We start from the raw sequence: 105,611 nt of genomic DNA, 5'->3' as shown, positions 1-105,611 counted from the left end.
ATGGGGGAGCATTAAAAATATGGACAGATTCTCTGCTATTACAGATCTTCTCTTGCAAATCACAGCTACAGAGATTTGTTGGGTATGTTCTAGAATGCATTGTCAACATATAAGTGGTCCATGTGAGCTCAAGTGTACTTTAGAACACATGCTCAAATCCCGTGCAACATGCAAGGGTTCCTCAGAAGAGAATTTTATGTGTAACGGGTACTCTGTGGGCAAGGTTAGAAAACTACAGATTAGAGGTGTACACTAAGAAAATTTCCATTTCAGTTTTAGATCTGGGGCTTCCGAATGAACTTCATTCCATTATTGATTTGTTCCTGGTGGGCCATTGGCAGTTTGGATCCAATCCTTTTGTTTTTTCTCATTATCATGAATTTTGGCCCGTTGCATGTACACAAGGCAAGTGTTGGCTGCACATGCAGACATGCATGCTGTTCTTTTCAAGGGGAGTTGGGGAAATAAAGCTGTAGGGCAGCTGTTTTTGCACTTAATGGCACCACAATCACACAGAACACAGTTTCCCCTCTAAACCATTGACCCATTGAGTTTTTCTTCAAGTACCCTTCACACACACAACAGACCCACAAAGAAGGTAACTGCTGGCAGCTGGGCACACACTATGGCAGGAAACTGGCTGGCAAAGCAGTAGAGGAAGAGAGACAGTGCGAGTCCAACCAGCATCATGGAGCGAAAGCATTAAATTTTTAAAATCCCATTTATGTTCTCTTTTTTCCTTGTCCAAGTGATGATAGCTGCCATGTTTTCTTGTGCTTCTTTGTAGTTTCATTCCCAGTCCCACAATGAGGGGTGGCTGCTGGAGAATCCTTCCATTTCAGCATTTAGCTTCAAAATGGAGTTTTGCCTTAATCACTGCCAATCTCTATTGTCCAAGTGCAGGTAAACAGATAGCATCACATACACACCAGTCCAAAGAGACCTCTGTTTTTCCGTAACTTTTCATTTTGCTGTGTGGGCAGGCAGGGGCAAGTAGGCCAATGGCTTGCAGCAGCGGACTAAGTGGAGAATTGGGTTTTTTAAAGTAGTGTTTTGGCAGTTGGATGCTGGATGGAGGGGTGGGAACCTACATTGGTTGATGCATAGGTGGGGATTGTGAACTAGCTGGAGTTTCACTGGGGTACCCGTTTGCCATTTACACAGAAAGACAGAGGAGCAATGAGCCCCAAAAGGCAACAAATGAAGTTTTGATAAAATTTGATTGGTTGACAGACAGCTTATTCCACCCTGCCAAGCAGCAACGTTCCTTACAGTATCCGGCTGTCCAAGTGCCCTGATGGAAGTGGAGGAGACAGACCAGTGCTATGGTGTGGCTGGAATGGTGCGTTTCTCTGGCCAACCAGCATCTTCCCTCCAAGAGACCTTCATTCCAGACCAAACCTTTCCCCGTATTCGAAAGCCAATAGGTGGGGAGAAGTTATGCTTCTAGGACCCAACTGGCAGAGACAATGCTGTTGCACGGGTGGTGCATAAAAAAAGATGCACCTTTCCTTCAACAGAGTTAAAGGATTGCTTCCAAAGCCAGTAGATGGGGGTGAGGGATCAATGCTCCTCTTCCTCTTTCAGTGACCCAATTAGCAGGGAGACAGTGCCATTGCTCAGGAAGAGCTGGACAAAAAATGCCCTATGCACACCGGACAAATTCCCCTTCCTGCCAATGGAGTTAATTGGTATAATGCTAAAGGCTTAGTCTCTCCCCGTGTTCTGATTGGTTTCTTTCACTTGCTGTGAAAGAAAACAAGATGCTGCTGCCATCAGTGCTGGCCCACTGCCTGTCAGGATTGTTTGCACTGCTGCTGTGTAGTAAGAACCAAAACGAAACATACAAACTTTTCAGTGGGGAGGGAGTCGGTACAGCTTCGTTTCCCAGATTGGGTTTACCATTCCAGAAGCCCCTTTAACGAACCAAAACAGCAAGTTCCAGGTGTATATCCAAGCTTGTATGTTTCATTTTGCACATCCCTCCTACAGATACAGAGAGCTGCTGTAGCATATTGGTTAAGTGGTTGGGATGCAAATCAGTACTCTACTCGTTCAAATCCCACTACTGCCATGAGCTCATCAGGTAGCCTTGGGTAAACCACTCCTTTCAGCTCTGGCTCCCCAGCTGTATTGGGAGGATAATAATAACCCTGACCTTGTTTACTGGTCTGAGTGGGGCACGAGTATAGAAGAGTGGTATATATGAGCAGTGATTATTGTTATTGTTGAGATTATTCTGATAAAGCAGGTTCAGATTGCTAGCAGAGATGCCAATCCATTAGGAAAAAAAGATGGCTCCAATTAGTTCTCTTTTCAAGGCATTGGAACTCTCAAGAGGTATCTCTTAAAGCATGCTGCTTCATTTGTCCACATTGAAAATGTTACACAATACAATATTATTTTAGAAACTATCAAAACATTACAAGATATTTGATTACCATTTTAAGCCTGTTGCACCCAGGGCAACAGGTTACAGTGGTATTTCTACTTACACACAGCAGTAGGTAAGCAGGAATAGATGCAGTTCTTATGTGGGCTTGACCTTAAAAAGCTTGCCTATCCAAAGGATTAAGTTGGCAAATAATACGGCACAGAGATGTAGATATTGACCAGTCTTGTATTTCACAATGTACCCCAATCACAAAAAGGACATTGTTATGGTTGCTGACTGACCATTCCTTTCTTAACTTAATGGCCTAGACTGAGCTGCCTAATGTTTTGTCAATCAGAACTAATGGTTAAGAAATGGTCTCCCAACATATCTGTTCAGCAGTCTATTTGAGGCCAAATATTTCAAGTCTGTAAAGAGTATTCCAAAAACAAAAACTCTTGTGGTAAGTGGACCCTTTGGAATAATGTGAGGTGCGTCCTGGGAGTCTGCAATGGAAGGGGGGAAACTAGGAGAAATCTTGAACTAGCAGAACAACCCCCCTGCATGAGCAGAAGGAGGTGTTGGATCCAGTCTGGTATCATTATCACCATCATGGGAACACCATTTTGATTTTCTCCGTCATTGTTGTCATTGGAGCTATCTATACTTAAACACTGTATCCTGTTGAGAGGCTGAAAAATATTCTCAAGTCTCTCAATGAAAACTATTGAATTTTTTAAAATGTTCATCTTCGGCTAACTATCCCCATAATCTACTGTCATTCAGTCAGTGAAAGAGCACAGGAACAAACACACAATCTAATTTGCACACAAATGCAGGTTTGATGGGTGGTTTATTGAAGACTAATTTTAAATACACACACACTGTGCTGAAAAGCAGATTCAATTATAAAACCATTTCAGGCTACATACATTTGTGGAAATATGAGCCTCATCTCTTGATCAGCTTGTTGCTCACATCATACCGTTTTGCAGAAGTCTTGCGGTCATCATCTGTGCTGGCTCAGTGGCAGCCTACATTCGCATGTTCATCCAAAGGTGACGCAAACCAGAACACCTGCATTTTATGAAACACATGCGTTAACCTGGGACCTGCTTAAACTCCCTCTGCCTAGTGACATTGTCTCTGTAGGTCACACACGAAACACTGAGCCATATAAACTGGACAATGCTCATGTTGCATAAATGACAGAGGGATGAAAAGTGGAAAATTCTCTTAATTTTAAATATTGTTTCTTATCTGCATATCGTCAACCAAAAGGGAGAGTGCAACCAGGAAATCAGGAGAATGAGACTTGGAAGGATGGCCATAAAGGAACTAGAAAAGATCCTTAAGGATAAGGAAGTGTCTCTGGGGACCAAGATCAAGCTTAATTCATACTTTGGTATTCTCTATTACTATGTAAGGCTGTGAAAGTTGGACAATGAAGAAAGCTGACAGGAAGAAAATGAATTCATTCAAATGTGGTGTTGAAGGAGAGTTTTACAGATACCATAGACTGCCAAAAAGACAAGTCAATGAGTTCTAGATCAAATCAAGCCTGAATTCTTCCCGGAAGCTAAAATGACTAAATGGAAGCTATCATACTTTGCTTACATCATGAGTATGATCATGAGTACTCCAACATTAATAAGAACAAGCTTTGAATCTAGTTACACCTTAAAGACCAAAAAGATTTCCAGGGTATAAGGTTTCAAAGGAGCTCTGACTCTCAAAAGCTTATATCCTGGAAATCTTGTTGGTCTTTAAGGTGTTATTCAACTTGAATCTTTCTCTTCTATTGAAGACCAACACAGCTACACAACTAAAACCATCTAACATTAATAAGCATTCCAAAGGAATTCAGAACAATTAGACAAGCAATGCAACCACTGTCACAGAAGTTAAAAGTTATCATCCAGTTCATAGTCTTTTACTTGCTGAATTACTACATTGTAAACAAGATTCACAAAGTGTAATTTAAACATAATACTTTGAAAGATGTTATTTTTACTAGTTATATCCCAAAATATTCCTCTTGAAGGTTCTGAGCAGGATTTCCAGAGTATCCCAAAGTCTCACTGCCGGCACATATAGTACTACCTTGTTTTATTCTGGCAGTATGACACGTTCCCCTTGGAATGTCATGTGATTCCCACCCCCTAGAATTACATGGGCTTCTGTTCCCAGAATGAATGGGAGATGCTGAATTGGCCTATGATGGGCCATTAGAAGCCATCAATGACACATCATTTCATCAGTAACTGTCTAGACAAGAATATACAGAATGGTCCATAATGTCTGGCTGACAGCCTAATTCAGAATTTGGCAGTTGCAATAACACTTTGATTCACGGAATGTATCGTCTTTGACAGGGGACCAAGCTTCATCACAGCAACACGGGATGTTAGTAATCCTGCTCTAGACTGGCCAATTCTAGATGGTGGTGCTGGGGGACTGCTGCTGAGACCTATGCAATTTATGCTGTGGGGTCCCACAGGGATTCATCTTCTCCCCCATGCTGTTTAACATCTACAAGAATCTACTGAGAGGGGTCATCAGAGGATTTGGAATGAGGTGCCACCAGTGTGTAAATGACACCAAGTCTATTTCTCCTTAACAGCTGAGATGGGTCCATCTGTGGAAATGCAGAATCTGTGGCTAGAGAAGGATGAGGCTCCTGATGCTCAGTCAAGATAAGACTGGATTGCTAAACTGATGCTCAGTGCAGAAAAGCCTGGGGTGACGTTGATCAATGACAAAACTGCTCATGGACCGAGTCAGCTTGTCCTAGAGGGGGGCTGCACTTCCCTTGAATGAACAGGTTTGTAGCTTACGGTATCGTTGGATCCTGACCTGTGTCTGGAGTCTCAGATCTTCTTGGTGGCATGGAACACCTTTTATCGCCTTTAGCTGGTATGCCAAATACAGCCGTTCCTCAGAAAATGTGATCTGGCCCCAGTGATCCATGCTCTGATCACATCCCATTAGATTACTGTAATGTGCTCTACATGGGGCTGCCTTTAAAAGCTGTCCAGAAAATTTGATTGGCCCACAAAGCAGCATCCAGGCAACTGTTGGGGGCTGGATACAGAGAGCATCATTTCTCTGCTGAGAAAGATCTGTATTGGCTCCCAGCTATTTCTGGGCAGTGGAAAAGCGCAAAAGTCCAGTAGCACCTATAAGACTAATAACATTTGTGGTAGGGTATGAACTTTTGTGAGTCACAGCTCACTTCTTTGGATACAGCTAGAATATGAGTCCATAATGTGAATCTAACCAGGCAACCCTATTAACTTCTCAAACTTTCTTGCCAAAGCCAATTCTGCACACTACTGGAAATTATGATAGGTATGAGAAAGAGGCAGCTGAAATAGGAAATAGCTTAAAATACACCCCCTCCCCCTTAAAGAGTTCCAGTGGGAAGAGGCAGAAGAGACAACTGCTGACACTGCTTTCCTCCCCTACAAACACTGCATTTAATTTACATTCACTTCTATATTATTATTTATCACTATTCATTGACCATTATGATGTATTATTTAACATATCACATTTTCATGCATTTTATACAATTATGATTGCTTAATTATTAGGCCTTATTTATATATAAGTATTTTTCAGTTTTTTTAAATTAATTTGATGCTGTTACTAACCAGTGTGGCAGATCCAACCCTCCTTCAACTTAACAGTTTAACCCTAAACAAATTTACACCCTTCTAAGCCAACTGAAGTCAATGGGTTTTAGAAGGGTGTAATTCTATTTAGGTTTGCAATGTAAGTAGTTCATCTGTTGGAGGAAAACTCTTGAGGCTAGATGAAAAAGTCAAACATTCCTCAATGGAATGGAAGGATAGGGGCAGGATCAACCCCACTGATTATTATTCATTGATTATTCTAAGACAAAGACAAACCATGTTGCCGGTGACTCACTTTTTATCCCTGCACATAGGAAGTAGCTGCGCATGCACAGAGATAAGAAACAAGTGGGGGCAAAACAGTTTGCTTCTCCGCTGCCTCCACAGGCCCGAAAAGGCCCAGCACGGCAGCGGGAAGGCCTCCAAAAGCCCTGAGTCCAATGCCTTGGGGCTTTTGGAGGCCCAGGAAGACCCAGGCCAGCGACGGGAAAACCCAGCACTGTGGTGCCGAGCCTTCCCACTGCTGAGGAGCCCGCCACCTGCCACTGAGGAGGTGGGTGAATTCTTAGGGAGGTGAATTCTTTGTATAAAAAGAAATAGAAATGCATAGCATTTATTTATTTATTCACATTATTTATAGTCCCCGCCTTTCTTATTGAAATTCAGTGGATTCCATAGCATAAGTCAATTCTTACACTGGCTGGGCCATTCAAATACAGTACAATAGGATATGGATAGCAGAAATTTGAAAACAAGAAGAAATCCAATACAGAGCTAAAGGGGAAAAAAGAAAAGCAACACTGAAACAAAACATAAAACAACATGGAACTATCCAGGAGGAGCATACTTACAGAAACCGACAGCACTACAGTCTACAGTCACCAGTGCATCTCTCGGAACCATTTCTTCACAGCACAGCCCTGTCATCTGCGTAAGAAAGCCCTCCTGAATAATTACGTTTTGCACAGGTTGCAGAAAGCTAGAAGAGTGGGAGGGTTTCTACTATGGAAGCCATGGGAAGGGCACAGTGAGTTACTTCCACTATACACTGAAGGGTAAAAATTGTTTATATCCAGAGATATTCAGCCCTGGCCTTGAGGATTCTTCCCCAGTTATGTTTGAAATTAATGGTGCCATCCAGAAATGCTATTCTTACTATGTTCCTTTAATTGCTGGCTGTGACCTGTCGATCTCCATTGTTCAGAAGATCATGTACTTCAACTTGTTTGTTTGTTAGAACTAGCTGTTTGTTTACAGAACTGTATGAGATCTTATGAACTGTAAACAGTATTTTCTATGTTGATTGAAAGGTATAAAATACAGGTGACATTGCTTTTCTGTATGCATTCAGTTACCAAATTGACTGCATCAAGGCTTATTGCAAAATAAACTTTTCTTCTTCTATGAACACCAAGGGGGATTTTTTTGCCTTGAGTTGTTCCTCAGACTGTTGTTGCCAAGTAGGCCCCCTCCCCTGCTTTAAAGCCTGCCATGAACTGTGTTAAAGTTTCCTGCGTTACTGTTTCACTGCTGCACAAAGATTGCTTTGCACGTGTGTGCTCTAATACACGTGTCAGTTTCCTGCCTGCGTGTCAATTACCTTGCTGCTACAATAGACTGTGTAGTTCCCTGACTCCATGTTTGGATAACTGCACAAAGGACTCTTTTCCTGGGCAACTCTGCCCAGACCTGTATCTGGATTTCCAGTGTGTGTTTGGACTGTGTTACAAGTGTGCCCCGTGCCTGCATTGCCATCTGCCACGGACCGTGCCTGTCCCCTGCTTTGGACTGTGTTTTAAAGTGTTGTTCCCCCTGCCTCCATGGAAGCCTGCCTCATATGGGCCCAAGCCGCTGCTAGCAGCCGGGCGCCTGCCGGGGAAACCTCCAGCGAGCCTGGCTAGGCGCTCCCTGGTCAGTTCCCGCCTGGAGCCTCCCGCGGGCCGGTCCCCGAGCTTGCCCTCGCTACCGGGCAGCCTGCTATCCAGCCCCAGCTATGCCCAGCCGGCATCCATGTTCTCAGGCAGCCAGAAGACCCTGGGAAGAAGACTGCTTTGGGAAGCCATTTCGGTGAAGCGGGCACACCACGTCCGCAGCGAGAGCACCTCGCCCCGCTCTGCATATCTTAGGAGCCGCCCCGGAGAAGAACTAAGTGCCGACCATCCCAAGCACTTAGAGAATGCATCTCAAAGAAACCTCCGCATTCCAGAGCTGATGACATCAGGACAAGCCCTGTCCGCTGGAACATCCATTCAGCCCACTTGGATTTCCCCCTCCCTCTTTTGTCCCCTCTTCCTGAGGTGTCACTTATCACGATCTGATTACCAAAGTGGCCCATCTAAGCCATTCAGTAGCCCATTAGAACCTTTGTTTTAAACTGTGAGAACCACCAAGTACAGCACCAGCCCCAGGGTACGTTTTGGGGTATTTAAGCTGGTCTCCCAGACCACTCGGTGCTCAGGCCATTCCCTATCCAGACCTCCTTGCTGTCCGTCTGTGGTCCCAGTGCTGGCATTGGGCCACCCTCGCTGTTGTGTCTCTGCTTCGCTCCAGGATAAGTGAGTATTCCCCCTATCATCGTTGGGAACCAGCTAATGCGAACGTCTCTGTATTTCATACTCTGTATTTCCTAGATCTTGTGTGTTTCTTGTATGCTTGTGCAAGTTTAGGCTTACGCCACACTAAATACACGTGTTTGGAACTTATTTGTAGTCTGCCTCTTTTTCACTAGAGTGTCTGGGATCAGGACCTCCGTATACATAGGTTATGATCCGCGCTTAATTTTAAGTTACAGACTGCTATAGCTAATTCCCCATTATAATAAAGAGCAGTTCTGGTAACAGTTTACTGGTGGAGAATGCGGGCATAACCCAGTTCGTGTGAATACACGTGAGTCGACACGCGTGTTTTCGGCGAACTGACTTAGAGGAAAATTTTCCAGACCTCTGTGTAAAGAGCGCAATTTAGCTCAGGGAATTAAAAGTGTGAGTGTGTGTGGCTCTAGTGAGCATTTCTATCTTGTGGGTTGGCTTTTCCCCCATTTCCTCCTTCAGCCAGCTTTGGACTACTTGCCTTTTGTGGTGCACCGCGAGGCCCTCCAGCCGTTATAACCGGTGTACTGTGGGTGAGGACCTCTGAACTGGTGAAGTTCCTGGCCACCTTCCGGGCCGCCTAAACGCGTCTATGTGGGTGGGATCCCAGAAGTAGGCTATAGATATATATACTTCCTGAAGCAGCACATATAAAACTCTTTTCCACCCTCCCCCGTCTCTCCTAAGTCCGTCCAAACCCCGTTCCTGCCAGCACTTAGGCTTCAATCCCCGCTCCGGAGGAAACGTGAAGGGATCGATAGTCCGTTTGGTCAGTTTAGCTTTGGGAATCTGAAGCCAGGTTCCTGAAGCCCCGCGGCAGCCAGCCGCACCGTGCTTAAGAGTTTTAAGGTAGACTCTTGGGCGCCTTTCCGCTTGCGAGTTTTAAGTCAGACTCGTGGGCGCACCTCGCTTGGGAGTCAGTGGGACTCTTGGGCACACCTTTGCTTGGGAGTTGTTAGAACTCTTGAGCGCACCTCGCTTGGGAGTACAGTAAGTTTTACTCCTGGGCACTTTTGCTTGGGGACTTGCAGAGGCAGTCCTTGAGCGCTTTCAGTCTTTTGGTCGAGGCTTGGAGACAGTTTAACCGTTTGTCTCTGAGCACGAGGCCTGGGGACACTTTGAGTACAGTTCTTGGGCAGAGAGCTTGAGAGCATTTGCAGCTTCTGAGCAGAGGCTTGGGAGCATTTCTGGTTGCCTGAGCAGAGGCTTGGGAGACCCCCTTAGTAGCAGTGCCTGAGCAGAGGCTTGGGAGACCCCCTTAGTAGCAGTTCCTGAGCAGAGGCTTGGGGACACTTTTTGGTTTCCGAGTATAGGCTTGGGAGACCCCTGAGCTTTTGCTTCTGAGCAGAGGCTTGGGAGCACTGAGCGTTTTTGTTCTTGGGCTTAGAGAGCTTGAGAGCACCTTCTGAGCCAGTAAACTTTTCCTGGTCCCGTGGCTTGTAGGCAAGCTTGAAACGGGAATAGGAATTTTCCCTTCTCCCCCGGTGGAGAAGAACCGAGTGTAGTACCATTAAAAATACCCTTGTAGACCTAAAGGTAGGACCTTAAAAACCCCTGGCAAAACCCTGTGTAGTACCCAGTTTAAAAATCCTTGAGAACCGGAGGGAAGGATAAACCTCCCAAAGGAACATAGAGAGGAGAAAGTTGTTAAAAACCCCTAAGAATCCAGTGTAAGAATCCCCGAGGACCCGAAGGGAAATAACCTCTGAACGGCCCCTAGACGGGAAAACTTATAGGGAGCTTGGTGTCGCTGATCCACTCTTTAACCTCCCCCGAGATCAGCCTTAAACTAAAGTAAAATGTACCGGGCAGCCCCCACCGTGCCCCGCCTGGAGAAGTGGCTAGTTAAGAAGGGAGATTGCCCTTGGGAAGCCGGTTCCTTCAAGGGACCTGACCCGCTCCAGATAGTTAGAAGTGCCTTCCAGGATTTCTGTGAGAAGGAGAAACCTAGGTCCAGTAAGAAAGATAGATACGGAGCTTGGGCACTTTTCACCACCCTACAGGACAGCGTGTCCCTAATTAATAAGCTACAGGCAGCTCAAGAAGAGCAGGAACAGGAGATAGAAAAGCTAAGGAAAGAAAAGAAGGAACATGAGGAAAAAGCAGCCGAGTGGCGTTCAGAACGCGTTAACTTCATGCTGGAGAAGCAGGGACTAACCACTGCCCTCCAAGACGCCCAGCACAAGGCTGAAGTAGCCACCGCCCGTGCCGATATGGCTGAGCACGCAGTAATTGAAGGACAGGAGAAAATTGCAAAATTAACCCATGCTGCCCAGTTCATGGCAGAGCAGAAAGTTGCAAAGATAGCCGCAGCAGACCACTCCGCTTGTAAGAGGGAGCTAGAGGCCCTAAAGCAGCACCTGGGAATGCAGCAGGCCGTAATTTCCGCCGTGCATCCCGCAGCCCTCTTGGCCCTCCCCGAAGGTACTACCGACAGTTGGTCACCCCCTTCGTCCCAGCCCGAGGAAGCTCCACAGCCCCTCCATCCGATAGCTACCAAAGAAATTGTCTCCACAGACGAGGATGGCAGGAAGACAGACCGAATAGTTAAAGAGACCCGTAATTGGAGGCCCGATGAGCTCCAAGCCATAGCGGACCGCATGGGACCCCTGAACCGAGACTCAGCTATACAATGGTTCACACACGTGACCATGTCCCAGCCCTCTGCCAGTGGCTCCGATGTAGCTCAGCTGGCCCGCCATTGTGCCAGCCCCGAAATAGTCACCTCTCTTAACGCATATATTTCTAACCGGAGATTAGCCACCCGCAGCCAGTATGGTGCCATGAAGGAGTTGTGCGCCTTCCTCTGGCCTACCAAGAGCCTGAAGGCCTTATACATAGCAGAATCTCAAAAACCCGGAGAGGACCCAGAGGCATATTTAGCCAGAAAGCAGCTCCTAGCCGAACTAGCAGACGAGGTAGACTTAGACTTGAGCGACATGCCTGACTTCGATGACTTAGAGTTTAGGAGAGCTGTTATAGACGGACTCAACAGCACCACTCGCCTGGCCCTGGCAGGAGTCGAACCCGGGAGCATTACATGGGGAGAGCTGGAATCCCGCATCAGGAGCATTGCTGGCCTGTTGCGAGAGACCGGAGCCATCCGTCATGTGAAGTCCCCGGCCTCCCGTAGGAAGGAGAGCGAGCCGATAAGTGCAGTTACTTATGCCAACCATGGCCCCCACTCTCAGTACCGACCGCAGGGACGCAACTTGTACTCGGAGGCAAGGGGAGGAATCCTGAGGGGAAGGAGCAGCAGTTTTAACCGGGGAAGAGGGCCAAGGGACTACCGCCCGGGAGTTTCCTTTGCACCCAACCCGAGTTACGGTTCCTCCTCCCAGCAGGGACCCCACGAGCCCCGATCACAGGATGCGCCCCTAGCCCCTTCTCACTCTCGAGCATCGCACCCGTACAACCATCAGGTCTACCCACCTCCAGATCAGTCTAACGCTTGGGGAGCATCACAAGGCGACCACGAGGGCTACAAGGACCGCGGCAGCACGCCCCAGTCCAGGGACCCCCTCCGTTGGGAACTTTGGATGCGCCTCAAAAACATGGGAGCGAACATGGAGCTATTCGATGGGAAGCCCACGTCCGTTCTGATGAAGGCGATCATGGAGTGGGAAGACCAGCAGCAGCCCCCAGTACCCCCGTCGGCGCCCCCTTTGCCGCCAGACCCTCCCTTCTCGAGTCCCCCGATAGCTGCGGTCCGGGAACGCCCGAGCCCCAACAACCCCTTTAGAGAAAGTGCCTCTTTCACAGACCAGGGCGCAGGATCAGAATAGGGTTGCCCCGAGTCCCAGTCTCCCTCCGTGGGCATAGTTGCCAAACTAAAGCCAGACACATGGGGGAGACCGACAGTGAAGGCAGGGATTGGGACTCCCGGGGAAAAGAAGAAGCCTGCCACCCTCCTCATAGATACCGGAGCTTCACTTAATATACTCCGGCCCACCTTAGTCACAAAGGGAACTCAGACCTCTACTACCATGCAGCTCGCCGGTTTCGGAGGCGGCATGCAAGAATCCCCGGTCTGGCAGGATATCCCCCTCTCCGTTGGGAACCTGGCCACCAGGATTTCGGCATGCGCAAACCGGGGAGAAGATGATGGACTTTTGGGTATGCCGTTCTTCCGAGCCGAGGGACTGACCATTGACTTAGCGAACGGGCTCCTGTGGCGCATCCCGGGAGGCCCAGACTTCGTCAATGCAGTCCATCGATGTGCAGCCCTTAAGGCCCCTTTGCCTCTCGCCCCCATCACAGGAGACCCCTGGGTTCAGGACTTTCCCGAAGTTTGGGTGACAGACAAAGCCGAGTGTGGGATAGTGAAGGGCGCCTGCGTCCTGATTGAAGGAAAGGACCCCCCTCCCCAAAGACAGTACAAGTACCCAGCCGAAGCCGAGGCAGGGATAGCCAAGACTATAGAAGGACTTCTTGAGTGGGACGTCATACTCCCGATGCAGTCCATCTGCAACGCCCCATTGTGGCCAGTTCTGAAAGCAGATGGAGTGACCTGGAGAATGACGGTCGACTTCCGTGCCCTGAATGCCACCACCCCTCCAGTTGCCCCGGTTGTGGCCAAGTACAACGAGATCCTGACGGCCATTGCCGCTGGGTCCCGGTTCTACTCAGTCATAGACCTGGCCAACGCTTTCCACTCCATCCGGTTGCATGAGTCTTGCTGGTACAAGTTCGCGTTCACTTTCCGCGGCCAGAAATACGCATTCAAGCGGACACCCCAGGGATTCCACTCCAGCCCCAGTATTTGTCATGCCCATGTAGTTCAGATGTGGGAACGCCTCCAACCCTCCTCGAGGTCCCACGTACTGAGCTACGTGGATGACATTTTAGTCCACGCCCCTACGGAAGAATTAGCCCGCCAGATCACTAGGGAAGTCCTGGAACTCCTCCGCGATACTGGGTTCAAGGCAAGCCGGGAAAAGGCCCAATTGGTTCAGACCAGTGTTAAGTACCTGGGTCTGACCCTGGGACCCGAGGGTCGCACCCCGGATGCCCAGCGAATGGAGGTCATTTCCAAGCTGCCTGCACCCACCGATGTCCCCTCCCTCAGAGCCCTTCTAGGAACTTTTAACTTTTCCCGAGTCTTCATCGAGTCCTTTGCAGACAAGGCTCGCCCCCTTTATGCTCTCCTCAAGAAGAACACTCCCTGGGAGTGGGGACCGGATCAACAGACAGCCTTAGCCGAACTGAAGCGCAGCCTAGCTGCAGCCCCGGCCCTAGCCCATCCAGATGTTACCCAGCCATTCTTTATTCAGCTAGCCGTGTCAGACAAGAGCATAGGAGCCACGCTCACCCAGCAACAAGCGGGAGCCGCTAGAGTAGTAGCCTACGCCTCTCGTAACCTAACTTCAGTAGAGACCAAGTTCAGCCCATGCGAAAAGACTTGCCTTGCTCTAGTTTGGAGTCTGACCCATTGGGAATTTATTATAGGTGGCTTGCGCACGATAGTCCAGACCACCCACACGCCCCTCAAATATATTCTGTCTGGAAAAATACAAGATGGACAAGTCTCAAACGCCCGCATAGCACAGTGGACCCTGGCCCTGGTCAACCGCGGAGTAGAGTTTAAAAAGGAAACCACTGAGCCACCAGCCCCCTATGGCCTGTTAGTAACCGGGACCGAGCACGAGTGCCCCCTGGACCCGCCACCGCAGGTTGTTTGGCCAGTCACTTGGGGAGTCCCGCTAGAGGAGGCCCGACTGAACGGCTTCACATGCTGGTTCTGCGACGGCTCCTCCTTTCACGTTGGAGGCTCCCCTCGGACAGGCTACGGCGCCGTGCGAGTGAGCGACGCATGCACTCTAAAGGGGCCAGCCCGCCCCCATTCCAGCCAAGCGGCTGAGGTGCAAGCGCTTCTGGCAGTGCTTGAGTTTGAGCCCCCAGAAAGCCCACTTGCCATTTACACAGACTCGGATTGGACGGCCAAAGCCGCCACGGTCTGGCTCCCGGTATGGCAGAATCAGGGGTGGAAAGCTAGTGATGGGAAACCCGTAGCCCACCTACAGCTATGGCAGCAAGTAGCCGCGCTCCTTCAGTCCCGCACAGGCCCAACGCAGGTTTACCCATGTTAAAGGACACCAAAAGACAAACTCAGAGACCGCTTATTGGAATGACCAGGCAGACCTTGCAGCCAAGGCAGCCGCCACCGAAAATGCTCCCTTACCGGAACCAGCCACCGATTGTCCCCTCCACCCTGTCACCACCCGGGCACAAGCCCGCAGCCAAGCTCAGGGAACCGCAGGAACACTGGACCTAGCACAACTGCAGATATCTGACCCAGAAGTAGCTGACCTCCTAGCCGCAGGAAGAGATCAGACAGGAAGACTATTGATCCGAGAAGAAGAAGGCATAGTTTGGGCAGTAGATGCAGCCGGTGAACGCCACTGGGTAGTGCCACTGGAAGTCAGGGCCGACCTGATTCAGTTTGTCCACGAGCAGGGACACCGAGGCAAGGATCTGACTCTGGAGAGGGTCAAAGAGGTTGGTTGGTGGCCTAGCATGCGTACCGAAGTAGCACAATGGGTGGACAACTGTCTGTCTTGTGCTATGGTCAATGCAGACCCAACTGGACCTAGAGCTCCCCTCCAGCATCAGAGAATTGATGGACCCTGGGCTCGTATACAGATTGACTTTATCGGTCCCCTTCCTCCCACTCCCCGCGGCAATCGCTACTGTCTCACTGTCATAGATCCCTTTAGTAAATGGGTCGAGGCATTCCCGTGTAAGCATAACACTGCAGCCACCACGGCTAAACTACTGTTCAATAATGTGTTTTCGAGATGGGGCACTGTACGAGTCATGGATTCCGATTTGGGCTCACATTTTATCGGAGAAGTAACCCAGGAACTTTGCAAGGCGTTAGGCATCCAACAACGCTTCCACATAGCCGGCCATCCCCAGGCTTCCGGCGCCATAGAAAGAACCAACCGGACCCTCAAGGAGGCTCTCCGCAAGATGGTTCACTCCTCCGGGAGAGACTGGGATGAAAAACTCCCCATAATTCTAATGGCCATCAGAGGCACCACCGCAGTTCACGGGCTCACGCCCCATATGGTCATGACAGGACGGAAAATGCAGCTCCCAGAAGCCTTCTGGCTAGACACGCAGCTCCCTTCTGATATGCAACCCGTAGTTATTAATGACGCCTGGGTTCAGGACCTCATCTCATCCATACACGCCGTCCACATGCAAGTGGCCCAGAAGTCAGGCACAGCCCAGAAGGATATGGACCGCAAACTAGGATGGGTCAGGAACCCCAGGCAGTGGGAGGAAGGACAGCTCGTTTTATATAGAAAGTTCTCACAGAAGGCACATTCACTAGCCGCCAAATGGCAAGGCCCCGTCCCAATCACGAAAAGAGTCTCTCCAGCCGTCTATCAGGTAGCTATCCAGAGGAAGACAGGAGGCACTTGGTTAAAATACTTCCATGCCTCTCAATTAAAGGAATGGAAAGGGAAGCCGCTCCAGACCGCCCCACCAGTGTATGACCCTGGGGGAGCCGCCGCCAGCCCAGCCCCCCTCTGCCCAGTGATTCGCCAGACGTCCCTTCACCCTGGGCCAGAGATACCCTGTGTCCCCTTAGACCAGACCTTTGTAGCTCTAGTATAAAAGAAACAGCAGAATATGTAGATGTAGGTGTGAATGTCAAAAGTTTTTCCAGTTCTATTCTTTAACTTTATTAGGCGGGCCCCACAGTTGGGACCCTAGGGGGAAACACGGCAATCAAAGCCAAATAGGACCACCACCGAGAGTGATTCTTAATTGGATTGTAAGCCGCATGTTCGGAAAAAATTGCACAGGCAAAAGAGATTTGCTGTGTGTGAAAGTGTTTGGAGAGGCTTTAGCCCAAAAGTGAATGCAGTCTTCCAACGTTGAAACCACCAAAAAAGGTGATTTCTTTGTTTGAAAACATTTCACCCGCCGTGCTGGTGAAGATCCCGCATCTACGTAGATTCGGGGTCTCACCTGCCAGACCCACGCTTTCGCATGATGGTCGGCTTTGGCTTTGAGGGCCGTGCCTCCCCTGGAAAAGGACCCCCAGGAAGCCCAACATCCCTCTTTTACTAATGTTCATATTCGTCATGGTGAGTTGCTATACGGCGCCACCATCTAGTACGCTTTAGTGCAAAGGTAAAAGACCCGCCAGTATTTTGTAAATATGTTACCTCTGGAATATGTTATTGGGGTGCGTTCGCCACGCACAAGGGGCAGCGTACCTCATTTACATAGCCAGGATCCCCCGCGCCAAGATGACCCCCGAATAACCCAGACCCAGTGGCGCCGGCAGATCTTGGCCGCCTCCGCCGCTTTTCGATAAACGCTGCCGAGCACCTTCGGCTCCACTTCGGCCCTTTCCGCCAGCAGCCGCTCGCCCCACGTACTGATATCTTTTCCCTTGCCCGTACCGTATAAGGGAAAAGAAGGGGGGGAGACAGGTTGAAGTTATAACGAAGCCCTGCCAGGCACCCCAAGTAAGGGCAACCCGAAAGTACCCCACACCCGTATGCTTCTTGCTCCGTGTATTTTTCTTTTTGCTCAGTGCATTTTTCTTTTGCTCAGTATATTTTTCCTTTGCCCGGTGTACCTTTTTTTTTTAACCAGAAAGTGGGGCCTCCCGAGGGAGTCCCTCCAAAAATTGGTTGTCCTGCAAATATATGACGAAGGCCTATTTTTAAAAATTAAAACGAGGGCCCCCGTCTGCAGCAACCCTTATAGTTACTGGACACCGCTCTCTAGTTTTTCTTCCTTTTAAAGCGGCAAGGCCAGGCCGAAGTCGGACCGATAGCTCTCAGCCCGCAAAATAAAAGCAGCCCGCCACCGAGCAAGGGGCACCTGGAGGCCACATAGTCTAGGCACCCAGGGACCCCTGGGGCGAGTTTGCATAATCCCGCCTAACGCACAGCCGACCCTTGCTCGACGCAAAGACGTCCCCCCTGAAATATACATGCTTGAGAAAGAAACCTTCGCACAGGAGTTCCCCAGAGCAACAAGCTGGAAGGCTCGCTTAGTGCCCCTGGGACTTCTCGTTCGAACCCCGCTTAACATACAGTGCTGGCAGAAAAACGCCCTCCCTTTTCCCCCCATTCCGCTTTATTTATTTTGCTGCAAGAAACTCAGGGAACCTGTACTTATATCCGCAGGTCTCCCCAGGATATTTTCACCACAAAAGGAAAAAGAAGGCCAGGAGATGAGGCACCTGGCTACCCTGTGTTTGCTCGTGCTGGCAGGCACCCTAATAGAGGGACGCCCGTCCAAATTAATGCCCTACCCCCACTGGAGATGTATTAATACATTGGCAGGAAACGAAATGATGGTCTGCAAAGTTGTGCAGCAGATTAATATGACCACCCCCACGGATCGCACTAACTTCCGCAGTTGCGAAGAGCAGTGGATCCGACCCCCAGAGCTTGTTATTTTATGTGTAGGAGTCAAAACCATGTCCCAAGAATTAGTATGCTATTCAACTACTGATACGGTTTCACCACTTGCTCCGATTCCATGTATGTTTCTTCCCCGTATCAGGCCAGCCCCCACCGCAGTCCCGGTGGTAGACAAATATACCACCCCTGCCAACTTCGAAACCTCGCCATTTGTCACTGAGGCTTTCGGACCATACTGCGAAGTTATTTTAGTGTCGGCCGCAGTATGGAAGGCAGGAGACCCCTTTAGAATGACCATCCTACTAGGCACCACTACCACTGAGTCTGCATCTGTCACTATCACGCCCCCTTCAGGCGCAGTTCTCTCCTTTGCTATAGAACGCTGGGAGAACCTGACCTGGATTGTAAAGGAGGAAGACCTAGCCAAACATGGCCCGCCCGATTGGATACTGGTTCAACAGACGCCCGAATGCCAAACCAAGCCCCTAGTAGAGAAATTTCACCGGCTTGGGCTGCTCTTTGTAAACTTGACTCACGAACCAGGCAATTATTCCCTGCTGATCCGGACCCAGGAGACCCACACCATCCAAATTGACCCTTTGATTGCTAGCAATGAACGATTAAGCCAAGGCGGCACGCATATAGTGGGCTCCCATGTTTTGAAAACTGACATTCGAGAGAGGGTTCTAGTCCGCCCGCAAATGTCTTTAAAAGAGATCCGCATAGACTTAGCTGAGCTAAATATAACCCAGAGGCTGCCGCAGTGCGCTCCCTATCTGGAGGCCGGTAGCAAGGGTTGGAATGCATGGCTACAACTGTGGATCGATCCCTCCCCCTCTCTCTCGCGTGCCAGACGAAGCATCGCCGACTGGACTGCGCCTGCAGCCAGAGGCTTAGCAATCATGGATTCGGTCAACATTGACACTCTCGCTAATAAGTTTGCCCATGTCACGACTAGCATCTCCGACTTAGGTAAACCGGTGGTGCAGTCCCTAAATTCCATTTCAAATGGGCAACACGAGATCAGCTCCATTTTAGTTAACTGGGAGAGTCAAATTGAAAGAGATTTTTCTCTGCTGCTCAAAGGAACACAGTCTTTTGAACGCAACGTGTCAATAGCCATGGCATGTATGCAAGCCCAACAATTAAACCAGGCTGTGGCCATGGGGCTAATTCGGCAAGCCACGGACGGGCACTTGCCCCTGGAAATTAAAAGATTGATTATGCCCAAATTGTCACCCATAGAACTGGAGCTTGAATCCTGGTGGTCTCTCGTAAATTCCTCATTCTCACCGACCACCCAGGAGCTTAAATTATTTTTATTAACGGCCAGTGCGCACGAGTCATTCCACGTGTATCCAGTCGTGCCTCTGGGACTCCAAGTCAGCGACACCGAAGTCCTCTACGCCAGACACCCCGACCATTGGGCCCGCTTCACCCCGACCGGATGGCAGCTCGTCAGCCTCCAAGGGTGCCAGCATCGAGACCAGACCGGCTTCATTTGCCAAGACCAAGCCTTTGCACCGCATCACCCCTGTGTAGCCCCGCAAGTCGACGCCCTCAACGAATGCCCTTTTGAGGTCGTCCGGGAGAACGGCTCCGCTGTGGTCTATATTGGGAAAGGATGTGCCTGCGTGCGAACGGCCTGCGACTTTGTGATCCTGAACTCGTTCCAGCTCAAGCCCGTGATCCCGGGAGTCAACCGCTGCTTCTGCAACCTGTCTTCGGTAGCAGCCTGCGACTTCACCTACACGGTACCGGTCTGGACCCAAGAAGAGATCCTGGTGGCACCCTCCATCTACCTCTATGTGAAGCCAGTCTCCCTTGGCATCGGTCTGGAACTAATCCATGAGCTCCTGGCCCACCCGCAGCTCCACCGCACCCTCCAGAGCATCCAGAGGGACGGGGACACCACTGCTTTGGTTGTGTCCCACAACGGCAAGGAAATTTTGGATCTTGCCCAACGGATTAAGACCACCGGTGAGCACTCGTGGTGGGAAACCCTCTTTGGCTGGAGCCCCACTGCCACTGGAATTTACAATTTGGCCTTACACCCGATCGTTGTTATTTTGGCTTTCCAAGTTTTGTTGTGTGCCTCACTGCTTTACTTGGGCTGTTGGAGCCGCCGACAGCTCCAGCAACTCCAGCTGTCTTACCGCCTGGATCACTACAATCCAGACCTCCTCTTGCCTTAAGGGTTGTTCTTGGCGCCCTCCTTTAACCCTTGTTTATTTGCTTATGTTGTTATGAACTATGCTTGTATTTTATTATGTGTGCGGATCCTGAACCGGCCCCATGGACGCTCTGCTGCCGGACACCGCTCTGAGGCCCTCTTGTGGACTAGGGGGGGACGTGTTTCTCTGCCTCCCAGCCCACGGCCCGCCTACGAACGACCGCCATCGGCACTACCTCCATGAGGACTAGAACTGTGTGCCCGAAGCCCTTCTCGCCGCCCGCCGGCCCTGCTCTGCGGATTGACGCAGACAGCAAGGGGGGGTGGAAGTGTGTTTTGGAACACATGGACTAAGTTTGCTTGTTCCTGTATATATGCAACCCAGTCTAGCAGCTGTACTGCGGGCTGAGCCGTCTGTGATCTTTGTTGCTCTATGATCTCATGAATTTCTTGCCATTGCTTTTATGAATTTTACTCCCATGAATTTAGCCCCGAACTAGTCCCTCCCTCTATCTACTGCAAGTGCGCCCATGATCCTCCCATGAACTGGGATCCCTTTTATCGCCCCCTATTAACTTTATCCCTATGAATTTGATTTTAACCTTTTGAATTGCCTTTTTAACCTGACTCCCTCCGCCGAGGTAATTCTAGCCTATTTATCATTTTATGAATTTGGTTTTAACTGAGACCCCTCCTGAACGGTCTCTTTTACTGGGTATTTAAACATTGGTTTTAGCCTGTATGAATTTGGTTTTAATTTGACTGTATGAATTGGTCTTTTAATTGCGGAGTTTATTTTTCTGCCCCTATGAGCCCTTCCGCCGCTTACCCCTCATGAATTGTTTCCCCGCACTTGCTTTTACTATTACTGCTTTTATCTATGAAATTGGTTTTAACTTCCTGAATTATTGTTTTAATCCTATATATGTATTTATGGTTTTAATCACCTATGAATTGTTCCACCCTTGATGAATTGATCTATGCCTGACTTGCACTTTCTTATATGGATTATCCCCTCACCTATGAGCTTTGTTTTAACCTCCTATGAAATAGCCTGCTTTTATTCTTACATTCATGAATTGTATCCATGAATTGCCTTTGCTTTTAATCCTATGCCTATGAATTAATCCATGTATATGAATTGCTCCTGGTTTTTAGTGTTTTTAACCACTCATGAATTACGAATGAATTTCCTCCAACTATGAATTGATCTATGTACGCAAAATATGAATTGTTGCTGCTTATATACATGAATTACTCATTGCTGCTTATATCACTATGAATTGCTATTACTTATGAATTATTGCTATTTATTCTGACGGTTGCACTTAGCACACCCCCTGGTGTGAACCCAGAGACCTGCAGCCCATTGGCTGATCTAAATTGCACTTATTCGGTTAGGTGGTTCTCCAAACTAAATTTTTGAGTGACGCCTCCCCCTCCTTCCCTTCCCCCTCCTTCCTCGCTCGAAGCTCGACCACCGGACATGGCCGACCACCTCGCCTTTGAAGTCAAGTTCGGAGACCCACGCGCCTGACGTCACGTGGTCTCCGAGGGGGGGAATTGTTGCCAAGTAGGCCCCCTCCCCTGCTTTAAAGCCTGCCATGAACTGTGTTAAAGTTTCCTGCGTTACTGTTTCACTGCTGCACAAAGATTGCTTTGCACATGTGTGCTCTAATACACGTGTCAGTTTCCTGCCTGCGTGTCAATTACCTTGCTGCTACAATAGACTGTGTAGTTCCCTGACTCCATGTTTGGATAACTGCACAAAGGACTCTTTTCCTGGGCAACTCTGCCCAGACCTGTATCTGGATTTCCAGTGTGTGTTTGGACTGTGTTACAAGTGTGCCCCGTGCCTGCATTGCCATCTGCCACGGACCGTGCCTGTTCCCTGCTTTGGACTGTGTTTTAAAGTGTTGTTCCCGCTGCCTCCATGGAAGCCTGCCTCATATGGGCCCAAGCCGCTGCTAGCAGCCGGGCGCCTGCCGGGGAAACCTCCAGCGAGCCTGGCTAGGCGCTCCCTGGTCAGTTCCCGCCTGGAGCCTCCCGCGGGCCGGTCCCCGAGCTTGCCCTCGCTACCGGGCAGCCTGCTATCCAGCCCCAGCTATGCCCAGCCGGCATCCATGTTCTCAGGCAGCCAGAAGACCCTGGGAAGAAGACTGCTTTGGGAAGCCATTTCGGTGAAGCGGGCACACCACGTCCGCAGCGAGAGCACCTCGCCCCGCTCTGCATATCTTAGGAGCCGCCCCGGAGAAGAACTAAGTGCCGACCATCCCAAGCACTTAGAGAATGCATCTCAAAGAAACCTCCGCATTCCAGAGCTGATGACATCAGGACAAGCCCTGTCCGCTGGAACATCCATTCAGCCCACTTGGATTTCCCCCTCCCTCTTTTGTCCCCTCTTCCTGAGGTGTCACTTATCACGATCTGATTACCAAAGTGGCCCATCTAAGCCATTCAGTAGCCCATTAGAACCTTTGTTTTAAACTGTGAGAACCACCAAGTACAGCACCAGCCCCAGGGTACGTTTTGGGGTATTTAAGCTGGTCTCCCAGACCACTCGGTGCTCAGGCCATTCCCTATCCAGACCTCCTTGCTGTCCGTCTGTGGTCCCAGTGCTGGCATTGGGCCACCCTCGCTGTTGTGTCTCTGCTTTGCTCCAGGATAAGTGAGTATTCCCCCTATCATCGTTGGGAACCAGCTAATGCGAACGTCTCTGTATTTCATACTCTGTATTTCCTAGATCTTGTGTGTTTCTTGTATGCTTGTGCAAGTTTAGGCTTACGCCACACTAAATACACGTGTTTGGAACTTATTTGTAGTCTGCCTCTTTTTCACTAGAGTGTCTGGGATCGGGACCTCCGTATACATAGGTTATGATCCGCGCTTAATTTTAAGTTACAGACTGCTATAGCTAATTCCCCATTATAATAAAGAGCAGTTCTGGTAACACTGTGGTGAACTGTGGAAATCTAAAATTGGCTAAGGGTGTTGGCTTGATTTCCCCAAAACTTCCCTCATAGGATTGTTGTGAGGACAGAATGAGACATGGAGGATCATATATGCTATCCTGAGCTCCTTGGAGGAACGGCTGGATTGAAAATGTGACAGATAAATTCAACAAAGTCACCATTTCAATCAGTTTGAGGAAAAATCATTACAAGGTTTTCTAATAAATATGGTCTCTGACAATATCTGTTTCACTGTTATTTTACTGTGGTACAATTAAGAACATATCATGGGGGAGTATTAGATGTATGTTACTATTGGGCAAAAACTAGAACATGTATTTGTATGAAGCAGACATAGGGAACATCAAAAATATTGGAAAAGGGTACTAGAGAGTAGTGGGCATACAACTCCATATTCCATCCTATACTGAATTTTGTCTTGGGATGATTTGGAGTATAAGGAGTATTGAAAATGGTGAATTCATAATAATAGTAACCTGAACTTAGAGAGGCAGCATCCAACTGGAAAGAAAGTGATGCTGCTATGGAATGATTAGGTTGCAGTTCTAAATGGCTGTCCACCCTTAATTTACAACCATTCCAAGTTGAATGTAAGAGCCCTGAAAAGCAGAAGCATTTCACAGAAAACCAATCAAGGTTGCATCTGGGTTTAACAGTGCAACAGAACTACAGTGCAGATAAAAATCAGTCAGATCCAGATGTTTTCCCTTCCACTAATATTTTGTTACGAAAGGGTAAAAATCTTTCCCGCTAACCCTCTAAGTTTCCTTATATGATGAGTAGGTGAAAAGCAGTTTAAATGGCATTGTGGTGTACAGCCAGTGTGATGTAGTGGTCAAAGTGTCTGACTAGGATCTGGGAGACACAGGTTCAAATCCCCATTCTACCATGAAAACTTGCTGGGTGACCTTGGGCCATCACACACACTCAGCCTAACCTACCTCACAGGGCTGCTGTGAGGGTAAAACAGAGAAGTACTATGTAAGCCACTTCTGGTTCCCTTTGGGGAGAAAATCAGGATATAAATGAAGTAAATAAAAATAGAAGTGGCAAAACCAAGTCAAGAGAAGGAGTGAGCTAATGTGAGAATGGAAATCAGCCTGTCTGGTGCTCCTATGGATTGGACAGGAAAGGAGAAGGAAGAAAAAGTGAAGAGATCTTGGGGCTCTGTTGGGGCCAGACAAGGTAGATATGAACCCTCCCGTCACTGCATCAAGAACCCACTTCCTGATCCTCTTTGAGCGGCTTAAGAGAGCTCCAAATTCCACTCTCCAGCATTAAGAAGCAGGATCTGAGTAAAAAGATTTGGGAAGTCCTGCCAGATATTCCCTCCATCAAACTTTCAACATTTTTTGCTATGAAAACAAGTAAATTAGGCGACATACAAAAATGAACAGGAGTTGTGTCTGGACACAAATAATTCAATAAATATGGATGGGATTAATTTTTTCACCATGGTCTTATTTTATTTTTTAATTTCTATGAATAGTAACTGTGTTGAATATACGGATGGGTAACCTCACTGGATTCATTCATGCTGGTGGGAAAGCATTAGGGTCTGGCCAAGGGATTTTGCTCTGTCACTTGGGGAAAATCCCCAAGGATCACTTTATGAGCGACCAATCACCCTTGCTCTAAGGCAATGGCACTCACTCTGTGGCTTATGGAGCCACATTAGTAAGTATCATCAACCAAAAGAGCGGCATGAACGTTGTACGCCCCGTGCACCATCCTATCAAGCACACACATACAATAATATTACGATACACCTATTATTCTTAAATATATAACTACAACCTTTGTAATTTCTAGAATACTTAGGAGCATGTAGGGTTATCTCTTCCCACCACAGCTGAACCTTAGCCAGACTTGTGCATGTGGACTAAGAGAAGGAGCTACCTTCTCTGCTGCTTTGATCTCTCCTCAACTTGAGGATCAGCTGCTCAGAAAAGGCTCCCGGGGACAGGAAGCTTATCATGGAGAAAGAGGAGTAAAACCCTCACCACCCTATCGTGGCTAACTTGACCTTTTCTTAGACTGTTGCTGTAGTGTCATTTGTACTTCCTCTTCTCTATAGTCAGCTTGCTTCTCTCCCAGTGGTAGGATGAGAGTGCAGGGGCTGAGGAGTGGAAGGCTGTTGGGGAGATGGGGCCTTTACTTCCATCCTTGACAACTTACGGCCTGCACCTTGCAGCTTATCTGTCCTCCACTCCCTGTAGCACAAGCTCTTTCAAGGTCAGGACTAACTGCCAACCACAATACCTACAGGGCAATGACCTTGCTCATTTTCCTGGAACATGAAGGTAGGTGCCTCATCGGGGAACAGTGCCCAGAAGAGCCACAGGGGGCGTGTCCAAGAGTCATTTGTGGCTCCTGAGCCACTGAGGGTGTATCACTGCTCTGTTGCTTTCCAGTAGACATTCAGTAACTCCATGAATTCTTGTGGTCCTTCATAAGGAGTCAATGGATTCCATTCTGTGACTAAGACTGTCTCATCTGGTTTGGAAATGTACTTATTGGGGGGGGGAGGGCATTTGTAATCCTCCTGCCTCTACATTACCTTGTCCCTGATGTGTGTAACCCAACCTGTCCGTCTCTACAACCTGCTCACACTCCTATTACCAGGCCTATGTGCCTCTTGCCTTGAAAGCTATGAGGTCTCCATAAGTTGGCTGCAACTTGACAACACTTCACACGCACAATATGCCTCAGGTCCCTTTTCCTTGCAAGAAATTAAAAGTATATAACATTCTCTGCAGCTTACATACTGCTTGGGGGCACGGAATTTCTTCTGTCACAGGAGCAGCAAAAATGTTAGCAATTTTACCTGGAAAAAAAATGAGAGCGGCTACCTTACTCAAGTAACCGCAGCAAACCCCTCGGCATTGCATTCACATTTTAGGTCGTTGGATCTCGCTTTAACACGTTACATCTATGTGTGATGCGTGAAGAGTCACGCCTGTGATGAACAGGGGTAGGTTGAGCAAGGCAATGCCGTTGAGCGTGGGCATTTGAAAAGCTAGGATCCTTCTGGAAGAAAGGAGGAAGGCCTGCATTGATGCGCGGGGGGGGGGGGGGGAGGTGGACTGAGCGCGTAAGCCGGGGGCGCGCGCCTCACCCTCGTGCCCTAACCTTGTCTCCTCCGATTACCGCAACCAGAAGGGGCACCTCAGGACAAAGGGCGCCTCAGTGAGGCTTGCCCAGCTGACAGTCTCAAGACGTCACCATCTGACCGGGAAAGAGGAGATTGCCATGGCAAAGCGGCGCGATAAATACCAGATGGCTTGGCCAGAAGCTGCCCAGGACCAGCCTTGGCGTCGCAACCACCGCCAGGCTGCAAATCTCCCCTGGCAAGGTGCAAAGGAGAGACGCGCCGAAGGGGCGCTCCATTTGTATGCGCGACCTCCCAATTCCCCCCCAAAGCCAGCCGTCCTACTTCCAGCCACCGCGGAGCAGCAGGGATCGTGCCGCGCGCCCAAGGCAGCTTGCACGCACCGCGCGCTGTAGCGAGGTTCCCTTTGCAAACTGGCCCACAGTTTGGCAAGACGCATCTCTTCTAGTAGTACACATCCTGGACGGGCCAGATCCGGCTAATCCAACCTGCCGAAATCTAGCTTTGCTCCGTAAGAGCTGCCTGCACTTCACACTTGTCCCTTCGCAGCTCATCGCACGTGCTCAGCCATGGAGAACCCGCTGGATTTGCAGCGCTTCCAAAACGGGGACGTGCATTCCCGCCGCCTCAAGGACTTGGGCGAGCTGCCCAGCGGAAAGCCGCTGCATCCCCCTCCCTTGGCCAAGTGCTGCCGCGAGCGAGAAGGCCACGAGGCGGACAAGGACGACTTGCCGGCTCTGGAGGCTGCCTACGCGACCATCCTGCAGGGCCTGGGGGAGAACCCGGCGAGGCAAGGGCTACAGCTGACGCCGCGCAGGGCTGCCAAGGCCATGCAGTTCCTCACCAAAGGTTATCAGGAAACCGTCGCAGGTGAGTCCATCCGATGAGCAGTAAAGAAACGTTAAATAAAGGGACACTCCATGTACTGTAACCAAGAGGCGGCGCGTTAAAGCTGCCTGGAAGCCAGCATCTTTTCCCAGCTGCTTCCAGAATACTCCAGCCAAAGCTAAGCACCCAGGCATCCCAGGGGTTGCAATTGCGCTTCCTGAAAACTCTCCAGTCAAAATCAGTGAGATTTTTAAAAGCCTTACGTGATTAGTTATGGAAGGCTCGTTTGTGACTATTTATTCTTCTAGAGCTCTTGCTATCCAAAGACTATAATGTTCTAATATGCAACTAAACCCACACGCCATCAGGCTACCAAATTATTTCTTTACTGAAGCAGCAATAGAATCCTAGCCCCACCTGAGGCCTGGCTTGCTCTCTGCAGGAACTCTGGCCTTCCTTATGAGGTAAAATTCTCACTGGCATTTTAACCATTAGTTGTAACTATGGCCCATTTCAAACATGCCTAGGGGATTGTGTGCAGTGTGTGTGCCAAACTTTAGTGATCCGAATGGCCTGGAAATACCATTTTGGTGTGCACAATTCATACCCGCATTGTTAGGGAGAAGAACATGAACACTTCTCTTTCAGACTTTTTTCATAATAAGCAGGTCTTGGACTACCAAAACGTTCAAACATTTCTATAACAGTCAAATAAATTGGTCTGTGAATCAGCCACTGCATCAATGAATTTAAGGTCACCAAAGGAGCAGCTGGCAAAGTGCTGAGCAGATGGAGCATTTACAGTGCTGAAGGAAACGAGGTAATGGCTAGGCAGAGACAGAGCAATATTTACAGGAGATGAGATGGCAGCAGACCCATGATTAGATCTTCTGCATTAATTTCAAAACTTAAAAGCAGCCCAAGGAGGGGGAGGGATGGAATTTGGACAGGGATCCATCACTGGAGGAGGGCGAATTTAAACCTTTCCCAGTTTTCCCAATACGACTCACCCTGTGAAGTTGCTGTTTGTCAGATGGACTTTGAAAGCTGCAGAATTGTGGGACTGGGGTGTTAGGCAGAGATGAACCGGCAGAATTTGGAAAGGGTGAAGGGAGGCCACTGCCATTAGCTCTGCTTACCGAACAAGATAGGTGGGAGAAGAGACTTTCAAATGGGAGGGAGGGGGAAGAACCAAATTTTGGCAAGGAATTATGAGAGAAAACATCCATGGAAACTAACTGCTGTCTGTAGAGGGACCTGGAAAAGGGAAAGCCATCACATGAGGTTAAGAATGGGAGCTAGGAGGGCATGATGCTGGAAGCAACTACCAATGAGGGACATAGAAGAGGAACTAAGGAACCATTTCTCTTATGATAAAAATCAGGTTGCAGATGCATAAAAATGCAGATGAACTGGTCCCACCCACATCAGGAAAGAGAGATTCTGTGGACCCCCAGTTGATGAAGTACTCTTGCAGATGTCACTGCTACTAGGACCAGACTCCGCGATATGAAAGTGACATGACAAGCAGTTTTAAAGAACAGAGTTCTAAGTAGCACTTTTGCTCCATTCTGATAATACATAGTTCAAACTTTTTTTAAAAAAAGATGACATTCTCAAAAAAGTTTTAGATTATCCTTTACCATCTCATCTATCAGTGCAAGTCTATAGAACCTCGAAAGTGTGGATGTCTTTCCATTAGAAGTAAGCCTAGCAAGTAAAACCACATTAACTACTTTATTTTTCCTTATTCTTTAGGACTAATCCTGTAGTGACAGAATAAGTATAAATTCTTTTGACAGTCATTCATTAGCTCATTCATCTCTGCTTATAATCAGTCTCTTGTTTCTTTTATTGAATTGATGCCCAAAAGCACATTGACTAGAAATCCTTTTAAATCATCATCTTGTTCCAAGGTTGCTGGATTATTTCTATAATGCATTCATTCAGCAGCAATTGGTACAGATATTTTAATGAAAGAACAGGGCTTAAAGCTCTTGAAAATCTGTTTGTATATAGGCATGTTCTACATCCTTGTGCACTCACAACAGATATAATCCTTGTTTCCAGGACTTGTTTTGAGGGTGACTGAGAAACCTGAAATGAGGAAATAAGAGCCCCTCCCCACATGCAGGTGATCCAGTGACATTCGGAATAGTCCTATCATGTCTAGAATAGTCCCTGCCCCTAAACAAGCATGCCAAACCTCAGACATCACAGTTCCTGAAATTTTGATAGTGACACTTAAAAAATGTAAGAATTTTCTTAGCTCCCTACAGGATCTGGTACCTGGAAATTTTAAATGTTTTTCGAGGCTTGACCCTTTCTTACCTTTCCTACTCCAAATAGCCTGTCATTGTATTGTCGATGTATTGTCGAAATAGCCTGTCATTGGTTATTCTGTAGTCAAGGTTTGAATTTAATACAGAAAGTTCATAAATAGCCTTTTTCTCTTCCCAGATATGCTCAATGATGCAGTTTTTGATGAGGACCATGACGAGATGGTGATTGTGAAGGACATTGATATGTTCTCTCTTTGTGAACATCACTTGGTGCCTTTCTTTGGCAAGGTATTGTTCCTTTGACATATATGACGGTCATTTTCTGTTGGGGGGGGAAGGGTCTTTCACCTACTGCCACTGGATTCAGTGCTCAAGCTAAGGTACTAAGGAAGCAGGATTCAGAGGAGAATAGTGTGTGCAATTTGGGCTCCTTCCATCCATAGTAGATCAGAACAAGGGTAGCGGCCACTACCACCAAAGAAATTCCCAAAGAGGGAATTTTCCCAGTATAAATCTGGAAGAGTTAGTCTTGGGTCCATCTCAGCTAGGTGTGCATGAGCTTGCGAGATGAGGCTGAGATAACCCTTTCCAGTTTCATACTCCCCTCTCTTTCTGAGTTTCTTGCTATAGACTGGAGATGGAGCTGTCTTCCCAGGACTGTCAGCGCTGGTGGTGTGAGATTGTGTGTATTCTCCTGAGATGTCTATGGCATTTACATGGGCTGGAGTCATTCATGCCAAAGAAGCCCTCTTCCCCCAAGAATCAAACTCTTTGGCTTCTAAAGAGAGCTTTCTTCCACTGCAAGTCTAATTTAAGCGAAGAAGAATTCTACAACACAGGAACATATAACAGGATTGGCTTGACAAAGAAACAAGCACAAACTGTTGCTGGTAGATTTAACTTAAAATGCCGCAGATCATTCCCTCCCCTCTTGTTTGAGGGATGGGTGAATCAATGCCCCCTCTGAAGGAGCTTACCAAGGCTCAGTCTTATCCATGGTTCCAGAACTGAACAAAGACCGAAAACAAGACAAAGGGGCACACTGCTTTGCATTCCTCTATTTCTGGGATTGCAGCAGGATCCCCATCTCTTGTGTTGACCAGTGACTACTAAGGACTTGTTCTCCATTTCCTGCCATAATCCAGTTCACCAGTAATTTCCCCTGTTATGGATCAGAGGCTTGATTGATGGGCAGGCTTTTTTAAAAACACCTTTTGCTGAGGATCTTACCTATTCCAGTATATAACCTTGTATTACCAGAGCAACTCCTATTCATGACAACCCCCATCGACTGTATCAACAGCACTCATCTGCCAAAGCTAACCAAGGAGAACCTCGGCTGAAGTTCTGGTGGGTGGCTTCTGTCCTAACTGGCAGACTTGCCTCCTGTTGGGAAGAAGGCCCTGAGGCTTCTGAGCCATGCATTCTGATGGGAAGGCGTCCATTGGGTGAGGTCTGCTTTAGCCCAGTAAACTTGTTCCCTATTGAATTCTAATATTTCTTTGGACAATATCCATTGTTTCTGCAGGTTGTTTCAAAGTAACAAACTGAAGTTCATCCTAGCTGGACTGTGGGTAACTACAGACTTACCAAAAGAAATGAAGGCCTCTTTCCTTTTGAGGAGCTAACTTTTGATTCTTAGGCAGGTAGAATCCTGAGAGAAGCCAGTAGAATTAGAATTTGTTGTATGAGACATTAAAGAAGAATCCTAAAAAGCATATTTTTTTCAAAAAAGCATCCTTGCCCTTAGAGGTTTCTGGAGACCAACTGCTGTGACACAAACCCATGATGCATTGCAATGTTGAAACTGTTGCAAGTCCCAAAGTAATTTTGAAACAAACTGGAATTGCCTGTTAGCAGATTTTTCCAGAAGTACTTGTTTTCGCTTGCTAGAATAATACTTGTCCTTCCTCTTTTGGTATTTCCCGCATTCTTCTTTGCAGTTCTCTTCTGTTTCTCATACTTCTTCAGTTTTCTTGCTGAAATTCTTTCTTTCTGTTCCAGGCTTCTGTATGTGCTGCTTATGCCATGAAAATATCAATATATATTGAAAGCCCACTTTAAACAGTGCTTTATAGTGTGCATCAAATCTTTTCTTTTTATGCTTTTCATAAATATGAACTCATGGCTCCATCATGCAAAGATTTTTCCTTGCATATCACAAGTGTTGGTTCTTCCCAGTGGTAGCAAATGGGTCATTCACTGTGCAAACTGCTTGACAAAAGAATGTTCAGAATTGTTTCCAAAGAAGCATAATTTGAACCCACAAGTTGGTCTCAGTTTGAGACCCATATGGTAAAAAAAAAACCCCTGCAAAAATTAACAGGTGTGGAGTAATTTGATGACTTTTCTCCCATGAGGAGATCACTTGGAGGCTAGATGGCCATCTGACAACAATGCTGATTCTGTGAAACCTAGGCAGATCATGAGAGGGGAGGACAGGAAATCTTACACCCGTGCTTAGTTCTCGTGACCCCTTCTTACATGCCCAGGGTAATGCTGATTGCCACTTTTGGGTCAGGAAGCAATTTTTCCCAGGCCAGTTTGGTTAGGGATCCTGACGGAGTTTTACCGTCTTCTGGGCATGGAGCAGGGGGTCACTGGGGGTATGTGGGGTAGGTAGTTGTGAATTTCCTACATTGTGCAGGGGGGTGGATTAGATGAATCTGGAGGTCCCTTCCAACTCTATGATTCTATGATTTTATTAATGTGGAACCAGCTCTTGCAAATAGGGTTCAACTGTCCAGCTACAGACATGTGGCAGGCTTGAATTTTGAAACTCATCTGATGAGTGCTGTGGGAAACCCCATTTTCAAAACCTAACTAGAACGTTGTGCCAGTCATCTGAATCCAGTCTTGGAGTCTTACACAAATGTTTCTCCCTCTCCCTGTCTTATACACAGGTACACATCGGATACTTACCAAGGAAGAAGGTGGTTGGCTTAAGCAAACTTGCAAGGTTAGTACACTTACATATACCATTGGACATTAATGAATGAATTTGTAAAATAGGTATTTAAAGTTGCACTTGGGAGACAGCCTTATCTTTTCCTTGGGTTGTGACTACTGATAGTGGAACCATTTGCTTCGATCGCATTAATTTACTGATTGCTTCCTTCAAGGGCTCATGACATCATTGGTAGAGTTGTCCTGTTTTATTTTGGCAGCAACCCTGCGCTATGGATTATGTTGCATAGGTCCTCCCTGCTAAGTTTATGGCTGAGCAGGAATTTGAGTCTGTCTTCCAGATGCAGCTCCATCTGTTGCAGTGTACTGTCTGTTCCAAAATATGTCAGGAAAGATGAGTCAGTGCGACACTTGATCTGTAGATTCCTTGTATTGCATGGCTCGGTGGAAGAGCCTCTGCTTGGTACGAAGAAGGTCCTAGGTACAATCCCCAGCTGAAAGGACCAGGTAGTAGGTGTGATGTGAAGAACTTCTGCCTGAGACCCTGGAGAGCCGCTTCCAGTCTGAGTAGATGATACTGATCTTGAGGGACCAGTGGTCTGATTCAGTATAACGCAGCTTCATGTAAGTTACAAAGCAAGATGATACCCCATTGATTTGGGAGATGACATGTGGAAGCAGGTCCACTGGTGCTGGTTCTTAGCTTGAAGGTATAGGAGGGCTGGTGTAAAGAAATCTCTTTATTTTCTGTATGAAGTCTTTTTATGATAAATTCTCTCATGGCATTTTCACTTCAGGTACTATTAAAGTGAGCAGATGCAGATGATAAGTCTTCTGTAACTTTAAGAGCTTGGTTGGTAGAATCACAATAGCATGTCATTGGTTAAAAAAACGATATCTGCTGAAATTTTCTTTTATCCAACACTTAAAGGGATGGGATCCTTGTTTTCACAGTGCCTTGCCACTCTAGATATAAGCTTTCTGGCCTGTTCATGAACTTTTTTACTGCATCTCACTGCACTAATAACAAGACCACAATTATTCCAAAGCAAGCCCAACAAGGACTTAAGGGAGTCCTTAAATAGGGTAAACACCTATTTTACAAGCCTGGTTCCTGTACTTCTGAACAGCAGGTCACACACAATTTTTATCTGGTGAAATTTTCCCTTGCTGGTAAAAGCTCTATGTATTCAATTTCTGTCAATGGTATAGAAACAGGAGCCATTTTTCAAAAATAGTGCTTATGCTGTTGCTATATCATTTATTTCAAAGTGGTCTCAGATTTCATTGAGTCCACTTGAGGGGTACAGGCTTGAGGATTGCAGTCAAATGATCGCTTAAAAAAACCACTCACCATGACCATTTCCTGCATTTTTGTTTGCATTTTCTGTTTTGTTTTGCCAAACAGCTGTTTTTCATGTTGCTGTTTCTTTTTTCTTACTGCATCTATCTTTTCTCCATTCAGAATTGTTGAAATATTTAGCCGAAGACTTCAAGGTTTGTATCCTTTCTGCAGGACACCCCTGTTCTGCTGATGTCTTATCCCCATTGGTGGTGCTAGGTTTTGTAATGGCTTGGTTTTTTGTCTTAATTGTAAACTGCCTTGAGCATAGATGGCATACATTTTTTTCTAAATAAATTAATATACATTCTTCTCCCACCCTTCATTCAAGGAGCTCAGGGTCCCATTTGGCTCTCTTTCCTCACAACAACTCTGTGAATAAGCTAGACTGAGAGACTGTGGTTGGCCCAACATCACCCAGAAAGCCCTATGGCTGAATGGGGATCTCTCAGTGGGTTTCTCAGGTTGCCCAACACACTGAACTCTAATACTGATGCTAATAGTGCAGTCCTAAGCAGAGTTACACCCTTTTTAAGTCCACTGAGGTCGATAGACACAGAAGTGTGTAATTCTTGTTAGGATTACACTGTTAGTATCCCTCTATAATTGAGGCAGAGATACAGCAGAATTCTTCACTGTCAGTGGGGTTGCTGAATGAGACATTCCTCTGGGAAGTGATTCCTACTGAGGAAGGAGTAAACAGTAATCATGCAGGGATGGCAGCATGATCCGTAGTCACCGATTCAAAAGAGAAAGTGTGGGAGGTGGAAAAGGAAGCACGTAAGCCCAAGACTCAGACATGAAAACTAGCCCAGAGCCCTTTTTCTTAAAGACCCGTTATTTTTCCAGTCCAGGAACGGCTTACCAAACAGATTGCCCTGGCAATTACTGAAGCACTGAAACCTGTTGGAGTGGCAGTGGTCATAGAAGCATCGTAAGTTAATCATTAACATCAACACGTCAATAATGGGTGCCTACCCAAATATCTGGGGTGCTCCTGTTGGTTCCTTTCTGGCAAGGATCTTTGTGGTGAAGACAACTGAGAACAGGATGAGGAGACATCAGTTTTCAGTTGTGCAAGACTTCCCTGGTGACTTTGATTAAGCCTTTTACAACCTTAAGATTGTGTTCCTGAATGCACACTACAGAAAGCCATTTTAAGATTTGTGTGCCAGTCAGAACATTTGGAAGGATGAGGGGAAAACACTGTTGTTGGTGCATTTCACAAAATTGTTCTCTTTGGGTTATTTATTTGGCGGTTAACGCTCAGCTCATCATCTGAAGAACTTCATTTGGTGCTTCTTCATTACTGACAACTAGATCCACTTTTAATGGATGCTGTGTGGAAAAGATAAAGCCATAGATGAAGGAACTCTATGAGTGCCAGGATTAGGAAGGTGGGGGGAAACTGAGAGCGATCCAGATACTGTGCAGTTAAGGGGGGGCTTTCCCTGGGGTTACATTCAAAACAGTATAACCCGCAGTTGTTTGAAGTGGCATAGTCCTAGAATATACCATGTGATTTTGTCAGACATGTAGCTTGTCAAAAATGAAAGAATTCCTGGCGAACATTGTATTATCATTTACAATTTAATTCCTGTTTCAGCATGTATGGCACTCGCATATTTTGTAGACATTTTAATACTGAAAATGACTCTTCACATATTCTTGGCAGGCACATGTGTATGGTCATGAGGGGCGTTCAGAAAATGAACAGCAAAACGGTCACCAGTGCCATGCTTGGAGTCTTAAGAGAAGATCCAAAAACCAGGGAGGAATTTCTCGCCTTGATTAAGAATTAAACGGTAACAGCTTGAGGCTCTCTGTGGGTTTGGATCCCACACTAAAGCTAATTGCCAATACACAGTTGCCTTATGTGAGCCAGTTTTGCAGAATCTGTGCAAACAAACAAAAGAAATGGCTGCATCACAGCTTTGTTCTCGCTTCTTGGTAACACTTTAGAATGTTGCTAAACATTTACCAGGGAATGTGAGTACCTGATTCCATTGTTACTGAAAATAAATCAGGTATTCTTGATGATGCCTATGGTAGCATCTTATTATGACATAATAGCAAAGAGTCTTTTTCATGCAAATGTTTTAAGACAGGACAAAGTGTCTTTAGTGGATAAAGTGGCAAACAGTTTGTTCTATCACATATTTTAATTCTGAATACTGATTTGATGGCCTGAACACCACAGTACATCCATTGATGTCCTCAGGACGGTCACAGAATTCTAGCTGCCTCCCCAAAATTCCCCCTCTGCTCCCCTCTTTTACCCCACTTCAGTTTTTTTGCCTTGCTGTTGGGAGTGGTATGATGATGCCAGCAAGCAGCTGACAAGGAGGGGAAATTATGCTATTTCCCTCCATCTTTTTCTGCTCTTCACCCATCCATGACTTGGATGTAAAACATCCATGGCAACCAGTGCCATCAGAGAACTATATTTCCTAGCATGCACCAGGTACCTGGTTCCCAGAATGTATCTAGGGACACGGTTTCCAGCTGTATACCTGTTCACAAATGTAGTCACCAGGTTCTTGGTTGTTGATGGTGATACGGAGACTGCGCTGTGGAACCCAAATATAGCTTTTCCTTGCTCCCTACAAAACCTAAACCTCAAACCCAGCAAATCTATTATTTTCTGGTGCAAGAAAGTCTTTCTTTTTAAAAAGGTCTGAATATCAGCCTTCAATTGATGCCGGTAAAATATGTCTGTACTACTACTTACTTTGGCTTAATACCAGTTTAACAGTCATGGTTTCCCTTGAAAAATCCTAAGTGCTTGGGGAAGGTGGTGAAAATTCTGTTAAAAGATACTGGTGCTGCATATATACAGCATACATTACACTTTCCAGCATTGCTGTGGGAGAATGAATACTTAACCACTTTTAACAGTATAATCCTAAACAGAGTTACACCTTCTGAGTCCATTGAAGTCAGTGGATTTATAAGGCTATAATTCTGCTTGGAATTGCATCGTAAGTCTGAATTGTAGATATGCAGTTAACTTTCATTCTGTCATAATCCTCCGTTTAGCTGCTCTTTAGCAACTGCCAGAAGCTATGTATATGGAACCCAGTTAGAAAAGTGGTGAACAAAGTCAATGTTGTTATTATCCACACAATACAGCTGGGGAGCTGTAGCTGAGTAGCTTACCGCACACCTCTTGTAGAGTTCGTGGCAGTAGTGGGAGCTGAGCCAGCAGAGTGCTGATTCGCAACCCAACCACTTAACCACTAGATCAGCTGTTCAGGGGGGACTGTGCATCCCTTGCTCCTCCTCCTGAACAACTGATTGCACTTTTGCTGATTTCGTAAGGATTCCTTCACACAGGTTGGGATGCAGATGTCAGGAAGAAGGACATGTGCAGCATGCACTGTACCTTATCCAGATAAAGCAATTGTTTCTGTATTTGGCTGCAAATTGGATTTTACAATGGTTTTTAGGTAGCTTTAGTACAGACCAAAAAAAATCTTACCCTAAATCAGAATTCTGAGTAAAAGCTAATTTTATATATTTTGTTTTCCCACTGGAGATTAATTTAGTTTCAGTCTTAACCAAATGATGTAAACCAATTTGGGTCCCCATGGGGAATAAGGCAGGGTATAAATGCATTAAATAAATTGTACTTGTCTTACTCAGTGCTTATTTTTTCTGAGCACACGTTTTAGGATATGGCTGTGTTAAAGTACTGTAATACAACTTGGAATGTGCCTTATGTGACTCAATAATGTAACTATTGTAGAAAGTGTTGGCATTTCTGGAAAAAGTATTTGTTTTCTTAAAAGAAAAGGCACCAAGCCTAATATTTTTACAGCTCACTCAATTCTGCAGTTTGAGAAGTATTTTTGTCAGTAATATAACTACATAAGTGGTGCTAAAATGTATACATAACCCTAAAGTGTTATGTTAGTGTACTACTGCATTTATAAAATGCTTTTAATATAGAAATACAGTTTTGGATTCCACCTAAACTTGTCGTATGTTAGTAGCAAATTGTTTCTTATATAGGTGTATTGTATTCAGAAACGTAAAATAGCTATATTAAGTGGTATGTATTACCATCACTACTTTCCCTTTTACTCTTTTTTTGCTATAATTACAGCTTATAACATGTTAAGATTGAATCTTTGTAACACAATGTTATCCTAGTATGCTTTAATGCAATCTGTCATCTTTTGCATTGAATATAAACCCACCTAAAACATCTGTTAAGAACCTTTGTGAATCACCATTTTTAAGATTTTAGATTGCAGATGGGGCTTCAGCATCAAAACTGAGAAAGAGTTCTGTGGGATTCAAAAGATTAACCACTTTTTTATTTTAGTAGGTCCTGCTAATAGGATCATGATACCTCAGCTATACTAAAACTACTCCCAAAAGTTAGCAGCAGCATGTATTAGTCATTTTATTATCATTATAACAGAGGGAGTGTGGGTAGAGAAGTGCTGTCATGAATTCCTGTAGGTTGTAGCAAATCTACATTTGTTCTGTTTGCATTAGAGAGAGTGGCTTTCTCCAGGAGTTTGGCTGCAACTAACTCCCATTTGGCTCCTATCACACAATTTTCTCCTGATTGCACCTTGTCCTTATGTACATGTTGTATGACATGGGGTTTTCCACATGGGCTTTCTTTGGTCAGTTCTGGCCCCATTCTGCTTCATTTTATTTCCTGATTTCTGCATGCTTTTTTGCCTTTAGTTTTTGCTTCTGTTTGTCGTCGTCCATCCCCCCCCCCCCAGTATTTTTCAAGTTCTTTAAAGACCACTTTTACCCCAGTCTTTTTCGGGAAGCCAATTCACCTTTGTTCCTTGTGTGTGGTTTTTCTTTTGTTTGTCTCACCTACCTCCAACTCACTTTTTGATTATTGCACTGAGATAATCATTGAACCACTCCCCCAAAATAGCTTCATTTTCAATCTTTTTAAAAAATTCAATGTTTATATTAAACCACTGCAATGATAGGTGTAGCACGCTCTCTGAATGCCCACCTTTCATTTTAAAAAAAGTCCATCTCTCACCTTTTCCATTATGGAGATATGCTTTTTTTCTTATAGAGACAAGAAACATGAATATCATTCCCATTCTGTAGTCACTCGATTGGCTGCCTATCAGTTTCCAGGCTCACTTGAAGATATTGGCTATCGTATTAAACAAAGCTCTTCATGGCCTTGGTCCATCTTATCAATGGGACTGCCTCTCTCCCTATATTCCACCACAGCAGCTTCACTTATCTGAACAGGACCTTCTGCAGGTGCCAGCTTGCACACGGGCAAAATGAACAGTTGCTCATAAATGCACATTCTCTGCTGTAGCCGCCCCTTTATAGAACAGCCCATCTGAAGCTGTCAGGAAAGATCCTACTCGCCTAGCTCTTCACAAACTAAGCAAAACTGAATTATTCAAGAGGGCTTTTAACTCAGATAAGAGGGCTGTACCATAACAAAGTGGTCTCATAAGTAAAAGGATAGGGACTATCACCTTTCCTAGTATGTACTGTCTGTTGCTGTAAGTATGATCTTACTGGATAGTTCCTACATTGTTTAATATGTCAGTCTTAGAATTGCTTATGTTCTGTTTTAGCATTTCTTCAACTCCATATTGGATTCTTGCTAGTTTTAAATCTTAGCAGATTTGTATTTAAATATCATATTATATTGTTTACTGAAATGTCTGAAATCGACTGTACTGACTCTCACTCTAATCAGCCTTGAGTCTCAGTGAGAAAGGCAGACTGTAAATCAATCTTTTCCAGCTTGTGGCTCAGGACCCAAAAGTGGGTTGCAAAGCCTCAAAGTGGGTCATAGGCCAGCTATGCCTAATGGTGGCTCCTGCTCTTTGCACCCTTGCCTTTCTCTCCTCTTTTTCCTTGGCAGCTTTTCACATTCTCTTCTCACCTTTTGTGACAATAATGATGGGGGAAAAACTTGTTTGGAACAAGTGATTTTACAATAGTAGCTGGAAGAGTAGGTGGACACTGTTCAGTGCATGAAAAAACAAAAGGAGGAAAGGTGTATGTGAGCATTCACTGTCTTGGTGCTGCTCCTTCAACATCCTACCCCCATACAGTGTCTCACTGTCCTCTGCCTACTGTGGGAGATGTATTGTACTGAACCACATCTACCCACATCTCTTCAAGCTGGTGCACCCCCGCCCCTAGCACATTGTCAATCTCTTGGGCCAGCACTGCATGGGTCACTATACCAAGTAAATTTGGACTTGTAGGTCACTATACCAAAAAGATTGGGAACTACTGTTATAAATAATGTAATTTTTTTTAAATGAAAGCTGCACATTCAGAGAACCTATTATACTTACCATTACAGGTATATGAATAATGATATTATAGTGCCAAGATTTTTTTTAAAAAAAATGCAAAAGCTCCAGGTTTGGAGAAAAATCTTCCTTCTCTCAAGGTTGTCTCAGTCCACAGTTGGGGCCATGTTAAGAACTAGATATGCTGATGATGTAAGATATGCATTTTGTTTATCATTAATATGTCTTTTCTTTACATATAGAAAGTGAGGACAGGAGGGAAGAGGGACTCTAACCCTATTTCACATTACCCTATTACTCATTACTCATATTTATGATAGATATACCCAGGGCTTTTTTTCTTGGAAAAGAGGTGGTGGAACTCAGCGGATTGCCCTCGGAGAAAATGGTCACATGGCTGGTGGCCCCGCCCCCTGATCGCCAGACAGAGGGGAGTTTAGATTGCCCTGTGTGCCGCTCAGTGGCGCGGAAGGCAATCTAAACTCCCCTCTGGAGATTGGGGCTGGGCCACCAGCCATGTGACCATTTTCAAGAGGTTCCGGAACTCCATTCCACTACGTTTCTGCTGGAAAAAAGCCCTGGATGTACCTAAATGCCTACTGGAATGTATAGAAAAAGGAAAAATATATAGATCATATGCTAAGAAACTTGAGTATTACACTCTCCAAAGTGTACGGAGTAGATGAACTCAGGATACATAGAAAGTCTACATCAGACTGAGAAAGCACATCCCATTATACAAGACAACCAACATTCATTATACAACAAAACTTGTGACAGCCAATCATTTACTTTTAACTGAATGAGAAACTTATTTTCTAATTTTCTGTTACATAACAGTATGAATAAAGTATTGTTGTGCACTAGCAAGTTTCTTAAGTTCTTGACCTGAAAAACTCAAGACAATTCCCTTCATTTCCTGCAGAGTTCTCCCCTCTTGCTACAAGAAATTACTCCTCAGACGGAAATTACAATGCGTGCTCAATACCAGAGCTAAGTCTCTTGTCCAAAACAGTGGTAGGTAGTTAGTAAAGCCTTTGCTTCCTGAAATAATTAAACTAATATCAAACAGTAACAAGGCATTCCACATAAACCACCCTACTAGGGAGAAACCATATCCACATGAATAAGAATCACAGAGATTGGGTATTTGCAATTGAAACGCAGCACCAGTGCAAAGGAACCATACCCATAATAGAGATGATTGTGGACAACTGGGCAGGTAGGAAAATAAGATAACAATTAGCATGCAGAGGTGCCATAGTAGCAATTTTAGCTAGTTTAAAAAAATTAGGCTACCCAACACATCATTCATGAACTTTTAAAAAGTAACATATTAAGGTGTCTTCCGATCAGAGCAAAGGATCTGGGAGATCTGTGACTGGATTTCCCTGTGATTTTAAAAGGGCAATTGCAGCAGCAAGAGGCCCCTGCATCAGATGGGATGTGGCACAGAACAACGGAATTACATTTTTGATAACTGACCCTGTCACCCCTTCCATTAGCTCTGTAAAGGGAAAAAAGGTTCCTTTCTCTGTCCTGTACTTTAAAGAGAACACAGCAGTAGTGGGGTGGATGTTTTTGATTAGTGAAGTCATCCATGGATGCAAGGGTCCCATCTCCACGCCCATGCAGGGAACTCCAATTTGAATCAGGGTCCTGCAGTGCCACAATTGGAAAGGCCGATCACAGTCATTAATATCTTGTCTGCCTTGATCCACTGCTGGCACTGAGCTTAATTATGTAAAAATGTACCAGATAAAGTCCAGACTAGTTCAGTGTTTATGCATCTGCGTTTACAATCATGTTGCACTCTGTTCTCTGCAGCGCACTAACAGGATATGCAAGGAGATTTATTAACTATATAATAGAGGAAAGAATGCAAGAAATAAGACCTTCATTAGCAAGAACTAGATACCTGTGATCTGAAAAGAAAAACAATACATGTACTGTTCCAGCAGCAAGCTGACCATATTAATATGTACCAGACTGGACTGTATGCCTATAGTTTTAAGAGAAGTGCATCTTGGGAGTTGTAGTGCCTTACCCTACAGGTTCAGTTCCTGGGGCATTCAAAGCCTGCCAAAACTCGTTAAGGCCATTTTCTTTTTTGTTCATTCACACCTCAGCAGTGAGAGGAGCAAGTCATCTCTCTTTTTTCACCACATTCATTGGGTCTACAAAGCTCCAAGCGCCTTTATGCATGAAAGATGCACTCTCTCCTTTCATTATTTAGAAGAATTGTGAGTAGAGATTCCTTACATGTATGAAGAAGTTAAATACAACTATTTAAGTTTGTAACCCATGCGTGTGCGTTGACACTTGATGACAAAGGGTTGGGATTCCCTCCTCGCGTCGGAATAATACATATTGTGCAAGAACAGAACACGCACTAAAATATTGAATCTCTTGTATCATGTGTGTTTTAATGCAACAGACTAAAACATGTTTATATACAATTTCTCTTCTATGTACAAGCTACACCTCAATACCAAGTTGACACCACAAGGCTAAGGATTAATTTACATTAGCCTTATAAATTCCACTTTATTTTAGTCCAACAAACCTAGATTAAAAGAAATTACAATGACAGGGTCTTCACTGAAACATACTGCATATCAGAGCCTCAGAACTTGGGAACTGCCAAGCTGAACAAACACAGTCCCCAACTATGTGACCTAACAGCAGGCTACAAATCCTGGAAGTTTATGGAGCCCTAGTGGGCTTCAGCTGGTTTGAGAGAACACAAGTTGTATGTTGGTGATGCCAAGGGGCAGTGGGTTTTTTGGGGTATGGAGAACAATGAACACACTTTTGGAAAGGAAATAAATTTAAGTAATCTAGAAAAGTTTGCAGAAAAATATTCACAGTAGAGTCAATACAGGGAAAATAATACATGCTCACACATCCTTTCACCTGGTTGGAATCCATGAAGAATGGCAGCAGATGGGCCTCCCTCTGGCAAAACACTGTGCACTGCACTGCAGTCTGAGTCCTACGGGGCAATGTTGTGGCAGTCCCAAGTGGCCATTGGTTTTAGGATACTTGGTTTTACCTGTGTGTGTGTGCTGATTATTCCTAATTGGCCTTTAAGGGGGAATAGTACACATGGTTATACCACAAGTGTCCAATATAAGGAGTTTACTATCTTCCCTAAAAACCCTCATACCAGGTGCATAAGTTTAACATGAAAACAAACCTTTTCCCAAGTGCAGTAACAAAGTGAAACAGAGAGAAACACATCTCCAAAGCAGAACAGTCAGGCCTGACTCAAGAGGCGGGTTAGGCACAGGATGGAGAAATGGTGGCATGCCGCTAACTCCTCAGATTTACAAAGATCTTCCACAAGTGTCACTACAACATATTTTACTGATTGTTAAACACGCATGTAATCTTGCTATTTACTCCTACTGCTGGTGCACTCAGCATCTCAGAATACAACTATCATTAAGTCCTGCAGGTTACTGACCAGTGAAGAAAAAGTTGATATGTATTTTCAGCTTTACATTTTTTTACAGACTGCTTTTAGAAAGTTTAAACAAATAGCACAAGTGTCTTTATAATAAGGTATAAATATATCATTACGCACCACTAGTGGATCACTCTTATCAGTGTGTCAAAAATTCAAACAGTGACTGCAACCAGATCCAGTTACAAGGAACCATTAAAATTTCCTTATAGTAAAAGTAGCACAAGCATTAGACCATTTTATAGCTAGTTTTAAAGTCAGAGATAAAAACAATGTCACTAAAAGTAAATTATGAAAGATCCTTTCAGCATTCTGCCCAGTTCATGAAGTTGGTTAACTTTGTTTAATCTCAAAGGGGGTGAATGAGAAGAGTTCACAGTATGCAATTATACAGATGTTTGCTTGTAGTTTTTTGTATCCAAGACCTTCTTTCCACACATTGAGCAGATGCCTATTAAGAAATACAGTCAAGTTATAACAAACCTCTGCTACCAATGCAATTAGCAAAACATTGACATGGTCTCTGCCATTGCAGATTCACCCAAACAAATGGAGATCTGTTTACTACGTTTCTGTCTTTTTCTTCATGGAATTCAAGGGGCAGGGATACTGCACAGGGTTCCCAGGAGGTCTCCCTACTACTTAGACCCATACCTGCTTAGTTTTATAGCAAGGCTCCTTCAAACCAAACCCTAAGGTCCTATGCAAAATTAATCACAGCTAACGACAATCCTTTAACAGCTAAGCTGACAACTCAGCCTTGAAAGATGCCTCCCTGGTAGATCTACTCCTTGCAATTCATTGAAAATTTGTCTCTCTTAATATGGTAAAAACAGCAGCCAACTGAAATTTGCACTCTAAAAACTTCTAGAGTCTCTTAAATAGGTTTACAAATTAGCTGTTACAACTGAACTGATCATGTAAAAAATATATGGCAGTAATACACAACATGGCAAAACATGCGATGATTTTCATGCAGCCATAGAAATAGCACCATCCTTGGTAAGCATGTAATCTGAAAACCTTCTTAGATGCCATTTATGTTTGAGGAGAGCAGAACTAAAATAACTTACTCACTGAAGCTAGTAAGAAAAAAAAATGAAAAGACAGTATGTCTAATGCCTCACCCTTTTTATAAGCGCATCCCTGGCAGTAGTGAGAACCTGGCTGGTGAACTGAACTTTTACAAATTCGACATATCGCAAACTTGTTTTTGCCATAAGGATCAAACCTAGAAAGAAGAACAAAAAAAGCACAGAAATATAAGTTCTCTCTTTTACAGAACATATGAAGTATCCCTATTCATTTTTGTACAGTTGGAAGTATTGGCGGGGGTGTGGAACAGAAGTGAAAAGGAAAAGATAAAGGTGACTAATAATGAGATCCAAAGGAGAAATTTCCTAGATACATCTGCATAAAGATGATTAAAAGTTATTCTCCACTTTTGATTTACTGAAGATTTTAAGCTGGCTTGCACATCTTTATACACCAGATATTTTCTAATCTATTTCTTATTGCATGTCTTTTACAAATGGGTAAATCAGCCCAGAGGATCTATGCAAATGATATATTGTAAAAAAAATTCAAAATCAAAAGTGGTACATAAGCAACTAATATCTAAGCTACTTGCCAATGTTGCTTTTCATTTCTGCCCTGCTACATCATGCTTGGAGGAAAGAAAGAAACAGAAAGATGACAGCTGATGGTAAAGGGGATGCAGGCCCCTCCCTTAACCACACCACTACTGTTTGGCTTGTTCCCATTTTAGCCACTGCTGTTTATGCATTCTGACAGCCCATCTAATCTCAAAACTCCATTTCCAATGGTTCTTTCCTCCACCAGTGTTGAGTGCCCACAGCAGCAGGCCAAGCAGTGAGGTAAAGTGCCAGGACATGTGGGTTAAGTAGGGGGAGGAGAGGCCATGCTGAAGGAGAGGAGCAAGAAAAATAAGCAGCAAATCTAGATATGGATTTAATAGCAGTGGGCTGAGTGTTAACAGTGGAAGGAGGCATTGGTGGGGTGGAAGAAAGATGGGAAGACGCTCCCAAGGCAGCTAATGTGTGCCAAGGAAATGTAGGAAAGGGTAAGAATAGAAGAGAGTAAGGAGATGGGGGAGGGGAAAGAGGGGGAAAAGGTGCCAAAGAAATACAGGGTAGGAGAAAACGGGAATAAACAAGGATGCAGGAAAGGATTAAAAAATCAGAGCAATATGGAGACCCGGGGTAGAGAGGGGTATTGGACAAGCTATGTTTTGTCAGGGTTTGTTCCAACCAAAGTACCTATTTTCACTGGGTTTAGGAATAAATTACCTTGCCTTCTTTGATGTCAATGCTTTATTTTCATTCAGTTTTCGCCCACCACTTTCTATAAAACAAAAGTATGTTAACAAACTTGCAACAGATTTATTAAAGGCTATGCAAAAACAACACAGATGTTTCCCCCGAAAGAAAGATGCAAATATGCAAGGTGTCTACACGGAAGAAGCCTGCTTGTTGAGAATATTTCTCTGTTGCCTATCCAGGCAGTTCTGGTCTCTGACCTGCTATATGTATGGAAATTGAAGCTGGTGTTGTATAGTGGCAAACTACACCTCAGGACTAAAGCCAGTAGCAGCATATTTGTGAAATGTGCCCACAAGGCTGCAAAGAAGAAATGTATAGATCCTTGATGTGCTTAAAATTATCCAATTATGTCAGAAACTAAGAATACAATATTTGCTGTCAATATACATCTAGATTAAGAGCTCTGTGTAGGGGGGACCCTCAGCTAGATAACTTATTAAGAGATTCATACAGAACAGAATCATGTACAAATATCTGGAATCCAAAATGAGGCACTTTATCCATAGAATGCCCACAGCCTTAAATCAAACTCAGTGATGTATCAATCTCATAGAGCCACAGCAAGTAAAAGGATCAAACTGGGCATACAATCAGATGGAAGAGGCACACAGAAAGAAGGGCCAAAGCATTCCTTGAAAATGTAAGTGACAATGTGAGATGCAGCCACAAAAAGTAAAGTTCCTATACACTTTTCCTCAGTATTAAAAGCTGGTATAAAGGCAGCCTGGGATCCACAAATATTTTTGATTTATTGTCTTTCACTAGCAACGGCTTTTTTGTGCACAGAGACCCAGGAACTAAACAACAATCTAGGCAATCATAAGCAAGAACTTTTTTTTAAAATAATTTTTATTGGATGAGGCAATATACAATAATTGATTAATACATTAAACTTATCCAAATTAACCCTTCTACTTAGATATATACCCCCTCCCCTCCCCTCCCCCTTTTCTTTGTTGACTTCCAACAACACTCAGACCCCCCGTTTATTCATAGCTATTATTGTTACACTATATTGCTATAATTTTTACCATGGTAAAGATCTTGATGTTTTTCTTTCGTTAAAGTCTTTTTATATAAAATTTAAAATCCCTCCAGAGACCACAATTGTCCTTTAACATCACATTTCTTTTCCAAATACTTCTTGTTTCTTCCAATCCTCCAAAAAAGTTTCTGGATCTTGCTCATTCAAATTTCTAGTTATTTTATCCATTTCGGCCATGTACAATCTTGCAATCATAAGCAAGAACTTGATTATTAATACCATGTAATAGGTTATGATATTACACTGAAGAAAAGGCATGCTAAAGTAAAGTTTTGCATACCTTACCCTACTGCTGTTTCCAGGCGTATGGACCGCAAATAGCAAAAATCAAGCTTTCTGAAGACAAATAAGTCACAAATAATACTTGTTGCTGCAACAGATATATTAAAAGTACCTGTAGTATTTCGTGCACCATCTTTCCATGTATCAGGTGTAATTACTGTGCCAAGTTTCTTCTCACCTATGAATCAGCATAAAAATACAGAATAAAAGATATGGTCCATTTCTTTGGAGAATAATATGATCAGAGTTGGTTAAAGATTTAATTAAGTCCACTCATAAAGGCAAAATGCAACTCCACTATCTGAACATTAATAACACAGAACAACTTTTTACATCATTTCCCTGTTCCTAGGCCTTCCTGTGAATGCACCATTTTTTTGTTTCAAAAGCATCTATACATAACATAGTCAGTAGGAAACCTAAAAACCAAAGCACCACTTTAGCACATGCTAAAGCTGCAGTCCTAAGCATGATTACCTTGGAGTAAACTCCAATTATGAGAGCAGGGCTTACTTTAGTGAACATAAATGGCTCCAAGTCATAAGAATGCACAAACACTAAGTAGAACAGAAGACACAGATAAGGTGGTGAAAATAAAAAGTGATATTCAGAAACAAGAGATTTGTAGATTATTATGTTTTAGAGTACAGTATGCAGATCTAAGCAAAACATACGGAAACTATCAGCAGAAATTCAAGTGCTCACGGCTGTATTTTCTCCAGCTTTCTTTATCAAAGGAATGCCTGCTGACTGCATGTCTCATCATAGTGCCTTGAGAAGATCAGGCGTAGTCACTTGGATGAAAAATACCATGGGGATGAACTAGCCTCAAACATTACCGTTTGATGTCTGCCAGTTAGTTATTGTAACAGCAAAGAAAGCTCTTCAGTATTTTATGTCATTTAGTTTACAAGTCAATCATATTTGCTCAGCAGTGACTGCTTATCTTAATTCCAAGATAATACTGATGGTTTAGCTCCTGTCTCACAAAAAATCAAACTTGAGTGTATCTTCTGTCTGCAACAATCAAAACTATTTTCAGGAGCTCACAACTAGCCTACCTCCATTTAAAGCTATATATGGAGAACTTATAATGTAAACAGTTGTGATAACTTGGTATGTAAACCATTACTATATGAGGGAACTCCTTTGCTGGATATCTTCAGGAGGCTCTGAAGACCTTCTTTACCAAGGCTTTTGAGAGAAGGCCTCTTCTAAGGGAAGGTGGTTATTTGGTTTTAATCCGTAATGTTTTAATTACTATTTGTAAGGTGCCTTGATATCAGAGGAAAAAGGGAGGTATGAACATTTCAATAACATATAAACATTAACCAAAGAGAAACAAACTCAATTAGATGTAAGTGGCATGTGTGTGTCTGTAAAGCAGACAGATTAGCTTGCACCTTAACTGCTCTCAAATTTGTTTCTCTAGAACTGCAGGCTCAAATCCCAGCTCCTGAATTCCCAATAGCTTTCTAAGAGCCGGTACAACGTAATGGTTAAGAGACTCAGCCATACATCAGAAAAAAACCCACAGAATCTTGTCTTTGTCTTGAATAAAAGGGAAGACCATAGGCAAGGCACTCTGTCCTGCATGTATAGCGACAATACTAACTTGTACCAATCATAAAACAAGTGATAGCTTTGAACAACCTAAAAAGCTATACAAATGCTAAGCACTATTGCTGACACCTATCAGGAAAAGGATCCCCACCACTGTTAAGCATTAACAGCCCAAGTCCTCCCACAAAAAAAAAAAAGCTCTCCACATCTCGCCTCTCTACCACCCCTATAACTTTCCAACCCTGCCTTAGGTTGGTCGGTCGGTCGGTCGGCCGGTCCTTCGGCCTCCTCGTCTCCCTCTCGAACGCGCAAACAACTCACACTTCTCGCACACCATAGCGACGAAGCCCACAAGCCAAAGAAAAACAGAGCTCACAAAGACGGTCAACTTAAAACCCCGTCAACAACCAGCCCAGGATCAACTTCCGGAAGAAAACTCTCGCCCGCTTCCTGTTCCCAGACAGAGGCTCTGCCCCTTTGAGGCCTATTGGTTGGGATTGCTAAAGAGCCGGCTTCATGGACTACTCGATTGGGTTACGCCTAATGTCAGTTTTATGACGTTCCGTCGAGGTCGGCGTAGTGACGTGCTTTGAGGGGAGTCGGTTTGTTGTGGAAGGGAAGTGGCGTCTGTCTCCAGGTGACTCATGACTGTGGCGGCGAAGCTCCTCCCCGTAGCTCGTGGAAGACGGACAGGTAAGGAGGAAGGGGGGCCCTTCCCGTCTGGGGCCCATTCCCTCCCCCCACCCCCGTCGGAGGCGTCTGGTGCCTTCAAGTAAGCAGTCCTCCTTTTTCTTGAAGTTACGCGGGCTGCATCCGAGCATCCTGGTCCTATGCGTACTTCCCAAGTCGGGAGCAAGTTCCCCTCAGTTAAAAGTTACTCGCAGGTAATCTTGTCTAGGGGATTATAATTGGTCTTGAGCCCCGATCCTGCTCCTGTCGACTTGAAAGAAAGTCACATTTGAATGTGTAGGGGCTTGCGCTCAATTTAGTGTGCATAGAAACGGAGTAAGCACGCTTGCACATCCTGAGCTATAAGTTGAGAATTTTAATTTTTTCCCCTTTACTTGCAAGTAAATGGACATCGGGTTGCATATCAGGGTTTCATTTGCATAGTGAGGCTGTTGTATTCCAGGTCCCAAAGTTTTGCCCGTATGAGACAGGGGGGGGAGTGTTCATGGTATTTCTTTATCGTTAAGGACTCCTACTTGTACAGGTGTACTTTAGTCCACTGACTTCAGTGGGATGAAATACGCCTGACTGTATAGGATTGTGCTGCTTGGCTGTAATTTTGTGCACTCTTGCTAGGAAATAAGACCCAGTGCAACTTCCAATTAAAGGTGCATAGGATTGGGCTTTGGGGTAGAAGTCCTAAGCTTGTATTGGTGTATGGTCATTGAAATGTTTTATGCTGTGAGAGCTGGTTGGGGGAGAAATAAGAATATGCTAAATGCTTAATCAGTTACTAAAAGTGAAATTTAACTCTATAATACCTGCGTTAACTCATTAAAATGTTGAGCAGGCTAGCATCTCTCTCTTCATGCCTTGCTGGGGCTGTTCTGTGCGCTTCCTGCTTTTAATGGTTGTAGGTACTCTAGTTTGGGCTGCCATATTTTATTATGGTGCTGCTATAATAAAATACTATCGTAGAGAAGTGTAACTGTGGAAAATAGGGAACTGGCAAGAATGCACAGTGATGAAATTAGATAATGTAGAGGCTCTACTCAGCAACTGAAGAAATTCAGTAGGTCTGTCATGGCTGTTTTTAAGGTTCTGGATTTTATTTGGAATGTTTTTTCATATGTTACAGTTGTGTGTCCTTTTGCTGTGAAACTGTTACATATTTCAGAAGATGAGGAGGAAAAAGGGAAGATATAGTTTGAATTTCTTAATATTCCTTTCCTTGTAAAATAGGACAATGTCAAAATAGTAGTAGTCATTTTATTTTTGTGTCAGGTAGCTAATCTAATAGCTTACTTCTGCAAGCCCTGATATAAAAAATTTGGTCTTGCACTAGAACTGATGGAGTCATTCTCTAAGTATTCAACAAAAAGCTTTATGGTGTCTGTCTGGCCAGTTGTCTAGAACCTTTCCTCCACAATAGACCTTTCTAGTTAAATTATACAAGTGATAGGTCCCACTGAGGCCTCAAATAAACATGCATAGGAGTTCATCTTCTGCTTTAGAAGTGTATTGTTGAAGGTAGTATGGTTTTAAAACTATATATCAATTTAGACTTCCATGCTGTCATTGTTCCAATTTTGTTAGAACTTTTAATAAGCAGAATATTGTTCTTCAGTATGTATCGGTACATAAGTGTCATAATTTACTTCACGACAGGTGAAAGCTGAAGAAGGAGTACCATGAGACATACAGAAATAAAGAGACTACTTTCTGTCAATGTTGTCTGTATAGCTTCAATTATTTTAACAACTCTTGTCCCCTCACTCTTTTTGGAGAACTTCTCAGTCTTGGGAACACACCTGATATGGTTATGCATCTGTTCAGCAAGTGTTGGCACTGGCAACGTAATTTTGTATCTTATCTTTAAACCAAATCCATCTATGAGAAGAAACTCTATTGCCCACAAGGTAAGGCTGAATCTTATTTTAATGTAATTGTTTGGTATAGTGTGGATAATCACAAGTGGGGCCTTAGAATGCAATGTTATGGCATACCACCCAGCTGAAAGTCTGGCACTACCATTAGCACCTTGTTGTGGGCTTCATGTATCTGAAACAGGAGAATTGAAACTCATATTGTTATGCTATAAAATGCTTCTTTGGGGGTGGGGAGCTCACTGCTAGCTTTGAATATGACCATTGTATGTGCAGTTCTAGAGCTATAGAACCACTGTTTGGTTCTCCAGCCCTCCCAAAAGAGTGCTATGCAGCAGTCAGATTTGGGTCTTGCTGCCCTGAGTAGCATGGCTGTGCAAAGGAGTGTTGTGGGGAAAAGCGAGGTCAGGAGGTAAATATTTAAAAATATACATCCTTCAGCCCAATTTCTCTTCCTTCCATTAGGCCCTAGGTAGAGGGAATGCAAGCAGTTGTCCTTCAGCCTAATGACCATCTCCTGTTCCTTAAAGGCTTGTTTCCACACTTTGCCTAAGTTCAGCAGCAGTAGGAGGGGAAGCATCCACTCGTGTACTTGTCATTCTGTCATGGGCCCAATATTCTGTCAATATTTTTCTCCTTATTGGAGATTCGCCGAGGTATCCAGAGGCCTTATTCTGCTGCTTTTTTGGTCAGCATGAACTTCTTGCTTTGCTTTGAGAAGGAACAAGCTTGAGGGACTGCAGTGAATTGACAAGGACAATTTGGAATTACTCTCTCCCTTCAGGATTTCATTTTATAAGCTCCAAAAGTGTTGAACAGGCTAGTTTCCCTCCCCCCTTTAACAGACTTAACGTGCTTGGGGTATATTCAGACCTCATTCGGCTGTTTTTTATGGGGGGTTCCTTTTACTTTTGACCAGTTTTGAAGGTCAGCTTTTGAAAGGTGGGGGAAGGTCCTCCTGATAGGGTAGAGACCCTTACCATGTCTCCAGATGACTTGTTTTGGCTCCTTCTGTCATCCATATTAGGGGTAGTCATTTCATCCTTTCGAGATAATAATGATTTTACTCAGAACATTTCGGGTCTTTAAATTGCTTTAAAGTATTTAAAGTATATTATGTAAACTATTTTAGTAATACTTATGTAAGATAGACCAGATGGGATGGCACGGCTTAGAGAACAGTGGTTTGTCTTCTATTTCCTAATGAGCTCACTGTCAAAGATTTCTTGGCTCACTGTCTTAACCACTAATTTATGCCATCATAATTTCCCCTACAATTAACAATGTTTGTTATATAAAGAATGATTTCTTTCTTCAAACATTATGTGATGTGTCAGCTCTTTATACAAAAACTAATGAATAGCAGTCAAGGTCGTTGCTTGCTGTAGTAGCATTGCAGAGGTTGACTTCCAGCATGCAAGCCTTGCTTTCATAAGGTCATATGTTCAGTTCCTTCCACTCACAGTTTCAGAAAGTCCTTAAAGATAGGGCTGGAAAAGATCCATATCTGAGCCCCCAGAATAAATACTCAATTTGGCTGGAACTTTTTTGTAAATTAAAAGTTCCCCCCAAAATACAAAAAAAGACAGTTAAGAAAAATATGTTAATATAAGCAATACAGTAATGAAGCAAAACATTTTCTCTTCTCATTATTTGCTTCTGTTCAAGTAATAACAGAAGACCACAACAAGCCAAACAACTTGTCCTTTCATAACAGCGTACATTTCTTTAATTTTTTCTTACCATTCATGAAAGTCAAGAGATATACTTTGCTTCCAATGTCTAGCATGTAAAGTTCTAGCAACAGTAATTAAATGTAGAAGAATGATATGAATTTTGGGGGGAACCTGAGACATAATTTAACAATCTCAGGAGCTTGGTTTTTAATTTAAAAAAATTAAAACAAACTTCATTTGAAATAGAAATATGACAACAATAGCGGTAGGTATATATATATAAAAGCATCTCTGTATATAAAAGCATCTATAAAAGGTTTCCAAATATCTAGAAATGTCCATATGCAATTGTTGTCTATATGTCATACATTCAAATATAAGTTGTAAGGTCTTCAATTCACTCAATTACTGTAAATAGGCTTTTACCTCTCCAGTATTGTAATATAAGTCTTTTGGCTGCCATAAAGTCAAAGAGGGCCCGTTAAGGGCATGGAAGGCAAATAGGTCTGCCTGTTTCGATGGAACTTGTTTGTGTTGTCTTGGAAATGGATGATAGCTTAACATTCCAAGTCTATTGGCCTGCTTAGTTGCTTAAGAAAATCGTCCTAAATTTGGTACTGCCCCCCTTTTGTTAATATATCTTGACATAATCAAGTGTAAAGTTTTACTGACTTTAATAGGAAGTATATAAATATGCTTAAATTTTTCCCAGTGAAACCTGTGAAACTTTAGAAGTGGTCAGCTGTGACTAGATTGCGCCCCCTTATTACAGTAAGGTACATGGTTGTGCCAGCGTACATTCTTGAAGTACTCATTTGGCCCCCAAGGAGATAGTCTTCTGTGCTGTTCTTGGGTGCATCTTTTCCATACCTTTGCCACTACCTGGGCATTGGAACATTAATTGTAAAAAAATATAAAAAATAATAATGTCACTGAGCTTCTTGTATGTTGTAAATGTAAAGACTTTTTCCTTCTGTTTAAAAGGTGGCAAAATTTATAAGATGCTGCGTGTACTTCTTTGTGTCTTGTATCTTATTTCATGGAATCATTGTTCTTTATGGAGCACCATTAATCGAGTAAGTCTCTGAAAATGCCACTTTAGTCAAAAATAAATCTAAGTGTTCTGTCTAGTGATTTATGTACTCTATCTTTAAAGCATGGATCCTATATGCACTTACTTAGAGGTAAATCCTCCTTGCTATATTGTTGTGGAGAGGGTTTTTTTTTTATAGTAAAGACGAATCAGCCATTCAGTTCCTTTTCCTGCAGTCTGATATGATTCAGCCAAGGCACAGGTATATTACCTTAGTGAGAAATGTGGAATTTAATTCTAAGCAAAAGTGCTTAGAATTTGGCTTTTAATGAAACTTTTTTTAAAAAATGATGAGCTATAATGAAGTATAGCTCAATGGTTTATTTTCGGGGAAAAGCTAATTTGGAAAAAACTGACGTTACGTGGATGGTTGTTCCCTTGAGTGGGTGAAATGCTAAATTAACAAAGTATTTAGCAGTAGAAGACTGCAGAAACCAGAAGTCCTGTCCCTCCACAAATACTTACTCCTCTCCATAGTCAATGTTTAAAGTTGGAAAAACTGTCTTTGGAAGTGTATAAAATGATTTTTATTTGTATAAAGAAAATTTGTAAAAATAGAACATAAAAGAGAAAGGGGGAAGAATTGAACAATTTGTTTATAAAATACCATATTAATATAGTTAAATAACCAAAAACATTCACTAATAAAACACAATTTAGAACAAGTTAATAACAGATTTGAAATCTTATGTTAGAGTACTGATTATATTCAAATGAAGGTAAGGCAGTCCTAAGTAGTGCAATCCTAAGCAGTTACACCCTTCTAGACCCATTTAATATTGGCCTATAAAACATTTACAATCTATGAGGTATTCTTAGTACAAACACTGACAGTGTCTATTTTTTTAAAAAGTAGAAACCTTTTTATACAGAAGCAACGAACCTTCCATTAATATGAGAATTTTGAGTTCTTGGAATTTTTGGACCAAATCCAGTTCTTTTCAAAATGTTTGCATCTTTCTGCCATTTCTTTACTCATATTAAATAGGAAATTTTCTCCAACTTTAATAGATCCCATAACTCTTTTTAGGCTTCCACTGAAATAGTCTTGGAAGTTGGAACTACAAATGAATAGGGGAACCAAAAAAGTTTATGTAAGAAGTTTTCTTGGTACCAATCTAATCTTATGGTGGTTCTTCCTTTAATGTGGCCTCCTGTGCCTCTCTTTTTCTCTATATTGTAGAAATTCTGGAAGTGTAATGATTCAATAAAAAAGTTTGACTTTTGTTGAGTTTTCTGAGACAGTCCTGCAGAGGTGAGGCAGGTGGCAACCAAAGACAAGGCTTTTTCAGCAGTGGCACCATACCTTTCAAATGACCTCTCCATTGAGACTTGCCTGGTGCTTACTTTACTGTCCTTTAGGTGTCAGGCAAAAATATTTCTTTTTATACAGACTTTTAACTCAGAGTTCTATTTTTGAGCTGTTTCTATGGTCTACTACTGAATTGAGGGCTCCTTTATTAATTCCATTTTATGCTGCTGTTTTTTATGCCCTGGCTTTATTTTATGACTTGTTTTAATAAAAAATATAAATTATCAATATTATCTTATTATATTGTTTTTAGATTGCAAGCTGCCTTCAGAAGCTTTCTGGAGAGGCAACTTATAAATTTTCTAAAGAAATTAGTAGTTTTTGTAAATCCTTTCTTCTGCATTCTTTCCTTCCAGATCAATACTTGAGACCTTCTTATTTGCAGTTCTTCTTTCTACATTCACAACTCTCCACTGCTTGTGTGTGCTGGGACCAAATTTTCAAGCATGGCTCCGAGTGTTCAGTAAAAATGGGTAAGTTGTGTGCCGATTTCTGACTCTTGAAAGACCTAGGTGTATTTAAAAGTAATTACATTTAAGGAACTATATAATAATAACATAATAATAATAATAATAGATTTATATACCGCCCTTCAGGACAACTTAATGCCCACTCAGAGCAGTTTACAAAGTATGTTGTTATTATCCCCACAACAAAACACCCTGTGAGGTGGGTGGGGCTGAGAGAGCTCTTAGAAGATGTAACTGACCCAAGGTCACTCAGCTGGCTTCAAGTGGAGGAGTGGGGAATCAAACCTGGTTCTCCAGATTAGAGTCTCGCGCTCTTAACCACTACACCAAACTGGCTCTCTCTATACTAAATCCAATTTCATGTAAAAATTTTCAATGATTAGAAATGTAAAATGTTATCCGCCTTGAGTCTCAATGAGAAAGGCGGACTATAAATTACATTTATTTATTTATTTACGTCGTTTATAGTCCACCTTTCTCACTGAGACTCAAGGCGGATTACACAGTATGAGGTTAATACAATCAGGATCAAGTAAGTACATTTCAATACAATACCATAAGGTAAACATATACAAATTTAAAGACATAGCATTAGCAAGGATCCAAGATACTGAAGCAAAACATAATCAATTCTAGGGCTAACATTAGACAGCATGGAGCGATGGTTGTACATAGGAGCACTTATTTAAAGCAGCAGATAATATATGAGGCAAAAATGGTGATGAAGTCTATGATCCCCAACTTGTTAGTGAAGCACCTGAGACCCCATTCCTACAATGCAGCCCTCCCATTTGAGTAAAAAGCCTTTTTGAATAGTTTGGTTTTGCATCGTTTACGGAAAGCCAGGAGAGGGGGGGGGTCTTCTGACTTCCTCAGGGAGGTCATTCCACAGGATAGGGGCCTGTGGAATGAATGAAATAAAGAGGAATGTGCAATATAGCTGTTGTGCAATATAGTGTGATTGTTACTTTCTGATAGAAGAACCAGCTTTTTTTTAACCCGGAAGATGACTTGGTTGATCTGGCCACATAAGTCCATGCTATGGTTATCTTGAAGCGAGACTATTTTAATGCGCTGTACATAGATCTGCCCTTCAAGACAACTCAGAAATTCCAGCTGGTGCAGAACACTGCAGCCTGGTTATTGTTAGGTAGTAGATGCAGACACTCCACTGGTTACTGATCAGTTACCAAGTCAGAAGTCATTAAAGGGTTTTGAACCTACATATCTGCATATCTGAATTGTGTAATTCTAGTAACTGCGTTGTTCATTGATTGTCTTAGGCGTCTGATTACACTGTTTTATATCCTGTAATCAGCCTTGAATCTTAGCAAGAAAAGTGGACTATAAATAAAGTAAATAATAATAATAGGACCATGTGCAAGATGTGTTGGGAATGGGATGTGTTGGAAGAATTATATACTTGTCAGTGTTATCCTAAAAACATTTTCCTGGGAATAAGCTCAGTTGAATAAAATTCGATTTACTTCTGAGTAGACTTGCTTATGATTTCTCCCTGTGAGACTGCTGCAATTGAGTAAAATGCATTCAGTTTTTTGATGCAATATTTTGTAATTATGTGAGCATTTTATAACATTTAATGCATTACCTAGAATATGCTGAATGACTCTGAATGTTCTGTTCCTCAGCCAAAAACATGATATTTATTTGAAATGTCAAATCCATAATGTAGAAGTTATTCAGCAAAATAAATTGGATTTGCCTAGTGGGGGTGGGTGGAAAGAGAAGGCACCTTGGCTGCTACTTTCACAAAGCTGAAGTCAAAAGATGGCAAGATTTCTATAAAAATCCATAAAATTAACCATGAGGAAATGTATTTGCGCGGGGGAGGGGCGGATTTAGGAGGAATTTATTTGGAGGTATCTTTGGAAATCTGACTGAGATGACTTTGGATAAACCGAAGCAAAATTGACTAGGGCAAATCTGGGTAGATAAAGAATGTGGGGGTAAATTAAATGAAGAAATGCTTTGAGGTTTGATGTTTGGGGCTCAGACCCTATCTCTACCGTGTATGTTTGGGGTAGAGGCAACTTGCTTAGAACTCAGCTGCAGTACTTTGCATCTTGTTAAGTAGATGTTACAACAGCAAGCATTGCGTCAGGGAAGCGTTTGGGGGCTCTGACCTTGTGGGTAAATAAGTGGTCTCTCGTGTGTGTGTGTGTGTGTGAATATATATATATATATCTTTCAGTGTTTTTGCAGTATTTCTAGTCTGTGACACAATGCGGACTCCATAAATAGTAGCATTCTGTGCTAAATAATCACTCGGCAGGGCTCTCAACTCCTGTTGTTCTGCCTGCAAGGAACAAGATGCCTAAGCTAGCCACTCCTGGACTTTGTATTCTGGCATTTCTCATTGTAGCCAGTGTCGCTGAGCTAATGACTGGCTGTCACAAGCCCATAGTGGGAAAGAACCGCTGTGAAGAGATTGTCAGGGCTAATGGAGCCAGGAAAATGCTCTTTGAAAGACTGTTTCATCATTGTTCATTCATCGTTGGCTAAAATAGCAGCTGAAATGAAAAGCTCCTGGTTGTCTATAGAAAATTGGTGAATTTTTTTTAATCTAGCCTAGGCGGAGTTACTCCAGTCTAAACCCATTGAAATTAATGGGCTTAGACTGCAGTAACTCTGCTGAGGATTTCACTGTTTGTTAATGCTGTAGTTTGAATCCTTCTTCCTCAATTTCCCCTCCAGCCCCCAGGTGAAGTGCTTATGTTGCACTTCCTAGGCTGTGTCAGTTGCATCACTGACTATGACTGTACTTGTGAAAATTGGAGTAGATATTAAAACTGTTAAGTGGCTCTGCTTCTTTTTGAGTTGTGGTGTTTGGGTTGCTTTTTTTCTCCTTGTGAAGTTTTTGGAGATGTCCTTTTTCTCTGTGTTGCTACAGCTTTGCTTCAGTGTCTGGGCTGTATCACTTTGAGCAGTAAGTGGGGCTTTTTCTTCTACTAAATAAATTCCTGCACATATAGAATAAACATGTTAGCGAAGAGAGTTGTAGCTTAGTGTCCACTCCGGAATGTTAACTTGGCATGTTAACTTTCTTTGTGGAGCCATTTTCATAGAAGAGCATTTCATCACATGCACCCCCACTTACAGTCTGAAATGAGAAGGGTAAAAGATGGGAAGGAAAGAAGCAGGGGAAGGAGACAGAAGAATCTGAAGGCTGGAGGGGAGCTGAAAAATGTAATTAGGTGATTGAGAAAGAAAAAAGGAGAGAGGATGCCAGGGCAAGGGAAGGAGGGGAAGCTGAAGACAGGGATGGATGGGGGTGGGGCAGATAAAAGTAGGCTGCTGGAATGAGAGGAGGAGAAGGGAAAAGAGAGAGGCTGTGGAGGAATAGAGGTAATAAGCAGAGAGGAATACAATGGAAAAAAGAGATGCTCCTCTTCATTGGTCCACTGTTTATAAATATATTTTGCAGGGAGGTATACGTATTATGGTTCGTTGGTAGAGCATCTGCCTTGCATGCAGAAGATCCCAGATTCAACTCCTGGCATCTCCAGTTAAAAAGATCAGCTAGGAGGTGATGCAAAAGACCTGTGCTTGAAACCCTGGAGAGCTGTTGCCTGTCAGAGTAGACAGTGTGGACCTTGATGGACAGATGGTTTGACTCAATATAAGGCAGCTACATATGTTCAAATTTAGTACTTACTTATAAGTACTTTGTACTTACTTATATCTTTGTACTTACTTGATATACTTACTACATATTGGAGCATTGGTTGGATTTAATAGGTAACTTCCAGGGGTGCCTACACGAATTACAGAAAATAATTTACAATAGCTATATATATGTATGATTTATTTTGCACCTATAGCACTTGCACTTCATAAGAAAATACTGTATTGTTACTTTGGCTACTTGTAAAAAAAATTTCTTGAGTCTCCTTGGACTGGGTTCCTCTTGTTTTGGATGTTATTTGGAGACGTCCCCTCTTGGTTTTTGTTATCTCCCTTCTTCACAACAGTACTCTGAGATCCATTAGGTCAAAAGTGTGTAACTGGCCCAAGTCAGCCAGACACTTTGGGTAGTTTGGAGGTGAACCCAACAGTGCTCTGCACTACACCACATTGGCTCTCAGACCCCCTTCTCCTTTTCTTACTTCTTAAGTGAAGTTTTATAGTCAGTGTCCCTGTACAAAATATGCTCCATTCTGTTTTTCCTTATTCCATTTAATCTAGTTTCATGGGGAACAACTGCAGTGATGCATTGTATCATGGTGGGTGCCCTACCCACTTGTATGGAGTTCTCTTTTCACATCCCTTCCCTTCCAGTATCCTGTATACTGAAGTGCATTTTGCGGGTACACAAGTAAACCGCTAGGACTTCAGCATTTCTTTTTGTGAGTCGTAGTAGCTAATATGTAGGCTAAAACAAAAATATGGAGTAAGGATTATTTTTTCTTTTTGGGGGCATCAGTCTGTACTTACCACCTGGAGTATCATCTGCCATTTTCTTGCCCGCTCCCTTTGTTACAAAATCCTTCTGTAACTCCTCACAGTCTGCTGTAGATTTTGATTATATTTTTTTATCGTTTGTGGGGTTTTGCCATCTTGAAATTTATTTCAGTTCAGCTCCTCAAGTTACATTGGGTGCCATCCCCTCTCCCTGTTAGAAAAATAGACCATGTGTAAATGTTATTTCTTTTTTTTCTATTGAGTTTTTGACCAGTAGTTTATTCTCATTAAGGTGCAATAAAAATTATAAGACTGGAACTATAAAGGCTGCGGTTGCATTCAGGCAAGGCAAACAAACCTCAGTTTGTTTGTTATGGGCACAAACTTACTTGTTGTGGTACTTGCCTACTCTTTCTCTTCCTCCCTTGTGTATGAAATGTGAATGAAGGCTTCCGGAGTCAAGAATACTAGTTTGTGTGGGGGGAAACAAGTTTTGGTTTGGCTAGGTGCCCGTTTATTAGAATATTATGGAAACCTGGAAGCCTTTATTCACCCTCTGTGCTTGTTGGGAGGAAGGGAAGGAAGGAGGGAGTGTGTAAAGATGGCTTATACACTGGAATTGTGTTTATCAGAGATTTGTTCATGATGTCCATATGCTGCCTAAGACATTTTTGCAAGATCTATGTTGGATCAAGACTAAATTGGTAAATTTCACCAATTCCCTGTTGCCACTTCAGACCCCCCCCCCCCCCATGTTGTTCTTCAGAGTCTCCAATCCTCCAGGATTTCATAGAGATCAGTAGCCACAGTGAAAGGGGGAAGGCAGAAAAGTACCGTTCTGCTGATGGAAAATTAAGTTTGGATCCAACCCTCTGATACCTGATACTTTAAAAAAGAGCTTTCTGCTTTCATTGGCATGGTCCAAACATAATGTGTAGTTGCTACAGTAGTTTGACAGCTATGTGAACAAGCTCTGCACTCCCCTCTTGTTGCACATTTGGAGACCATGGGTGACTTCTCCTTGCTCGCAAACCATGGTTTGCTTCTACATCTGAACCATGGTTTGAGCGTGTGTTGTAGAGGACTTAAAATCATAGCTGGACAGATGGCTGTAAGAGGAGTCTCTGGCTTGTAGTAAAGCATAAGTATGCTGTGAAAATGCAAGAGAAAAAGGGAGAGGGGGAAGAGCATAAGCTAAGGGCATGATTCCCATGATATCAAACCATGGCTTGACAATATGTCTGAAGTGCCAATATAACTAAGCAGGTCTTATGATGGGATAAATCAACTACCGAGTAGGTGGGAGATGCTCTCTTGAAGTCTAATACAGAAGTATTTGTTTATGCTATAGGTGATTTTGTTGGCGCCAGTGTACTTAAGAATTTGAAATGTTTTTCCAGCCTTAGTGATTCTGGTTTATTTTGTGTCTGCTGTGAATGCTTCTCAGCTAGGAGAAAAAGTTACTGTGCTCTCTCTGCTTGTCTAATCACAGTAGTAATGTTGCAACCAGATGGCAAAGTATCTGTAAACACAAAGCACTAAAGACTCTAATGGAGCCTTCTCTGACAGCGAAGAATCATTGTGGTTATTATTTACCACTGTCCTTAAACAGATGGCAAGCAGACTTGAAGGGCCTGCTATCCCCCTGTGTTTACAGACAGGCATCTTTCCCTCCAGTCTTTTCTGTGTCCACCAGAAGAGATGTTACAAACTTGTTGGCTGTGTAAAATGTGAATTAGTCCCTGTGCTAAATTTTCACGCATGTATAAAGATATATGTAAATTGTATGGCATGCTTTCATCTTGAAACAAATGTTCTATGGATAGTAGGACAGAAGAAGAAACACACTGTTGTAGTCATTCCTGAGTTTCGTTGTGGTAACCCATGCTTTTTGTCAAATATGAACAGGTCCCAGGAATATACATTTACAGTGGGCAGATTGTATGAGAGGATATTACTTCATTCTTTGTCATATGGTCCAAATAGTTATAACGTGCTGATTTTCTCTGCTTCCAACCAGTTTTCATAAGTAACAGTTTTCTCAGCAGGCAAAGAAAGAAATTAAACCCCATTTTAAATAAGATCCAGCTCCTGAGGTAAATAAACATAAATCCCATCGAACTCGTGTGGGGAGACGTCTGGCGCTGGCTCCAGGAAGCAGTGGCCCCTGGTGGTTCCTTGTGTAGGTGTCCATCAGGACTTGTCAAAACATTGCACAAGCATCTTGATTTTAAACCTGTCTAAAAGTCATTGATTTGAATTAAGTTTTCCCAGTCTTGATTAAAAATTTTCTGCCACGAGCCTTTTGTGCCCTGCTGAACTTAATTAAAAAACTTAGTGTGTATACTGAAAAGATTACAAAGGATTTACAAATGTAATAATGGGAGAGGCTGGTTTTTGACATATTAGAAAACATTGGATGCCGATAGTTAAATATTTAAAACGTTATAGATATTGAAATTCCCATAAAATTGGAAGATATTTTGTTGGGTAACTCAAGCAATAGTGTAGATATATCAAAAGTAGTTGGTAATATATTATTTGCTGGATGATTGCAAGATGTTAGTCTGTTATAGCAAAATAAAAAAGTCCAGTAGTACATGAAAGACTAAACACTTCAATATGAGCTTTTGTGAGTTACAGGTCACTTTCTCAGTGACTTATATCTGATGAAGTCAGCTGTGGTTAATGAAAACTGAAATTGAAATAAATATTGTTAGTCTTTAAAGTGCCACTGAACTTTGTTCTATTCTTCTTCCCTCCATTTTATCCTCACAATAACCCCATGAGATAGGAGAGGCTGAGGGAGTGTGCCTGGCCCAAAGTTACCCAGTGAGCTACCATGGCAGAGCATGGATTTGAACCTGGGTCTCCCAGACCCAAGTCTGACACTCTAACCACTGTGCCAAGCTGGCTATGCAGGGCTTCCACTGGAAACTACTGATGTTTCATCCGTGACCATAGCTAGCTTTAGAAAATATGCTACATAGTTAAATTGATCTGGTTGATATAATATTTTCATATTTGACAGAGTTCATTAAGGTACAAAGATTTTAATAGGATATGAGGTCTGTTTGTTAGCTTTTGGGATTATCATGTGCTGAATAATTTTAAGATGTATTTGTGATTTTTCTTCGTATATGAATAAAATACTGGTGTGTGTGTGTATATACTTCTCTTATTTCCAGTTCTGTTATGGTGAAAGTGAATTGGTTACTGATGCAACTGCTGCACCAAATAAAAACCTTTTAGTGGGAAGTATTGCAGTGTCCTGAAAGCTAAAGCAAAGACTATATGGTAGAGTCCGTCATGACACATGTAGTCCCTAAATGGCAACAGTGTAGATCAGATTTTCTTTTGAAAATGGATGGAGTTCTGTTGGCGGGCTTTCCTTCAGACACCATTTTGGAACTGCAGGGCTGTTATGGGGATGTTCCACTTGTGCTGATTTTGGGGGCTCTGTCTTTCTGTGAGATGTGTGTGCTGCTTTGCAGATGAGGCAGAGACAAATGTGCTCGGCAGATTTCACAAACAGAGAACATGCAATGGATTTCTAAACAGTTAATCCTTAATTGGGAAACAGTGAGTATGTGTGTTTAAAACTCCTGTCCCTCTTCCGCCCCCCCCCCATAAAAATACATAAAGCAGTTTATAATCCATAAAACAACAATAAAATCAGTCATTAAAAATGCAACCAGCAGCAAGATTAATATGAAATTACGAAGCCTAGTAGCAAGTCCCGCAACAGCCATATAAATAGTAATTTGAACAACAACACAAGCAGCTGAAAATTTAAGCTCCGAACTCCTGTTGAGAGGAAAGTGTTTCACAAGCCACCTAAAGCTATGTAGGGATGCAAGTTGATGGAAGAGAGAGAATGCCTTGGAGGTGGCATGTTGCTGAAAAGCAGAGTTTCAGGTTGTGAGGAAATGGGTCTCTCCCTACGCAAGGAACCCTCACCAGCCCTTCTGTGATTGCCTGATAGTATAATCCTAAACAGAGTCCTTCTAAGTCCATTGAAGTCAGTGGCTCTCCTGGTTAAAGAATCAGACTAAGATCTGGGAGATTCAGGTTTAAATGTGCCATCTTGCTTGGGTCACCTTGGGCCAGTCTCTCTGTCTCTCTCAGACCTACTTCACAGGGTTGTTGTGAGGATAAAATGGAGCAGGGGAGAATGTTGTAAAACGCTTTGATTTTCCATTGGAGATAAAGTAGAATGTAAATGATGTAAGTAAATAAAAAATGAAATGGGTATAACTGTTTAGGATTGTACTGGTTTTGTTACCATTTATACAGTATATTGGTATATTTTATCTCCCCGCTCCATTTTACAGATTGTGATTTTAAGTGAGGTAACATAGAAATGTTTACCACATATGAAGTATGGCTTATATTTTGTAGCTTTTAAAAAATGCCATTTTGCAGCCTGATGCTTCTTTAGTAAGAAGTCAGTTTCACTTAATTCTTTGGGACTTTATCCGAAGTAAATATACTTTATATCTTTGAATGGATTAGTAAGTCTAAAGCTGTGAATGAATGCGTTGTTTAAGATTGCTGAAAACAGGTGTTGTTGTTTTTCCTCAGAGCTATGTCCATCTGGGATAACAATCTGCAGATCACAACAATGTGCAGTGTGGTGGGAGCATGGCTTGGAGCTTTTCCTATTCCCCTGGATTGGGATCGACCATGGCAGGTTAGTTTTGTGTTCTAATACAGATTAACAGAAGACTTACCTCATTTAGTTCAGACAGAGGTCCATCTGGTCCACCATTGTTCTCCCAGTAGCAGCTACCCAGGTCCCTTTGATAAATTTACAAAGAAGGCATGAAGAGTGAAACGCAGTTGTAGTGTTTTCCCCCCAGCACCTGATGTTTGGAGGAATGCTACCTCTATACATGGAGACTGAGATATTGTGGCAAATAGCTGCTGGTAGACCTGTCATTCTGGAATCTGTGTAATCAATTTTAAAGCCATAGAAGTGATGATTTAAAGCCGTCTGGGTGATTGCCACATCTTGCAATAGTAAATCCAGCAACTGAAGTATTGCATTCGCCATCTGAGAAGAGACACTTTTCAGCCGCCTTGCAGTAAAGGCATAAAGATATTCTGAGTATCTTTTTTTCATTCTGAAACTGTTGCATGTAGATGGACCTTCATCTCCCTTTTTAAAAAGCTGATCTGACATCTTATGTGTATATCCATTGTGTATTTGTTTATTTAAGATCTGAATAGAAATGATAAGGCTTAATATGTTTTGTCAATTGAAAGGCAATGGATTAGATGAGGGAAAGTGATTTCCCCGCATCATGTAATGGAGAAGTGTGGCTTGTGTGTGGTTGCCAGTGTTCTTCTCCATTCAGGTAGTGCAAGTATACAACCACATTTCTTGTTTATGGTGCAGAATTGCTACTCCTAGAGACTAGTCCTTGTCCAGTCAGCCTAACTCCATCGATGTCATGGGAGGCAAGGTATTCTTATGCCATCTGAGAATGTGGCCTGGGTCGTCTAGCTTCCTTCCATTAAAGCACTTAACAAAATGCATTTGAACATGGCGATTGGCTCCAGATTGATCTGCAAGAGTGGTGTAGCCAAGCTCAGCACCGAAAGCTTAGCTTGCAATTTCAAACAGGGCTCTGGCAAGCTTTGTCCTTTGGCAGCATATCAGAAAACATGAAGCTTGCAGGAAAGCTATACATTCAGCTGTCTGAACTGCTGATGGCAACTGATGCCATTTAAGGGTTTGTGTAAGTGTTGGGTCAGTTATAGAGCCTTTTGATTTTAAAAGTAATTAGGGGGCAGGGGGATTAATTTTGTTTAATAATGGGAACTAGATTCAGATGTTTCAGCAGTACATGGTGCCCCAACCACAGGGAAGGAGTCTTTGGCAGCAGTCAAAATTCATCCAGCATCTCTGGACTTGGACATTAATGAAAACTCTCTTTGCTTCTTACCTCCTTGCGTCTTCCTTCCTTCCTCCATAGACTCAGCTGTCAAACATCCTCAACAGTCAGATGTTGTCATTCTCTGTGAGGATGATGGTACTTTTCCTTGGCTGCTGTCCCTCTGTCCCAGACCTCTATTGCTCTTTTTTAAAGAAATACTCCCCCTAGTAACTTTCTGGTCCTTGCTGTGATGGTGGTGGTTCTTTCACTCTGTTTGTGTATGTGCACGCGTGTACGCGTGCGCACATGCGCACACACTTTCACAGACTTCTGAGCTGACACTCCATAGCCAGATGTCATTCCCTGTGAGACTAGTTTTTTCCTCCAAAGTTACTCAATGAGACTAGACTCCAGCAAATTTTAATGGATATAGTGTAGTACACTGGCATTCAAATTCACCTCCTCCTAAAACACACTGATCCCCCTCCAACTTTATACAAAGTTTTCATATTTTATTTCTATTATCCTTTGAAAATGGATGACATTTTTAATATTTCTGAAGCAGTTTGTAAATGAGCATTTATCTTAGTACTCAGCTAAGACAATAAAATACATGATTCACTGGAATGGGAACTATGATGCCTACTTTTATTGGAAAAGATAAAAATTTTTACCAACAAACGACTTTAAGGACTTAGGAAATATTGATTGGAGAAGTTTTGTATTCTTTTATGAACAAAAGCTTTCAAAAATACTTGATTATTGAACCAGGAGAAAAGCTTATTTCAGCTGGCATATGGGAGAGGGTGGGGGATGCCCTTTGATACTGAGGTTGTGCTGAAATGTTGATAATGGCGGCAGGGAATGATTCCAGGAAACCGGCATTAGTTTAATCTGTGCTCCTTTGATATAAACAGATATCTTGTTGCCTGAGGAATATGTAGCTCATGAGCTTCTTTGTAGACCACTCCTGGCATTTCTTGTTCTGTGAAAGAAATTACTATTCCTATTTTGATATAGAAAGCAGTAAAACTGATTCATTAGATAACACATGCAGTCTTGGAAGTAGATATACCGTATATAAGCCAAAATATTATCTATTAATTATATGATAATTCTAGAGTACTGCTAGAATATGATGGAATTAGGCTTTTCAGAGCAACCGTGGAGCAGACAGTTGGGATGCCCCACTCCAAGTGGTGAAAACGGAAGGTTTCTCCTGTGGGAAGAATGCCAGTTGATGAGGGGACCATGTTATTCTCTTATTTCCCATGTGGTCTTCTCATACCTCCCACGTGGTCTTCTCAATCGTATACAGTACCATAGTGGGGAGGGAAGCAACCACATGGAATTGGCAGCCATGCTCTTAAGGCAACTCTGAAACTATCCCTGATTAATGAAAATGTATGATTTTATTTTAATTTTCAAGAAGCATACCATTATCATCCCATTTGTATCCTATTTCTGCTCTTCCCAGAAGTTCTGGGTGGTATATATATATATATGTTCTCCCATTTTATCCTTATATCAACTCCATGGGATAAGGTTGGCTCTGTGTGTCTGCGACTGGCATAAGATCATCTCATGATCTTGATGACTTCATGGGGATTATGTTTCCTTGTCCAAGTCAAGCACTCTAGCTAGTGTACTACACTGACTTCTTTACAATGGATTAGGTTTCTACATACACAAAAGTCTTGGCAGAAATGCTAAAGTTATTCCTCACTGTCTGCTTGTGTTAAGTGAAAGTGATTGTATCCCTATATTTCCCCCTACATGTGCAAGACTTCATGCCAGGTGTTTCTTCTGATACAATTTCAAAAATAAATTAAATACAGTCATGGGAACCATCCGTTGTACATTCCATTGCTCCATGTGCGCATTATTTCATTTTAAAATATATTGAAGTGTTATGTGTTACTGTAGCCCTAGTGCTATTTCTTGTACTTGCAGAACTGCACATTTTCCTGTCTTCTTGCACATTGCTGGACCCAAGCCACTTGGCAAAGTAGTCTATATTATAGTGCCATAATTATAACCTCTTCATCAAAAAGTGAAACATCTTTTTAAAAAATGTTCCCAATAAAAGTTAGAGTTTTGGACATTTCCATTTCCTTCAATGAGACTTCCCATATGAAAAAAAGAAAAAGGAATTGTCTCTTTCTTCCTGGCTCCTTTGTATGCAAGTCAGGTAACTTTAAGCCATCAGCACCCACAAATATGAACAAAGCAGCCTGTTTCCTCAAACAGACTCATAAAAACTGCAGCCTTCAGCAAAAATTAGTTCCTGCGGAGATGGCTATTTATATTGCAGTATAAGCTATGAAATTAAAGAGGCAATAAAATTTAGATGGCTGAAAATAGAAATAGTTCCCCCATAAATATATATTGTATTAAATATCACTTAATTTATTTTCCAAAAATAGATTGGTGGCTAAGTGTCTTTATTAATATAACATACAGATTTTTTTAAAATCTTGCTTTAGGAAATTTCTCTAATTAAGGCACTCTGTTAAAACTAAAAACCAAAATGTATCTACTTAAATCAGAATGTATTCTTCCTTTGGATATACAGTATTTCTCTGAGAATTGTACTTTTGAAATGTTGTTTAGCTGGAAGTACCATAGTTACTATTATGGTCCAAGTGAATATATGATGATGCCTTCCAATGAGTCAGACTTCTAGGGGCCCTCGGTATTTCACTTGTGTGTTACCTGTAGCTTGCCAGCTGCTGCAGCATAACTTGTCCATCCTCCAGAAGACCCAGGAAAAAAATGCAAAAAGATCTTGTCTGGGCTTATTTTTTCTCTGTGCTGATTATCTGATAGCATCGTTTTTTGTGCTATTCCTAGTCCATGTTCTGTTTCTAGGACAGAATAGAACTTGGTAACTTGCCGGGCAGGGAGGAATAGCTTGATATATGATTCATTACTCAGAAGTAGCTCTCATTAAAGAAAAGTTAGCAACTCCTGCTTTATCCCTGACTGACAGCATTTCTCCAGAACCTTAACAACAACAACAACAACCAATTTATATACTACCCTTCAAGACAACTTAATGCCTGCTCAGAGCCGTTTAGAAAGTATGTTATTATTATCCCCACAACAAAACACCCTGTGAGGTGGGTGGGGCTGAGAGAGCTCCAGAGAGCTGTGACTAGTCCAAGGTCACCCAGCTGGCTTCAAGTGGAGAAGTGGGGAATCAAACCCAGCTCTCCAGATTAGAGTCCCGTGCTCCTAACCACTGCACCAAACTGGCTTAGACAGAGAAGGTCTTTCCTAACACCTGGCGGACACCCAACATCCTTTAACTAGAAATGCCAGGTAATAAATGGCCCATATGCAAAGCCCTCTTCCATTGAACCTCCCTTGTTGGATTGGCACGAGGTAAATAGACATATTTAGATTTTCTTCAAGCATGACAGATAAGAGAAATTAATACTGTTTATTCTTAAAGCTTGCTTTGAGACATTATTTTGCCCTTCATGTAATACACAAGTGCACTATACATAATTGCTTTGTATATTTTTGAATAGAAAGGTAGAATACAAATCTTATAGACAAGTAAATTATAGTCCCTTTCAAAGCATAGCTGTCTATTTGACATCCTGACAAATTCCTGTTACATGCCGTGCTTCTTGATATTCATTAGTAGTGGTGTAGTAGAAGGCTTATTGACCCATCACTGTGGGAGTTGGACTGTGATAGCTTGTACAGCGGTCCAGATCCAAATGTCCAAGTAGCCACAGCTTGGAGATTAAGGCTTTCTTCTTCTACACCCCCAGTTAGGTGGATACCTCTTTCCCATGATGCTTTCAAACATTGTTTAATGAATGAATGTGAAAATTAAACTAAACAGATGGAATCAGTCAAATGTCTTTTCTTCATGGTAGGGTGCTAAGGGGCTAAGTGGAACCCCCCCCCCCCCCCGATTCTATATGCTTTCAGGTATTTCCCTCTCCTTTTAGATGACTCCGATTGAGGCTCCAATTCTCAACATTCTCTGGCTGTTTCTCGGTTGTGGGGGGAATCTTTTTCTGTTCAACTCCTTTCCATCTTCCTCCTCCTTTGAGGAGCTTGGGACAGCATACATGGTTGTCTTTTCTGTTTTTATTCCCATAAAAAACCCTGTGAGGTAGGTCAGGGTGAGAGAGTGACTAGCTCAAAATCACCTCTTAAGCTTCATGGCAAAGTGCAGATTTAAACCTGGCCCTTCTATTTCGTAGTCTGAAATTCTAACCATTACGTACCCCATGCATTCCCCAAGTATACTGAGCTGCCTGTCTTCATCTGTGGGTGGGTCTGCTTTTGTCATCATGCATGGCAACTATTTTACCATTAGAAGTGATTGTTTTGTGATAGCCATTGAAAAGGGTAGACTAATATTTCATCAAAATTTTTTAGACTTCCTAGTGGCGTCATGTTTGTTGCATGTGAATGTTGGAACCACCTTGTGCCCTAATTGGCAGCAGAAAGGCATAATGGAAGCTTTAAAAAATACCGTAATTTATTTTTCAAAATCTGCCAGTAGCCCTGGATCTCATGACCCAGTTTAGGTGAGCTGACGGATTTGTCTGCACACGCTGTTTTCCCCCCTTTAAATTAAAACAATCAGGGTCCAGTGCTCTGTTGCAACCTGTTTTTGGAAATACCAGGTTTCAAAATGCATTTGTTGTAGAGTTCTTGTTTTGAGAGATGCAATTTCAAAGCGTAACGAATGAGCACTGCAGTGATGTGTATCCTGATCTAAACCTTTTCAAGGCAACGCAAAACAAGAAAACCACCGCTCATTTAATTTACGTAACATGCAAGGAAAAGAGGACGCTGATTTTAAAAACACCATGTGTGAACAGCTCTATTGAATAATTCTTGTCACCATGTTCTTTTGAAGTGCTTTCTCTCGAAATATCCCTTAAATATTCCCTAATGCAAAGGCTAGGTTCCCCCGTTTCTTAGCAGTGCCTGCCAGTTTCTTACAAAGGTGACAGAGAATGTGAAAGTGATGATTTAGAAAGTACTTTTTTCTGGTGAGAAAAGTCTGTGCTTGCTAGAAAACATTTTAGTAGTATTTGACACATCCAGTAAAGGTAAAGGTAGTTCCCTGTGGAAGCTCCGAGTCATTACTGACCCACGGGGGGCCGTCGCATCACAATGTTTTCTTGGAAGACTTTTTGTTACGGGGTGGTTTGCCATTGCCTTTCCCAGTCATCTACACTTAACACCCCCAGGAAACTGGGTACTCATTTTACTGACCTCGGAAGGATGGAAGGCTGAATCAACCTTGAGCCAGCCCATCCACTTAAAATGTGCATATAAAGATAATGAGCAAAGGATGTCCAAGATATCAATTCATCAAGGAGAAACAATAAAGATTCCCATGAAGACTTCAGTGTGCGTGGCAAGTCTTCAGTGATAGTGCTAAACTCTTTGGGCTGGTGCACTTGCAATGGGTATTCTCTTAACTGTGGTTAGTAAATATTAGGAGTGTGCGCTTCAGGTATCCGATTCAGGTGCACACCCCTAATAAATATGAAGTGTAGCTAAAACAAAACAAAGCAGATACCATTTGACCAGAGTTTTGTGGCTGTTTTAAGAATCCTTGTTAAAACAGACAACCTAGTTATACTGACTCATTGTTAAGATCAGTGCCAAAATACCCCTTCAAAACCATTAGGAGAAGAAGGCAGAATTTTATCCGGGAAGGTAATGCGGAGTCTTGTGATGTTCTCTATGTTTCAGAATCACAATCTGGAGATCATTCACGTGCATGCGCGCGCACGCGTGTGTGTGTGGTACTATAACATAGGGAAACTATAACATAGGGCTGGCTGTTTGGTACTGTAACATAGGGAAAGACTTCATACCATCACTAGGAACACATCAAGCCATTGCCCAGCTAAGGGAACAGTATGTGATTCATATATCCCTTGCTTTGAGGTTATAAATACTGCTGAAATATGTAACAATTTATGTTGCAAACACAGGTATGCCATTGCCCCACTTTAATTTTCTTCTAATGATTGGTCAGATCTTGCTAAAATTGAGTTTTATTATGAATGAAAATATCCAGTGAAGATACAGCTTTAGGCTATGCAGTACAATACACTAGCATTTAATATACATTTTTATTAATGTAAAAGCCTCTCAAGAGTTGGCAGAAGGTACTCAGTGCCATGTTAATGAATGGGAACAAGCAAATCTTTGGTTTGAAAAAGAACAGTAACCAGTGATCTTTCTGAAACTGTGAAGGGAAGGCTTAAGGTCAAGAGAGTACCTAAGGCACCTCATATAAAGATGATGGTTGTCATCTTTCTGTACTCCTCAGGACCTCTGCGTTAATGCAATCTAACACAAAATTCACTTGTGCGGGAATGTGAATGTTAAGTATGGGAAGACTGAATTGCACTAAATTCCAGCTTGCAAAAGAAAAGTTGACATATGGTGCAAAGGTTAATGGCTAGAAAACTAGCTCTCTCTCCTGTCCCTTCTCCCAGAATTCTTACTTAAAAGTTTGGGGGATCTGGTGAATGCAGGGATGTGACAAGAGCTCCAAGCTGGAGAAAGAGAGTTTGGCATTCTTTTCTCACATGCCTAGGTTATGCTTCATTGGTTGTAGAGATGAGTAAAAAATGCAAATTGTGCCTATTAGAAAGATGAGCAAAATACATAGTGGCTGTAGCTTGCAAAAGGCACAGTGAGCATGGCCTGTACCCCATGGGACAAAGCAGTCAAACCATGCTACAGCGTACTATTTTACTTCATGGGTTGCAGCTTGGCTTGATATTTGTTGATGTACCAGGCCAGTGTCTTTCACAACTGGAGTTAATCTTTTTCTACGTGCATTCATATGTTTTTAAAATTAGTTTTTGGGGTTGCCTGAATAGTCAAGGCAGGATAGGGCCATTTGTGCCAAGTCAAGTCTTTACTGAAAACTTTCAACCAGCTTAAGCCTTAGGCGGATATCCTTTAATGTTTGCTTGGAGGAAGATTGGGATTTCACTTCTTTGCTTCTTATCCCTGGCATGCCTACCTAAGCCCTGCCTGACCTGTTCAGTGGAATATTACAGCATAATGCATCTTGACATGCATAGGCCGAGTTTTGAGTGGTAATAGCCACACAGATTGGACCTACACAACTTGGGCTTTACATATGTAGTCCTCTGTTAAAAGATAATTTCAATGCATGAGTATCAGGTGGGGAGGTACAGTGGGTTAGACCCTACTGAATTTTCTCCTGGCAGAAGAACGAGAAGGGGCCACCAAAAAAGCTATGCTATCATGGGATTTGGAGAAAGAAAAGTCAGATGGGAAAAGGAGTTCAGTGTGGAAGAGAATCGGGTGCAGGCAAGCAGAAAAGCTGGTAAGAACCAGCCCACTACAATTGCTGAGAATGTCTGCATAGGGCTTTAAAGTCATTGAACAAGCATGAACTAACCATGTTCAGCATTTAGCTGATAATCATAATAGAATCATTGTGTGTCTTTTGTGGTGACTGTCTCACTATAATCATTCTGGCACTGGAAGATCATAACAAGCCACATGCAATTGTTTTCTTCAGCGCTTTTTTGGGTAGAACATGATTTTACTTTGCATCCAGGTTTATTGGCATTCTGCAAGTTTGCAGAATCGTTGTGTTAGCACTAAAGTTATTTGACCTGACATACAACCTATCATTCTAAGGATCTTTAATTTCTAAAGTAGCAAGTTTCCCATTCATGTGGCTGTAGAGAACTTCCAGGAAGCCAAGCAGTGTCACTCCACAATTTGCATTCACAGGTTGAAAGATACTGTGCTAGACAAAATGTAAATAAATTTGGGCATTTCTATACATGCATTTCCATTAAAGTTGTTTCAGTTTTCCTTATCCAGTTTATGGAGATACTAAAATCTTTACTTCATTTGATTTTACAGGATGTCAGTAAAATGTCTTGAATCTTTCAGCAATTTAGGCTTCTTAAATATTATCCAAATTATATATTTAACATATACGTTGATATTATGAATTTCAAGTCTGAAATTGCATTTAAATTGATGGTTGTTGTGGGTTTTCCGGGCTGTATTGCCGTGGTCTTGGCATTGTAGTTGACAGGTCATTTATATCTGCTCAGGAGGGGTAGATATAAATGTAGATATAAATGACCTGCCAACATCTTTTCCACACTGTGACACTGAGAGATCTCTGTCTTTTGGTGCTACACCTCTGAAGATGCTGGCGAAACGTCAGGAACTACAATGCCAAGACCACAGCAGTACAGCCCGGAAAACCCACAACAACCATTGTTCTCCGGCCGTGAAAGCCTTCGACAATGCATTTAAATTGCTTTACTGAGATTATACACTATAAACAACCTGGCAAGCAGCAGAAGCCATTTGCATTTTTGAGAGGTATCTCTTTCCCATTGGTGGTCTTTTTGCACTGGAACCTTTGTGCTAAAAGTGGGTGGAACTGCATAAAATTACTATTCCTGTAACTCCTTCCACTTCAGACAGCAAATTCATTCCTCATTGCCCATTGCAATAATATCACAACATAGCATAAGCTGGACTTGACTTAAAGAAGGAAAAAATCAGGCAAGGTCCATTTGTAACAACAAACCACAGTTTATCATTATGGAAATGAGACTGAGGGGGGATCCTCAAGCTATGTGTACCCCTCCATCATTCCCTTGCATGCAGCTCAGAGATTATTTCCACTTTCATTGCAAACTATGCTGATAAAACAACAAACAGTGGTTTGTTTTGTTCCTTCCCAGTAAGGGATTGCAAGCCATAGTTTAATCCTGATTTGTATGCAAGATAACAAACATTTTGGAGCTTCAGACATAACCACAAAAGCCAAAATTGTTAGTTTTCAAGCCATACTGAGGGGATGGAAAGTCCACAAGGACAAGAATTTCCCCAGGCCTGTTCTTTTCCCCCATAGTTTGTTATTGTTATAGGTATACCATGCCTCGCAATCAGTATGGCAAAGATTTGCCAAACTAAGGAACTCTGCTGTCTGCCTATTTATTGGAAATGTGTGTAGTATTCACTTATGATACTTTTTTTAGCTACAAGTGCAATCCTAAGTAAGTTCCCCATTGGGATTTATTCTCACATGGTTGCACATAAGATTGCAGCATTAAACAATTTATTGGTTAAATTATCCAGAAATTTCTGGATCAACTAAAAAAACCCTGCCCTTTTTGATTAGGCAACACTTTAAAAGCACACCTTAATTATTTTAAATATAAGTGCTTGTTTGTTTGTTTTTTTAAAAAAATCCAGACAGCATGAGCCATCTTATAAGAGGTATTCTCCCTTTTCTCACACACAAACAAAAATGCCTCTTCTATGGTGGTGTTTGCTGCTACATACACATGCATCTTCTAAAATTAAAGTGTACCTTTTCTTTAAAACAATTGTTTTAAAAATATTTATTTGGTTAATTCACCAGTTGCAATTCATACAGTTAATCAGCTAAGGTTCCTTTAACAAGGTGATGGCTGTCATTTTTGCTAAAAAGCAGCCACCTACACCTTGGACTGCTGGTGAGTTCACTGGGCTGGCTGGTTGACCTCTGCTGTTTCCCATGGTCTGATTCTGCACAGGCCGTTCTCACATTCTGTTCTCAAGTCTTCAAATTAACATATTTCCCAGATGTCTTGGTGGGGGGTTACAGAAACTCAATAGAAAGTCTGCAGACAGTGTGTTGCTTAGCAGGGTGGTAGAGGCAGCTTTTGTGATCTGAAGAGGTGGGCTGCACACTGCCTCTTCTGGACCTTAGTACTCCCTTTGAGGAGGGTGACATGTCATCAAACCACCCACACCTGTCCTGCTTCATTTAATTGTGCTTTGCAGTCAATGTAAGAATGCCTGGTTGGGGGCGGGGGGAATCAATACAAATTGTTTTAACCAGCCACTGTCACATCTGTTTAAAGACTAACAAATCCATTGAGAAGCAGGAAGCACTTCAATAGCTCTGGCCCTCCAAAACTGACAGGTGAAATGGCCTACAAGCTTCTTGCATGGTTTGGGGAAATTATCAAGCATCAGCTATAATAGCCAGAAGCCTACTTTCATTTTAATGCATGTTAATGAAAAACTGTACAACATTTAGTGTTCATAATAAATGCATGACTGCTAACACTTTTGGCATTCTCCAAGAAAGCACATGAAGCTCTAAAATAGATCCTGTACTGAATTTTGGTTTCTTCTGTAAATTACAACCCAAACCCTTGTGCTTATAAAGCCACAATGTCTTCCTTTCCCCTTCCCACCTAACACAGCATTCTCTTCCCTTAGGTGTGGCCCATTTCCTGTTCACTCGGCGCCACCTTTGGCTATGTGGCTGGTCTCCTCATTGCACCTTTGTGGATATACTGGAATAGAAAGCAGCTTACATACAAAAGCAGATAATAGACACAAAGAAGAGAAGGCTTTTTTGTTGTGCCGATTCCATAAAGACTGTGCAGAGACTTCCGTGTGGGTCAAAGCTATCCATACATCTTCAAAGCGTCATTGGGCCTTGCACCTCCTTTCACAGCATGATTTGCGTGCCACGGCAACACGATGATACATCTGTCATGTGTCTTAAATTGTGTTACCCCTGAGAGACTGTACTTTCCTTCCAGTCCTAATAAATTATTTGGAACAGATGGTTGCTTGCTCCTTCACAGATATGGAATTTTGTCTTCTTTCCCCCCACCCTTTGGATTTCACCAAGTGCCAATTCCTAAAATCAGCTTCCAAATTAATTTATGATCAGTTAACAGGAGGGTTTTAAGAAGTATGTATATGTAGGGAAGTTTCACAGTAGGTGTGGCCATTGTCTTGACAGGTTCTTCTCACGTGATCAGGCAGCAATTAATGCATCTTGATCCTATTCTTTTTTTCACTGTGTGTTTCTTTGGAGTTAAAATGGCTATAATAGCTTCATCAAAAACGGTCTTCAGTCCTTTCTGTGTTAAAGCTGAACACTCCACGTAGCAGCAAGCTCCTATCTGTCAAGAAAACAAATGTTTTTAATAGCTACACAGGCACCGACTGTCCTCCCCAAAATCTATTTGTAAGCTCATGGGGGCTTTCATTTTTACAGAAACAACAAAGGCTTCTGTTTTTCTTTTTTCTTTTGCCTTGTGAAAAACATTCTAGTGTTTGACCCTCCAGGAAAAGAAGTTACTCCTTTACTTTGTCTTTTGGTGACAGGGTTAGAATGTATTTCATTAGGTTCATCTTCCAAAGAAAAACACAATAAAAACTAAATGGTTGTTTTAAATGGTTGGGTTTGAGATTGTGAGGCATTTCAGGAAAACTCAATGGGTGAAAGGAATCATGTGGGCAATTCTGTAAAGATTAAACTTTCAAGCAGCAATAAGCCTGTAAACAAAAGCAGCCTTCATAATCTAGCATCACTTCACCTGGTATTTTAAATAGTATTAATTTTTGAGTGCCCTGAAGGTACTGCCAGCCTTTCAATTATCTGACTATTTTAATGTCTTCCATTCCAAAGAGCAATTTCTAATTATTAAGTATTAAATGAACCAACCTAGTTAGCAGTATTTAATATTATGTTTTATTCATGAGCAAAATAGCTTCATTAACTGTTAAGACTGCACCGCAACCTTGAAATAAGAGAATGCTTCTGCTTTGGGGGGTGGGGCTATGGCTTGGCACTAGAGCACCTGCTCTGTAGGCAGATGATCCCTGGTATTTTCAGGTATCTGGAATAGTATTTAGGATTCTGTGGAATACTAGTATCCAGTCCCACGTATTTCCAGGAATATCTTGGGATGGCATTTGAAGGATTCTGGGTCTGGTCCCCCACCCCCAACAGGTTTCCTGGGCAAGGACAATGCAGCTCTCAGCCAGCATGCATCTTGCCCAGCCTGGAGAAGGCAACTCCCAGCGGCATGAGCCAGGCACAGGGGACCAGTAGCACTGTGGTTGTGGCTGGCTCCTCCTCCCCCCTCTCTGTTGGGGGCAGGGATCTTTTCTCCTCCCAATCCATCCCCCTGCAAGTAGGATGGCTGGAGGTTTATGGCAGGGGCCCATAACTGGACCCTTTGGTCCAATCCACTTGGAACTTGGAGGGTGCAGTCTTTAGTGGACAGGCAGTACTGCAATTTTGGTGTCATTTGACTGAAAAACAGCCATTCCAGCACCCCTCCCCCCAGTTCCCCAAAGGAAATAATGAAACTCAAATTATTCTGGAATCCTTAAAAAAAACTGGAACATTACTGGGGGACCCAAATATCAGTATTTATGTCCTTCCTGAAATCCAAATTTGAAAAAGTACCAGGTGTGTTTTTTTTTCCAAGCGCACATCCCAAGTAGACAACATACTGACCTAGGTGGTCCAATGGCATGATTGGAATTCAGCTTATTCATAAGGTCTGTAAAAGAGTTCTCCACTGGAGAAATCCTAAAGGAATTGCCCTGGGTGAAATTTTGCTGACCAGAGAGGGCACATCTTGTTCCAGAGCACAGATGGAGCATTAGTCTAACTAACCTTTGAGCCCAGGCACCATTCTTGAAGCACAGTCTCTTCATACAGACTATGTCCTCTTCAGTACAAAGATTAGTAAAGCTAGTTATGCCAGACTGCAGCAAAACCTTTCTAGCCACAGAATCTATTGACTAGTGCCTGCATGGCATAAAAGTTAGTGTGTCGCACCAGGATTCCCATGTCTGAATCCCCACTGTGCCAGGGAAGGTTGCTGGATGACCTCGGGCCAGTCACACACACTCAACCTAATCTACCGCACAGGGCTTTTGTGATGATCAAATGGAGAAGAAAAAAATGTGAGCCACTCTGGGTTCCCACCGGGGAGAAATGTAGTGTATAAATAAAGTCAACAACAACATTATGAAACCCATCTTCACCTTGCAACTCTTTTTATTGGTACATGCTAGTAACCAATAAACATTTTTTTAAAAAATGGAGTAAATAGAGAAGGACAAGATGGATGACTGAAACAAGATGCGGTTAGCTATCATTACATTTATAACTTACACTGCAGATTCAGGAGGAACCTTGGCTCAGAACCCCCTTCCCCCTGAAAGAGAGTCAGCTGCTAGTCGTATTTCTGTGTATGCATCCAATATGTCTTTGATTTTCTTAGTGTCTCGTTCATAGTTTCTCTTTCCCATGGGAACTGATACACAAACAGTGCAAACCTAAGAACACTTTCCTGATAGTAAGTCCCATTGAATATATTTGAGTAGGATTCTAAGTAGATCTTCTCAAGATGGCACAGCTAGTCTCTCTCTCCACCTTCCAAACTCCTATCTAAATTCCAGAAAGCTTCTACAAACTGCTCTGGTTAACAATGAATTTGTTTCATTATGCTATGCAGTACCTTCTAGAATTTGTTGAGGCTATGCAACACTGTGAGCCAATGTTGGGAATAATTACAGACTTAAAGCATTCTTTATCATATTTGTATCGAACCCTTCTTCCAAGGAACACAAAGTAGTTTACATGGCTCTGCCCCATTTTAATTTCACAGAAACTCTACGAGGCAGGTTACATAGAATTGTGAGGCAATGGGCAATAGTGGCTGACCACCCAGGAAGTTGTAATGCAAGTCCTGGAGAGATTTGGACAAAACCTGGCTGGAGCACTTCTGCCAGACCCACAGGATGGTCAGTTTTATGCAGAATCCAAATCAAGAAATCCATCTGCATTTGTGCTGCAGAAAGGATGTAGGCAAGGAGATGCAAGAAAAACAAGCAGACCTACATCTGGAACAAAACTAGAAATCCACAGTAAGTACCTGAGTCTGGCTATTGGCCTGGCAGATTCGTCAGTCTGAACAGGTTTGGAGAAGGGAAAGGGTGTGAATGTGCATGCACATGTGTGCGTATATACCAGTCTTTTGGTTCTGCTTCAAAAGGGCAGAGCGTATAGGATTTCTGCTAATCTCTCCTTCATGTGCTGCAGCAGGTCATGCATTTCTTTCTGGCAATAGTAGTGGGGACTAAATTTAAAGTTATAACAGTATGCTTGGAGATGTTTGAGAAATCAAGGTCTGGGACGTCCATTCGTGGCAACAAGGGTCAATTCTGGATAAAGGTAGAGCATATATTAGAACCAACATGCCTCGAGGGAGTAGCAAAAATCCTGTGCAAACATGTTCAGGGAAGAGAATGGGAACAGATACAGGTACAAGAGAATGGCAGATATGGGAAGGAGAAGCAAGTATTAGATCTGGAGGGAAGTTGCATGTTTGGGCAGCAAGGGTTGGCGGTAAAGCATCTGCTTTGCAGGTAGGAACGCCGAGGTTCAATCCCTGGCATTTCCATTTAAAAGGCTAAGGTGGTAAATGATGGGAAAGACCTTGACCTAAAACCCTAAAGAGTTACTGCCAGTCAGAGTAAACAATACAGACCTAGATACAGCAATGGTATGAATCACCTTAAGGAATTCATGTGAACTACCAAGTTTTTGTGCAATGAGCAAAATGTAAATGTTAGTTTAGTGAGTGTGAAGGCCTAGAGGAACCCAAAAGGCAGAATTGAAATGTGTGTATGAGCTACAGAAAATACATTATTTTGTCATTACAGATGAGTCTGAATGACATCTACACGTGTGGCACATTTCAGGCTTGCTGCTGGCACAAAGTGTTTCCCTGGTTTTCAATCAACTCTGACAATTCTGATGTGATGGGCACTTGCTCCTTGATTACCGAAGGACAGCTATCTCATGGTATGAGAACAGTGGGTGATCTGCTCCTCCACACTGTTTTCTAAAGAGGCTGCATTGCTGCTTCTGGTAGTCCACTTCAAAGTAATAGTTTCAAGCATATTAGGATAGATCTGGTTCTTTCATGTAATGCTTTCCTGTTAATATCTGTTATTTCACTGCAGTTATTCTTTCATGCCAACTGTCAAAAAAGCTTTCAAAATAGGGGTACCAGGGAGAACCCAGTGGGCCAGCAAAGAAGAGGGGGCCTGTGGGTCTCTAAATAGCCACCTTACCTCTTTTGCTAGCTTCTGTCCTTGTTCCATAGATATTGGTTTCTCTTTCATGTCATTCAACCGCGCTAAAGTTTTGGGATCATCACGAAGATCAATCTGTTTGGAAAAGATCACAAATCATAAGCGTGCTTTCTCATGCATCACGTACTAGGAAATGAACTGGGTGCAGTAAATATCTTTCTGAGAGTGACAAAAGTGGGACATTCGTGGAAGAGAATCAGCAGGAGGGCAAAGCGTACTTAATTCTTATTCCACTCACCAATTCTATATAACTGGGGGGGGGGAGTGCAGAGAGGTGAGGAAAGAGCAGCTGCATGGGAGAATGGGTTTTCCTCCCACCTCTCCTTGCAAATGCCTCCCAGCCCTCACATTAACTATTAACAGATAAATTCTTTAGGAAACACATTTTCCACTGTATCGTGCAGTGCTGCTCTGAATCTTAGAACAATTTTGCAATTACCCTTTCCAAATACAAAATAATTTTAAAAACCAATAACAACGGCAATAATAAGACCATTTAAAATGATTAGATTTAAAACTGAGATGATCCAAGCCCAGCAAGACCAAAGTATAGAACCCAAAATATAAATGAGTATCCTAGGAAAAGGCAGGCCTCTTTCCCCAGGACAGCTCAGCCTGGGAAGCTGGCAGGGCACACACTGTGCAGTTTCTCCCACAGCCCCCCCTCACTGACCCTGCCGATAGGGGGGGAGAATAACAATGCCGCACTCAGCATCCTGCATGTATGGGTCCAGAGAGCCTGGAAAGAGCTGAACCACTCCCACCACCCTGCAAGATCTGGCAAAAAAAAATTGGAAACAGATGTGATTGGTTTCCTGATGAACCATGAGGATTTCTCTCCCATCCCCTGACAGCATGTGACACACATGCTCATGTCGATCATCCAGTTGAATCTGATGGTTGCTAAAACAGTGCACAATATGTATTCATATAGACATCTGTTTGAAAGAAATTTTAAAATTAGACCAGGAATGGGGTGGAAGGGACACGCTTGAGGGACTTAAGTCTTCTGCAAGTGTGGCACACCTCAGCCTGTCTCACTTAACTTGTGGCACAACTTATTTTGGATTTCTGCATCAAACAATTTTGCCATTCCATCCTTTTAGGGTAGTACAGAACTGTGGTATAGAGCTAAGTCAATGAGATGAGAAGACTCTAGTAATCCTCTCTGGTGCAATCCCTTACTACTTTTGGAAACGAGAAAAAGAAAAAAGCCCTATCTGGCTGGAGGGAACAAGGAAGTAAAAAACTGGGGAAAAGGAGTGGTTGGAACTTGCAGGAGCTGAACTGAAGTCACAGGGTGTTAGAACTGGAAGGAACCTTGGAGGACCAAGAAGCTGCGCTGGTGTAGGATAGTGACTAAGGAGTGAACTGCAGATCGGGATCTCTCTGGTTCAAATCTCAACAGGTGGCCTTGGTCAAAATGGCCCATTCTCTCTCAGTCCATCACCTCCCATCTGCAATATGAAGAAGATCAAAACTACTGCCCTGACATCCAAACTAATGTACGTGAAGTGCTTTGAATGCTTTAAAACACTAAGTATGATCATAAAGCAAAGCTCTGAGAAGGGATCTGAAGGGGAAAGAGAACGGTGGAAGCATGCAAGTGTTCTAGAAAGGCATTCAAGGTGAAAGGGAGAATTGGCAGCACCAGGTAAGGCAGCAGACTTTTCGGCTTCACTTCAGAGTTGGAGAGTGAAAGTCAAAGACAGGAACAGAATGAGAAATAAGAGCAGAAAGACAAAACAGGTCAAGATCATGAAGGAATGTAAAACCAAAGGCCAGAAATTTGTGCTGGATGTGGAAAAGGATCCTTTTGCTTTCAAAAAAGACATGACACTCAGACCTACCTGGGTTCCAACTAACAAAAAGGGTACATTGGGGGCATATTCTTTCAACTCTGGCACCCATTCCTCCTTCACATTCTGAAAGGAAGCTGGATTTACCACGGAGAAGCAGATGAGGAAGACGTCAGTCATGGGGTAAGATAATGGTCTCAGGCGATCATAGTCTTCCTGGGGAAAGAAATAAGAACATTACTTGGTGCTAGTAGCTTTCTTGTTATAATTTTTGTCCCACCTATTCTGAAGATCTTGAACAGTACTGGGAGAAGGAAGCACAAGATAAGTACATGATTGTTTTACTACGTTCCTGACCTTAACTTGAACAGTCCAGCTCTGCAACCAAGTCTGCAGACTGACTACTATGATGGATCTGCTAGGAGAGAGAACAAAAGCCAAACAAGAGCTGCTTAGGGTCTGATTAGATGATAAACTAAACACAAGTTGGGTTGCGGATTCCCAACTCATGTTTAGCATGTGACCTGACGCTTAACTTTAAAATGGGGGAAGGGAGGCCCAAATCAGCCCCCAAGCATGCAGGGAGAGACAGGAAGAACGTTGTCATTCCTTCCATTCCACCCAGAATGCTTTCACAAGCAGGAAAGGGTTACAGGGGCCTTTCTGCTTGTGAAAATAGGCCAGGTGGAAAGGTGGCCTCCACACCCATTCAGGTGCCAATTTACAAATCCCAACATTATGTTAAAAGTAAACATTGGGTCACATGTTAAATGTGAGTTGGGTTGGGGTTTTACCAAGCCCATCATATCATCTAATAAAACTCTTTATTTTATTCAGGCTAGAGCCCTGACAGTGTCTTTAAAAGAAGCAGCTCAGCCTTAAGGTAAAATGGTGCATGACAAAAGACAAAACGAATTACATGACATCATTATGGAACGAGTTTTCTAATCTAGAAAGATGATTAAGGCCATCTTAATCATCTTTCTGGAGGGGCGGGGAACTAATATAAGAATTTTTCTTATTCTCAAAGCAGCTTACATGCCCACCGATTTCACATCTGTTAGGAGGAGAATGTGCAAGTCTGCTCCTTTAAATGTGGCCACATGTAGACCTTCCTATAAAGTTCCAGCCTTAATACACAGCTAAACCCCAAACTGTCCAGTCCACCAAAATGGCCTTCAGTTCTGGTTGCCTTGTCTAACAAAGGATGGAAGGAACACCGAGTGAAGCTATGGAGGGTGGGGGGAAGCAATTAAAGCAGGGCATGAGTCATAAGGAAAGGCTTAAATAATTAGGGCTGGGAGAGCTGAAGTGGAAAAGAAACGTTTAAAATCAAAAGTTGTTTCAGAAAAAGCAACTATCTGAAAAGTGTTCATTTTCTCTTAGAACACAATAATTAGGATCAGGTTGAAGACAAACAAACTTTCACTGAACTCAATTAACCTATGAACTCTACAGTGACTGGACATTGTGGCAAGCACCAGCAGCTTTAAAATTTAATTAGATCAATGTGTGGAGGCTACTAGCTATTAACAGCCAAAAATGCAACTCCCATTGTCCAAGAGACAGGGTGCCTCTGACTTGTGACAAACAAGCCACCGGGGAAATGGAAATCTCTCTCTCTCTATGCCTTAGCAATTTCTACTCATGTATTACATCCAGGGAAGTATTATCTTAAACACCCAACTATGAACTAGTTTTGTTTCAGGAGCATACTACCTTCAGACGACCTCAGACCTAAGTCTGAGGAGAAAGGTGGGATATAACTATTTTAATTAAATAAACAAACTGGAGAAAGACAATTGTTGTAGAGTGCTGATGCTGAAAATGATTTGAGAGGCATTGTTTTCTCTAGAATATGAATGTTTTAGGGAGAGGGGAAGTTCCACCCCTGGCTAAATAGGTTCTGTAAGTTTTTGAAAAAGTAACAGAAACCTGAAAAATATGAAAACCTGCAAAACCTGTTTACCAGAAGCAAAAGGTGAGCAAGTATACATAACAGAAGAAGTGTTTGTGTAGTAATTTCCACCAGTTCTTCACTCCCACAGCAAACACCCCCCTTTGCCCCTATCCAGTTCCTGAGGAAGAAAATTGGAGGGGACTTAGGTGATCTTAGCAGGGTCAGCCTTATTTAGTAATTGGATGGGAGACTTCTAACAAAGACCAATGTTGCCATGCAGAGGCAGGTAATGGCAAATCTTTCCTTGAAAACCCCAGCAGGGGTCACTCATAAGTCAGCTATTACTTGAAGGCACTTTCCTCTACAGTTGATAACAATTGGGGAAAGTGGGAAAGTCAAAAAACACACATGCTGATGCATGAGTTTCCCCTTCACAGACTTGACCCTTTCTGAAAGGGAGGGGGAACAGAATTTCCTGTAACTGCCAGAAATACACACCTTCAATGAAAAAGAGGACACTTCTCCAGTTCCACAGAAAGAAATTCTGCTTGTCCAGTTCTAACAGAGGCACATGGGTGACAGGCACCAACTCCTCTGAGTGCCTGCTGCAGTCCCTCCTCTCCTGCGGGGGGGGGGGGTGTCTGTGCTTCTCACTTGCATTCTCCTTTTGTTGTTCACCCCCAGCCTCCTCTTTTTACGCAATTGGGGGTAGTCCTCTATGTGAATTCACAGAGCTGTCACTGTGATGTCCAGCTTGGCCCTTAAACTCTTTTGTTCTATTTTATGACGTTCCAGTTGAAGAATGCATTATGTGGGAGCGCAACTGCTAGCAGTTAAATGTACAATAGCATCTTTCTGGGAGGGAAAGAAATTTCAGCTATGGAAATATGGTTTGCTTGTACAATTAGGGGAAACCCTAATAATGGACAAACTCACAGTCTCACCAAGACATGACCTCTATCCCTCATCTGTATGATATGTGACTCCCAATCTTGCAAAAATGATAATATATTGCTGCATTTTTTTTTGAGAAAATCATAAGAACAGCCTTGTGGATTAGACCAAAGGTCAATCCAGTCCAGCATTTTTTTTAATAAGCAGAGAAGCTTACAAGCAGTACAAATAAACCAACATTTCCCTGCTTGATCATAGGATCCCTTGCAGCATAAGCAGAGCTTTCCCAATTTCCCCCTCCTGGGGCAATCTTCTATGACCCCCCCAGCCCCTACCCCAAACAGAGGGAGAATGGAACCCCAGGAACACCATAGTGGTCAAAGTGAGGGTAGCAATGAGAGGATGAACTGGAAATCATTGTTCCCTCCACCCCCTTTTCCATGGTGCAAGTGGAAGGAGAGTTAGGATCCAAGTACAGAGGTACACTGCCTCTGTATAGGTTTGATTTAGCTATCATGGTTAATAGTTGCTGATAGACTTGTCCTCCATGAATTTATTTTATCCTTTTTTTAAAGCCATCCATTAATGATTAATATGTCCTAATATATTCATTTAGATGGCTTCACGTGTTCAGGTATGCATACTGCACACTCACCAACATCTCGCAGATGAAAATTCGGACACTCTTGTAATACCCTAATCCTGAAGAAGCAGTCCACACCAACAACATTTTAATAAGGCATTACCATAGGGCAGACACAAGTTTTACCACACATAAGGACTAAAGAACAGTGGGACTGTATGGTATACTTTCTGTTAAAAAATATTAAAACATATTAAATAGCATATTAAAACAAAATTTAAAAGATGCATATAGATGCATGCTTAGAGCCATGGTGGTGTAGGTGGTGTAGTGGCTAGAGTTGGATTAGGATCTGGGAGAACCAGGTTCGAATGCTGTGGAAGCTTGCTAGGTGACGGGCCAGTCATACACTCTCAGCCTAACTTTATCTCACAGGATTGTTGTGGGGATAAAATAGAGAAGCTGCCACCTTGCATCTCCATTGGGAGGATATAAATAAAGTTATTAAAAATAAACAAAGCATAGCCTCAGGTGGTGTCCAACTATAATGTTAATTTGATTTTAATTAATAAATACAAACAAAGAAACTTTTGATGTTTTCAGGCATCAAACTAGGTCCTGATCCAGGAAGCTGTCACCCTAAAACTCAACCACATTCCTGCAGGCAGGCACACACACAAGACTTTCTTTCTAACTTGGAGAGTGGGTTTTTGAGGCATGAGAAATATTTGAAGAACTTCAGCAGAATATTTCGGATGGAACAGATGGGAGGGGAAATCGGTTCAGTTTAGAAGAGCTGCCCAAAATAAAGTCATGTTAAAAGTAAACACCTGTATTCCTTTAGCTAGAAAGAAAACTGGCCTGTTGCCAGAGCAGCCTTAGAAACAGGAAGAGAAATAGGGTGGGGGTAGGGGTGAAAAATCTGGAAAATGAGAACTGGAAAGAGCTTTGAGGCTGGAAGGACCACTGGAACATGAGAATGCACAAAACCAAGGCAGTGTGGAAACAGGGCTTGCAATAGAGGGTGATGAGGGAAGACCTCCCTCTTTCACCATCTCAAGTCATAATTAGAGAAGGGCACGAACTGAAATACGAACCAAAATTAAGCACCAGGCCGGTTCGTGGTTCATGAACCACAGTTTGTCAGATCCCATTTCTAACAAACCTCCACGAACTTTTAGGCTAGTTTGTTTTTTGGTTCGTCACCGCAGACAGCCTGGTACCAATCAATCAGTTTCCTAGGCAACAGGGGATGGACTTCCTGCAGACCTTCTGGCCCGGAAGTGACCTTCTGATGACACGGAAGTGATGATTTTCTGGATGTGACCTGGATGTGACATTTTCACAAACCAAACGAACCGGTTCATGAACCAGGGGCAGGTTCTTGAAAATTTGTGGTTCGTGAAATTTGACGAACGATGAACCACATGGTTTGAGGTTTTTTTGGTTTGTGCCCATCTCTAATCATAATGTGCAAAGAAAATAAACCTGTTCAGTACAGTGATCATGTGGAAGCAGCTCAGCATAACAATAACTTACGTTGGGAACCTAAGGGCAAAAAACCAGCATCGAAGCCAACAAAACTAAATAAATAAAACCTCTCTTGTGATAAAATGTTATGGCCTGATCTGAGGAACTGTAATACTGATACAGAGTTTGGATTCAGACAGTTAGGTAGCAACTGGTAGCTACATAAAATGTATTGATTAGATTTTTATCTCCAAGGAGCTCAGGGCAGCACACACAATTTCCTCATTTGATGGCTGGGTAAGGGAATGAACACAGGTCATCCCAGTCCTAATATAATCTGATCATTACAACTAACTATTTCACGCCCAAATCTGAATGAAAGCCTGTACGTGAAGCCATCTGTTTGTACCCAGCCCCTGATAAGGCCTTGTGTTATCACCCCTATGAACATATATAAAATGTGGAGTGATGAGGACTGTGTTGGTGGAGGTTACAAGTTGTCATCTTGCCATAAAGTACAGGTGCCACACAGAAAGATTTTTGTGGACATGGCACAGCACCTGATCTCCTCCAACAAAATGGAGAATCTGATCTAAATCCAACAAAATGGATTTAGTAAAACATCCTTGGGCTCCCATAAGGTAACATCTCAAACTCTCACATCAGGCTGCCACATAATCCCAGCTGAGAAACAAGAACTAAAACTATTAACAGGGCCTTCAAGAAAGGGAACAAACTTCTAGGGGCCCTGCACTCTAGGGGTCCATGGAGTTGGGCAAGTCATGTGACTTATTTTCACATCATTATTGTGGTTTGGTAAGGGGACACAGGCCCAGAAGGGAACTTTGTCTGGGGACCTGTGGCCATTCTCAGCACCCCTGCCTAATAGTATGATACCTGTTGAATTTATAAAGTCATATCAGATTGTATTCTTATGATAATCATTCTCTAAAGTAAATCAGTATTGACCCTAGGGTACAGATGGTGGGCTGGAAGAATGTTGACTGGCTGAAGGTCTCTTACAGTGCAATCCAAAGAAGAGTCACCCCAGTCTAAGCCCATTGAACTCAATGGGCTTAGACTGGAGTAACTCTGTTTAGGATTGCACTGTTAATGAGTTTGTGTCTGAGGTGAGATTTAAGCTACCAACATTGTAGTTCTCAGCTCACCCTCTTAACCACACTAAAATACCAGCTCTCAGCTCTGCTGTGGCACTGGTCTCTCTCTCCTGATTATGCTATGCGAGTACTGCATATGGCTTAGAACTTTCTCTCTCTCTCTGCATTTTTATAAGAACACCTTTTATACAGATATAAAACTCCTCATCACTTTATTTATAGCTATGAACAAGGATGTTTATTGCTAGAATAACACTGGACAGGGACTGTGAGAGAGTGGGAAGGAGAGTCTTGATCTATCCTATACTAATGAAGAGGTTCTAAAGTTAACCCCATGTTGGTCAATTGCATTACTATATTAACCTACCACACAGGAATGTTGTACTTCTTGTAGGAAGGGAATAAAAATGGAGACGGTCCTTCTCATTACTGACTGGTGATAGGAAGACCAAACGAAAGGATTCTGCAGTTCAATGGTTTTTCAGAATTTCTGCTTCGAATTAATTCTATTTGAGTTACTACCACATTCCACAGTCACTTACGCAGGGGGAGGGCAACAATAAGCCCAGCTCTGATTGGTGATTACAAGCAAATGATTCTCCATTGTTACAGGCTTGTCAGTAAGATTTTACACAGCTACCAGCAGGCTCCTGATCCTGGATATCTGAATCCATCATGTTTTAACTGAGGATAGCATAGGTCTCAAGCAGGGGCATAGGACAGCTGCTACTACCTCTATGTCTTGCTCTACAGACTGTTGAGTACCAAGGAATGATGTCTGTAATCTGCATACTGTTGATTTCTTGATGTGTAAGGAAACTTTTTTAGAAAGTAGAGCAGATGGAAATATTTGCAGACTAGTACTAGTGTGGTTTGCACATTATGCATTTGTTTTAATGGAATGCAGAAATTTCCTGTGCTTAGGGCACTCATCTTTCTTTTTAAAATGGGAAATGGTAGTTGTTCAATTCCTACACCTTTGGAGTTTTAGGCTACTTGGCCGTGGGACACCAGAATCCCCAACTTCTTTTTTATGTATTTAGAATATATTCATTTATATCTAACAAGGACTGTCTATTCTGACTGGCAATTATCGTTCACGTCACCTATACCAGAGATGTGGGCTTTCTGGAAAGATACACATTGGAAAATTTCCTGGAAATTTTTCCAAATCAACTTCTTAAAAATAATTTAAATATGTAAATTTGAAATAATGTTAGCAAAAGAAGGCAAATGTTCCATGTACGAGCAGTGGGGTTTGTCTATGCTTCATATCCCACATTTAGACCCTCTAACAAGACTGATTTACAGCACAACAGCCCTGATGTTGTGGGGCGGAAAGTTTCCATGGAAAAATATAGCCTTGGGTATTTTTCCAAACTACACCGATCCTTTGAAATGGGGTTGAACCTGGGACTTTATGCACTGAGACACAGCTCCTCCCTTGAAATCAGACCCTGTCCCAAGTACTGGAGAGGCTTTAGGAATGCTTGATCCTTGCCCACATTCCCTCCAATTTGCTTCTTACTTCTGGGGAAATAAAAGTATTTTAATCAATGAGATCCTGGGGTCTGGAAAGCTCAAAGATCATCACACCCTCTGAATTTATGCAGAGCAACAGGCCACATCTGCACTTTATATAACCTCTGCAACACAGGAGGGTTCCATAGCAGACAAGAAGAGATTTCTTGGCAGATGAGTTGACATGAAAAGAATCTACACAAGGCAGAAGTCTGAATGCCACCAGTTTTGATTCTCTCCATCCCCAGTCAATAATAAGAAGAATCTGAGTGGTTTGTAGGGTACAGATATACAATAAAGTCCAGCTGACACAAACATTGTTCAAACAATCATGTATGTGGAGGACCTTAGTTGTGTGAACAGCCCTGTTCACAATGGGCTGGATCCAGGCTAGACATTTCTACAGATTCAAGGATTTCTGCTCATGAAGAACGATTTTTTCCCCTTCCCCTTCGCACAGCAGCTTGAAATGCCCACCCTCCCCCACAATTCCTGTTCCTGGAGGAGATGAGAACCCTAGGAATAAGATTTCAGGGGACATATCAGGCTGGTAGGGGAGGTGGGAAAATGGTGCTCCAAGTGTCGAAATCATTGTGCTCACAGAAACGTTAGTCTGGATCCAGCCCATGGAGAGCCACCAGTGGTCTCCATCACTGTTAATGCACTTTTCCAGATGCAGTCTACCAAGATGATTGCACTCAAGCCACACAAAACAAAGTGAAGAGTCAATTGCTGGGTGCAGAATTTATGCTGTAAAATGCAGCAAAAAGCTGTAAACGGGTGAGTCAAGTCTCTCCTGAAACAGATTTTGCACAGTCATGGAAACGGAACATATGAAACTGCCCTGTACTAAGTGCGACAGGCAAGCAGCCCATCTAGTTCAGTGTTGTCTACTGAGCTCTCAAAGATCTCAGGCAGCTCAAGAGAATCTTTAATTGGAGACACAAGGGATTGAACCTGGGACCTTCTGCAAATAAAGAATTGTGCTCGACCACAGTTATTCACTATGTGTACATCAGTTCACATAGAGGACCCACACAGTGTCCAGGAGACTCATAAAAAGAGCTCTGCTGGATCTGATGAACAGTCCATCTAGTCCAGCATCTTGTTTCACATAGCAGACAACCAGCTGCCCTGGAGGGCCAACGAAGAGGGTGCAGAGGCCAAGCCCCTCCCCTGATGCTGCCTCCTACCACTGCCCTTTGCTGGTATTAAGGTTTTTTAAAAAAATTTATTTCATCAAGCAGTAAAACATAACAATAAAAAACCCCATTTGTTATAGATCCAGGAATAAGGTGTAGAGGGATCCTTATATAAAAACATATTGAAACTTCCATCAGCCCTATGCTGGTATTAGTAAACAGAAGGGAAGCAGCAACCAAAGCAGCTGGGCTTCATTTTACAAAAGCCTGTGCCAACGAAGTTAAAGGAAACACAACTGGAAGCCAAAAAGAAAAGTAAAAAAGCATACGCAGGAAGGAGGGAAGGTCTTCAGATCTGATGCTACAGGAGGGAGGGCCCTGGAACTGGGCACTGCAGAGCTGGCTGGCACTTCTCTACATTTTCTGTACTCCTGTGAACTCTGAACATGTAAACAACAGAGAAACCAAGAGCATCTGAGCTTGCTAAATGACTTAGCAGCATCCACATGGAGTAGGGGGCAGTCTCTTTAGATTAGTTTCTTCAGTCTACATTTGCCTCTCCCTTGCAATTAAAGTAGATATGTCAAGAAGTGTTTAATGTGTGTACTTTTAAAGGCAGCCTTGGAACTCTAAATGTCAGCTCGGACAAAACACACATTACGCCATGGGAATTCAGGCAACCTAACAGACACTAAGTACACTGAGCGAAGATAGGGGTTTTTTTTAGAATCAATATTTTCTCTGATTGCACATATCAGAGAAGGACAGTGTCTCCCACTGGGGGCTGAGAAATAAAGTTTGCCTAACAACTCAGTGACTCATTCATTTGACCAAGAGCCTCTATTCACTAGGCTTCAGCACCTACTGAGATGAGGAATATCGCAGCAATATCTACACCCAGGTGTATACTTTTAAGTCTTTCTATAAAGCCATGAGGGATAGAACCTTAACCTTAGTTCCTTTTGTATCCATATAATACTGTGAAATGCAATTTAAAGATCCAATGTTATTAAGTGAAATAATTCCCAGTTCTGTGGGGAAAGTACTTATAAGGGGCCTTGAGTCCCGTTTTCTCCTGCCCTAACTATATTCCTCCAGCTTCCTTGCATCTCTCTTGCTATGGTTACCACTGGTGGTCTTGCTGAGCTATTTGCTTGTTGCCCCTACCTGGATTCTTCCAGCCTCCCTCTTCTGCTCCCCAACAGGGCAATCCTTAATAGAAATGTATAACTCTGCTAATGATTGCGCTATAAATGTGGCATTCCTTACCTGTAGACTGCCAGTTGGTTCTGAACATTTTGGATTTTGAGTTTGCCAGCAGAATTTGCTTAGCTTTCAAACCTTGATCTGAAAGAAACTTCCTAACCATCTCTAACCACTCTAACCATCCCAATCCCAGTCCTGCCAAGGCAACCAACACAAAGGCTGCTTTATATTAGATGCATGGACATTTCAAGCCAAAACCCACCCCAATATCTTTCACAGATACTTGGGTTAGAACTATATGAGAGCTTTGAGAATGATGAATAGTTCTCTAGAGAACATCCAACTCATACCATCTTGAAGGACTTGCAAAGCCATCCCTACTCCTGCTCCGCAGGATAACCAGCATGGGGCAATAGAGACAATAGGTGAGCAGGGGCACGAAAGGATGGTCAAAGATAATATTGCATATTAACGTATTAAAATATGTAACGATTTTCCCTGTTTTTGGAACTGTCGGACATGCTTTCAGCATGTGTGGTGTGTGGTGCCCCCAAGTCATAGCTGACTTATGGCAACCCCCTGGTGGGGTTTTCATGGCAAGAGACTAATAAAAATCATTTGCCATTGCCTGCCTCTGCAACCGTGGCCTTCACTGGAGGTCCTCCACCCAATTACTAACCAAACTTGATGCTACTTAGCTTCTAAGATCTGATGAAATCAGGCTCACCTGGGCCATCCAGGTCAGCATGGTAAATTTAAAAAGCCAAACATCAGCTTTCTTAGGGAGCTGGGCAGAGCAGCAGGCCAGGCAGAATGGCGCCATCTCACATGAACTTCTATCAAGTCTAGTCATTTGTTCACTGTCATCCAATCTGACTGGCCATGGCTCTCCAGCAAAGAAAGGCCTTTCCTTACATGCCAGATGATACCAGGGACTGAATTCATAACCTTCTGAATGCAAAGCATGCACTATATTGCTGAGCCATGGCACATCCCCCTAAAACGTGAGATTAATGAAAGATGTGACTGCCTTTAATTCCACATCTCTAAATCTCCTATTTCCCATCACAGACTTGGGCCATTTTCACACTTCTTACTGGCCGTGGATCATCATGTACAGCTCCCGGAACGACAAGCGTCTTCCTGGCATGATTTTCCGTCATAACTCCAGTTCTTGTGCGAAATCGCGCCAGGAAGACGCTGTCATTCCGGGAGCTTTGTGCTATGTTCTGTGGCCAGTAAGAAGTGTGAAAACGGCCTCGGATACTATGGAATATTTCCATTAATGGAAGGGAAGGTGATTTTTCATAATTCTTTTTTGCTGTTGCATACCTCCAACTGCTCCCCCATGCTGTTCCTGGAGGTCCCCTGTCTCTTAGGGTCAACATTCAGGAGATACTTTTGGGCTGCGGCAGAAGGGTGGAAGTGAGAAAGTTCCCTTCTGCTGACAGAAATCCCTTCCATCCGGAGATATACCATGGGATCCATGTTGCAGTGTTTTACTCTTCTGCATTACTGGGGAAGTCTCAAATAAGAAGACTCTCCATCAAGCCCCCCTCTCCTGTGCAACAAGACAGGAGTGCCAATATCTGAGCTTATGATACCCCCTGTGCCTGCACTCTGACACAATAAAGAATATTCATTCAGCCACTGGATGTTGATTAATGGGATAGAGAAGACTGGAAATTCAATCAAACCCCAAAGGAATCAGTTTGGGAGGGCTAATTTCTCATACAGGGACGGATGAACATATAGAAATAGGATTGTCCCAGGCACAGCTATGGCCCTCTCTGTCCTCTTCAATCTACATCAGAGAAAGTAAGCAGCATTTAGTTACTCCCGCTTTTCTTTAAGGCTGCAATCTGAAGTACGCTTACCCAAAAGTAAATCTAATTTAATGTAGTGGGACTTTCCTCTGAGTAGAATGCCCAGTATTGCAGTATCCTCATAGGCCTGTTCTGCATTTCTCTTAAGACACAAGGATTATTTTAAAAACAGAAAGGCTCTCTTAAATTGGGGTGGGGAAATCCAGTTAAGATCACAAAAGATTTGCACACTACAGAGAAAAGCAGTTCAAGGGTTTGTAATCGCTCCATTGCTAACCATCTGTTGCTCTCATAGTTTATGGCTAAGGCATGGTAAAAGAAGGCTCTCAATTAGAAACATCTGTTTTTAGAAGGGGAACCCAAAATAGATATTGGTCAGAACTGCAGAAGAAAGCCAACCTTCAAGTGCTGAAGGGTAGCCATTAGCACAGCTAAAATGGGTATATGAGCTGATGCACATCATTGCTAGAGGTTGGCTGCTAGAGAAGGGGGGAGTCTGGGTTATGGTTCCACATGTAATTTCTTTCCACAGTAGTGCTGGCTAATGAGAACCTGCAAAAAAAAAATCTCTCTTCAGGATGAATCTTTTCATCATTTTGGGGGGAGGGATGAACTTCTTTCAAAGTTGTCTTTGAAGGTGCCAAGGAAAGGCCATGCCACAGAATGGGTTTTTTTTCGTTTGGAGGAGAACATACATATATTTGAAACAGGGTTAGTATAATACATTCCAAACACAAATCAAAGGTTTAGAGAATGTGGGAGAGGGAGAGAGGCTGAGCATAATCTGAGCTAAGTTTTTTTTTAAAAAATATATTGCTATGTCACGCAAATGCAAAAAGGAATGATGTGGATGGCATAAATTAAACAAATCGATGAGTTTGTATAATTTATTCTGCTTCTGTTACTAATAGGAGGGAAAGGAGCCACGAAAGATATCAAAGCACTGGACCCCTATTCTGGACATCAAAGCACTGCTCAGACACCCACAATGCTGATGGCCCCTGGCCTCTACCAGAGCCAGGGCCTTTTCAGTCCTGGCTCCAACCTGGTGGAGCTCTCTGTCTGAGGAAACTAGGGCCCAGCAGGATTTGTTATCTTTCCACCGGGCCTGCAAGACGGAGATGTTCCACCAGGCATTTGGTGGGGGCTAGGCTGTCCTCTCGCCGGCCATACCACTGAAGACCTTCCACCACCCATGCAGGAGCTCATAAGTGTGACGCAGGGCATGATGCAAGAGCCAAGCCCTGTGTCTAAAATGCTGTATTTTAATATTTATATCCACCAATTGAGAAATTTTAATTGTATATGGAATAGTGTTTTAATGTTTTTTATAATGTTTTTGTTTTTAAACTTTATGTAAAAATTGGATGTTGTTAAACCACCCTGAGCCTGTCTGATGGAGAGGGCAGTCTAGAAATGCAATAAAATAAATAAATAAACAACATCTGGAATTGACCACACACTTTCAAGCAACCCAGAAAACAAGAACATGGATTCTGCATTCTTAGGAATTTGAATTCTCTTCTGCATTTTCATGGAATTGTTGCACTGATATTCAACCCCGAGCAAGGTGAGGCATGTAACACTTTGGCAGGTAGAACACAGAATCAACCTCTGGTAGCTGCTCTCTAGGACTGTCAGCAGAATCTCTGGAAAGGTGGTCAAATCTGGTTGCCATTCAGAATTGGAAACACTAGAACTGCTATCTATTTTCTGCTTATTTTTAAACAAGTTATCCACCTTAAGCCATCAGGATAGGAAACAAATTTCCCAAAGGAAGTATTTATGAGAAACACCTTTTGAAACCCTTAAATACCATATAGAGAAAAATGCTATGTTTTTCTTCTCTCCAAGACACAGACAGACATGTTGGAATTCTGCTTTAGTTTTACACTGGTGGTGGAGAGTGCCCTCAAGTCATAGCTGACTTATGGTGATCCCTGCTGGGTTTTTTAAGACAAGAGACTATTAGAGGTGGTTTGCCATTGCTTGCCTCTGCATAGTCACACTGGTCTTCCTTGGAGGTCTCTCATCCATTTACTAACCAAGACTGACCCTCCTTAGCTTCTGAGATCTGAGGAGATCAGGCTTGCCTCAGCTATCCAGGTCAGGGAACATGGGGGAAATAGCTTCCCACAAATGGCTAACACAGAGACTATACAGAACCTGTCACTCCTCAACCTTGAACCCCTTATGTAGCCTTGAACAAGTTATAATCTCTTAATCCATCTTTGTAAATAGATACACAAAAGTTACTAACCCCAATTAATTCATACAAGACCATCTGCCCAGACTCACCTGTGTTACCAATTTCAAGCCTGGCTGAGAGAAAGAAAAATGCAACTCTTTTCTAGTTTACAAAAACTTGCAGCCCACCTGCAGGCAAGCAACTATTTACAAGGCAATCTTAACCTAAGTAAAATGGGAATAATAGTGATCTGTTTCATAGGGGTGTCAAGAGGGTGAACACAGGGCACCAGAAACTAAGAGTCTCTCTATACAAGATGACTTGCCTTGGCACGTGTTCATCAAGTATAAGGAGATGCAATGTTAGCCAGGAAGCGTAGTTTAAAATGATAAGGTCTGCAGAGGCTCCTGAGAAGGTTTGTTAATTTCATTTTTGCCTCTCCAAAGGCTCTGTCAATTTCACCTCTCCAGTCTAAAACCATGTGGGATCACAACCAGAGGGCAACCAGGAATGGAAATAGGCTGGAGCTGCCTTTCAGAGCCAGGCTTGGATCTGGAGAGGTTATAATGGGCTGAAGTTTAATTTCTGGCACTTCACAGCCCCTTCACACAGCTCCAGTGTATAGCAAAGCCTTTGCCCTGTTGCCAGCTCAAACATTTTAAACCACCTTTCCTGGCTAACATTGCATCTCCCAACACATGTTCTTCATGTGTCAGATGTCTCATGTAGAGAGACTCTAAGAAGCGATAATCAAAGGGTACATAGTAATATGACTATAACAGAGGTGATAATAATACAATAATTTATAGTTTCTTTGCACAATTGTGCAGTATTAGCACAGCCCTCTGTTTTGGCAACAGAAGGGGAAAAAAAAGACTGGAATGCCAGGCCTACTGAAGAATGGCATTTCTACTGAACCAACTTCTAAGATATCGGAACCAGTCACCGTAGATCTATTGCAGAATGAAATAGATCAGCAAGGATACTGGCTATTTTCTACTCAACTGAGCCTTGAGAATTCCCATCCAGAAGACCTAGTAGCTACGATATGAATTATGCACGCAGACGCATACATGCACACACACACACACACACACTGTCCATAGTCAGAATATATTGCCTATATGATTTTGTCCCAAGATCCTGAACAATGAGATCCCTGATTGTTTAGGATCATCCACATTACCACTCTGAGAAGCACTCTCCTCACATTAAATCGGATCATCTTCAATGACATCAGCACATAGCCAAATCAGATCTGCTACATAGCACTGTGACATCAGCATATTTACTACATGATCTCTGACTGGTTAGGATAACACTAGGAAAGAGAAAAATTCCTATGCAGGAAAACAATGGTGCCAAAACATCAACTGAAAGGAGGAAACAATAGCACATAGTTTAAGAAATAGTGAACATCTGCCCTTTTGTTCTCCTGCACTGTACCAGGAAAGGGCATGGGTTGGCTTAAAAGAGTAACAGAATCCCCTTGACTTAAATAGCTTTGCAGCTCTCCATGGACCAACTGAGAGCCAGTATGGTATACTGGTCAGAGTGCTGGACCAGGTTCTGGGAGGCCCAGGTTTGAATCCCCACTCTGCCGTGGAAGCTCACTGGGTGACCTTGGGCCAGTCACACCCTCTCCGCCTAACCTACCTCTGAAGGTTGTTGTGAGGATTAACTGGAGGAGAGGAGAACAATGTAAGCCATTTTGAGTCCCCATTGGAGAGAGAGGCAGGCTATAATTGAAATTTTTAAAAACTCACAAAAGTGCTGCCAGCTCATCTGCCTGTATGTGTCACCAGGCAGCTTAACTGGAAGGTTTTGGAAGATAACTTTTCTGAAGGGAACTTCTACCTTTCTCAAACTATATGGCTATCTGCAAAGGGGGACTTCATCCCAACCTCCAAATGTAGGTTAGTATCGAAAATGCTGAGGCTTTAGGACAAAAAGGAAAGCAGTGCCAGTAACCCACTCTCAGGAATCCTGCCCAGAACACTAAACGCATGTCCCCTGACCCAGTCTGACCTCACAGCAATAAAACCTCATGACAAATCAGCAGTGGGGAAGTAATGAGACGCAACTGAAAACTGTACAGGAAACCCAGCTTGTCCTAAGACTGGCTTTCAACTTGTCTTGTGACCTTACAGATCAGATCACTTGACCTCAGAGGTTTTATTTTTTTATGGTGGGACAAGCATTTTGCCTTGAAAATGCTTTCATTCTCTCTAGGTTTGCTCAAGCTAGGCAGCTCTCTGTGTCGAATCATCTGCTCTTGTACAGCAGGAACCTTTTCCATGTGGGTTATTTGGACCAGATGTGAAGCTGTTAGGAAGCTGTCCTCGCCTTCAGGGACTGAGGTTCATTCATGCACCTCATAGATTTTCCCCAGCTTTTCCTGAGCTTTCCCAAGCCTGCTTTGCTGTGAAGTCTGCAGAAAGACTGCAGCAAAGCCCAGACATCTGATGTGACAGCAGGAGAGTCCAGATTTTCACAGTCCCACCCATACAGCAGCCATGTTCCCTGCCCCATGTTCCCTGCCCCAATCCTTCAGGTGGTTATTCCACCCTTTCATTCCACAGGAGACTTCCAAGGATTTTTTAACAATATATAGCTATAATAGTATATGGATATGTCAATTACCAGTTTTTAAAAAGTGACTTGAAAAAGCCCCTCCCCCAAAGTGTGCATGAGGGGAAGGAGAAGAGCCACCATGGAGACTGTGTCAGGGAACATGCAGGGATCCTCGCGACCTGGAAACTGCTTCTGCATTGCATTGGGACTTGCAGTGACAATGGGGCTTCTACAGGAAAGGGATGTCATGTGGAAATCTCACGGGACTCCTAACTCTCAGTTACTGAGGAGATGCTCTCTCATCTCAACCTCCAAAATGAAAATACCAATTTTGTTTTCTGCTGTCACACGAGTAAGACATAAGATGGACATCTGGAAAGCAGGTGAAGCATACTACTTGCTAAATGACCTCAAGCAACCCACAGTCCGTCAGCCTCCCTTTTTTTAAAATGACAGCCCCAGGACAGGAGGCCAGAGGAAGGTCAACCTAACTTTTGGCCAGTCTGAGAGTTCAACGGAGGGTCAAAATATATATAAAAGAACTCACAGATCACTATCAGCCAACAACAACAACAACAACAGATGTATATACCGCCCTTCAGGGAAACTTAACACCCAGGCCATTTCCACTCGTCCTTAAAGGGATAGCCACTCATGGAACGCTGGCGGCTTTTCTTCTTCACACCACATGTCTCCAGTTTCAAAACAGTAGCAGGCTGTTAGGCTTCTGTTTTTTCGGTGCCTTTTATGAGAATGAGGATGCACTTTCCTGCATCCTCGAAGAGGCGCCGAAAAAATGGAAGCCTAACAGTCTGCTACCGCTTTGAAATCGGAGACGTGTGGCGTGAAGAAGAAAAGCTGCCAGCATTCTATGAGTGGGCCATTCCTTTAAGGACATGTGGAAACAGCCCTGCTCAGAGTGGTTTACAAAGTATGTTATTAATATCCCCACAACAATCTCCTTTTGAGGGGGTGGGGCTGAGAGAGCTCTGGAAGAGCTGTGACTGACCCAAGGTCACCCAGCTGGCTTCAAGCAGAGGAGTGGGGAATCAAACCTGGTTCTCCAGATTCGAGTCCCACTGCTCTTAACCACTACATGGCATAGACAGAAGAAATTCCAATTTGGGCTGCTTGGGAAACTCCCATTCAATTTCATGAACTGAAATGAAATTTCCTGCGCTATTAGCACTTTTAAAGGGTAAAAACCACAGGTTTTAAAAATCCAAAGTAAAGAATACTGGCAAAACCAGGTCTATAGATCATGACCTGAAAAAGTTGTTTTTCTTCCCTTCTTTTAAAAAAATTTGTAACATCTAGCCTGAGAAAATTTTGTAACATCTAGACTGAGAAACAGTTCTAGTAAATATAAAAGGTTGTACAATGTTTTGTGTCTTTTGGTTGGTCCTAATAAAAGGTATGACAAGAAATATTGTGGATTTGTGCTTTTAAAACAACCTGTCTATTCCCCTTTAAAATTGCTAATAATAGCACGAAGAACCCGGTTTCAACTGGCAAAACTAAGCAGGTGTTCAAGTGTTACAACCCCTCTCCCTTCCTGTATGGCAGACCAATCAAGTTCCATGATATCTTTTTGGTCTGATTTCTAGCCCAATTTTTTTTTTAATTTATTTAAAATATTTGTATCCCAGTCCAAAGTGGCTCACATAAATACCGTAAAAATCAATAAATAGAACAAAAAAATCAGTGACCACCACCATTAAAAGGAATGTAAAATTATTAAAAAGCAGAAAAATTACGAGTCAACAGTATAACAACAGAAGCAGATAAAAAACAGAGCAGAAACACATCACTTTAACCAAAGGCACCAAGGCAGGTTTAAAAGGGCAGATTTAAAGCAAGCAAAACCCAAACAACCTGGAATCTAAATGTCAACCAAGAAGGCGCCAAGTGAACGTCTTGCGAGAGGGAGTGCCAGAGATATGGTGCCACAACAGAAAAGGCACTACCCCTCTCACTGCTGCTGAAAGAAGTACCCTGAGAAAGGCGTCTCAAGCCGACAAGCAGATTCATATTAGAGGATGCAGTCCTTTGCCTTAGTTACATTTGAGGAGGACCAATCATGGACTTCCCTTGATTTAAGGAGATGAACAGTTCCAAAGGTTCAGCAGTCCAGCCATAGAGGGTTGCTTCCAAACTTATGCCAAGCTTCTTTCTCACTTCCTTATATGCGACATCTGCACTCACAGGTATGGCACACCCTACAAATGTGCTAAGATGCATTTTATTACCTCAAGAGCTGTAATGAACCAATGCAACTGTATTGGACTGAACAATGATTCATTCTGCCTGAAGTTGCTCTACTAACATCTCTTCAAGGACTCAGCTAGCTATCTTTCCAAGCACTGTTACATGAGATCCTTTTAAACGAGTGTTGCTGGAGAGTGAAACTGAGACTTATACACTGAACACAGCCCCTCTCATAAACACCTAATATAAGTCCTTGAAGCACCAGCTGCTACAGCCATAAGCACATGGGTTTCTTAAGAACACTGAAGTTACAACGCTCACATACCCTATGAAGGCCACTCAGAACATTTTGTAATGTAGGGGTTCAATGCAACGGTTATCCTTGTTCTTTAAAAAATGAGTCTGGAAGGGTCTTCCCTCCCTTTGTGCTCTTCTGGAGTGCCTAATTAAGGACCGCAGACCCTTGCAATTTTGCTGAATGTCCTACTGCATTTTTCGATGTTTACTTAATGCTCCAGCTGGTGACACTCTGAAAGTTTATGGCAGACATGACAACCAAGAAAAATTTGATAGTACAACAACTGCAGTGTGTGCTGTTAAGGTTTAGAAGACAACAATGCCCTCATTTTTAATATTTGCCTTCTGAATTTTTTAGCCAGTGTCTAATTCCACATAGTCTGGTCCTTATGTTTTTTCTTAAGACAGAAAATATTATTTATTGAAATCTGATATCATAAATTGCTTTGGATTTCTACAATCCAAACTTTATTGTATTGTTTATTGGATGTCCCAGCCAGCCATTGTATTGACTTGCACTGTGTAATCTGCCTTGAATCTCAGTGAGAAAAGCAGACTATATATAAATAAATAAATCCACTTTCTAGTATGGGCTCATGCAAAGAACATTTCTATTCATCTGAATGTTTGCTTATTCTTCTTGTATTATTCAGATAAATTAGGCTGAACTATATTTGGTGACATCAAATGATGCCAATCTTGCTATGAAGTATAGATATCAGAACTTTTTCAAATATGTTTTACCTAGGCCATTTCTGAGCTCTACCTGACTGATGAGAATATTTGTATTTAAAGCACTCTGGTACAATGCTACAAAAGTTACTGTTAGGATACAAAAAACAGGCACCGCTATGTCTAAAATAATGCAAAAACTGGCAAGCATTGAGTGGGAGTTTGTTATTTGTGCTGCTCATTATGTCTGATCTGGAAGCGAGAGCAGCAATTTGGGATTTCCTTTTTTTCCTGAGCAGATGTGCTTGCAACAGAAGAAATGCACCCTGTCTGGTGCTCTCCAAAACTATTCAGTCATTCCTTTGCAAATGTTTTGACTCCAATGATGATTTCGGGATAGAAAGTGATGTGTCCCTGAGCTGCAATAAACACAATCAGACAAAATGCCTTCCCATAACATTAGATGATGCCATTATTCACCAATCAGAGCAGGAGATTCATGTTGCCCATTCACCAATGAGAAGCAAGGCAGAACTCAAAAGAGGACCCAGCCATTCGGAACTAAAAATAAAGTATCTCGCGGCTGGTTGTTTTCACTGTGGGATAGGAGTTTGATCATGACATTAAGGAGCCGCTTTTATCTTTTTTTTAAATTGGGATGGAGAGGGCTCTGGGAAGCAGCTTTTTCTCAAATATCTGTGTGACAAGGTAGTCGAGGAGGTGCTTATAGCAAGCAGCTGTAGTGAGAGTCCTCAATGTAAACAGACATCTTTGAATAATTCAGTGTGTGCAAGTAAGCATGAAAAGAGCGAAATCTTTGGAAAACACCATATGTTGATCTCTCGCTCTCTTTTTTTAAAAGGATCCAATCCGGCTAGCTGAAGGTGCCAGACCAGGGAAATCTTTACCTGTCCCGCAGTGTCATACAGCCCAAGGAGATACTGCTTGCCACCAACGGTCACACTGACTGCAAAACAAAGCAGAGAGAAATATGAAGCCAGGCATCCCAGAGAAGCACAACAGCACAAGCTCTTATTCTCTCTTGCTTACTCTTTCCCTTGACCAAGACGCAGACGATGAGTGGTTTCAATTACTCTGCCAGACTCAACAATAATCATTAAAAAACACAGACGTCTAAGGAAATGGGAGGGAGCACAACAGCTGCCTGCCTCTGTGCAAAATAGTTTTTCCAAAGCACTTTTGGGATGGAAGGGGTGTTAAGGGCAGTTGATGCAACAAAATATGTCACTTGTTATGTGCGACCACCACAATTTGGGACAGATATCTGTAACCAACCAAGTCTCCCTTCCTCTCTAGGCCATATCAGACACCACCACCCCGCTGCATGGGCTGACAAGCAGTCCAGACAGTCCTTTCTGGCACCTTTGGTTTTGCAAAAGGGATAATAAGCAAGGGTGCGAATCCAGGCTGTGTCCAGAAGGTCACGGTGGTGGTAGTGAGAAAAGGGGGCGAGGGAAGGAGAAAAGGGCTGGAAATGGCAAAGTTTTTGCTGAAGTTCCTGCGTTGCTTGCTGGCGGGGGGGGGGGGGGGTAGCACAGCACTTACTCAGCACTTCCAAGCGTGACACGTCTCGCCCCCCCCACCCCCGTCCAGCTCTCTTACCTGCGTAATGGTCAAAGACGGTGGGCACATACTCCTCCGGGAAGGCGTCGTTGGCATAGCTCATGAGCAGGCAAGTTTTGCCCACCGCTCCGTCTCCGACCACCACGCATTTCAGCATGACCGCCGTCCCCGTCCCATTGGCCATGATGCTTCTAAGCAGATCGTCATTTTTTAAAATATGTATGCAGGCATGTATATATTCAGTCAAAGAAAGGGGTTCGCACGCCGGGCGGTGAAGGGCGACGATTCTCGTGCATTACCCAACCAAGAGAGCGGCAGTGTCTGCGGCCGGCGGGGCTCGCTCGGTCGCTTTCAGCAGGCGCCGCAAATCACTGAAGATGGCATTTCTTCTCTCCCCCCTCCTCCTCCTCCACTGCCAAATTTGGCTCGCAGGGATTTTCCTCCCTCTCGCCCCAGCTGGGCACGATGACACAGTGTCTCATAAGACTGGCAGCCCGGTCGCAACGGGAACTTTGGGCAGCAAAATCCGCACCACTTTCGTCCGCCTCCTCCAGGCTTCCTAACTGCTTCCCATGTGCCGTGGACACCCTCCCTTCCGAGAGAAAATCCCACGGAGGAGGCCCCCGAGCTCCAGGCGGAGCAAGTGTGGCTCCACTTTACTTTCCTGCCTCCCTTCCCCCAACGTGTCCAGGCTTCAGACGCCACTTCTCCAAAATGGGGAGGGGGGGGCAAAGCCAGCCCTGCAACCTCAGACTAGCTTGAGAGGAGAAAGGAGGAGCAACGCTAAAGAGCCGCTCAGGGCTCCTCTCCAAAGAGCCTACAGCGCCGAGAAACGTTTGCCGCTTTTGCAAACCGCCTCCTCCCCTTCGCTCGGATGATGTAATCAATAAAGACACCCTAAGAACAGGATAGCTTTCATGTGGCTTTCACAGTTGGGGTGGAGGGGGGGGGGGTCAGATCGATAGATTAGTTTAGCGTCGTGATTTCACTATTTGGTTTGCTGGGAGAGGGATGCGTTGGATCAAATATAAAAAAGAAACATATGGGAAAGTATTTTTTTAAACTATCTTAAAATGAAAGGAAGGAAGAGATAAAATGTAGGAATGGAAAGCTAAAATTCAAACTACCCGTAAATTAAAATAGGAAGAGGAATTGGTATTAAAAATTGGTTCTGTTCCACTTTTGAAACTATCACTTTTATATACATTCTAGGGAGCTCAGGACAGCATTTCTGGGGGTTGTTTTCTCATCGCAAAAACCTCACAAATCTGAGGGTGAGTGAGTGGGCCAAAGCAGTACCATGGGCTGAATGGAAAATATACACCCAACTCTCCCCCAGACACCACCTTCACTTCCCATTGGAGGGTTGCCCAGTCCCCAGCACCCCAAATCCTGAGGGTGCAGCTTGTGGACGCCACAATGAACTAATTAATAGTCATGCTTCCACACACCACTAGAAATTGTACCATATGGCATTTAGGAATGAGTGCACTCATAATCAAGTGACTTTGAAGTGACACATACACATTTTTTAAAAAATGAAACCACATAAAATATAGCTGAATTGATAGTGCCAGATTATTGCCTGCCATCACCAATCTGCCTGTGCAGCAGGTTCTGCTAAAAGAGACATCTTAAAAGAAG

The 105,611-nt window shown here is 43.0% G+C and overlaps 4 protein-coding genes across 7 annotated transcripts; 2 read left to right on the top strand and 2 right to left on the bottom strand.

The window, feature by feature from the left end:
- Positions 1-26,824: 26,824 nt before the first annotated feature.
- LOC129338014 (GTP cyclohydrolase 1-like) lies at positions 26,825-35,416 on the top strand. The gene is made up of 6 exons (XM_054992081.1): positions 26,825-27,125; positions 29,544-29,653; positions 32,269-32,324; positions 33,738-33,769; positions 34,464-34,548; positions 35,290-35,416. Exons 1-6 carry the CDS (start codon positions 26,825-26,827, stop codon positions 35,414-35,416), a joined length of 711 nt encoding a protein of 236 aa, XP_054848056.1.
- Positions 35,417-42,292: 6,876 nt separating this feature from the next.
- CRIPT (CXXC repeat containing interactor of PDZ3 domain) lies at positions 42,293-49,030 on the bottom strand. The gene is made up of 5 exons (XM_054991582.1): positions 48,915-49,030; positions 47,143-47,208; positions 45,671-45,725; positions 44,489-44,592; positions 42,293-43,812 (listed from the first exon to the last, which is right to left on the bottom strand). Exons 1-5 carry the CDS (start codon positions 48,928-48,930, stop codon positions 43,748-43,750), a joined length of 306 nt encoding a protein of 101 aa, XP_054847557.1. The 5' UTR covers positions 48,931-49,030; the 3' UTR covers positions 42,293-43,747.
- Positions 49,031-49,200: 170 nt separating this feature from the next.
- PIGF (phosphatidylinositol glycan anchor biosynthesis class F) lies at positions 49,201-95,694 on the top strand. Of its 4 annotated transcripts, XM_054983956.1 has the most exons (7): positions 49,215-49,286; positions 49,392-49,477; positions 50,931-51,181; positions 53,809-53,900; positions 55,586-55,702; positions 64,706-64,814; positions 76,288-76,640. In XM_054983956.1, the coding sequence occupies exons 3-7, from the start codon at positions 50,954-50,956 to the stop codon at positions 76,399-76,401; spliced, it is 660 nt and encodes a 219-aa protein (XP_054839931.1). In that variant the 5' UTR covers positions 49,215-49,286; positions 49,392-49,477; positions 50,931-50,953; the 3' UTR covers positions 76,402-76,640. The 4 variants fall into 4 exon arrangements, with proteins under 4 accessions (XP_054839937.1, XP_054839918.1, XP_054839924.1 ...); XM_054983962.1 differs by lacking the exons at positions 49,392-49,477; positions 76,288-76,640 and adding an exon at positions 95,356-95,694 and having other exon boundaries at positions 49,201-49,286; XM_054983943.1 differs by lacking the exon at positions 49,392-49,477 and having other exon boundaries at positions 49,201-49,286.
- Positions 76,040-104,737, bottom strand: RHOQ (ras homolog family member Q). Its single transcript, XM_054983972.1, has 5 exons — positions 104,007-104,737; positions 103,292-103,350; positions 82,836-83,000; positions 80,965-81,060; positions 76,040-76,985 (listed from the first exon to the last, which is right to left on the bottom strand). The coding sequence occupies exons 1-5, from the start codon at positions 104,149-104,151 to the stop codon at positions 76,830-76,832; spliced, it is 621 nt and encodes a 206-aa protein (XP_054839947.1). The 5' UTR covers positions 104,152-104,737; the 3' UTR covers positions 76,040-76,829.
- Positions 104,738-105,611: the final 874 nt, after the last annotated feature.

This window comes from Eublepharis macularius, chromosome 1 (genome assembly GCF_028583425.1).
Source record: "Eublepharis macularius isolate TG4126 chromosome 1, MPM_Emac_v1.0, whole genome shotgun sequence".
Lineage (NCBI taxonomy): Eukaryota > Metazoa > Chordata > Lepidosauria > Squamata > Eublepharidae > Eublepharis > Eublepharis macularius.
Note: the sequence above shows the minus strand (reverse complement) of the source record. Positions and strands in the feature narration are given on the sequence as shown.

Bases quoted from the DNA above. Each gene is read 5' to 3' on its own strand.
- LOC129338014 (XM_054992081.1), top strand. From the start codon at position 26,825: ATGGAGAACCCGCTGGATTTGCAGCGCTTCCAAAACGGGGACGTGCAT. The intron at 32,325-33,737 runs GTTAGTACACTT...TTCTCCATTCAG, and splicing joins GGCTTAAGCAAACTTGCAAG to AATTGTTGAAATATTTAGCC. The intron at 34,549-35,289 runs GTAAGTTAATCA...TATTCTTGGCAG, and splicing joins GCAGTGGTCATAGAAGCATC to GCACATGTGTATGGTCATGA.
- CRIPT (XM_054991582.1), bottom strand. The intron at 44,593-45,670 runs GTAATTTATTCC...TCTTCTTTCTAG, and splicing joins TTGACATCAAAGAAGGCAAG to GTTTGATCCTTATGGCAAAA. The intron at 43,813-44,488 runs GTGAGGCATTAG...ATTTCTTAATAG, and splicing joins GGGATGCGCTTATAAAAAGG to GCATCTGCTCAATGTGTGGA.
- PIGF (XM_054983943.1), top strand. From the start codon at position 50,954: ATGAGACATACAGAAATAAAGAGACTACTTTCTGTCAATGTTGTCTGT. The intron at 53,901-55,585 runs GTAAGTCTCTGA...CTTTCCTTCCAG, and splicing joins TATGGAGCACCATTAATCGA to ATCAATACTTGAGACCTTCT. The intron at 55,703-64,705 runs GTAAGTTGTGTG...GTTTTTCCTCAG, and splicing joins CGAGTGTTCAGTAAAAATGG to AGCTATGTCCATCTGGGATA.
- RHOQ (XM_054983972.1), bottom strand. From the start codon at position 104,151: ATGGCCAATGGGACGGGGACGGCGGTCATGCTGAAATGCGTGGTGGTC. The intron at 83,001-103,291 runs GTAAAGATTTCC...TTCTTTCCCCAG, and splicing joins TGTATGACACTGCGGGACAG to GAAGACTATGATCGCCTGAG. The intron at 81,061-82,835 runs GTAGGTCTGAGT...TTTTCCAAACAG, and splicing joins TTTTGTTAGTTGGAACCCAG to ATTGATCTTCGTGATGATCC.